Source organism: Alligator mississippiensis, chromosome 10, assembly GCF_030867095.1.
Source record: "Alligator mississippiensis isolate rAllMis1 chromosome 10, rAllMis1, whole genome shotgun sequence".
Lineage (NCBI taxonomy): Eukaryota > Metazoa > Chordata > Crocodylia > Alligatoridae > Alligator > Alligator mississippiensis.
In genome coordinates, this window is record NC_081833.1 from 36,260,284 (window position 1) to 36,364,415 (window position 104,132).

At 51.6% G+C, this 104,132-nt stretch overlaps 1 protein-coding gene, 2 long non-coding RNA genes and 2 other non-coding genes across 12 annotated transcripts; 2 read left to right on the forward strand and 3 right to left on the reverse strand.

Moving 5' to 3' along the window:
• Nucleotides 1–512: 512 nt before the first annotated feature.
• IL34 (interleukin 34) lies at nt 513–16,775 on the forward strand. Of its 7 annotated transcripts, XM_059713651.1 has the most exons (8): nt 513–602; nt 8,662–9,129; nt 9,888–9,991; nt 10,482–10,559; nt 11,422–11,595; nt 12,850–12,965; nt 14,562–14,699; nt 14,795–14,899. In XM_059713651.1, the coding sequence occupies exons 2-8, from the start codon at nt 9,102–9,104 to the stop codon at nt 14,808–14,810; spliced, it is 654 nt and encodes a 217-aa protein (XP_059569634.1). In that variant the 5' UTR covers nt 513–602; nt 8,662–9,101; the 3' UTR covers nt 14,811–14,899. The 7 variants fall into 7 exon arrangements, 5 of the variants coding, with proteins under 5 accessions (XP_059569634.1, XP_059569635.1, XP_019344559.1 ...); XM_059713652.1 differs by lacking the exon at nt 513–602 and having other exon boundaries at nt 645–8,847; XM_019489014.2 differs by lacking the exon at nt 513–602 and having other exon boundaries at nt 646–9,129.
• A 12,819-nt stretch (nt 16,776–29,594) lies between these two features.
• On the reverse strand, nt 29,595–29,665 carry TRNAG-GCC (transfer RNA glycine (anticodon GCC)). The gene has a single exon. It is a non-coding gene; the product is annotated as a tRNA-Gly (tRNA).
• A 1,227-nt stretch (nt 29,666–30,892) lies between these two features.
• Nucleotides 30,893–30,963, forward strand: TRNAG-GCC (transfer RNA glycine (anticodon GCC)). Its single transcript has one exon. It is a non-coding gene; the product is annotated as a tRNA-Gly (tRNA).
• A 7,208-nt stretch (nt 30,964–38,171) lies between these two features.
• Nucleotides 38,172–46,912, reverse strand: LOC109286359 (uncharacterized). Of its 2 annotated transcripts, none has more exons than XR_009455215.1 (3): nt 46,592–46,912; nt 41,290–45,403; nt 38,172–38,770 (listed from the first exon to the last, which is right to left on the reverse strand). It is a non-coding gene; the product is annotated as an uncharacterized LOC109286359 (long non-coding RNA). The 2 variants fall into 2 exon arrangements; XR_009455214.1 differs by having other exon boundaries at nt 42,570–45,403; nt 46,592–46,902.
• Nucleotides 46,913–48,186: 1,274 nt separating this feature from the next.
• LOC132243576 (uncharacterized) lies at nt 48,187–49,964 on the reverse strand. Its single transcript, XR_009455216.1, has 2 exons — nt 49,701–49,964; nt 48,187–49,027 (listed from the first exon to the last, which is right to left on the reverse strand). It is a non-coding gene; the product is annotated as an uncharacterized LOC132243576 (long non-coding RNA).
• Between the last annotated feature and the right edge of the window lie 54,168 nt (nt 49,965–104,132).

Below are 104,132 nucleotides of genomic sequence, written 5' to 3' on the forward strand. Positions count from 1 at the left end.
ACTTCATGATCTGCTCAGGTCCCTTCCGACCCTACCATCTATGAAACTATGGAAGACTTGCAATGCCTGCGGAGAGGTGTGTGGCCCAAGGATTGGACCCTTGAGTCACCTCCAGACCCATGGCCGAGCCGTGGTGGAGCTGGGACAAGGGCTGCCTTCCCCGGCACGGTTGCAGAAGGCAGGGCAGACGGGGGGCCGCGGAGACGGCCTGGCCGGAGGCACGAGCCGTCCCCAGCAGCGGCCTGGGAGGCTCTGAGCCCGCGGGCGAGGCAAGGCCCAGCGCGACCCCGGGTGCCTGCGAGGGAGCGGCGGCGGGAGCCGTCGGGGCGGCTCCGCGAGGCTGCGGCGGGTCCCTCGGGCGGGGGCGGGGGCGGGGGCGGATCCGGGCGGGGCGAGGAGCACGTGTCGCTGCCTCCGGCGGAGCCAGAGCCAGGGTCGGGGTCGGGGGCGGCAGGCGGGACAGCGGCGGGCGCCGGCAGGAGGCGGCGGCTCCCGGCTCGCAGCGCAGCGCAGCGCAGCGCAGCCGCCCGGGGCCACGAGGGCGCTGGGGGTCCGCGCCCCCGGCCCGAGACATCCACCCGCGGAGCCGCCGCCGCCCCGAGGTTTGCGATCGCGGCGCGCGGGGCGGCCGGGCCGGGCCGGGCCGGGCCGGGGGGGGCGCGGGGCCGGCGGCAGCGGCTGGGCCGGACCTCGCCGGGCGGGCGGCCGGAGCGGAGCGGAGGCAGAGTCCGGGCTGGAGGCGGGCCGGGCTCCGACGCTTCGCGGCGCGGGGGGAGCCGGGGCGGGGCGGCGGCCCCGGGGAAGCTGCCTCGTCCCCTGCCCGGCGCGGGGAGGTGCCTGCGTCCCTCGCCGCCTGCGGGCCGGGGCCGGGGCTGGGGCCGGGGAGCGCGCGCAGCGGAGGCAGAGCCCAGGGACCCGCCACCGCGCCCGCGAGTCCGGCCCAGGTCGGCGCCCCCGGGTGCGGGAACCTGCCCCGCCGGCTTGTGGGGCGAGCGGGCTCCGGCAGTCAGGGCAGCCGTGTCCTCCCTGTCCGCTAGGCACAGGAGAGCCGCCCTTCGCTCCCCCGGCTCCTGGGGGCTCACACAAGTGTGCTAGCGAGAGTTAGGGGCTCAAATGCCGCAGCCCCGGGGCCCAGGGCGGTGCCAGGGGCTGCGAGCAGCGAGGGCACGAGGGAGGCCCGAGCACCCGGGGCCGCTGGGCCGAGAGCTTCCAGCCAGGGCTTCCCTGGAGCAAGGGCATCTCCTGCTGATCCAACTACCTCTACCTGTGCAACGTGCAGGTTTTGGTGGACGACGATCCAGACAGCACCAGCCTTACTGAGGAGTCTGGAAAGCGCAATAGATGAGGAAAGGCTGGAAGAACTGGGATTGCTTAATGGGGGGGAGGGGAATATGGTTTGCAGGCCACATTTGGTCCGCCAGGCGATTTCATTCGGCTACCAATTAATTACATCCAGCCCAGCCCATGGCCGGCTCTGCTGTGCTCCTGGTGGGGTTGAGTCCTGCCTGTTCCCCGCCGGGCAGCGCGCTACCATTCCCGCCTTGTGCGCAGGAGGGGCCCAGCTGCTTGGCTGCCCTCTTCCCCCCAGAGGCGCCTCATGTCCCTGCTGCAGCACTCTGGGCAGCAGGCAGGGACGTGGCGGTTGGTGGGGGGAAGCTGGGCAGGCGCATGGAGCCCACGTCAGCCCGGTTCCACTGCGCGGCACGGCGCGGCGCAGCTCCTGTGCAGCTCCCAGGACTTGTAGCACCACAAGCCCCATGTGATGGACCCGGCAGCCTTCCCCACTCCCTGCTGCCACATGCGGCTCCCAGGACTCCGCTGGGCATGACAGACCCCCATGCAATAGAGCCAGGCTGGTTCATCCCTGCTCCCCGTTTCCTGATGGAGTCCTGGGAGCTGCACATGTCAGCAGGGAGCGGGGCCAGGCTGCCAATTCCATCACATGGGACTTCCCTCTCCCCCAGCCTGCAATGCGCAACTCTGGCCAAGTCCTGAGAGCTGCACATGATATGCAGGGAGCCCCGTGCAATGGAGCCAGCAGCCTGGCCCCACTTTCTGCCACCACGTGCAGATCCTGGAACTGGTTGGAGCCCCGAACTGCACAGGCCATGAGCACCCCAAGGGCCAGCCCCGGCTGCTGCTCTTGTGAGCAGCGGGGGCTGTGCACCATGGGGGGCGTGTGGGAGGGGCCCCCACACACACCACCTCCACAACCCCCCCATCCCACACCATCCCCCCAAGCCCCCCCACTCCCTAACACAGCCACACCCCCCACAAACCCTACACCCACCCACCCACACACGATATGCAAGAATAAGAGATTATTTTGAGCTATTATGCAATCACCTCTATATACACTATGCAAACACATGTACATCAGGACAAAAGTATTTTTTGAAATAAAATTAAAATACAAGAGACCCTCGCTATTCATGGAGGATACGTTCTCGTATCCCCCGCAAATGGCGAAATCCATGAATAAGGCACTGCGTTTATGATTGCCATCTGCATTCATGAACACGGTGCCCCTGGTGGCTGTGGGGGGCACGGCTGTGATGGCAGGGGCGCAGTAGTGGTGGGAGCCCAGAGGTGGCAAGTGCCAAGCTTAAGGCCAAGTTGCCTTAAAAGGGGGCAACTTCTGGTGGCAAAGGTCAGGGGCTAGGGGGCAGGACTTCCAGTCCCGAGATGGCAGCCAGGGAGTGGGGCACCCGTCAAGGGGCAGAGCTACTGTTGTGCCCCTTGACAACTCATCAAACCTTGTTAAGTGGCCCTCCAGCCAAAATAATTGTCCACACCTGGCTTAATCCCAAACAGGGGAGACTGAGAGGGGGATTTGACAACAGTCTTTGAGTGTAAATAATGTTGTTGAATGGTGACAGATTCGGGTCCCAGGGGTGGCCGCAGCATGTACAGCTCCTGCCTGGCCTCTAACTCGAGGGGCCGTTACCTCCTTTGCTCCCCTGCCACACCTTTGATGTTGTTATTAGGAAAGGAGGGAGGCTGCCCATGGGACCTAGAGAGATCCTGTCATTGTTCCCATGTCAGGCTTCGGCCTTCTTGGCCTCTGGTCATTTTGCTCTCGCTGAGCCCTCTAGCCCTAGTACACTGACCAAATGAGCTTTGGCCTTCCCAGTTTTTTGTCTGCCTTCCAAGGCCTTTATCTGTGCCCTCTCTCAGGCTGCTGAGCCTCCCTGGGCTCTCTGTCTCTCTCTACCTGGGCCCCAGGACCTGTCTGCCCTGCTGTGGGCCTTTGGCCCTCTGGCCCCTAAATCCAACTCTTGCCCCTCTTTGGGCTCTGGGCTTCCTGGCCCCAGTCCCCAGGCCTATCTATTCCAAGGCCTACTTCACCCCTCCCGGGTGCTATGGGATCACCTCTCACAGGCTCTATAAGATTGCCCCTGTGGGCATGCTGGGTGTCCCCCCACAGGCACTGTGTGATTGCTGCACCCCACTATGCACTCTGGGACCGTCAAGCCACCCCTAACAGTCCCCCCAAATCACCAGGCACTAGACCCTGTTGGTCCCCCCTGGGGCCAGACAAAACTGAAACCAAACACAAGCTGTTCTGGCTATAACAAAACTACTACCCAACCTGGGTCTTAATCAGCTGCTAGACCTCAGCTTCCCCAGCTGTCTCAGGGCCTGGCACACTCCTAGTTTGCTTCCCAGTTACAGGCACCTCCAAAAACCTCTGTCCCTGCCCAACTTCCATGGTCAAGTTTCCTGCCCTAGCTCTGGTCCTGCCTTATATCTCTCTCCCAGGGCACTGCCCCTTTCTGGTCAGGTGACTCGTTTGGGTTGCTTGCAAGTACCTGCTAATTAATCGCCTTGGTTCATCTCTCTGGCAACCCAGTACTAGCTGCACCCTGCCTGTCCCCCAGGGCTCTCCTTGGGCTGTTTCTCCTTTAAAGTGGCAGAGCCCCAGGCTCTCTTACAGTCCCTGAGAGGGGCTGTAGTATCTCCAGCAGTGGAAATTTTCAAACACAAGTTACACAAGTGTTTGTTTGGGATGGTTTGTACAAAGACTTCCCCTTGGCTAGGGATTTGGACTAGACAATTGAGAAGTCCCTCTCAGTTCTGTTTATCCATGTCTCTTTGCCATCTTTGCCAGGTTTCAAGCTGAGAGTTAACCACACTGCAGGGTGTAGAGATGGCCCAGGCTGGACTTGCAGTTAAGGCCAGAGTATCCAAGGCACTCAGTCCAGAGAACCCAGCAGTGCCTCTGTGATGCTTGTGGGCGGATTTTCCAAAGGCTCTGCATCCAGCCTGGCACCTGCAGCACTTAAACAGTCTGGAAACCTGGCCCAGAAAAAATCCCTGCTTTGAGTACTTGCCATCTGTACATGCAGGGTTGCTCTGTATGCTGGGGGCACCAGTGCTGATCAGCACGGCTGGTTCCCCATGAGGATGAAGCCAGAGCCTTTGCTAAATTGAACGCACCTATGTTCTGGTTTTATCATAGGCATTTAAAATAGCACTTTGCATCTCCAGGGCTCTACTATGGAAATCCATATTGGACCACCCCTCTCTATGCCACGAGGCAGCTGCTTAGCACCAGGGCATCAGAAGCTGGCACTCCTCATGCTGTTGTACCAGTGGTAGTGAATCTTTAGCCACAGCATTTCATACTTCTCTCCCTGTTACTATTAAAAGGCAGGACTCCCCTTCCCCCCCACTCAAGTACAATATGAAATTACTTTTCTGGAGGTCCAGGTATAAGATCCAGGTATGGTACACACTGTCACAGTCTTACATTTACCATCTGGGCAAATCACAGCTTGGCATCTCCAGTGACAGATCATCAGTGCAGCTGACTCACAAATGCCTGGTGTACAGGGATAGTGACTGAGGATGTTCCAGTGGAAGCCTGATGCCCAGTCCTTCTTCCTGCTGGCAGTAGAGATGCCCTTCCAACACCAGATTTCTCAGACACAATTTGGGACACTTGAAGGGTGCTGTTGGAGGTGACTGGCCATCAGGACCTGATTGTGATAAGGTACCCTGTGCCTTGTGTGTCCTGGTGCCTGAGGTTCCCTCATGGGGCATGTGAGGTGGAGGCCTTTTATAGGCAGATTCCCATGCAGCATAAGCAAGGGGAAGATCTTCCCATTGTCCAGTTTTCCCCCTGCCTTTCCCTGCCCGAATCCCTGTTACTGCAGGTGCAGCCCAGAAGGCCACCCCTGGGGGAGCTGGGGTGTCCCTCACCAGGAGCAACCTGCACTTACTCAGCCTGCTTTGCTGATGGGTAAATCAGTTCGTTGATGAACTCCAGAGAGCCCTTGATGGGCCAGGGGTGAAATTCTGATCCTCATTGGGTAAAAGCTGGAATAGCCCCTTGAAGCCAACTGAACACTTTGATTTATGCTAGGTAAGAGGCTGGCCCTTTGCTTTCAGGGGAGCTTTGCTGATTGATGTTAGTCTGGGCTTTGCCTCTGAATCCCAGCAGAGCTGAGTTGGTTCACACCAGCTGTAGGGCTGCCCCTTAGACTCCAGTGGAGCTCTGCTGTTTGCCCCATCTTAAGCCATATTAGGGCTCCCGATAGGGCAGCATTTCCCACAGCTGTCAAACCCAACCCAAACTGGACCCAGCTGCTGATCATGTGGTCAGGGAAGTGAAAAATAATGAACACGAGTTGGCTGCCACGCGCTTATCCACCCAGTGCATGTTGCTTCCCTGTCACTTCAGTGTAGCAAGCAGAGAGGCAAATGCCGTGCACTAGCTGACTGCTGCAGGGCCTAGTACATGAATGGTATTTGGGCCATGTGAGAGGTGTACTGTCCAGCTGGAGCTGGTGTTTGTGTTCAGTGTTTCACCAGTGGTGCAAAGTCACAAGGAGAGCATGAAGGGAGGGAGGAGGCTAGGGTTAATGTGAAGGATGCATATGGGCATAGGTGTCAAGTATGTAGGGGCCCAAGGACCCTGGCCCCCCTCAGCAAAAGGGTAGGGTGACCACCCATCCCTAACTGGGTGGGACAGTCCTGAAATGGGAACATCAAGTTCCAGTCCTGGGCTGCATGACTCTAGGACAGCATTTGTCCTGGATTCCCAGTATTGTATGAGTATTTGAGTGAGTATTCACATGGCCAGGAAGACAGCCCCAGGCAGCAGGGAGGTCTATGGGGAACGGGGCAGATTGAGGCCCCCTTGGTGAGAGAGGAAGTGGGGCAGAGGCTGGGCCTGGGGGTGCTGCCCAGCTAGGGCACTGCTTGGGGCCATGGGCTAGGGCAGAGAGCAGGAGAGCCACAGACAACTTGCCCAGGAGGTGGGGGAAGGCAGGGGGTGGCTCCCTGCTGCTGCATGCACTGCTGGGAAGGAGGAATGTGGGGATCACATATCCCCAAGATTTGTGCACGGTGCAGGCGTGGATGCCGTCTGCCTGCTGTGGGCTTGGGGCTCCCTGCCCTGCTACCCTTCCCCTGGGAGCCCTGCACTGGCCCCACCACCATGTTACGGTGCCCCCTGCTTGCTCAGCAGTAGCAGGAGTGGCGGTGTGGAGTTGTGCCCCCCGCTGCTGCCTTGCCAAGGCAATGTCACTAGTGCGCAGCTCCTAGGGGGAGGGTAGGAGGGTGGGGAGCCCCGAGCCCGCAGCAGGCAGCCTGCATCCGCCACCGTCCTTGCCACAGACTCTGCTCGGCTCTGCTCCAGCTGTGCCATGGGAGAGGTTGTTGGGGGGCATCATCTTAGGCCCCTCCCCACCCCCAGAAAAAATAAAAGTTGGTGCCTATGCATATGGGATTCAGCTACAACTATTGAGTGAGAGAGGCCTTATTTTGGGGCACTCCAGTAGCTGTATAGACTACTCATTTGGGGGTGTGACTGGAGGCCTGCTCCTGGGGTGAGGCACCCTAGGGCTAGTGGTGCTTCTGCAGTCAGGGGGAACTGCTCTCAGGGGGAAGCACTTACTGACACCAGAACTGGGCTGAAGGTCCAGGTGAGGCAGCAGGGAAGTGACTTGGAGGAGGCTGTAGAATGCAGTTGGTCTCTTCTGAGTCAAGTCGCACCCTCCAGTGAGCTGCACTTCCGGCCATGCGTGTAAGTCACGCCCCTTTTGCACATTCACAGAATGCCGCGGGGGAGTAGTGCCTCTGCCTGGTCCCTTACACCCTGGTCACACCACTGCTGTTTGAGCCATTTTTCCCCTTACATGCCTGATGCTAGTAGGCTGGAGGTAAAGCTGTGGGCTATGTCTGTTGGAGGTGGTGCCCACAAGGGAGTTTCCTATTGGGGCCAGATCTTTAGCTGGTGTAAACTGGAAGTGCCCAGGTCAAGATCAGTGACCTGTTGCTTTACACCCCTCGGGGAACTGGCCCTTCATTTTTACACTTCCCACCAAAAGCAAGTTCCCCAACGATGTGTCTTCCTTCCTGGCTGCAGGGTCAGCAATTGTTGTCTCCCTTCCTGCTGAAAGCTTCAGGATTGGGCCCGGGTGATGAGAAGAGCTGTGTGTGCACCAGCCCTGCAGCAGCCAGTGAAGAGGTTTCCATCCCTGTTGTTGCTCCCACCTTTTGAAGCCTTTTTCTAACCTGGCCTATGGCCTAAACCTGGTCCCCACGTGCTGGATTGACTCCTGGTGACATCCCTCTGTGCTCACTGGTCTCTTGAGGGTCAAAGCCAGAGCATTGATGTGCTGGAGCTCATAATACTGTGGGTCTGTCAGTACTTTGTATTGTTCTCCCTCCAGCCAGGCTCACTCAGGCGGTGCTAGCTTCTAAGCAAGTGATTTTAACTTACTGACGTGAAGATGGACCCTGGGATGCTCTGCCCTCCCAACTGGGATGGGCAGTCTGACAGGAGAGGTTCACTTGCTCTGGGATTTCCAGCTGGGTTTGTCAGTGGAGTCAGGGTGGTTAATGTAATTGTGAACCGTTCTTACCGCAGGTATTAATGAAGAATTCACTCTGGAAAGCCACAGGCGCATTGAAGAAAGGAATTTCATCCCTAATGTAGACATTAGGAGACTTGTAAAATGTAGATTGCATGTTCCAGAAATGATCAGACGACTGCAGACCATAGCAGTGGTTTCAAGCTGTCATTCTGTGATACTGTGTCTATGTGTATACGTGTAATGTGAGCTTCCCTTTGGGTCTTCTTTGATACACACTGGGTGCATCTGCACATGCATTAAGGTGCTTTAAATTTAGTACGTTCAATGTGAGGTACAAAAGAAATGTGCACTAGACTGCCTTAATGCAGAGTAACAAATGTTATGATTTCTAATTGATCCTTAATGCTTAGTAACCTACTTTACTGAACATTGGCATAATTGCAGTTTTGTACATGATGTTTTAATGTGCAATATAATAGTCTACTGCACATTAAACCGCATGTGTAAACGCTTCCACTGAAACCTGGTTTAAGTCACCCAGGAGATTTGCAAAAAGTTTGATCAGTAGATTAAAGTCTTTAAAGTCTTTAAATCCAGGTCAAAGAAACTGACTTGGAAACTGACAATAGCTTTGAAATCCAGCCAGCGCTGGCGTGTTGAGTGAGCGTGATGGGGAAGACAGCAGAGTTCTAATCTACTGGTGATAAGAATTTAGATCTTATCCTCATGCCTCTGACCTTGCACTAATCTGAGCTGCTTTCCCTCATGTCCCCTTGCTCCTGTCTCTTAGGTAACATTGGGTCTATGCAGCTTTTCTCTGCATCTCTTGTTACAGATCCCAGGTTAAATCAAACGCAGTGCGGAGGGACGGTAACAATAGCAACAAACTCCAGGCACAGCCTTCAACCTTCAGAGCCTCCTTCCTTCCAGTGCAGCCCCAGACATAGTGCTGTGGTCTGGGCCTGTCCTCTTGGCCAGTTGAGATGAAACAAGCTGCTGCCACCTTTGTGTTTCTGCTGCAGTGAGTGTGCACAAAAATCTAAGCCGCAAGGAGAAATAGCTTCTGAAATTGGCTTTCCAGGCTTCCAGTGAGGAAGCAGGGGAGTCCTTGGCATCCCCAGAACCCGCACTGGCCTCCCCCAACTTAGTCACCTGCAGAGGAGACAGGAGAGTTTCTTGTGTTTTGGGGGCTGCCCCTTCCCCCCCACAACAAAGTGCAGTTATAGCCATGTAGGCCTGGACTTGCTCTGCTCACTACTGGATACAAGCTTCGCCATGAGACCGCTGTGCACGTCCTTAATCTGTAAGTAAAAGGGGGCACCCGTGTGCTCCCCTCTGAACAAGGAGGGGCTCATTCATGGTTTCTGCCAAGGTTTGGTGCAGCTTGAACTAGGTCCAATGACCTCACTGCGATGTGGTTGGAGTCCCTTGTACAGGTAGACCCTCATGCTTCAGCTGATCCCTGTGGCCTCCGGGTCAGTGGGAGCTCCGTGACCCAGGTCCAGCCTCCATCCAGGGAGCAGGAACCGTGCTGGGCTCAGGGGCTCACAAACAAATAGGAGGGAGACTGTGGAGCCACTGCCGAGCCCACTTGAGGAGCATTAGGGGTGGGATGGAGGTCAGGTCTGAAGCGCAGGAGAAGTAACAGCCACAGGCACCAGGTCCAGCAGCTGTGTTCTACACAGAGATGTGATGAGGCCTTCATGTGGGTTGGGGTACGTGAGCGCTCTCTGCCGGACACTTCCAATCACAGCAATTCCTACAGAAAGCACCAGTTTTACTACCACTAGGAGGCTGCTGATTCCCTGTTCTAAAGCTAACATTCCCTATATCCTGCTCCCCAATATCCACACCTGCACACAAAGGAAGAGTTGCCTCTGCAGCACCAAAAAACAGCCTCTTCCTTGTCCTCATCTTCCTCACATGCCCCCTGCTGCAAACTCCCTCACTGCATTGCCAGCTCTGCTCAGCCTTTCCTGCACCAGACTGTGTGAGGGAATGCCCTGGGCTGGGCCAGCACAGAGTGACACCTCTTGTTTCCCCTTGGGGGCTGCTTGGCAGATGTCCTGGCTGTCTTGGGGCTGGAGGCTGTAATGCAGAAGGAGTGTGAGATCGTAGGGATTCTGCAGGACAAGCTGAAGTACAAGGAACGGCTCCAGTACATGGTCAGTCTTTTCCTCAGGGTCACGCTACAGCGGGGTACTTGGTGTGTGCTTTTGTCACCTTGCTCCTGCCTCTCCTGCTGGGGATGGCCCCTGGTCCTGCTTGTGCCTGAACCCTTGCTGGCTGCTGGGGAGCCTGGCCTGTCGCCAGAGCTGTTACTGGGTGTTTTGCAATCTAGTAAATGCAGCGGCCACGAGTATTAGAACCTGGAGCCCGGCACTCGCCTCAGGAATCCATGGTCTGGCTCTTGAGTATGTGCCCTGTTTTCTGAGGTGCTCCGCACCCAGTAGTTCCCCTGATGCCCACCCACCAGTCAGTGCTCACCCTCCTGAGCACCACATGCAGCACAGGGACACCTGGCACATGATTTCATGGCTGCAAATTTGGATGCAGGGAGGATCATCACTAGGTCAACTGCCCCAGCCCAGGGAGGCAGGGAGGGGAGAGCAGTGATCTCTGCCACTAGAGTCATGTCTTTGTTTGCCTTTCCAGAAGTACTATTTCCCCCTCAACTACACCGTGACTGTGCAATATGAAGAGGTGCTCAGGACATCCAATGTCAGCAGGCTGGTGAGAAGTCGGCTACTGCTTTCCAGATGCCTTTTCTGTCTTTGTGCTGTTTGTCATTGAGTGTCAATACCTCCCTGGGTACAGCACTGCTGCCACCTTTGGGCTTTTTTAAAGCCTCTTACCTGGGGGAGGCCCATGCCAGGCATATTCCAGGCCTGCATCACATGGTCATGGCTGGTAGATCTACCCATGCCAGACCTGGGCAAGCAGAGCTCCCACAAGTGTCAAGAATGTGAGATGCCAGGCCACCTTGGTGTAGGAGTGCTGTGCACTCCTAGGCTCTGCATTGGGTATTTCTGAAACCAGCTTCTACCTGATTCTCATTGCATCTGGGTGGGGAAGGAACAACTGTTTACTAGCCCTGATCTCTGGAGTTCTGTAATCAGGGGCTGGTTGTCCTTATTTCACATAGGGGAGCCAGCTGCCAAAGCTGAACATGGGGATGAGAGGTGCCTTGGAAATACCAGAGCTGGGTTAGGAAAAGTTGGATTATGCATTAAGTGAATTGCAGGGATTGTCAGATCCAGTTCTGATTTTTCCAATGCGCTTGCAGGCAGTGAGCAGGGGGCAGGTGCAAAAGCTGGAACTGGGTTCTCCTGGAGTTGAGGGGCTAAGCATGAGTCGGGTAGACAAGCTGGAAAGCAGGGCACTGATCCCAGGGAGTGCTGGGGTCTGGACTGGTGGCCCTGGGGTGTTGGCTGGGAGAACAGCTGTTAGCAGGTGCAATGGAGGAGGCACGGCACTGGCTGTGGCTGGGAGCCACGTTGGGCACTGGGCTGTCCAGGGGCTGGTGGAGCCCAAGCAGCTTCCCCCAGGAGGCCATGCTCACACTCCCTTGCCAGGCTGACTCTTTGCTCCCCAGCGAGATGAGGCCATCACGGAGCCATCACTGCGGTACCTGTGGTTCCACGTGAGCTCCCAAGTGGTGCTGAAGATCCGCGACGTGCTGCCAGAGCAACACCCGTCCTGGAGCTACACGCAGGAGCTCTGTGACCTTCTTGAGGGCCTGGGCGCGGAGTACGAGAAGTACAAGCAGGTGGGGATGCTGACCACCAGTAGGCACCCATACACACACAGGCCCTAGGAGTGGTCCCTTATCTCACACAGCACTGTGTCACTGCTACTTTCCAAATGCCCATCATGAGAGGCTCCAGTGCCAGGAAAGCAAAGGGAGAGCAGAGCTGACTCTGGCAGGCACTGCTGTGGATGAGCTGCTAGGGGGACCCTGATGCCAGGCAGCCATGCAGTGGGTGAGTGATGCCTCCCTCAGCTCTACTCAGTGGATCTGTGCAGTGGGCCCATGGGATGGGACGGCAGGTGCTGTGTACCTGGCCAGGAGGACAGCATTGGTGGAGTGATGGCATAGTTAGGGGTGGGGAGTGGCAGCTGGGAAATCAGTGATGAAGAGCAATAGACACGAGGCTGTGGTGCGCAGCCTGGCAGGCTCAGAGCAAGGGCTCTGATTTCATTGGGAGCCGAGGCCCAAGGTCCAGCCTTACCCAGCAACATTGGGCTCCTCTGCGATGCACCAAGCCGGGGTGCCTTTCGATGGCTGTACAGTGTTGAGGATGCCTGTCCCTGTGCTGCCTGGCAGATGCAGTACAGTGCAGCCCTACCCAGGCAGTCAGCTATTGAATTGGAGGCAAGAGAGGCAGGCAGGCAGCTGCCAGCACCCTCCCAAGAGGCCGAGTGCCGGGAGGCACTGCCCAGGGCCAGTGATATGACCCTGGCAGAAGATGCTGGCTGCTTGGCCCCATCTGCCGGGGTGCTCGGCCTGTGCCAGGAGGTGCCGATAGTTACCTGTGACATGGCAGGGTGGGTTTTCATCAGGTTCTGCTCAGGACGAGAGTGCAGCAGGCTCCCAGGGGGTGATGGGGCTCGGGGCCACAGGGCAGCAGCCAGCTGCAGATGTGGGCAGAGCTGCCAGTGCCTGGGTGTTGCTGCCCCCTGCTGCCCTGCCAGCAGCTGCCTTCCCTCCTGTGAGTGCCTCACCCCAGAGCTGGCCCGGCCCCTTTTGCTGATGTGGTTGTACAGACGTTCTCTTTCCAACTGGTTGGGAAAGGGAGAAGGATCTGAACAGGGAGATGAATGGAGAAGAGTACAGAGAAGCTGGAGCATTGGTGGTTCAGTGATAGAATTCTTTCCTGCCATGTGGGAGGCTGGGGTTTGATTCCTGGCCAACGCAGCTTGCTGGGTTTTTTTCTTTCCTAGGCTCTCTTACAGTGTAGGGAGGGCAGTAGGAGCTGGGAGACTGCAAACTCGACTCCTCTTCCATGTGCAAACCTTACAGGAGTTTTACCAGCTGTCAGAACCTCAGCAGCTTGCCTTTCCCCCACCTTCGACTGAATTAACCACACAGGGATTGGGACCAAAGGAAAGTTGGGGGTGTGGCAGCCTAATGACTGGGTAGGTGCCAATCTTTCTCCCAATTAATCAACTTGCTCTTTCAGCTAAATGAAAGTCTTAATCACTTACTATCATATACAATTCTGGAGACTTTCCATGAGAGTTAGGGAATTTTTCTCAGGGGCCTGGACAAATTCCACTTTTATGCTTTTGGGCTTTGTTTGAATTATTATTATTATTGTTATTGAACCTTCCTTGATTTGAGCGTTGGTGACACAATAAACCAGCTCTCCCTGTACTTGTGTAGTCCTTTCTAACCTTGCTGTCTGATTGATCCCCTATTCCATCCACTCTACTTCCTTTATTCGTGTTCTTTGTTTTCCTTTCCTTTCTTCCACACTTACACACACAATTGTCTTCTCTGGGCAGTCCCATTCTTCTCTGATCACTTGTCCAAAGAATTTTAACTTCTCTCTCTCCATGGTGTTGATGTGATATCTTGTCATACCAAACTTCTCATTGTCATTACATTATTTGGTATCCATGCAATTCTCAGTAGTTTTCAATTGAACTCTTAATTTCTCCATTTTTAAGGGTCCAACATTCACAGCCACTTATGGCTACTGTCCATACAGTAGCCTGCAAAATCTTTTTGTTTTGAAGCCAGCCCCTGTTTTCTTCCTGATCCTTGGTAAGTTTTCTAGGGCTGTTCTTGCTAAGCCTAATATTTTTTGTATATCCTGTTAACATGCACCATTTTGACTAAAGACTGAGCCCAGATACACAAACAAGTTAACTTGCTCTAGCTCTTTCCTATTCATCAGCATCCTTAGGTTTTGTTCTTCTTTTCTTATGACCATTGTCTGTTGTCTTCAAGATATTCATTGATAGTCCATACATTTTTCCTAATGTATGCAATCTGCTAACCAAATCCCATAGTTCCTCAGATAATAAGGCAATCCTAGACTTCATTACCTGCATGCCTCAAATTATTTATTAATCTTCCAGCTATCTTAAGGCCTCCTCTAAGATCTTTTTGTACTTTCCTCATTGCTACCTCGGCTTGACTGTTGCATAGGTAAGACAATACTACGCATCCTTGCCCTCCACCCTCCGTGACTACAAGCCACTCCAATCTTACTCCTGCCACTTTTGTAGCTGATTTCTGATTAAGACACAGCTTCCACAGCAGTTCAACTAAGAGTAGCGGGAAGTCTTTCTCAAGCATCATTAGCCATGACTTATCATGCCCCACCAAATCAGATGCCTTAGTGAAGTCGACAAAGCAGAGATATAACAGTGGTTCCCATTCTCAGTCTTTTCTCATCATGATGATCCCTTGTGTCCTTTCCGGGTCCAAACCCTGCTTGCTCAGTGATAGTTTTTGGTCTGCTTTTCTTGGAATCCTTTCCAGAATGGTCTTTAACAAAACCTTGCTCACATGTGATACCAAAGACATTATCCTGCAGTTTATACATCCCTGGCGGGCAGCTTTCTTCATCATTGAAATATAATCTTGTTAATTAATCAGGCCACTCCCCATGTTCTGAACAGACTGCATCATGTCTACTTTTACTTCTCCACCCAGCTTGAGATGCTCTATGGCCAAATCAGTCAGACCTGGAGCATTTTTATTCTTGACCCTTTTTATGGCAGGTGTTACTTCTGCTTTAATTGTGGTGGTTCTCTTTCAACTGCCGAGTCTGACTGCTCAGTTCACAACTACTTTTTTACATCCTGCTCTAGACAAGACCTCTGGGACTGGGCTGAAGAGCTGCATTATTCAGGTTATGGGTGAGTAGAAAGCAAGTCAGAGCAGAGCATGGAGTGAGGGTCTGTGTCAGGTGCTGGTGGCTGCTGGTTAACTCCCTAGACTATTGTTTCTGCAGGGGGATATGGATATAGTTGTTGCTGACCTGGTGAAGAGGATTCATGACGCTGAGGCAGGGAGCAACAGGAAGCCTGTGAGACCCAAAGCACTGCTGGATAACTGCGTCAAGGTCATGAGGATGCTGTACAGCACTCCATGTGAGTAGTGACCAAGAACAAAAGCTTGGAAGAAGCAGAGGTGGCTCCTAGTCCGCCAGGTAGCAGGGTCAGGGGGTGATATGGAGCCCTAACTTCAGATGGGTAATTCTAGCTGGGAGCTTTGGAGAGCAAGCATTACTTACGCAGTGAAGGTCACCCAGGGGAGTATATCTGAGAGGTATGAAGGGGCTTTTGTACATTAAAGGCTGCCTGTGACATCATGTTCATTGCCCTGTGAGCTGAGCAGAAGAAACATAGAAACTAGGGTTACTCAGAACTTGCAAACAGCTGGTGACCCAGCCTGAGAGCTTTGAGTTGCCTGTTTTGCATGTCAGTAACAAATACCTCCTGTCTCTCATGCTGCAGGTAAATGGGATTCTGCCTAACATTGCAACGGAAGCATTACCATCTCCTTTACCTCTCCATGCCTTCTTTGGTCTCCATAGTGTCTTCGGCCCTCTCTTTCATGCTCCACGATCCCAGCTTCTATGTAGTGCTGTGGCTCTTGTATGTCCCCAGGGCCCAGATGAAGCCAATATGTTCCAAAGCATGATCCAAGATGTGCTACAGTCAGAGCATTGATTTGCCGTCTCAACAAAAATTGAGAGTGAAGGAGAGGTGTGAAGACCTTTATCCACTAGTGCCACATGAAGGGCTTGGGACATTTCCCTGGGCCTGAGAAGTCTGGGAAGGGAGCAGCTTCTTCTGCCATGACTAAAACAAATCCACCTCTTCTTTCTCTTGTGAGCAGCTAATGGCTACCCCTCTTGATATTTGCCACAATAGATCCCTGAGGAACAGCTCTACAATAGCAATGGCAACTTGTTTCAGTTTGAAGGCTTGTCCCAGAAGTGAGTTAGTCATCCACGTGAAGCTCCATGGTTCTGAGAAGAGGGCCTGACATGGCCTGGCAGTGATGTGTATGCATACTCTGTTCCCCATCTTGAGTGAGGAAGGCCAGCTGCATCACACTTCCAGAATACGTATTTGGGGTAGGGCCACAACAGCAGAGAGAGCTGCTAAGGGATGCTGAACCTCTACTGGATGCACTCTGGAGAATGCTGGTGACTGGGTTGTCAGGAATATGCCAAGATCCACACACTTCACACAGAGCCACCATACTTCAAACGTCACTGCTCAGTCTTATCCCACCAAGGAAGGAGATAATGACTTGGCACTGTCCTTGAAAAAGGTGGTATCAATCCAAGGCAGGAATAAAACATGTTGTCTTGGACAACTTGTGTGAGGGACCACACACAGCAATGCCTCCCATTCCTCCCTAGTGCTAGGGCATGTGACTGGGCAAAGGCCTGTGATGGTCAGTGCAACTGGCAGTAGCAGCAGTGACCAACAGTGACTTTTCCTACAGCTTGTTGTGTTGTGCTCCCCTCTGGAGTGAGCCAGTTGGTGCAGGAACCATAAACCTCCAGCAAGTGTCATGCGTGTTGCCCATCCCTCTGTCTAATCTGATTTCTGAAGTGCCTGATGTTGTAACTAAGCACTTTAAGCTGAGGCCAAGGTCTGGGGCCCTGTCTGTTCTCTGACTTGGTTCCAGGTTGAGCTTGGGCAGCAGGATGTATGTCTCCCTGGGCGAACATCTCCTTTCTATCCTCAATGATGTCACTCTGTTCTTTCTTTCAGTGTTGCCAACTGCTCTGATATATCGCGAGTCTTATGATATTTTGCCTTTCCCTAAAGCTCCAACACCAGGGGTCTCAGCTTTCATTAAAATGTACATTTCCTGCACTTGTGGTTGCAGATGCACTTGAAAAGCTGTCTGCTAAAGGCTCAAAAAATACTAAAAATCAATAAAAAGCCAATACAGAGCACTGAAGATTGCCAGATTGATGCAGCTAGAGTATTTTATAACCTGGGGGGCCTGGAAAACCCTTTGATGCTCTAGATCCTCTCTTTCCCTGGATTGGTGACCCAGGGGCTGTTTTTCTGTTCTCTCTCACAGGGTGGACAGTTTTTCTGCTGTAACAAAATGTCCAGTAGAAGACTGTGCAGACTGAATAGCAAGAGACATCCCCCAGTCCTCCCCTGTGACCAGGAGCTGTGCCTTCATAGACAGTGAAGTGCTTTCCCAAGAAAAATCATTTAGATGAGGGAGCCCTTTCACCACACATCTGCACAAAAACCCCACTGGAAAATTATCAGAATTTCCCATGGGTTGGGGCAGAAATTCCAGTTTTCAGTCAGCTGCAGCAATAATAAAGCCAGTGAGGGCTGTGCCTCTTTTACCTGGCTGACATGCTGCATTCTCCAGGTCTTCCACCAACATCCTCCTCCATGCTGCTGGGATCACCAGCCTTCAGATTTTCAATAACATCCATTCAATGTTGAGCTCTTCTCCAGGCTAGCTGTTTACAGCCGGGGAGCTCTGTGTCCTCACAGCTGTCCAGGCTCTGAACCTCTCCTTTTCCTGATTCATAGAGGAGTTCAAGCCAGAATGAAAACCCATGTGCACGGCATTGCTTTCTGCATGTCCAGATCCTCCTACCACAGACAGCACACAGGGGCAGAGTTGCAATTGATATTATCCCCTGGGGGAACCTTTATGGGCACATGCACTGCTGCCCATTAATTCTCAGTCAACCCCAATCAGCCAGTGGGGTGAGAATGAAGCCGCTATCCTACAAGACGTACCTCCTTTAGGTCCCAGATGGTGGGGTTTGTTCTCTGAGGCCAAGGTTGGCCACTGCTCTGGTACTGGTTTCCAGTTAAGACATACCCAGGCACAGGGGCTTATCTCTGGTCCCTGTCTCACTGCAAGCCTGCAAAACTGGTGGGCATCAGGGCCATGGGTGCTGAGCAAGGGTGCTGTACAAAAGTAGGTGCAGAAACAGTTTGGCAGTGAGAGAGGACAAAAGCAATGGTGTAACCATTGTCATGACTCTGGATGTCTTCTACTTTCCTCAGGAACACGTGATCACTCAAGCCTGAGTTTGCCTTGGATCAAAATGACCTCTCCCCAGTTATTGTCAATTGGGTTGAAGCCAGAAAGATGGTTGCCATATCTGCCTGTGGAAGCAAGATTGGTCCAAAAGTGGCTACCATTGGTGATGTGTAGGGGGTATATGTGGGTGCATGTGCACCCTCTGAGATTTGCCGTGCATCCCCTGAGATTGGCGGGTGGTTGCCACTCGCTCCCCCGCCAATGCTGCTGGCGGCATGTGCGGGTGGTTGCCAATCACCACTCGGCGCTTGCCACCCCTCTCCTCACCGCTGACACTGCTGCAGCCACCTGCGGGCGGTCCTCTCTCGGCCCAATCTTGCCACTGACATCTCCACAGCCAACTGGGTGGTCCCCACTCGCTACTGCCATGCCCCTACTGCTGCCACTGCCTGCAGGCCCCAGTTCATGGTGGCTGCCATTTGCAGCTGCTAAGAAAATGGAAGCCATGTGCAGGGGGAAATGACCACAGTTAAAGGGGCCTGGGAGACAGGGTCCTTGGGGGCTGGGGTACAGCTGTGAAATGTGCACAAGGGGAATGAGGTAGGCATTAGGGGGAAAGAGGTGGATGTAGGAATTGCAGGGGAAGATGCGTGGGAACATTTAAGAAGGAAAATAGGGGGCAGGGAGAAGACAATGCTCAGAAGAGGCGGGAGGCTGAGAAAAGAAGGATGTAAGGGCAGCAGAAGCCCCAGTAAGCAAAGAAGCCACAGGTGAGGATAGTAAAGGAAGGACAGGAGGCTGGAAATTCCCCTGGCAGAGACCAAAGCCTTGAGCTAAGAGGGGAAGTGGGTGGCCTGGTGGATGCACAAGAAGGAGGAGGCAACGGGGGAGGCCTTCTCATTCTTCCTGTGAAAGTAGGGCAAAAGCTCAGGTCTTCGTGTATGAATGCATGGAGCATGACTGGAACAACAGAGTTGGTGGGATAGCTCACATGACTGGAGCAGTCATGGATAAACTGGCATGCATAAACTGTTCAGGAAAGACAGGCAGGGGAGAAGAGGGGAAGGAATTTAATGTAAAATTTAATGTAAAAGCTGTACAGCTTCAGTATGAAATAAGAGGCCAGTAGAAAGTCTCTGGGTTTGGGTCAAAGAAGAGAGCAACAAGGGTGATGTTGTGGTGGGTATCTTCTAGATACCACCAGTCCAGGAGGGTAAGGTGGATGAAGCTTTCTTCAAACAGCTTGCAGAATTTTCAGATCATGGGCCCTGGTTCTCATGGGGGACTTCAATCATCCTGACATCTGCTAGGAGGGCAATACAGCAGTGCACAGGCAATCCAACAAGTTTTTGGATGGGGAGAGTATTGGGGACAATTTCCTGGTGCAAGTGTTGGAGAGATCAACTAGGGGCCGTGCTCTTTTTGACCTGGTATTCACAAACAGCCAGGAATTGATGGGGAATATCAGTGCCCAAGTGCATGGCAACTTGGGCATCAGTGACCACAAGATGATTGAGTTCAGGATCCTGAGAAAAGGAAGGAAAGAGAGCAGCAGAGTTAGGACCCTGGGCTTCAGAAAAGCATACTTCAACTCGCTCAGGGAACTGATGGCCAGGATTCCCTGGGAAGCCAAACTGAGGGGGAAATGAGTCTGGGAGAGCTAGTTGTATTTTAAAGAAACCTTACTGGGCACAGGAATGAACCATCCCGATGAGCAGGAAGACCAGCAAGTATGGCAGAAGACCAGCTTGGCTTATCAGGGAACTTTTCAATGAGCTAAAACACATAAAGGAAGCCTACAAGAAATGGAAACTTGGATAAATGACTAAGGAGGAATATAAGAATATTGTGCAGGCATACAGAGATTAAATCAGGAAGGCCAAAGCCCAATTGGAGTTGCAGCTAGCGAAGGACATGAAAGGTAACAAGAAGGGTTTCTACAAGTATGTCAGTAACGAGGTAGATCAGGGAAACTGTGGCCTCTTACTGAATGGGGGAGGCAACCTAGTGACAGATGATGTGGAAAAGGCTGGAGTACTCAATGCCTTTTTTACCTCAGTCTTCACAGGCCAGGTCAGCTCTCAGACTACTGCATCTGGCAGCAGTTTGGGGAGGAAGTGAGGATCCAATAGTACCAAAGAAATGGGTTAGGAACTATTTAAAAAGCTGGATTTATACAAATCCATGGGGCTGGACACGATGCACCTGAGGGCAATGAGAGAGTTGGCTGATGTGATTGAAGAGCCGCTGACCATCTCTGAAAACTTGTGGTGCTCATGAGAAGTCCCCAGTGATTGGAAAAGGGCAAAAGTTGTGTCCATCTTTAAGAAAAGGAAGGAGGATCTGGGGAACTGCAGACTGGTCAGTCTCACCTCAGTCCCTGGAAAAGTCATGGAGCAAGTCCACAAGGAATCAATTTCTAAGCACCTGAAGAAGAAGGTGATTAGGACCAGTCAGTAAGGATTCACCAAGGGCAAGTCATGCCTGACCAACCTGATTGCCTTCTATGATGAGATGACTGGCTCGGTGGATGCAGGGAAAGCAGTGAACGTACCTACACCTTGACTTTAGCAAGGCTTTTGATATGGTCTCCTGCAACATTCTTGCAAGCAAGCTAAAGAAGTACTTGTTGGATTAATGGACTGTAAGGTGGATAGAAAACTGGCTGGAGCATTGGGCTCAGAGGGTAGTAATCAATGGCTTGCTGTCTAGTTGGCAGCCAGTGTCAAGTGGAGTGCCCAGGGGTCAGTCCTGGGGCTGGTTTTGTTCAATATCTTCATCAATGACTTGGAAGATGGCATAGAGTGCACCCTCAGCAAGTTTGCAGATGACACCAAGCTGGTGGGAGTAGTAGATATGCTGGAGGGAAGGACTGAAATTTAGAGTGACTTAGACAAATTGGAGGATTGGACCAAAAGAAATCTCATGAATTTCAATAAGGACAAGTATGAAGTCCTGCACTTAGGAAGGAAGAATCCCATGCACCGGTACAAACTGGGGACTGACTGGCTGGGTAGCAGCTCTACAGAAAAGGATGCGGGAATTATAGTAGACAATTAGCTGAATATGAGCCAACAGTGTACCTTTTGTCATAAAGAAGGCTAACAGCATACTGAAGTGTATTGCCAGCAAATTGAGAAAAGTGATTCTTTCCTTCTATTTGGCATTGGTGAAGCCACATCTGGAGTACTGTGTCCTGTTTTGGGCCCTCACTACAGAAAGGATGTGGGCAAATTGGAGGGAGTCCAGCAGAAGGTAATGAAAATCATTAGAGGATTGGAGCACATGACTTCTGAAGAGAGGCTGAGGAAAGTGGGCTTATTTAATCTGGAGAAGAGAAGACTGAGGGCAATTTAATAACAGCCTTCAAATACCTGAATGGTGGTTCCAAAGAGGAATCTCCATCCTTAGAAGTTTAAGATCCAGCTAGACAAAGCCTTAGTTGGGATGATATAATTGGAGATGGTCCTGCTTTGAGCAGGGGGTTGGACTAGATGACCTCCTGAAGTCCCTTTCAACCCTAATTTTCTATGATTCACTGATCCTGAGGTTTCTCCTCTGCCCTTAAGAATCCTCCGATTTTTCTTAAGGAGTCCAGAGGAAGCCCTGTCCAGTGGTTTTGCCCTGGCTGCTGGGGAAGGGTGGACAATAATGGCAAACTAGGGATGCCAAGGTCCAGGTCTAGACACGTCCAAGTACTGCAGCAGTGGAGTGGTGTTCAGATGACTACAATTGTGTGTCAAGACAGGTTGGGGATCTCCTCTTGCTTGTGCTGGTTCTTTGGCCTCCAAGTTAGTGTGATAGAGAATGGGCAGGGAGAGAAGAAGGCACAGAGAGTACTCAAACTCTCTGGAAGGATGGAGTGGTTCCGGGATAAGAGTGGGGTTCTGAGTCCTGAGGAATGGGCTGTACTGAGTAGGGGTGAGCTGTAGTGAGGCTAAAGTGATGTGTTTTATCCATTGGAGCAAAGCTTGTATCTTGGAAAAATATTAAAAGCAGCGGAACCCCATGAGAACAGTGCCTTTGATAGCTCAGCTGGTAAAGCAGGAGACTGTAGCATTCTCTTGGATAAAGTAAGTCCCCCCAAAGCCTGAAACTGAATGAGGCAGACAAGGTTCCTTGGGTGAATTTGATATCTTTTATTAGACCAACCCAAATGGTTGGAGAATAGTTATTAAGCAAGCTTTCGGGTTCAAAAACCCTTCGTCAGGCTAAGGAAGTTTCAGCAGTTGGTGTGCGCTCTTCCTGGATGGAATGAAAAGTAAACAAGCCAGGGGCTGGGCTGGGCTGGGGCGTCAGTTTCCAGGCAGATTATAATGTATCAAAAATCCAATGTCTATGTTTAGTGGCCCTCCTGTGAGAAATGTGCCCCCACCGGTAGGAGGGCCACTCTCTCTCCAATCTCTCAGTCCTGATCCTCAAGGGAAATTTACACAACACTTCCCAGAGACAAGCCTATGAGCTCCATTTCATCAACCTGCTGGATACTAGAGATCATGGACTAAACATAGACAGTGGATTTTTGATACATTACAATCTGCCTGGCAACTGACTCCCCAGCCCAGCCCAGCCCAGCCCAGCCCAGCCCCTGGCTTCTTTACTTTTCATTCCATCCAGGAAGAGCACACGCCAACTGCTGAAACTTCCTCAGCCTGACGAAGGGTTTTTGAACCCGAAAGCTTGCTTAATAACTATTCTCCAGCCATTTAGGTTGGTCTAATAAAAGATATCAAATTCACCCAAGGAACCTTGTCTGCCTATGTCCTTAGACTAACACGGCTACAACCCAAACCCCTGAAACTGAATGAGGCACTTCAACCCTTTTGGTCTCATATCCTCCCGATTGAGCTATTTTGGCAAGAGCTGCAAAGACAGCTGCTGATTTTGCTGTGGCCAGGCTTTGTGAACTCGTTTCCTGAGGCATTGCCCAGAAGGGAGAGCTTTTAGTCAAGTTCCCAGAGTGAGATGGCCTTTGTGGTGGGTCAGTGGGGGGTGCTTTGGCACTGAGCTGCCCACCTCACTGTGCCTGACCAAAACCAAGCTTTGGATGCCTCCTCAGGGACGCCAACTTTTGGCCAACTCCCTTCCTGGAGCACACCCACTGCCACCACCCGAGCTCCGGTCTTTGTTAGGGCTCTGTGCCGCTTGGGGTACGCAGGCCGTGTAGTCCTAGGGGTTGCTTAGCCCCAGCAGGATATATCTATGTGCTTCCTATAGCCTGAAGCATAGAAAGTAGCCTCCCTTAGCTAGCTGAGCAAAGGGAGCAAAAAGGCTTGCCCAATCCCTCTCAAACAGTTACTGCCAGGCTTGCTATGATTAGAGATGCCAAACAATCAATTTGAAAAACATCAGCGTTACCTGTTGGAGTGACATTGGCTTAAGCCTAGCCCCCATGTCGTGCGGTCAGAACTCAGAACAATGGAGAGGCTAGAGCCCCCCCCTCCCCCCCCCCCAGGTTTATGCAGCAAGTTGGTTGCCTAGGTAACCAGGTGGACAGACATGGGAAGAGACAAAGAAAGAGAAAAAGGAAAAAAAAACCCAAACCCTAAGTGAGAGAGCAGAGCCACAGGCTCTACAAGTTTTTTTGTCCCAGCCTTCTGCCTGCCTTCCTCCTCTTGAGTTTGAGTCTGGCTGGGCTTGCTTTCCCTGGGGCTTTTTGGAGATTGGAGATGGAGGAAGTTAAGAACTGGGAGTTGTTCCCGTGGTGACAGACCAGCTAGTTAGTCACTTGGTAAGAGATAGACCAAGGGGCTGCAGATGTTGTTTACTACTTCACAGATTAAAATGTATGGTTCTTCTCATTCACATATGTGTGTGTTTATTGAACCTAGTGATCATCACTACAGAGGAAACCTGCCTGGCACCTGTCCCAAAGGGGTTTGGCTTCCCTGTAAGAGGCTTGTACAAAGTAACCATGCTGGATGGGGAGACCTGGTTGTGGGCAGTTGGTTAGGAGGAGCTCTGAGCAGGTGTATGTTGTTACCTCTCTCTTCTTTAGTGTCTTAATAAAGTTAACCTGTTTCTGTAAGAAGACTAGGGTTCTTCTGCTGAACCCACAAATAAACACATTATATCAGACTTGGTTTGAGAGCAAGCTTTGGTGGTTTGGAAAATAATGGACCAGCTAACAGTCCTTATACAGTCAAACCAGTCCAGAAATGCAGCAGAAGACTAAAAGGGAGTCAGGCAATATTTGAATTATTCTTGAGAGCAAATGGAGCTACAAAAATTGAGGAACACAAAGTAGGCCTTTTTTTTAATATGACAGGGAACTTTACTGCTGCTTTAGAGGCAGCAGTAACTTTATTCAATAGTTTTGCACTAAGTGTAAGAGGCAAGCCACTTCTGAGATGGTGGTAACTAAAATGGAAGTGTATTGCAGGCCTCAAACAAGTTAAACTTTTGAGAGGCATCAGTTTGGTGGGACAGGGAGTTTGGGGGTGGGATGCAGAGGCATGACTAGTGATTTTTGTGCCCTGGGCAGAGATGGGGTGGGGTGGAAGGTATGTGTGTGTGTATATGCACAGTTATGTGGCTTCTGCTGTCAAGGCTGGCTCCCTGTACCTTGCTTGCTTGGGTCTGGGACCAGCTGTGCACACCCTGCCTGGCTGAGGCAGCTGGGTCATGCACTTCCCAGGGGCTGTGTCCCCTCTAAATCAGCTGGTGCCCCCATTACCACCCCTAATAATACTACGGACAGGGCAAGTGTGAGGGCAGGGCCTGCCACAGAACTCAGGTCTACAGGGTGCCACTTGTCATGGCAATGACCAATGGATTTCAGGTAAAAGAAACAAAATATCCACGCGCTTTGCTCTGAAGAAGGGAACAGCAGCATATCTCATAGCAAAGGCTGTAGCAACACTAATTTCAGACCAAAGTTTTTCCTTATAGGAACTCGGCAACAGACAGGTGTCACCACAGGCTGGGCCATTACACTGAATACAAATGAAATGTACTGCTTATGTTAGATATTGTTTTCAGAGTCTGTGAATAGGAGTCTAAAGGAAAAGCCTACCCAAATAGAGTTAAGACGAGTAAACCTTAAGTACTGGTGGGGAACTAATTCCAATAAAAGGTAATGGTGAATTTAAAGTAAATAATAAAAAACCAAAACAAAATAAGAAGGTGTGATTGTAGCTAGGACTGATGTTTCAATGCTGGGGCTGAAAACTTGTTAAACCCTGGTCCTACTTGAAAAAAACCTATACTGTAAAAGGCCAAGAATCAATAGAGGGGGGTATTGAGCAGTACAGCCTCTGTCAAAAACACAGACATTGTCAGATGAAGCAAGATGCGCTTATACCTGAAAGTTGGAATACCTGGAACACCTGAAGTCATGGTCCAAAATCGGTACAGATCTGTTTGTAGGCAGGCATAACTAGGTAATGGGCTTGGAGCATTATTCAGAAGCTGAGATACTGGATAATGCAAATACCAAGTATGTTGGTCAGGGCAGTAGGAAGAGAGACCAGAACCCACAGCTGGCTCTGCTTGTCTGGGTGATATTGGCTATACGATTAACGGGGATCTGGATTTTCTGCTTGCTGCAGAAAAACACAGATGTTCTGCTTTAAAGGAGAAAAACACAGATTTTCTCCTTTAAAGGACAAAATCACATTTTTCCCCTTTAAAGGAGAAGACTGTGGGAAACAGTGGGTTCCCCCTTGCAAGGGGCTGCTTGGGGCTGAGGGAGCAGGGGGAGGTTGACTAGAGGCAGGGGGCACCATGTGCGTGTGTGTGCTCACATGCACATGGACAGCAAACATCCAGACAGGGTGGTAGGAGCAGCTGGGTACCTCAATGGGGGGCAGGAGTTGGAGGGCCAGGGCTTGTGGACCATCTGGGGGTAGGGGGGCGGGGGAGGAAGGGTGTCTACCAGTACTGGGGGAAGGATCCCAGGTGCCAGGGCTGCAGGAGGGCAGGGGGACTGAGGCAGTGCTGGGTGCTGTCAGTGAGCTCAGCCCTGCAGCAGGGGAAGGGAGTGGGGGGTCCTATGGGCATGGCAGGGAGCTTCATGGCACAGGCAGCAGCTAGGGCATTAAATGTTGCTCCACACCTCTGGTTGTGACTGGGGCTGCAGTGCAGTGGAGAGGTCTGGTGCAGCAGCATGAGGCTGAGTGTAGCTCTGTCCTGAGCCGCTGGAGGAGAGTGAGTGGTTCTAGGGAGTCTCCATCCCACCTGTGGCAGCTGGAGTTGCTACTGCTTATGCAGGCAATGGTGGAGCAAGTCCAAACCCAGTGTGGGCTGGAGGGAGGAGGAGGGGGATGCCTGTGGCACCCCTGCCCCAGGCTGAGACACCTACGCTGCGCCAGGCAGCCTGGCCACAGCAGCCCCCCACCCATGCAGGCATCTCCCAGCTGCATGCAGCTGCCTTCGTCCCTAAGAGCACAGGCACTCGTCCCCAGTGGTTCAGCCACACCCCAGGCCACTGGCTGCAGGTTAGGAGTGAGGGGCACCAGTAAGGTCAGCCTGGCCAGGGGCCTGAGGGTCAGGAGTGAGGGGCACTGGCAAGGATGGGATGGTGGGGGCTGTGGGTTGGGTGGGAGTGAGGGGCACTGGAGGCTGTGGGTTGGGAGTGAGGAGCACTGGCAGGGCTGGGGATGGCTGCAGGTCAAGAGTAAGGGACACTGGTAGAGCCAAGGGGATGTGGGTTGACAGTGAGAAGCACTGGCAGGGCCAAGGGGCTGTGGGTTGAGAATGAGGGGCACCAGCGGGGCTGTGGGTTGGGAGTGAGGGATTGGCAGGGTCAGGGGGCTATGGGCTGGGAATGAAGGGCACCAACACAGCTGGGGAGTGGGGGGCTATGGGTTGGGAGTAAGGGGCACTGGCAGGGTTGGGGGGCTGTGGCTTGGGAGTGAGGGGCAACAGCAGGGGCAAGGGCAGGGCACCATCATATCAGAGCTATTTCCCCCTCAACTACTCTGTGATTGTGCTGTATGAAGAGTGTCACAACCCAAAGTTGTGATTTGTTGTTTGTGTGCGCTTCGGCAACGCTAAATTATGTTCCCGCTAAAATTACAGCTTCCTTACACGATCGAGTTCTCTGCTGCGGGAGAGAACTCCGGTGCAACGGGGAATTTCCCGCCAATTTGCAGCTTCTTTGCATGGTGCATTTCTTTTGCATCTCAGAGATGCACAGTGCAAAGGAGTTCCCGCCATTTGTATTTAGATTCGCGCCACATTATTGGCCAGTTCTGAATAAAGGCATACATGGCGGCTAGCTATTGGCTTGCTAGCCATACAAAAGGCTTGGGTAGTTTCCGCCCAAGTCGGAGAGAGAGGAAAACTGGAGAGAGACAGAACTCGCCAGGAGGAGGAGACTTCGTGCTGTGTGAAGATCTCTAAGCAATGTGGACCCTTGCAGACCCAACGCGCCTCTCTTAAGCAGGCAACAGAGGTCTAAACAGCTTCTGGCCTCTCCCCGTCGCCGAGCGCAATCCTAGACGTATCCCTATCCTACATACCCAATTTTCGAACCCACAGAGTCTTAACGGTTCTGGGGGCCTGGAAACCGAACAGAACCCACGGAGCTTCGACAACTCCGTGAGGAAAGAATTGCCAAACCCACGGAGCCTAAACAACTCCAGGGCCAAAGAACCGAATTTGTCAGAGTCCTCCAACGAGGATTTAAGCGGAGCTGCACCTGGAAAACTGTCCAGCCTACACCGCGACCATCTTGGGTGTAAGTAAATAATCTTTTCAATCAACCACTACGCCTCTGTGACTAATTCTAGCCCGCGCGTGCCTTGCCGCCATGCGGTTTTCTCCGGCCCCGCGTGCCCGGGCTGCTGGCCACAGCTCGCGTGCGCAAAGACAGGCCCGGCTCGCCCCCGGCCCGCACAAAGAGGTGCTCAGAACAGCCGATGTCAGTAGGCTGGTGCATGGGTGACTGGTGCCTCCTGAGTCCGGGGGGGGCACTTGCCCCCACAGTGATCAGTGCTCTCGGGGGTGGGGGGGCACCAGCACTCTCGCCTGCCCCCCCTGCCTGTCACCTAAGTGAGCAATGCTGCTGTCAGGGTTGCACCAGCGCTCTCAGGGGGTGCACATACATCCCCTATGCATTGCCACTGGACTGGTGAGAAGTTGGCTGCTGCTTCCAAGATGCCTTTCCTGTCTTTGTGTAGTTTGTCATTAAGTGCCAACACCTCCTTGGGTGCAGCACTAATGCCCACTTTGGACTCTTTTTAATGACTCTTGCCTGCGGAAGAACCATTTTGTCAGTCCCAGAGGCTGTGTATTCCAGGCCTGCACCACATGGTCATGGTTGGTAGATCTGCCCATGCCAGACCCAGGCAGGTAGAGCTCCCACAAGTGTCAAGAAAGTCTGTGGGTAGGGGTTGTGGCAGGCCAGCAGGGGGTGCTTCTGCCCTGAGCCACTCGCCTTACTGTGCCTGACCAAAAACCAAGCTCTGAATGCCTCCACTGGGGCATCTCACATCTGGCCCACCCCCTTCCTGGAGCACACCCACAAGCCTGGGGTAACTGCTGCCGTCACCCAGGGGTCTGGTCTGTATTTGGGCCCTGTGCCTCCTAGGTACACAGGCCTTGTATACCTTGAAGGTGCTTGACCCACTGCGAGAACTTGGGATGCTTCCTTAAGCCTGAAGCATGGAAAGTAGCCTCCCTTAGTCAGCCAAGTATAGGGAGCATAAAGGCATGCCTCTCCCAGTAAGTACCACCGAGCTTGTTATAGTGGAGAGCTTTATTGGTTAAAGAGGGTAGGCTTGGGGAACGGTACAGGTTAGAGAAATGTCAAAGAATAACCCAGAGTAAACAGTACAGCTTGGTAGTCTTTTGTTACGCTTCTACATTATGGTAAGCTATATTTCTAGATAAGTTTCAGGTAAGTTACTCTCAAGTATTATCCAGAGGCTGATTGAGCTTCCACTGGAGGCAGACAGTTCATTGTGTCAGTGACAGTTCATTGTGTCAGTGAGTTTCCAGATGCCTTTCCCAAGATGGAGGGACCCTCAAATAACCTTTATGACCTCACCTTCCAGGCCCAATCAAAGGCAGGTGTTGTTTGATGTTGACCAACCTATTTAAAAAGCAGCATGGTCATCTAAGGGTGTGACATGGCTCAAGTCCATGCCACCATGCCATGAGGTCAGTGCTTAAAACAATAGAGACAAGATTCACTCCCCTGTACCTGCTTCAGGTCACACAGGCGTAACCTGGGGCAACCAGCTTGACAGACAGGTGAGGAGACAATGACAAAGGAAAAAAAAACTAATAGAAGAGACTGGGATGGAATTCTTCCATGGGGTAGGGCTGCTGTGCGCTTGGGCTCTGCATTGGGTATTTATGAAACCAGCTCTTCTGCAGGTTCTCACTGCATCTGAGTGGGGAATGAACAACTGTTTACTAACCCTGATCTCTGGAGTTCTGTAATCTGGGGGCTGGCTGTCCTTATTTCCACACTGGGAGCCAGCTGCCAAAGCTGGACATGGGGGTGAGAGGTGCATTCAAAAAGCAAGTTGGGGCATTAGGAGGAAGATTGGCACCTACCTGGTCATTAGTGCTACAGGCTGCCACATCCCCAACTCTCATTTGGTGCTAAAAAGCCCCAACCCTGGTGTGGTGAACTCAGCCCAAGGTGGGACAAAAGCAAGCTGCTGAGGTCCTGACAGCTGGTAAAGCTCCTGTGAGGTTTGCACATGGAAGAGGTGTCAAGTTTGCAGTGTCCCGGTTCCTAGTGCCCTTTGCTTTTCCCACACAGTTTGTAGATAGCCCAGGAGTGAAAAAAACCCCAAAACTTAACCTGCATTGGCCGGGAATCGAACCCGGGCCTCCCGCGTGGCAGGCGAGAATTCTACCACTGAACCACCAATGCTCCAGCTGTCGAAATTTTCTCACAACATCTGGCTAAGTCCTGCACAAAGCTCTTTTTTGTGCTCTTCTCTATGTATCTGCTAGCTTAGACCCTCCTCCTTTTCCCAACCGTTTGGAAGGGAAACAGCTGGGCAGCCACATCAGCACAAGGGGCCGGGCCAGCTCTGGCCTGAGGCACCCACGGGAGGGGATCCAGCTGCTGGCAGGGCAGCAGAGGGCAGCAGCACCCACGCACTGGCAGCTCCGCCCCGCACCTGCGGAGGGACCAAGCCGCCAGCGTCTGATGCCAAAACCACATCGCCTGCCCCGGGACAGCGCCTCCAGGCACTCGGCCTTTCCGGAAGGTGCTGGCAGCCCCTAGTATGTGCCCAGCTTTCTGAGGTGCTCAGCACCCAGTAGTTCCCCTGATGCCCACCCACTAGTCGATGCTCACCCTCCCGAGCACCACATGCAGCACAGGGACACCTGGCACATGATTTCGCGGCTGCAAATTTGGATGCAGGGAGGAACATCGCTAGGTCAACTGCCCCAGCCCAGCCCATGAGGGTCGGGGAGGGGAGACCCGTGATCTCTGCCCTGTCTTTGTTTGCCTTTCCAGAAGTACTATTTCCACCTCAACTACACCGTGACTGTGCTATATGAAGAGGTGCTCAGGACATCCAATGTCAGCAGGCTGGTGAGAAGCAGCTCACTCCGTTGCCAGGCTGACTCTTTGCAGCCCTGCCCGGGCAGCCAGCTCTCGGGTTGGGAGGCCGAGTGCTTGGAGGCGCTGCCTCGGGGCAGGTGATGTGGTTTTAGCATCAGACGCTGGCAGCTTGGCCCCCTCTGCCTGGGTGCTCGGCCTGTGCCAGGGGGGACAAAGCGCAGGCAGTCACTCCTGGCACGGCAGCGTGGGTTCCCATCAGGTCCTGGTCAGGGCAAGAGGGCAGCAGGCTCCCAGGGGCTGACGGGGCCCGGGGCCACAGGGCAGCCGTAGGTTGGGGCGGAGCTGCCAGTGCGTGGGTGCTGCTGCCCTCTGCTGCCCTGCCAGCAGCTGGATCCCCTCCCGTGGGTGCCTCAGGCCAGAGCTGGCCCGGCCCCTTGTGCTGATGTGGCTGCCCAGCTGTTTCCCTTCCAAGCGGTTGGGAAAAGGAGGAGGGTCTAAGCTAGCAGATACATAGAGAAGAGCACAAAAAAGAGCTCTGTGCACGACTTAGCCAGATGTTGCGAGGAAATTTCAACAGCTGGAGCATTGGTGGTTCAGTGGTAGAATTCTCGCCTGCCACGCGGGAGGCCCGGGTTCGATTCCCGGCCAATGCAGGTTAAGTTTTGGATTTTTTTTTTTCACTCCTGGGCTACCTACAAACTGTGTGGGAAGAGCAAAGGGCACTAGGAACCGGGACACTGCAAACTTGACACCTCTTCCATGTGCAAACCTTACAGGAGCTTTACCAGCTGTCAGGACCTCAACAGCTTGCTTTTGTCCCACCTTGGGCTGAGTTCACCACACCGGGGTTGGGGCTAAAGGGAAGTTGGGGGTGTGGCAGCCTGTAGCACTAATGACTGGGTAGGTGCCAATATCCTCCCAGCGAACCAACTTGCTCTTTCAGCTAAATGAGTCTTGATCACTCCATATCATGTAAAATTCTGGAGACTTTCCATGAGAGTTAAGGAATTTTTCATAGATTTCATAGACATTAGGGCTGGAGTGGAACTTGCAAGATCATCAAGTCCAGCCCCCTGCCCAAGGGGCAGGAAGTCTACTGGGGTCAAATGATCCCAGCAAGATAAGCATCCAAGTGTGTTTTAAAGGTGTCCAGAGTAGGTGCTTGCACCACTTCTGTAGGTAGTCTATTCCAGACTCTGGTGACTCATACAGTAAAGATATTTTAAATGTCCAACTTAAAACAGTCTTCCCAGAGTTTGTGACCATTAGACCTAGTCTTCCTTTGGGGTGCCCTGGTGAACACATATTTTCCCAGTTCCTGGTGCACACCCCTAATATACTTATAGGCCACCATCAAGTCTCCCCTGAGCCTACGCTTTTCCACGCTGAAGAGTCCCATGCCTCTCAGCCTCTCCTCATAATGCCTGTTCTCTTGTCCTCTGATCATGTACATGACTCTCGTCTGGACTCTCTCAAGATTCTCCACATCCTACCTAAAATTCAGAGCCTGGACAAGGAGCCTGGACAAATTATCCCACAAGCCTGGGTTTCCATTCCACTTAAACTGGGTTTGTCTGAATTATTATCATTATTTAATCTTCCTTGATATGAGAGTTGGTGACATAATAAACCAGCTCTCCCCATACTTGTGTAGTCCTTTCTAACTTTGCTGTCTGATCAATCCCTTATTCCATCCTCTCTACTTTATCCAGGTTCTTGTTTTTCCTCCCTTGCCTTCCACACCTATGTATATGATTGTCTTCTCTGGGCAGTCCCATTCTTCTCTAATCATATGCCCAAATAATTTTAACTTCTCTCTCTCCATGGTGTTGATGTGATATCTTGTCATACCAAACTTCTCATTGTCATTACATTATTTGGTGTCCATGCAATTCTCAGTAGTTTTCAGTGAAACTTGGAATTTCTCCATCTTTAAAAGTCCAACATTCATGGCCATATATAGCTGTTGTCCATACAGTAGCCTGCAAAATCAAGCCAGTCCATCTTTTCTTCCTGATCCTTGGTAAGTTTTCTAGGGCTGTTCTTGCTAAACCTAATATTTTGTGTATATCCTGTTAACATGCACAATCTTGACTAATGACTGCGCCCAGATACACAAACAAGTTAACTTGCTCTAGCTCTTTCCTATTCACCAGAATCCTTAGGTTTTGTTCTTCTTTTCTTATGACCATTGTCTGTTGTCTTCAAGATATTCATTGATAGTCCATACATTTTTCCTAATGTATGCAATCTGCTAATCAAATCCCGTAGTTCCTCAGATAATAAGGCAATCCTAGACTTCATTACCTGCATGCCTCAAATTATTTATTAATCTTCCAGCTATCTTAAGGCCTCCTCTAAGATCTTTCTGTACTTTCCTCATTGCTACCTCGGCTTGACTGTTGCATAGGTAAGACAATACTACGCATCCTTGCCCTCCACCTCCCGTGACTACAAGCCACTCCGATCTTACTCCTGCCACTTTTGTAGCTGATTTCTGATTAAGACACAGCTTCCACAGCAGTTCAACTAAGAGTAGCGGGAAGTCTTTCTCAAGCATCATTAGCCATGACTTATCATGCCCCACCAAATCAGATGCCTTAGTGAAGTCGACAAAGCAGAGATATAACAGTGGTTCCCATTCTCAGTCTTTTCTCATCATGATGATCCCTTGTGTCCTTTCCGGGTCCAAACCCTGCTTGCTCAGTGATAGTTTTTGGTCTGCTTTTCTTGGAATCCTTTCCAGAATGGTCTTTAACAAAACCTTGCTCACATGTGATACCAAAGACATTATCCTGCAGTTTATACATCCCTGGCGGGCAGCTTTCTTCATCATTTAAATATAATCTTGTTAATTAATCAGGCCACTCCCCAGGTTCTGAACAGACAGCATCATGTCTACTTCTACCTCTCCATCCAGCTTGAGATGCTCTATGGCAGGCTTGTCCAACATACGGCCCGTGGGCCGCCATGCAGCCTACTAAGCCATTTTATCTGGCCCGTGGCAGCGCCAGCACTGCCACAGAACACAGAGCATGGAGCCACGGCGGTGGAGGCGGAGCGCAGAGTCACGGCGGTGGCAGAGGTGCAGAGCTGTGGTGGCGGCAGCGCTGGTGGAGCTGCAGTGGCAGCAGCAGTGCCGGCAGAGCCGCGGCGGCGAAGCACAGAACCACGGCAGTGGGGCAGCGGTGGCGGGGCAGCGGCAAGGCGGGCTGGGCCAGCCCATGGGCCCCAGCCGGCAGCGAGGGGAGGGAAGCTGCTCACCCCCGCAGTGCCCGGCTCATCTGTGAGCCGGGTCCTGCCGCAGCTGCCCCAAGGGCTGCGCAGAGTGGGGCTGCCCCAGCTGCACCTGATTGGACGAGCTGGGGACGGGCTATGCCCCTTGCCCCCAGCACGTGGCCAGGGGAGCTGCAGTTTGGCCTGCACCCTGCCCACGTGCGTGGTGGACAGAGGCACGAGGTAAGTTCTCACACAGAGGTGGGGATGCCTCGGGGCCACGCCAGGGCAGACGGAGGCACGGGTTAAGTTCCCATGCAGAGCTGGGGGCACCTCGGGGCTGGGTTGGGGCTGTGTGTGTGTGTGTGTGCGTGCGTGCATGCATGTGCATGTGTGTGTGCTACCCAGCACATCCCAATAGCTGCTTTGGCTCTGTCTACTGCAACACACGTGTGCACACTTCCAAACCCATTTCATTGTCACTTCCTGCAAGTTCATTGGTGTCAAAGGTCACGTGGCATCACTTACTGATGTGATGTCACTTCCTGTGAGGTCTTAGAATATGGCTTACTGGCCCACTGGGTGATAAAAAGTTTGTGATCCGGCCCCACGTTCAAAAAGGTTGGACATCCCTGCTTTATGGCTACATCAGCCAGACCTGGAGCATTTTTAGTCCTAAACCTTTTTACAGAAAGCATTATTTCTATTTTAACTGTGGTGGTTCTCTTTCAACTGCCCAGTCTGACCGCCAGTTCACAACTACATCTTTACATCCTGCTTTAGACAAGGCCTCAGGGACAGAGCTAAAGAGCTGCATTATTCAGGCTATGGGTGGGTAGAAAGCAAGCCAGAGCAGAGCATGGAGGGAGGGTCGGTGTCAGGTGCTGGTGGCTGCTGTTTAATCCCCCAGACTATTGTTTCTGCAGGGGGATATGGAGGTACTTGTTGCTGACCTGGTGAAAAGGATTAATGATGGTGAGGAAGAAATAAACAAGAAGCCCATGAGACCCAAAGCGCTGCTGGATAACTGCGTCGAGGTCATGAGGATGCTGTACAGCACTCCATGTGAGAAGTGACCAAGAACAAAACCTTGGAAGGGGCAGAGATGGCTCCTAGTCCACTGGGTAACAGGGTAAGGGGGTGATGTGGAGATGGGTAATTCTAGCTGGGAGGTTTGGAGAGCAAGCATTACTTATGTAGTGAAGGTCACCCAAGGGAGCATATCTGAGAGGTATGAAGGGGCTTTTGTACATTAAAGGCTGCCTGTGACATCGTGTTCATTGCTCTGTGAACTGAGCAGAAGAAACACATAGAAACTGGAGCTACTCAGAACTTGAGAACAGTTGGTGATCCAGCCTGAGAGCTTTGAGTTGCCTGTTTTGCATGTCAGTAACAAAAGCCTCCTGTCTGTCATGCTGCAGGTAAATAGTATTCTGCTTAATATCACAACAGAAGAATTACCATCTCCTTTACCTCTCCATGCTCTTCTTGATGTAACAGAGCACAAGATGTGTTATGTTACTCAAAGGGCTATGAGCAAACTGCCATGCAGCTTGCAGGTGAATGCACTCCGAATCAGACACAGTTGCCTGATTGAGAACAGGGCCCAGCTGTTTTTTATAACAGGGCTCTGAGCATAGGAGAGGGCGGTTTGCGGCAAGCAGCCAAGGAGAGAGCATCACCTGGCTAGAGCTGCTGCTTATAACATCTTGGCGGTACAGGGCAGGAACTATGGGGCTGGCTGGAGGTTTCTGGTCCTGAGGCATGATGTAAAACTACACACTGCTGGGGTTGGATGGTCTGGTGGGACTGCTGGTGGTGGGGCAGTCTCCAAGAAATGCCACACCTGTGTCTCCCCAGTGAAGGGTGAGTATAGAGTGCCAGAAAGCCTCCACCTTGTGTGTGACCCAACAGAGGGAAAACGCTAAGGGAGCACACCCAGAAGGGCCCGGGCTCAGAGTGAGGCCAGAGACAAGGCCCAAGTCAGGTACAGGGACGTGAGGCAGTGCCTACACTCACAGCAAGTCCTGAGGTGTATAAAGGAGCCAGTATTGAAACTCAAGAGGCAAGGGGCCCTAAGCCTAAGAGGGAGATAAGTGTGGAGCTCCAGGGGAAAGAAGATTAAGGGGACTGAGGACCACTGTCAGACGGGATGATGCCCCAGTGTGTGGGCGTGAGGGAACCAAGAGCGTCCCAAGCCAGGCAGAGAGTCTGTGGAAAAATGACCACAATTTCTTCAGTGTCACGTCTTATGGCATGGGAGTAAGAGTACTAATGTGAGGCACTGGAGTGGGGGTCCCACAGTGAGGGGATGGGCTTATGCTGGGTATTAGACCAAACAAGCTAAGGCTGCTTGTTAAGCTGTGGATGCCATCTGGAAGAAGCGGGACACGGTACAAGGGGACCTTCGGCCTGGCAAGCCCTGTGCCTGGCCTTCCTGGGGCTGGTGCGTGTGGTGGGTGGTGGTTGGGCGAGAGCAGTGCAAGGCTGGCAGGTGCGAGTGCCAAAGAGCCCAGGGCTCACCGGGAGGCAGGGCAGGGAGGGGAGGGCCAAGTGGGAGGGGACAGTGATCATGGCAGGAGTGCTGGGTCCCAGGTGGGTGGGCCAGGTGCTTTTGAGCATGTGTTACCTGAAGCTGCAAGAGGGGGTGGGTGTGCTGCCTTTGGTAGCTCAGCTGGTAGAGCGGAGGACTATTGGGCAAGACATCCTTAGGTGGCTGGTTTGAGTCTGGCTTGAAGGAACACTGTGTCTCTCTCTCTGGGAGTGCACGTGGGTTAGGTGGCAGGGGTGTGGTTGGCCCACGGGTGGCCAGGAAGCAAAGAAGGGCCAGGGTGGGGTAGCAGGCAGCAGCCAAAGGAAAGCCAGAGGGCTGCTGAAGCCTGGGACTGAGCCAGGGCCCTTTAGAACTTCAGTCTAATGCTCTCCCAGCTGAGCTACTTTGGCTGGCGGGGGCAAGCAGCTCTGCCTGGGACCTTGCTTGTCAGGCCCTGAGACCAAGGTGGAAGCCTGGGCTTAGGGCTCTGGGCTGGAGGTGCCCGGGCCTCTTGACTGGCTCCCGGACCTGCGGTTGCTTGGCCAGCACCTGTGCTTGATAAAGGAGGTCCAAGAAGTGGCATGGCCTGGGGAGCCTGTGGCTGCCAGGCTCCAGGCTGGCCAACTGGGCAGGGGCTGGGGTTGAAGGCTAGGAGCTGTGGCCTCCTTTGTGAGGTCACTGGCTGGCCTTGTGTAGCCAGGGCTAGAGGCAATGCAGCGGTGCCAGGCAGGCGAGGCTAAGCTGAGCCAAAGCCTGCCCAGGTCGGCTGCAGGCGAGGCCTGTTTGGGGTGGGCAGCGAGTGTGTTTCCTGTGCCCTCAGTCCGTGGGATGTGGCAGCTGGTGCGTCGCCTTTTTCAGACAAGTGTTTCACAAGCCAGGCCGGTCTCAGGCAGGCTGTGGAAGGCAAGGTGCACTTCCAGGCACCAGGTCAACCCCATGCATTGCAATAGGGACTTGCAAGAACTGTGTCAACACCATGCATTCCAATGGGGGCTTCCAGGCACTATGTCCACCCCATTCAAGCCTATGGGGACCCTAGCCTTGCTGCTCCCTCCCCCCTATGGCCAGACTGTACTGATTGCATCTGATCACGGAAGCTGAGCAGGCCTGGGTCTGGTTAGTGTCTGCATAGGAGACCACCTGGGAATCCCAGGTGCTGTAGGCCTCCTGCCCTTTTGCACCAGACCGGGATGGAGCTGGCCCTGCCCTTGCCTGGGCCCTGGCAGTGGGATTGGGCCCCGGACTGGCCAGCTGCCCTGCAAGCCTTGGGAGCACCGCCACATGGAGTTGATGCAGCCGCCTCCAAGTCCACCTGCAAGCCTCTGCTTCCTTCTGCCACTAGAGTCTGAGGCAGGCATCCGGGTGGTGTCTTCCTGGCCCGGCCGGGCTGCCTGAGGTGCCTGAGGGCAAGGGGAACTGGGGAAGTGTTGGGGGGAGGGGGGGTTAATGGGTGCTTCCAGGCACAATATCAACCCCATACAAGCCTATCAGATCATGCAGGTGGCCCTCCTCTGGACCCTCTCAATGTTGTCCACATCCCTCTTGAAGTGAGGTGCCCAGAACTGGACACAGTACTCCAGCTGTGGCCTGACCAGTGTTGCATAGAGGGAGAGGATCATCTCCTTGGCCCTACTTGAGATGCACCTGTGGATGCACGATAGGGTCCGGTTAGCCGGGCTGACCATGACCTCGCATTGTCGGCCCATGTTCATCTTGGAGTCAATGATGACTCCAAGATCCCTTTCTGCCTCCGTGCTCTCAAGAAGGGAGTTTCCCATCTTATATGTGTGCTGCTGGTTACTATTGACCAAATGCAGCACCCTGCACTTGTCCGTATTGAAATGCATCCTGTTTGTGTTAGCCTACCCCTGCAACCTATCCAGGTCTTGCTGCAGTCTTTCCCTCCCTACTAGCATGCCCACCTCACCCCAAATTTTGGTATCATCAGCAAATTTGAACAAGTAGCTTTTCACCCCATCGTCCAAATCGCTGATAAAGAAATTGAACAGCGTGGGCCCAAACACCGAGCCCTGGGGGACTCCGCTGCCCACTTTCCCCCAGGTCGAATATGATCTGTCCACCACCACCCTCTGAGTACGACCCTTCAGCCAATTTGCAATCCATCTGACTGTGTAGGCAGCAATGCCACAGTCACCCAGTTTTTTTAATGAGGATAGGGTGGTCAACAGTGTCAAAGGCCTTGCTGAAGTCCAGAAAGACTACATCAGTGGTGACACCTGCATCCAGTGCTTTTGTGACCTGATTGTAAAAGGCAATCAAGTTGGTCTGACATGACCTGCCCCTAATGAAACCTTGCTGGTTGCCCTTGAGCATCATCCCCAATGCCGGCCCATCACAGATGTGTTCCTTGATGATCTTCTCAAAGAGTTTCCCCAGGATTGAGGTAAGACTGATGGGCCTAGTTTCCTGGGTCCTCCCTCCTCCCTTTCTTAAAGATGGGGACTACACTGGCTATCTTCCAATCATCTGGCACCTGGCCCAAGCACCACGAGCTCTCGTAAAGCTGTGCCAAGGGCTCTGCAATAACCCCTGCTAGCTCCCTCAACACCCTGGGGTGGAGAGCATCTGGACCTGATGATTTGAACATGTCCAGCCCCTCCAGAAGCACTCTAACCCAGTCCTCATCAACCTTAGGTCTGGAGGCGTCCTCCTCGAGTCCATCTTCAATCACAGGGAGGGAGTCCTGGTCCCTGCACAAGAAAACGGAGGTAAAGAATTTGTTAAAGATGTCTGCCTTCTCCTCTGGCGCAACCACCAGATTGCCCAGCATATCTTGCAGGGGCCCCACATTTCCCGGCGCCTTCTTCATCCTCCCTATATATTTGAAAAAGGACTTTTTATTATCCTTGATCTTGGAAGCTAGTCCTAGCTCTATGTCTGCCTTAGCTTTCCTAACAGCCCCCCTACATGCCCAAGCAGTGGAGCGCTCCACGTCTGCACCATGTCCGCAGAGCTGCGCCTACTGCACTTGCTTGCTGGAGGTGCTCCTCTGAGCTGCTACCTCGTGCCCACCTTACGCGAACACCAGCACGCCTGTTTGTGCACACTGTTCGCGTGTGCTGCCCACGCGCAGCTCGGAAGCGCGACTCCCTGTTGGGCGAGCTAAAAGGGCTCTGAAGGGCTTCCCTTCGGATCAACCTCAGCTGCGCTGTACCCTCTGCCCCACTTACCTTAGGGCGAAATCAGCTGATGCTGCCCCCTCCACTGTCTCTTTGGCTGCTGTCTCTGTCTCTCCCCAAAAACTCTGCTATGTGACAATTTGGTTAACATGGCCCCGGAGGGGGCAGACATCCCATCTCTTTAGTTAACCCTGAGTTGTAACCTGAGCTGGATACATTCCTGAGGGAGTGGGGAAACCTGCTCCCTCTGCCTACATGACTGGCATCACATCCCTGGGTGCGGGACTTAGCCCCCCTGTTGTTCCAAGCAATGCCAGTCTACCTGGCAACCAGTGATGCATTTCAAATTGGTTGGCTGGCAGCCAACAGGTGCTGGCCTCCATTGGACCATGTAAATGAGGTCATAAGGCTTATATAAGTTAAGGACAGACCAGGACAAGGGGCTGTAGTCATTATGAAAGAACTGAGAGAGAGAGAGAGAGAGAGAGAGAAGCTGGACCATCTGAAATTTGCTCTCTTTCTTGAAACTCATGATCAATAAACTGCCTACCTGCAGAGGGAATCTTCACCTGCCTCTGGATGATACTTGTGAATAAGCTACCTGAGATCTAACTAGATATATACCTTGCAGTAACTCAGATGCGTGGTCAAAGGCTACAAAGCCACCCTGTTTGCTCTATGGGATTTCTTTGATATTGCTCTAATCTGTACCCTATTCCAAACCTACTCCTTGTAAACAATAAAGTTCTTCTTTGTACCTAGCATGGGAGACTTCCTGGGAAAGGAGCTAGATTGTCTTGGGGTCCCCTTGGTTTGACTGACTAAAAGAGACCGCTATTTCTGCTTCAGATTAAGGGAAGCACCCCAAGTTCTTAAAGTGGGTCGAGTACCCTCAAGGGCTACGAGGCCTGTATTTCCCAGGGGGCACAGAGCCAGGATCAGTTCAGACCCTGGGTGGTGGCAGCATTATCCCCAGGGGAGTGGGTTTACTCCAGGAAGGGGGTCGGCTAGACATGAGGCACTCCCAGGGAGGTACTCGGAGCCTGGAAGGTGGTCAGGTGCAATGATGTGTGTGGCTCAGCACAGGAGCCTACTGGTCCGCCACAGGCACATCCATCAAAATCCCCAGCCTTGGCTGCAGTCAATACGTAATACTTCTGAGGAAGGCTTAAAAATGTCACGAGACGTAGTTGAAAGTGGGGCACGAGGCAATGAGCAGAAGCCTGGGAAATACCCATGGTACAACATAGGCATAGCTTGTCCAAATCCTCCGTTAGCAGTTGCTGCACAACCTCTTGAACAACCCCAGTGATGGAGAGTCCACAACTTCCCTAGGCAGGCTCTCACCCTGTGGAGAAGCTTTCCCTGATATTCAACCTAATCCTCCTTTGCTACAGCTTCAGAGCATTGGCCTGCTTCCTCCTCTCTGCAGCAAGAGAAAAAATGGTATTTCCCTCTTCTGTATGGCAGCTCTGCTAGTACTTCAAGACTGCCATGATATGCCCTTGCTTCTACAGCCTCTTACTGCATGATTTGCTGTTGAGGTCTTGGACCATCATAGCTGCCCACCTCTGGACCCTCTCTAACTTCTCCCTGTGTGTTTTAAAAGACAGAAGCCAGAACTATTTACAATACTCTCAACAAGATCAAGCCAAGTTTGAGCCAGTATGCACTAAATGCTCCCTAATCATGCCCACCTCTTTTTGGTGAGTCCACCCAGCCAGGCTGGCCCTGGCAGCCCAAACCCCAGGTCCTGGGCTCCTGCCCTTCCTCACAGCTGCGGGGGTCCTGCCCACTGGTGTCAGGTGGCAGCACTGCAGGATGTGCAAGACAGCAGGCAGTCCCCAAGGGTGGCCCTTCCCTCCACTCGTGCCATGGAAACCACCAGGAAGAAGCTGAATGGATTTGGCCATGGCCTGCTGCAGAGTTGAATGAACTCCGTGTGCAGATGAGATGGGCTTGTGGTCTGGGGGCAAGGGTGGTGAAATTTGATTTAGGAGGAAGCATCAAAATGCTTCACAGAAAAAATCCCATGGGACGGGAGTGAGGCCAGAACCAGAGAGCGACCTCCGACCCACACAACAACTGACCCCAAAGCAGAAGGATCCGACTGCCTGAAAAATACCAACAGTGCAGGGTCAGGAGTGAGGAAGTGATCCTGCAGAGCAGAGGGGCAGTCCCACACCAGATTGGGGAGCAGTGACATGGACACGCAGTGCATCCCATCTTCATCATTCAGTACTGAGGAAGAGCTCTACATCTGTGATAGAAACATGTGTGCACATTAGGGTGAGCATTGTAGTGGGGTGTAGCTGGGAGTCCTATGGATTTGCTTGACAATACATTTTATCAGTCAAACCCTAGACTTAAGAAATGCAGCTGACAAGCTTTTGGGCACAAGATGCCCTTACTGAATCTGCATCTTACTTCTCCACTGTCTCTTCCCAGATTTCAAGTCCCTCCAAGAAAAGATATTCTCAAATTGTTCTGCTCATAGTATTATTGTTCATATTTAACAACGCAAACTGAATGTCATTGGAAATATACAATTTAGTGATTACCTATTGATAACACTTAAGCAGTCATTGCTAACATGTCGATTAACTGTTGGTGGTATAAAGACTGGGTAATGCAACAAGTCCCATGGCCTTATAACATCTCTCCCTACTCTTTATTGTTTCTTGCTGTTTTGTCCTCACTGTTTTGTTGGTTCAACCTGGGCCTTGAATGGGGACTATTTCCCCATGTGGAGGGAGCCTGGAGCACGAGGGTGAGAATCACGTCCTCTGGGGGAGGGATCTGCGCTGCCAGCCTCACCGCCCTTTGTTGGGAGCTGGCTGATGTCACAATGATGCCCGGCTGCCCTGGTGCCACTGGGACCTGGAGTGCCCAGGCGAGGGCAGCAGCCCTGGTGAGTTCCTGGGAGTCTCATTTCTTTAGTCTGCTTGTTTTCAGGACTCATGGCTCCATCTAGGCACACGGTGCCCCCAACCGAGTGTGGATCTGTGGGGCAGCCTCTGGGTCCATTTCCAGCCCTCTGGCTACTCTCTCTAGTCTGTGCCCATGATCCCTCTCTGCCTGCAGTGCCAGAGGACTGGAAAGCGCTGGCCCATGGGGCAGCCCTGGCTGAGGTGAGGACTAGAGCCCAGTGGCCCTGGTATGAGGAAGGAGAAGGGCAATGCCAAGGAGGGTGGAAGAGATGGCTGTGATGAGAGTGCAGAGTGGCTGTGGAGAAAGGGGCAGGTGCTTTTCCCCCCTAAGAGACCCCAACTCTGATCTGCCTCAGGGGAGGGCATTACCTGGCTCTGGGGCAAGGCATGGGGCGAGGGGCCTCCCCCTCCTGGGCTCAACTCACCCACTCTCTACATACCATGTCCGCTCCTCTCTTCTCCACAGAGACTTCAGGATTTGTTGTGCTCTTGGGCTAAACTGTGCAGAAGCAGTCCTTTTTTTCCACTGCTGGGACCCAACTGCAGGGAATCAACTGATTTTTCCTTTGGACAAATCTGCTGGAAATCTCCTGCTTTAAAGTTGGCCGAATTCACTCGGGATCAGAAGCTTGTCCTCTGCACCTCTCTGCTCGAATGTGGATCATGGCAACCTGGAAGTACCTGAAATCTCAGCTGGAGGAGAAGTTGCAGACAGAGAAGATACGGGACGGAGGATGGGTGGGACACTGCATTGACTGAGTAATCAAATCATAGGCCTGATATTCAGCCTAAGCTCCTGTTGTTGCAATTTAAGACCATTTGGTAGCTTCCTGTCCTCTGCGGGGTCCTTTGCAAACTTGGGAACTGTGCACACAGATCCTTCCGCCACGTTCATGTTCCCTGACTATTTCTGTCAGCCTTCTCCACTTCCCCTTTACTTGATTCCTCTCTGTGTTCATTGAGGAGCTGACACTTTTGTTGGTCTTTCTCTCACAGTCTGCAGTATGGAAGCCTTGGACAGTGGCTTAATAAAGCTTCCTCCTCTTTCCTCCCCCATTTGATGGTCTGTAACAGACACACATTGTGGCAACATCCCTGCTGTGTTCCCGTCCCCCTGACTCTTTGAAAATCTCTGAGAGACATCCATTGCAATGTCATCATTGCTTTTCCCAGCCTTCCCAGTTTGGAGATCTCTAACAGACACCCATTCTGATAATGTCCTTGCTATTTTCCCCTCCTGCCAACTCCCTGGTTTGGCAATGTGTTTTAGAGATACATTATGACCTCACCCTTGTAGTTTGCCCTTCCCCCAGCCTGTTTGGAGGTCTGTATTGAGTCTCCATTATGACATCATCCTTGCTGTTCCCCAAACCTGGATTGGTCATCTGTAATGGACAAAGGTTATGACATCACCTTTGCTCTTTTCCTTCCCCCATTCCCTGGTTGCATGGCCTGTATAAAAGGAGGACATTGTCCTTGCTGTTTTCCCTGTCCCCCATCTGGCTCGGTGCGTTGCAATAGATGCTCATTCTCATGTTACCCATGCTGTCCCCTTCTTCCCCCCACTTATGTTTCATCTGCTGTAATTTGTATAAACTCCTCTTAAGTCTTTCATAGCTTGTTGCAATGGTGGGGAAGGGAAAAGGGAGCCATTCAGGCTAAGAAATGGAATAGGTCTGGACCTAGGCAGTTAGGGATGGGAGACCCTCATGCCTTCATCAATTCAGGCTGATGGTCCCCTTCTCTCCAAATTAATCCCAGCGTCGCAATCCAACCCCTGTGTGATGAATGGAGGTGCAGCGTTGCTGATATTTATTCCATGCCCACCCCCCCACCCTTTCCAGTCCAGGTGCTTTTCTTTATTTTAGTAGTGAAGGACATAGCCCCTCTCTTTCTGCTGCAGCAGTTTCTTGATACGAGGCAGCAAATTTTCCAGGAAATAGGGACGACATCATCTGTGAGTTCATAGATCATTGAAGATCTGTACATTTGACTTCAGACATAGAAAAGTTTGCGGGGAAGGAGCATATCCTGGTAATGTTGGGTTACAGCTCTTTTTTCCCTTTGTCTCTCTCATCTATCTGCCTCTATAGTGAGGCGAGTTTCTTGGAAACGATCAATGCCTTTCCACACATCACAACACCACGGGGGCTCTCAAGTCTCCCCGCGCTGAAGCATTGATGTTACTAACATTTCTTCATGTTAGCCTTCGAGGTGTCCTTCACCCTCTTCTTCTGACTACCTGTAGAATAGCGACCACTGGTGAGGTGGGAGTCTGGGACCTATTTTGGGCGCCAGTTGTCTGACATCTTTATGATATGTCCTGTCCAGTGGAGCCGGTGACATATAAACATGGCTGTAATGCTGGTGGTGTCTCCTTGAGCCAGAACGCTGACATTTGTTCTTCTGTCCTTCCAACTAATATGGAGGATTTTCCAAAGACATCACTGGTGGTAACTTTTCAAGGCTTTCAGGTGTTTCTGATATGTCATCCAAATTTTACACCAATAAGACAGGGTTGAGGTGACAACAGCTTGATAGAGGAGAAGTTTGATTTGGGTCCTGACGTCATGATCATGGAGGACACAATTTTGGAGATGTCCAAAGACAGCCCTGGCAGACTTTGGTACTGAATATCAGTGGCCATGTTTAGTTTTTGGGAAAGGTAGGGGAAATTCTCAACATTCTCCAAGGATTGCTCTCTAATTGTGGATGAGCGACTGATTGAGCTGGCTTAGCTTGGTAAAGTATCTTGGTTTTCATAAAGCTGGTAGTGAGTTCAAGTATTTCATATACCTCACAGAAGCAATCAAGTTTGATCCAGAGCTCCTGAACTGACTGGGCATGCAAGACAATCACCAGCTTACAGAAAACCAGTAATGAAGGTGTTTGGTTATCTTGGATTTGGAACATAACCCATTGATGTTAAAGGATTCCCATCCATGCACTACTGGATGCTGACTCCAGGTGGAAGTCTAGTCAACAGAGAGATGTGGCATAGCTACAGTAGAGATGGAAAAGAGAGTCAGTGCAAGTCCACACCCTTGCTTGACTCCGCTTCTAATAGTTATGGGGTCATTTTGAGACATTGTTTAGGCTGTTGCTGTCATGTCATCCCAAAGAAGTCTGAGAATGGTAACACATTTTGCAAGCATTCATATCTCATTAGGATCTTCCATAGGACCTCTCTGTAGATTGAATCAAAAGCCTTAAGTCAGGTCAAAGAAGGCTATGTGATGATCTCCGTGTTGCTTGCAGCACTTCTCCTGCAGCTCTGTAGGAACAAAGATGATATCTATTGTGCCTCTCAGTGTTTTGAAACCACATTAGGACTCAGGTAAAATCTGCTCAGTAATTAAAGTGAATTTTTTGTGGAGAATGTGGGTGAGGATCTTCCCAGCTATGGACAGGAGTCCAATTTCATGCTAATTGCCAGAATCCAATCGATCCCCTTTTCTGAATATGATAATGATTCTAGCATCTCTCAAGTCACAGGGAACTTTCCCTGTGATCACATTGCCAGATCTTCTTAATAGTATACAAGGGTGGATTTAGCATTTTAAAAAGGTGAGTGCAGATAGTGTAGTGCATCATCACCATAATTAACACAATTTTTTTTTCTCCAGTTAAGAAGAAAATAGAAATGTTACTAATATGCTAGAGACTATGGCTATATTATTCAGTTTGAGTTCAATGCAAAAATAAATGGAGCCTTATTGGAAGGTAAGTTGATTTGCTATGTTATCAGGGAAGCGTTGGATCGGGTGCCCCTGACCTGGGGCAGCACCTGGCTAGATAGCAGCCTGCCTGGGTTTCCACCACCCCAGGCACCATCCCCGCTACCTTCTCCCAACACCAGCAAATGCATCAGCCTTCCTTAGACCTTCTCGCACTGCCCCAGGGACAAGGCAGCCCAGCCCATGAGACTGAAGTTGGTTACTTATTCCTAGCTCCTTATTCCTGGTTCCTTTTTCAAAGCTAATCTAGACCCAATAAAAACTTGTTATTAAGGAATTCCACATCCTAACGAAAGAGAATTTCATTAGCTATGCATATATACTAACTAATATGTAAAATAATATTCCACATCAAGTATAGAGCCCTAAATGCAGGTCAGGTTAGGATCAGATTATGGGGCAAAATACTTCTTAGGTCTCCTCATATTTCATGGCGATGTCACTGGAGAACTGTACCCTGGAGCAGTCCCCAATGCAGCCCCCCCAAGCAGAGGCAGGGGCTGAGCTGTGTCCCCCCAAAGGCAGCAGCAGCAGCCCGTGGGAGAGGAGGGCTGTGGGTAAGGACATGGGGACCCACCCCCACCTCGGGACAAGGGCACCCTCCATGGGTGGGGGTGCCTTCGAGTCTCAGGCTGGGCCCCTGAGCGGGAGCCCAGCCCAGGCCCCTCAGGCAGGGTGGAAGGCCCCGGGGGGTAACATGGCGGCAACCGAGAGCGGAAGCTTACCGGGCCCCTCAGGGTCTCCTGGCTCCGCCGCGATCCCATAATGCCCTGCGCCCAGAGCCAGCAGCCGCTCTGCCTCCCTGCCAAACCCTCCTCCCCCGGAGCAGCGCGCATGCGCCGGCCAACCACTTCTCGGGAAGGACCCGGGTCGTAGGTGGAGGAATGCGCATGCGGCGCCAGGGTGGCCACACCTCCCCGCGCGCATGCGCACCTGCCTCTCTGGCCCGTGTCCAAGAGCCGCGCAGGTATAAACTTTCCCGCCCCCAACTCTTCCAGGTCGGTAGTGCCTACTAGGCGTGCGCAAGTGCGGGTTTTACTCCTCCCGCCCAACGAAGCAACGCATGCGCAAATGGTCTTGCAAGTGGCCTCAGGAAAGCGTGCGCCTTTTCACCACGTACATTAGCACTCAGGCTCTGGTCCTGGTGCCCTTCATTGAGCACTAGCCAATCGCGGACCTGGCCGCCCCTGCGCCGGGTCTCCTAGCACTGCGCATGCCCACTTATGTCCCACAGCGTGCCTGGGCGTGCATGATAATTGCTGCTTGCTCTTTAAAGAATTTGCGAAGAGCTCTGAAATCGGACATGTATACTTAAAAGCATCATCGTGGAAGTCTAACGGCCTGGTTTGGCGTGGCGTCACAGCTAAGTGACATCATCCCTCCCAGGATGATGTTACCATGCTATCTCACCTGATATCAGCTCAGTGAAGTAATTAGAGCACTGACATCATTACTGCAGGAATAAACGACAGCTGCTACCTCAGGCATGGCACTCCTGCCTTATGAATTACTGAGTGCACCACCACTGCCCTGAGTGTTGTGACATCATCACTAAGCATGACACCACAGCCGTGCTGTCATTGTGCAGAACATCCTCACTGTACTACAACCTTCCATTCAGGACATGACTTTTCCAGTGAGCCTGTGCTATACATGTGTAACATCATCACTCTTCCTGAGCTGATTACATCAGCTGCTCCATCTGTGACATCATTCTGTGATACCCAAAGCACCCCCACTCCCCCAATGAACACTGGGCACACAGATCTGGGTGCCATGAAGATCTTTGTAATAAATGCCTGAGGCAGGCCTCTCCCAGCCTACCCTCTTCCTAGCAAGAGGTGCAGCAGGGGATATTCAAGAGCATCATGGCAGCTGTCTGTATGGCACCCCAGGTCAGATCCTGGCTGAGGGCAGCTCACTGAAACTGCTACCGACTTCCAGGCCCTGGGGAGCCCTTGCTTTGAGGCAGAGGCAAAGCTGGGAGCCCCAGGGTTCTCCATAAGATGGAGCCACTTGCCACTGGGCTGGGAGCCAAGCTGAGACCCAGTAACTCATACCACAGAATAAGTGTGAGATGGGGGCAGAGCAATACCACCTAAAAGGGACCAGCCCTTGCCCCATCCCCACCCCCAGAGCCAGCCAGAGCCCCTGCCTTGGAGGGAAGTGGGGGCAGCAACCCAGAGGAGAAAATCCTGTCTCATTCTCTGCCCCCAGTCCATGTGCCCCCAATACCAACCATTTTCTTCCCCCTGAACAGCTCTGAAGTCCCAGTGATGTCCTTGTGGCCTACAGCATCCATGGGGGGCAGAAAAGCAACCACCGAAACCAGAAACTTTATTAGAAAACCACTGGCAACAAGCAGAGAACAGATGAACAGGTAGAGGGGGAAGAGGGCTGCTGGGGAATCCCCAGGACTTGAAAGGTGGGACCCCTCCCATCACTATGGCTGCCTCCCTTCCTCACCCCCACAAGGATAGCATGGCAAGGAATAGAGCTGCTTTGCCCAGTTCTCTGAACTCATACATCAACTTCCTTCAAGGTGGGATGACTTCAAGACTTAAAAGGTGGTGTCAGAGAGGGGCTGGTTCCCCCAGTGAAAGGTAAAGCCTCCTGCCCCACTCCAAGCTGGCCTGGAGGCAGATGAAATATGATGCCCCCTGAAGTGGAAAGCTCCCCTTCCTCAGCCAGTCCCAATATGAGTCAGAGGTTAACAACATGCAGCTGGATCTTGCTAGCAGAATGAGACCTGACTCAGCATCAGGGATGGGAGGGGGAAAGAAGGAAGAAAGGGGCTGCTGGGATCTGGATAAAGAGTGGGCGGTCTGCCTGAGGGCTAGGGGTAGTGGAGGAGGGGAAGGACTGTGAGGGCAGGGGTTGGGAAGCAGTAGATTTGTGTGGAGGGGACCATGTGCCAGGTGCCACCCCCTCATTAGGGTAATAAGCCACACCCATCCCAGCAGAGAGCTCTGGTCCAGCCTGGCCCCTTGGCAGGTTCTGGTGTCTCATGCTGCCATGAAGGGGCAGGAGCTGGGGGCTGCATGCTGGGAGGGTAGGGGGCTCCCTTGCTGAGCTGGGGGAGGGTGGGGGATGTCACCGATCCATGCTGCTCTCCTCCGGTGGGGTCTGGAAGCATGCCGCTCGCAGAACTCCAGCTCCTCCTGTGGGGAGAGCAAGGGGTTAAATATACACTATGCTGCCACCTACTCCTATTTAGTGCATCAGGGATGCTCTGATCTCTTGTCAACCAGCATGGGAAGATAAGCAGGGTTGGCTGGGTTACGACTTGGATGGGAGACTCAAAGGTGCAGGGCAGGAGGCACCCTCCTTTCACAGCTACTGCTAGCCCCAGTGCCCCAGGGCAGTACTAAGGGGCACTACCTTGTTGGGGGCAGGGCAGGAAGCCAGGGTACAGCTGGGGGAGGGAATTCCAGTGGTATTCTCTCTGTCCCTCCCTATTGCCAGGCTAGTGAAGATGGTGATCCCTAGTACCAGAGAAAGAGTAGGGTTCATAACACCCCCTAGTGCCAGATGAGGAACTGGGGCATTTTCCATACTCTCTACCACCAGCAAGTGGCAGAACACCAACTCCCTAGTGCCAAGGGCACAGGCGAATCACAGCATAGGGTTAAGGGGACACAGAATGGCCCCCCATTAGGGCCAGGCTGAGGAAGAGAGACCCCCACCCTGTTTGCCCTGAGGTAGGGGGAAGAAGCATGGTGGCACCCCCTTGTGCAGAGAAGGGGCTGAGCTGGAGTGTGGCAGCCCCAAGGTACCTAGATCTTACCATTCTGACCAAGAGGCTCCTTTCCTTTCCCCACTTTGGACCCATACCTGAAACTCCTCCTGATCCTGCAGCAGTTGGCAGCGAGCCCGCAGCAGCTCCTCTAGCCCCAGCTGGGGCTCCTGACACTCCCACACACCCTGAGGGAAGTCTGTTACCAGGCTACAGTGCAGGGGGGTGTGGATGGGGGAGTCAGGCCCAGTACACAACCTACTGCCATTCTCCCCCACCCTGCACCATCTTCCAGCAAAGAGAGAGAATCCAGGAGTCCAGGCTGTCAGCCTTTAACCTGCTAGGCCTCACTCCCCTTCCAGAGCTGGGAAATAACTCAGGTGACCCAATTCCTAGCCCCTGGCCCTAACCCACCAGACTCTCTCCTTCCCAAGCTGGGATAGAATCCAGGAGTCCTGATTTCCATGTTCCAGCCCTAACACACCAGATTCCCTTCTCAGAGCTGGGATAGAACCCAGGATTCCAGGCCCCTTCCCCGTCTCACCTGCAGAGGGCACCCAAAACGTGCTCATGGAAGGAGCTGTGCTCAGAGTGGATCAGGGCCACCAGCTGCTGAACCATCCCCATGGAGCACAGGGTCTCTGCAGAGAGGATGGACAGTAGTCAGGGACATCAGCATCCCTTTAGTGTTGAGCTGGGAGGATTGAGGGTGCATCCCTAGTGCTGGGTCGAAGGGGAAGAGGGTGTGCCACCCTAACACCAGGCTGGGGAGAAGAGGCACAGACCGGGGGGGGCATAGCATCAAACTCAGGGATGGAGCCAGGGAAGTCTGGGCTGCATGGCACAGTCAGGGGCAGATAATAGTGCTAGTGTGGTAAACAGGGTTCCCAGTTTTTCCTCACCCCTGCTCCCTCACCTTTGTGCTCGGGGTGATCCAGGAGCAGGTTCTGTAGGAGGAAGGCCGATTTCACCTTAAGCTTCTGCACAGGGCTCTGCATTGCCCGCATTAGCACAGAGAAGCCGTCCAGCCTCAGGAACTGTAGTAGCCCGGCCTCCTGGGCACGCACCAGGCCTGCCATGTGGGGAAAGAGGGGCAGAAACTCCATCAGCAAGGGCTGGATGGACTCTCCCCCGCCACTTCCCTTGCCTACATTACAAAGCCCATGCTGTATCCCCACCCCTGAGCCTGCCAGTGCCCCCTAGAAGGAAAAATGCCTCTGCCCCATCCCCACCTCTAAGCCTGCCAGTACCCCTGAGCTCCATGGCCTGTGAAGCCATTCATAGTGGCCTGACTGCTGCCATTCATAGTGTGAACCATCTCACTTCAAAAATACCAAAGGGAGGCTTCACTTCTGTTTTTTCCTTTTCCCCAGTTTCTTAGGCCATGCAAGTGGAGGATTTCGAAATGCCATTGCAAACTGCTTTGCTTAGCCCTAATAGGCACTGTTTGGCAACAGAGCTTAGTGCCAAGAAATCTGTCATGCCATCGTGCCTGTAACAGCCTTGATTTCACATGCATGTGACAATGAACTCCATCTCCATGTGAAAGCATTGACTTGCAACTCTAGTCTGAAATACAGACCCCTGCCCTGCCTTCTGCCCGAGTCCAGTCTAACACAGCTAACCCCCTCTCTCCACTCAGGGCCTGCCAATGGGACAGGAGACGAGCTTGGAGTGCAATTTGTTTGCTACCTTGTGGGCGTTTTGGATCAGCCCTGAGAGGGAGCCTGGCTGAGTCCCCCAAAACATCTGCTGAGGTAAGAGAAATGTTTAGGGAAAATACCATGTTGCATTTTCCCAGAGAGAGCAGTGAGAGAAATGTGGGGCTTTTCCTACCTTCGCTGCCTCTCCTTAGAGGTGGACGGCTGGGACTGTTTTCCATTGGGGCCCCAGGCAGCCGTGTCCAGGACCCCTGGGCTTCTGGTCAGTACGATTCACAGAAGAGAGACCACCACTGGCAAAACAGTTGCTTCGCAGAGTGCAGCTGAATTCACATGGTAGTAGTGGAGACCTCCTCAGCTTAGGTATGGGAATAAGAAGGGCCCATCGCTGGCAGTGCTGGACCCCAGGGCTGTGTGACCCTCTGCTGAGAGGCGGCCAGCCCTCCTCTTCTCTCCTCTGTGTTCCCAACATTTTGCTCCTCCATTGTCAGACTGGATCTTTCTCCAGCTCATCTTCCTGGTCAGAGAATAAATCATCAGATCAGAGGGAATGCCCTCAGCACCCGTTTCCTGTGTGGATCAATGGCGTGGCAGGGAGCCAGAGGTTCCTGTCACTTTAATGAGGGTGCAGTGGGCCAAGTGGGCTGTGTGCAGCTGCAGCAGGAGAGCACGTGCTGGCCGTGGGGAAAAGGGGAAATCCCTGTGTGTGGCTGGTGAGCCACATGACCGGAAGGGGTGCAGCTTAGAGGTATATAAGCCCAGGGCCTGCAGCAAAAGGGGCAGTCTTGCCCTGCATGCTGGGGAGAAGGAGCTTCTGGGAGAGAGAGGCCTAATGGAACAGTGCCATGGACACCCGAGCTACCCAGGGGTGCTAGACGGAGCAGCTAAAGGAAGGGTGACCGTCTGGCCTGGTTTGCTGGGATAGTCCCAGATTAAAGAGGTCAGCCTGGCTGGCTGAGAAGAATTATAATGGGTGCCTCGGAAATGCAGGGGTGCAGGGTAGGGAGTCAGAACGGCACTGAGTAGCACAACCCAGCTAGCAGGCAGCAGCCAGGAACGGCTGCCCACCTAAAGGTGACCCAGCCCCCTGCCAGCTTGTGAGAGTGCAGGAGGAGAGGTTTGGGGCAATGTCCCGGATATCCATGATCTTGTTATGGTCAGCCTAGCTAAAGGGAGGTATGCCTTGTGGTGGGGCATTGACCCAGAGTGAGGGTAAAGTTTAGCTTGGGAAGCTGCTTGCTTATACTTGCGTTACACTGAAGTCTAAGACTGGAGGACTGGGTTGTGGCTATGGGGGTGGTATGGAAGTCACGGGGGCACCTGCAAGGCACCCAGCATAGAGCTGTGCAGAGGGGAGAGACCTTAAAGGGCCTGAGCAGCATGAGAGCAGCCCAGCCTGGGTCAGGGACCCTGGGGGCGGGGATGCAAGGCAGCAGCTTTGCCAGGGCTAGGGCCAGGGGACCAAGCAGCTCAAGGTGGTTGAGAGCAGGGCCAGGGGCCCAAGTAGCCCAAGATGGGCAAGACCAGGGTCAGGGGCCTAAGGAGCCTGAGAAGGGCAGGATGGGATTGAAGTCCAGAACCTGAAGTCCAAGGCCATGAACCTTGGCTGAGGGAGCACAGCCAGAGAAAAGGGACCAAAGCAAGGAAGGCTGAAGCCCCAACAAAGGTTTGAGGCCTGTGCGGTCCAAGTGTTGTGATGGAGCCAGGGACCCCCTGAAGTGATATGAAGTACCACCTGCAAGGCATGGGTATGGCTACAGGGACAGATGGAGCCACTGTTATGCCTCTCAGGAGATATAGTGGCTAAGGACAAGACTGGTAGCAGTTGGGCGCATGGAGCACTAGACAGCTGAGGACTGAGGCTCACTCTGGGTCTCAGGGGCAACCTGCTGCAATACTATCAATCCAAACAAGACATAACCGGTTTGAAATAGCCTCTGTCCTACTCCTTAAATCCCATGCATCAGGTTAGTGACAAGGACCAGTCCACAAGCAGGATGAACTAGCGCTCCTGCTTGCACTAAACACCTATGTCTTAGTGGGGCTAACGGAAACCTGGTGGGATTCATCCCATGACTGGGAGGTACATATTGAGGGCTATAGATTGTACAGAAAGGACAGGGTGGGGAAGAAAGGGGGAGGGGTTGCGCTCTATGTCAGTGAGCAATATACATCAACCCTCATCAAGACAGAATCCAAGGATGAGGAAGTAGAAGGATTGTGGGTTAGGCTACATGGGGGGCAAGGAGAAAGGGATTTGGTGGTAGGGGTCTGCTACAGACCCCCACATCAAGGGGAAGAAAGAGATTCGGGGCTCCTGAGGCAACTCTTGGAGACCATAAAAGCTAAAGAGGCGGTAGTCATGGGGGACCTAAACTACCCGGACATCTGCTGGGAGTCACAGACAGCAAAGTCCTACCGCTCATGCAGGTTTCTAACCTGTGTACAGGACCTCCACCTGACACAGGACGTACACGGTCCCACTAGGGGGAATGCCATGCTGGATCTGGTATTGGCAACGGGAGATGACATGGTAGCGGACCTCCAGATCGGTAGCCATCTGGGGGACAGTGATCACCTAATAATAGAATACACCATAAGACATCGAGTGGGTAAGGTAACTAGTAGGGTGAAAGTGCTAGACTTTAGGAAAGCTGATTTCAATGAACTCAGGGGATTAGTCAAGGACGCACTGCAGAGTAGATTTGAAGAAATGGAAGCACAAGAAGGGTGGCTGTGCCTTAAGGAAACGATCCTTCGTGCACAAAGCAAGACGATCCCCGAGCGAGGCAAAAGAGGGAAAGGGGCCAGGAGGCTTCCCTGGCTGACCAGAGAAATCCAGAGCAGCCTAAGGGCCAAAAGGGGAGCACATAAAAAGTGGAAACAGGGAGAGATCACCAAAGACGAATATACCTCCTCTGCTTGTGCTTGTAGGAAGGCAGTTAGACGGGCCAAAGCTACCATGGAGCTGAGGATGGCAACCCAAGTAAAAGACAACAAGAAATTGTTTTTTAGATATATAGGGAGTAAAAAGAAGGCCCAGGGAGGAATAGGACCCCTGCTAAATGGGCAGAAACAATTGGTGACGGACAGGGGGGACAAGGCTGAACTCCTCAATGAGTTCTTTGCCTCAGTGTTCCTAAGCGAGGGGCACGACAAGTCTCTCACTGGGGTTGTAGAGAGGCAGCAGCAAGGCGCCAGACTACCATGCATAGACCCTGAGATGGTGCAGAGTCTCTTGGAAGAACTGGATGCCTTTAAGTCGGCAGGACCAGATGAGCTCCATCCAAGGGTGCTGAAGGCACTGGCCGACGTCATTGCAGAGACACTGGCGGGAATATTTGAATGCTCGTGGTGCACGGGCCAAGTCCCAGAGGACTAGAAAAGGGCCAATGTGGTCCCCATTTTCCAGAAGGGGAGGAAGGAGGACCCGGGCAACTATAGGCCAGTCAGTCTCACCTCCATCCTTGGCAAAGTCTTTGAAAAAATTATCAAGGCTCACATTTGCAAGAGCCCGGCAGGACAAATTATGCTGAGGGGAAATCAGCACGGGTTCGTGGCAGGCAGATCGTGCCTGACCAATCTAGTTTCTTTTTATGACCAGGTTACGAAACGCCTGGACACAGGAGGAGGGGTGGATGTCGTATACTTAGACTTCAGGAAGGCCTTCAATACGGTATCCCACCCCTTACTGGTGAACAAGTTAAGAGGCTGTGACTTGGATGACTGCACAGTCCGGTGGGTGGCGAATTGACTGGAGGGTCGCACCCAGAGAGTCGTGGTGGATGGGTCGGTTTCGACCTGGAAGGGTGTGGGCAGTGGGGTCCCGCAGGGTTCGGTCCTTGGACCGATATTCTTTAATGTCTTCATCAGTGACTTGGACAAGGGAGTGAAATGTACTCTGTCCAAGTTTGCAGATGACACAAAGCTATGGGGCGATGTGAACACGCCGGAGGGCAGGGAACAGCTGCGAGCAGATCTGGACAGGCTGGACAAGTGGGCAGAAAAGAACAGAACACAGTTCAACAAGGAGAAATGCAAAGTGCTGCACCTAGGGAGGAAAAATGTCCAGCACTCCTACAGCCTAGGGAATGACCTGCTGGGTGGCACGGAAGTGGAAAGGGATCTTGGAGTCCTAGTGGACTCCAAGATGAACATGAGTCGGCAGTGTGACGAAGCCATCAAAAAAGCCAATGGCACTTTACCGTGCATCAGCAGATACATGACGAATAGGTCCAAGGAGGTGATACTTCCCCTCTATCGGGCGCTGGTCAGACCGCAGTTGGAGTACTGCGTGCAACTCTGGGCGCCGCAATTCAAGAGGGATGCGAATAACCTGGAGAAGGTCCAGAGAAGGGCCACTCGTATGGTTAAGGGCCTACAGACCAAGCCCTACGAGGAGAGACTAGAGAAACTGGATCTTTTCAGCCTCCACAAGAGAAGGTTGAGAGGCGACCTTGTGGCTGCCTATAAGTTCATCACGGGGGCACAGAAGGGAATTGGTGAGTATTGATTCACCAAGGCGCCCCCAGGGGTTACAAGAAATAATGGCCACAAGCTAGCAGAGAGCAGATTTAGATTGGACATTAGGAAGAACTTCTTCACAGTTCTAGTGGCCAGGGTCTGGAACGGGCTCCCAAGGGAGGTGGTGCTCTCCCCTACCCTGGGGGTCTTCAAGAGGAGGTTAGATGAGTATCTAGCTGGGGTCATCTAGACCCAGCACTCTTTCCTGCTTATGCAGGGGGTCAGACTTGATGATCTATTGAGGTCCCTTCCAACCCTAACATCTATGAATCTATGGTTTTTCCTCAGGTGAGTGGGACGCAGCCCTGTGGCCAGGATTGCAGGGTCTAAACAGAAATGCTTTGTTTGTGAAATTACAAAATGCAGCAAATGAGCACCCTGCAGGCTAAGTACCCCCACTTCAGGCTGGAAAGGTGCCACAAATACATCCCATGGCATCCAGCTAGCAGGTAGGAAAACACTTTGGAGCTAGGAGTTGTTCTTGTCCAAGGGCTCTGCTGAATCTGACCTGTAAGATCCCCTCAGAGCTATTCCCAGTGAAAAGGCACAGGGCTCTTCCTGCCTGGGGTGGCTGTGGCCTGGATCAGGAGCATCAGTAACCTTGAGGTGGTGGGAGACGTACTTGAGGTACTGATAGCAGGTGCATGAGGTTTAGGAGGACCAGGAAGTGAAACGCTGGATAGAAATGCTCATTAGCAACAGACAGCAGCTTTGACTGCATCCTACTTGAGAGCTGTCTCAGTGCTCACCCAGGCACATCCAGGGGCATTGCTAGGGGTGCCTGTCACTGGGAGTGGGGTTGTGGCTTGGGCATTGCATTGGTTTTAATCAAATGCTTCATCTTCTCCGTCACTGACATCATGTCACCATGTCTTTCACTGCAGACACTTAAGATGCTTCTGGGGGCTTTACCATGGCAGTACCCACGCCCTCCCAGGAAAAGGATTTTAGACAGATGACCTCCCGGTGCCCTCCCGGTAAGACACAATAACAGTAGGACATCAACAGCTGCTTGGTGGCAGAGCCCAGGTTCAAGAGGACCTAGGGGCTTGGTGTGTGCCTCCTTTTTGCATCTTGGGAAATCTTTGCTGTCATGTTGGATACCTTTCTGTTTCACTACTTTGGGATTGCAATGTCTCAAGGTGCAACTAGTAATACGATGTTCAAGGTGCATTTGGCAGCATCCAGCAGGGCCAACCCGCTGCAGGGGAGCGTGGCAGGGTGGAACAGGTGCTTTGTCACCCTTCAAAAGTGGGCAGCTGTGGCAGCGGGAGACACCAGCACCGGTTAGTTCTTTTCGTCCTCCACCCCAACCTGAAAGAGCTGGTGTGGTCCTAGCGTCTGCTCTTAGACTAGGCCTGTGTTGCTCCCCAGCCAGATCTCTTGGTACTTAGAAGCCGCACTGCTTCCAGCAAATGATCCTTTTGCACAGATGTGCTGCTGTTCTGCTGCTGGGACAGCTGCTGCCTGAGCACCCAGTTTCCCCCCAGACACCATGTGTGTGCGAGCCCTCTCTTGTGCTGGGAGAGGCAGGGCTGGGGCTCCCCTGCCATGCTGAGGACCTGGGCTGAGCTCAGGTGGAGACCAAGGCAGAACCAGAAGATCACTTGGCCCTGGGCAGAATCTGCAAGCTCAAGGGGTTTTCCTCAGGGAAAAGCTGAAGGCCTGGAGGTGGAGGCACCCCTTGTTTGATCAGCAACCACCTTAGCTTGTGGGAAGTACCTTTTGCTTATGGCCTTGATCTTTTCAAAGGGCATGGACCAAGGATGATGCCATGTCTGGGAAGAAGCCAGGGCAGGCAGAGGTGAGTTTTTCTCCCAGCTGTCCACTTGTGCCTTTGAACCCAGGCTAGGATCCCTTCAGGCCACTACCCATGGGGACACTTCACACTGCTTGAAGCTAGATTTCCAACATGTGTCTCTAGCAGGCAGCACCTATCAGTGCTGTGGGAATGGAAACCCATGGGACCCACCCTGTCTCCCTGACAGGAGTTTCTGATTCTTGGGATGCTTATAGTATCTCAAGTATCAAGTTCTAGCCAAATGGACAGGATGGACAGAGAGAGAAGGTGATGGAAATACAATGTGCCCTCCAATTCCCATATGACACCATGCCAGTGCTATCACTCACCCTGGCCCCACTGCCAGGGAAGCCAACCTTGTGATGCAAGATCAGACGTTTGGTACTGCTGGAAGCAGAGGTTTGTGCCCCAGCCTCCTCTAGACTCATGATGCAGGAACCTTTGTCCATGAATGTCCCTTTGCAGCCTTGTTGCCTTTCTCAGAGGTTCCCACTGAGATAATTCATGTTTTGTACAGACATGTAGAAAACCCCATTCTGCCTAGGGGCTATTGGCCAATGTCTCCAAGCCTGGAACCTGCAAGATCAGGTGGCAGAGCATGGCAGCCTTAATGGGTGGGTGAAACTGCCGAGCAACTGGGAGGCTTTTGTCAGCTGTTTATCATACAGTTGGAACAGAAATCCTAAAGCTCCTGTGGAGATGTTCTTCATGCAGTAGCTCCTGTATTTTTCCACCTTTCCCAATTGCATCCCTTGGGAGTGGAAGTGCTGGGTTGGTGCACAGTCTTCTCTTGCCCGAGTCCTAACACAGCAGGCCTCCTGGGCACCTCTTGGACTTCATAGTTCTGCCAGTAACATCATGTTAAACTTTCCAGACAGGAAAAACTTGGAGTCCTGGTCAGCTTCAACCCACTGGCAAGGGGAGGATCCAGCATGTCTTGGAGCCATTGCAAAAGGTATCATGTCTGTTAGTGGTAACAGATTTTCCAGTTCTGCACTCCAGCAATGGCCCGTGTGGTAAGGATGTATTTGAAATTGCCCTTTCATGTGCTGGGCTGGAATATGTTTACATGTCATCTCAGCTTCAAGTGAGAATCCAAGTGAGAATCCAAGCTTCAAGTGAGAATCCCCTTCAAACAAGGGAATTGAATTAGCTTGAGGCCACTCAGATTGTTCTTCCTCTTTATGAAGTCAGGGGAGACAGGCAGGTGAAAGTGTTATGTTTTGGGACATATGTGCCTTGAGGGTGTTATGGCTGGGGACCTTGACTGTGCTGTGCCAATGCTCCTGCTGGTTCCAAAGCCAGAGGCTCCTGGCTAGAGGGTCTTACCCATCTGCCTAGGATCAGACCAGCACCACATTTGGGGTCAGGAAAGAATTTTACCTCGTGGTGAGATTGGTATGGTCTGTTGGGGTGCAGGGTTCCTTCCTCTGTAGTGGGGAGTGTGGCTTGTATGCAAGATCTCTCAAGTGTATATTGATAACATTTCATAGAAGCAGGACGTTGGCTGCCATGGTTCTCTTGCTTCACCTGTGGCAGGTGAGGGTGTTACGTCTTGTGTCATGTCAGGGTTGAGGGCAGTCTGATGTAGAGTTTAGATGATGGATTGTATGGGATGGTTTGGATAGGGATGTTCCTCTCTCAGGCAGGGGCTGGACTGGCTGTGACCTCTGGTGGTCCCTTCTTCCAGCCCCACTTCTCTACAATTTTATGTTTTAAGTTGTTCACGTGAAGTTACTAGTGAATGTTTCTTTTCACTTTTGAGAACTGGTAGTCAATCGGAAATAATTTGTATTTTATTTCCAGATTCCAGGCAAGAACTGTGCAGCTTGGTGCAGCATCCAAAATCTGCTTTCTATGGTTGGTCTCCTCTTAAGTTTCCCAGTATCCCCTTACAGCAACTGCTTTGTGCAGCCTCTGGCCTGTACAGAGATTATTTCCAGAAGCGCATGCATTGGGGGCTTCCAAGCCCTGACATTATTTACAGTGATGGGAACTTTGTGTAAAGCAGAAGTGGCTGCGCTCACACAAGATGGCTGAGTTTTGGAGGCAGCTCCATCACCTCTCCCCTCAGACATGTCTTGTGTTACTCACCAGAGATATCTCTTGACACCTAGGAGCCCCACAGCTGGGACTCAGAGGAAGTCTTCTAGGACACATCTTCTAAGGAAGGGGCCCTGGGCAGGAATTGATAGCAGCAGTGAGAGGTTTAGGGGGCCTAACCCTGGAATAGGGACCGGGAACGAATAGCTGGATGGAAGTGAGGGTTAGCAACAGACAGCAGCTTTCACTGGCAGCAGTGCACTCACCCAGGCACAGCCATGGGCATTGCCGGGGGTGCTGCCCCATTGGGATCAGGGTGTGGCCATGGTTTTGTATTGGTTTCAATCCCATGAGTTTTCTTCTCTCTCACTGATGCCATGTCACGATGCCTTTCACTGCAGCCACTGAAGATGATTCTACGGCTGTACTATGGCAGTTCTCACGCCTCTCTGGGAATACGGACTGTGACCCGTGGCCCCCAGCTCCCTCCTGGTAAGATGTGAGAACAGTACAGCCCCAGTGGCTGCTGGGTAGAGCTCAGTGGGGAGAGGGCCTAGGGTTTGGTGCCTGCCTCTTCTTGGCACTGTGGGCAAGCTTCCTCACTGCATGGGGGCATTGTTTGCCCCTACCCCTGGGGACAGTTCCCACTGCTAGAGACTGGATTTCCAACATATGTCCCAGGCAGGCAGCAGGTGTCAGTGCTGTGGGAACCCCAGCACACTGTGGGGTCCACCCTGTCTCCTTGGTAGAAGTTTCTGACTCTTGTGACTCAGCTGATGTTAGTCAGGATGAACTTCTAGGCAGCTGGGCAGGATGGATGGGTGAAGACAACTCTGATGGGCTGGTGCCCTGTGGGACAGCAAGGCTGTGCTCAGAGTATTTGCTAAGGTTCCTGACAAGTGATTCTAGCTGCGTGGTGGTCTCTGCACACCCCTATACATCACCCTTTGTTTTTTCTCCCTCCTCTGCCATTTCGGAAGTTGCTGAAAGTTTCTCTTGCCTTTTTGTATTTCAGGACCTGGTCTGCAGGACACGAGGCATGAAGGAGTGGATGTGGGGGCTGTACGATGTAGGGCAGAAAATCAGCACCAGAAAGCTACTCCCTCTGTTCTGCCCCCTCCCTCTCCAGGCCTCACCACCCTCCCTGCCTCTCCTTTCCCCCTATATATTATGTTAGGTTAGGCTAGGTTAAGTTATATTATATTGTTTTCATAGATTCATAGTTTCATAGATGTTAGGATTGGAAGGGACCTCAATAGATCATCGAGTCCGACCCCCTGCATAAGCAGGAAAGAATGCTGGGTCTAGATGACCCCAGCTAGATGCTCATCTAACCTCCTCTTGAAGACCCCCAGGGTAGGGGAGAGCACCACCTCCCTTGGGAGCCCATTCCAGACCCTGGCCACTCGAACTGTGAAGAAGTTCTTCCTAATGTCCAATCTAAATCTGCTCTCTGCTAGCTTGTGGCCATTATTTCTTGTAATCCCCGGGGGCGCCTTGGTGAATCAATACTCACCAATTCCCTTCTGTGCCCCTGTGATGAACTTATAGGCGGCCACAAGGTCACCTCTCAACCTTGCGGAGGCTGAAAAGGTCCAGTTTCTCTAGTCTCTCCTCGTAGGGCTTGAACTGCAGGCCCTTAACCATACGAGTGGCCCTTCTCTGGACCCTCTCCAGGTTATCCGCATCCCTCTTGAATTGCGGCGCCCAGAATTGCACGCAGTACTCCAACTGCGGTCTGACCAGCACCCGATAGAGGGGAAGTATCACCTCCTTGGACCTATTTGTCATGCATCTGCTGATGCACGATAAAGTGCCATTGGCTTTTCTGATGGCTTTGTCACACTGCCGACTCATGTTCATCTTGGAGTCCACTAGGACTCCAAGATCCCTTTCCACTTCCGTGCCACCCAGCAGGTCATTCCCTAGGCTGTAGGCGTGCCAGACATTTTTCCTCCCTAGGTGCAGCACTTTGCATTTTTCCTTGTTGAACTGCATCCTGTTGTTTTCTGCCCACTTGTCCAACCTGTCCAGGTCTGCCTGCAGCTGTGCCCTGCCCTCCGGCGTGTCCACTTCTCCCCATAGCTTTGTGTCATCTGCAAACTTGGACAGGGTACATTTCACTCCCTCGTCCAAGTCACTGATGAAGACATTAAAGAGTATCGGTCCAAGGACTGAACCCTGCGGGACCCCACTGCCCACACCCTTCCAGGTCGAAACCGACCCATCCATTTATTTCCTATTATATTGTATTGTGGTGAACTGCCTTGTAGTATATATTAGATGCTGGTTATTTATGTGCCTCTGTGCTTCTTTAAACAGAAGCAGCTATTTGTTGTAGCCTGCCCATAACATGCAACTGTGCTGACATCCATCTGGGACAACTGGGTACAAAGCAGCAGTTGTTCCATCCTGCTCCCTCTGTGTTGGGCTGTGCAGTGCATGTAGCTACACTGGACCAGCCTTGATTCCCTGTCCCACCCCAGTGCTGGTGCAAAGCTCCTTCAGGCCTTGGCACATTCTGGAAGGCAGGAGTGGAAATACATTGGGAACAAGCAGACCAGAGGCACAGCCTGTGCATGGTCATGCAGGGGAGGACGCTGCCCTGCTTTCCTGCTTTGTAGACCTAAAAAAGCCCCCAGTGGGTGCTACCCTGGCATGGTCTGATCTCAATTTCTTCCCAGATTCAGAAGAAGACCAAGGCATCTGGGCAGCAGGGAACCAGTGCCACCAGCCTGTGAGCTATGTGACCACACAACGGCACCCCCTGGAAGACCAGAGAGCGTCTGCTGCAACGAGAGGCCAGGCTCCTCTCCTAACTCTGTAGCACCTGCCATACTGTTGTCTCTCTCCCCTGGCTCCCTCTTATCTCTCAGCACCGGGGCTGAGCCACATAGCATAGCAAAGCCAGGTCATACAGCTCTCCCTGCTGCTCTGTGGAGCTGGCCTGGGAGAGGGCTTCTTTCCTGGCTGATTGCTGCTCCCCTGCAGTGAGTTCTGAGAAAACCTACGTGAGTGGAGTGGAAACTCGTCTCTCGAACTTTCTTTTTCCCAAAAACTCCCTGGGTCCCCAGTCCAAGGTATTGGGGTAACCCCTCTGCTTTAGCTGTGGCCAGTTTGCGTGTTATGTCCAATGTAGTGTTGCTAAGAGGCCAGTCAGTGGATGTGCCTGGCATGGGTTGGCCAGGGCTGGTCCCACCTCAGGCAGGGGTTAGATGTGAGCTCTGGAGGTCCCTCCCAGCCCCACTGCTCTGGGATCCTGTCATCTGACTGGATCAGTGCTCAGCCCTGCTGCCTGGGGCTGTGCCTGGGCTGCCCAGGGGGACTGCAGCGTGAGGGGAGCAGCGGGTGCTTAGCACAGCCATTGCTTTTGGGGTAGCCAAGGCCAAAGTGAAACCTGGCTTTTCCTTCCAGTGAGTCCCCAGGAACTGGGAAGCAGAGATGCGGTCTGTTCTGCTATCAGCATCAAGAAAGGAAGCAGGGCTGAGTGACACAAGAGCTGTGCCTTGCTGGAGAGGCAGGAGGGGTTTAGCACAGTGGTGGATGAGGTGACGTGCTGAGTTTTCACAGAAGGGGTTTTGCTCCCCTGGTCTGTGACTTTCTCAGTCAAATAAGAGCCAGGAGCCGCTGGCAGCTCCGTGTGTGCAGGGGTAGCAGGGAGACACCAGGCTGCTGAGGAGACATGTTCTTTTGGGGGGAGATCTGCGGCATCTGGCTCCAGTACTGCACAAGTCCCAACAGGAGACACAGTGCGCCTCTTTCCCCACAGTCACGTCCCTCCCAGCACACAGATGCAGCCACTGCTGGGTAGGCGGCTGTGTTTACAGACCAGTCAGGCAGGACAGACAAGATATGGGGATACCCCACGCACAGATCCCCTAATGAGATATACGTGGCCACCTGCAGTTTTAAATATGGATATTTCAAATGTTTGCATTTCTGGACCTGAGAATTGAACTGACTAAATCAGGGGGCTGAGTTCTAACCAGGAGGTTCCTGCTCTCATTGCAGGTGATGTGGGGCTACCTTGTGTGATGTGTGGTGTGTTAGCCCTTCTGTACCATCTCTTTTTTTAACCACTGTGATGCTGTGCGCCTCCTTAGGCACCTTGGGCATTTATCCACATATATTTGTCTGCTGTAATGGGCCAGAGATCCCATGTGTTGGAGCAGACTCAATCAATCGAGTCTTCTCCGTACACAAGCTGATGAGTCCAGTGCTGCGTCGCATGCATTCATATGAACAGTGAAATGTGCATCAGTGCTGAGAAAATGGCAGCGGTGTGGTTTTGAACTAAAACGTTTTTGATGTCTTTTACTTCGAAAGTGCACCACCACTGTTTTCTCAGCGCTGACATGCATTTCACTGTTTATACAAATGTATGTAATGCAGCACCAGGTGCTTTTAAAAGTGCCTGGCGCTGCAGCGCAAACATATGTAAAAAATGCCCCATGTCTGCTCATAGCTCAGAACAAAGTTCCTGCCCCGTGAGCTGTGTGGGGCCCTCTCTCCGGGCTAGTCTGATCTCCTCAGCATTTCAGTCACACCATGTAACACCTTGGCCAGGGATTTCCTATTTTGCTGCTCAAGTGCGGCAGGAAACAGTGGAGCTGCCTGTGCACCAAGTGCTGCTCAGCAGCCTCAGTCACGACTCCTCCGTGGGGTTTCAACCTTGGCTCTCACCAGTACAAGCAGAGGGCTCAGCTGTTCCACCGGACAGAGCAAGACCGTTTGCTGTGGTCAGAGCAGGCTCCATCCTCCCTGGGATCCAGCCAGTTGAGCTGGGTTGGCCCACTACCCGACACATTGGACAACACTGTGGAAGCACAGCCTCTTCACCCAGCACCTTGCAGGGCTTAACCCTTCAGCTTTTCCTCACAGCTATGGTAGCTCTAACACAGCAGAGAAGTGTCACCTGCATGTCAGAAGTGCTCTCCCCAGCAGCGGGGAAGGCTGAGCTGGATAAATCCCCAGGGCTCGTGATTTGGAAGCTTTTCGAATCTCTTGGGGCTACTAACCGTGGTTCGAAATGACCCCTGAGGTTTCTGGCTCCCTGGGTGCCTGGTTCAGCCTGGAGCATTGTGAGGATGGTGTGTGCAGGGATATCTGTGCTTGGGGCCTCTATTCCAGGGTGCAGAGGCAGAGGCAGGCTGGGGAAAGGATGGGAAATCACTGGCTTGCAGGGAAGCTCTGGCATCTGGGACCCTTCCTGCTTCACGTTCAGGTTAGTGGACGTAGGTCCCAGGTGGGCCATCAGCGCTGGGCCTCATGCACATCCTGGAGCTGGTTGGGGAAGTGCTGGGGGCTGGAGCAAGGCCCAGAGTGACACATTAGAGTCTGGACTTGATTCCTTTGCATATCTCTCAGACAGACCCACGGGAACCCCCTGCAAAGAGATAGCAGAAATGTAACCCCCCAACCTTGCTGCTCCTGCACTCAAGGGCCCTCTGTCCATCCCTGCCCACCCCACTCACTGCCCCTGTGTGCTCTGCAGCAGGGATACCTTCTCCCCTGCGCTGTGCTCCCCAGCCCCAAGGTCCTCTGGTGACTGAATCCCAGGTGAAGGGCCACGTGCCCTCTGACCAGCCCTAAGAGCAATGTTTATGGGAATGTTCCCCTCTTGTGACCTGTGTGTGACTCAGGCACAACCTGTTGACACCTGGCACAGCCCAGGCTGCTCAGCCACACGTCACTGCCGCTGGCCTGTGGCACCAAGTGCAGGGCGGGAGGGAGCTGGTACCCTCTGCGCTGTGAAGCACTGGTCGTGTTGAAGAAGGGCTCAGGAGAGCAAACCAGTGCAACCCAATGAGTTTGCTGTTGAGATCTCTAGGGCCGCCCCCTCAGTAAGGCCTGGGGTCCTGCACAGCTCCCCCCAAAAGATGGCAACGGCCCCCGGGGGGAAGGAGCAGGCACATCCCAGAACCATCGTCCCTCACTTCAGACTCTGCTTGTTTCTCACCTCCGGAACCTGCCTTGAGTTGGCGCATTTCTGATCTAGGTCACATACAGCTGAACCCCGGGGGGAAGACAGACTTCACTGGTGCAGGAACACCATCCCCTTGTCTGTGGATACCAGGAACTGGCTTTTGGGCTGGGACTAGATATGGAAATGCTTCTTGGACCATTCCATGCCATGCTTCTGTGGCACCAGAGGACTCTCCTGGACACCCCTGATCAGAGTTTAGCTTGGCCCAGAGAGCGGTTTCTTCGTGCCAGGCTGCTAACTGGCAGCCCCCCATGCCCACTGCACTAAGTATACAGGCTTGAGTAAGGAATTTCTTTTGGACTGCAGGTGGTCCCTGGATGGCAGCCGTGGGTGAGACTCCCTTCCCCAGTGACTCGGCTAGGCGGGAGCTCCCTAGGTTGGTTTTCCACAGACTGTGACTGTGATCCATTTTTAGTTACAGTTGAAGGCTAATAGTTAAGGTTTTGCTCTGGGAGTACCACTGTTCCCCTTCTCCCTTGTAATAAACTTGTTCTTATTTAATGTTTGCTAGTGAGTGAGCAGGTTGCTTTAAATTTCAACACCCAGCTTTAAGTTACTTTACCAAGCTTCTGGGTGGTGGCTGGAGGTAAGTGTGAAAAGCTGTTGAAAAATCCCTAGGGGCCTCTATATACATGCTCTGAGGTGGAGAGAGGGCCTGCTCTAAACAGAACGGCTCTGAGAGCCACTCTAATTAAGTCGCCTGCAGTGTTACATGTATTCAGCATCCTGTGCTTCAAAATGGCGGCAGGGGTGCATTAACAAAGCTTGTTAGAAGAGCTTTAGTTAAAGTGCTGACGCTGCCATTTTAAAACACGGGGACAGTCAACTGAATACACGATGCAGAGGCTGCTGGAGTGCACTAGTTAGCATGCTTCAGCAGACTGGCAGCAAACTCAGTTAATCGGGTCTGCTCTAACTATGCATCGGAGCAGAGTTGCATCACATGTACCGGTGCCCTGTATTTGCACGCAGGCAGTTTTCCTACCATCCAGTGCCTGGTGGAACAGCAACATAAAGGTCTTAAGGGTTGGGTGTCAACTGGCAGGCACACACTCAAAAAGCGAGGCAGGGACATGCCCAGATTTCTTCCGGAGGCTCCCTTGGTAGTGGGGACATGTTTTGGGATGATTCCATGAGGGTTTCGCCCCAGGATCCCAGCATATGGGCAGCTCCTTATTGGAAGAAATGTAAATAGCACATGGGGATGGGGAGTAAATTGGTGCCTGGCATGGCCAAAGTGCTCTTTCTATCAGGCAAGACCCTGGTCAGCGGTGTCCAGGAGAGTCTTCTGGTGCCACGGAGGCATGGCAGGGGGTGGCCCAAAGAGGATTGCTTGTTGTCATCCCAGCCCAAAACCCAGTTCCTTATTCAGGCCCATATACTTAGTACAATGTCTCAGGGGGCTGTCAGTTGGTAGCCTACCACAGCCAAACTGGGTCTTGGACCAGGCAGGACTCTGACCAGAGATGACCAGGAGAGTCCCCTGGTGCCACAGAGGCATGCTGCGAGGTGGCCCAAAATGGATTTCCAACCATTATTCCAGCCCAAGATCCAGTTCCTTACTCAAACTCATGTAGTTAGTAGAGTGGGGAGGGGGGGGCGCAGGGCCAAGCCACGCTTTGAACCGTGCAAGACTCTGGTCAGAGATGTCCAGGAGTGTCCCCCAGTGCCAGAGACATGGTGTTGGGTGGGCCAAGAAGCATTTCTGTCTCTAATCCCTGCCCAGAAACCATGTCCTAATTCAAACCCATATATTTAGTACAGTAGCTGTGGGTGTTAGGGGGTTCAGTTGTCAGCCTGGCACGGCCAAACCGTGTTTTGGGCTGGGCAAGTCAGAGAGGTCCAGGAGAGCTGACCTATGGCACAGAGGTATGCCATGGGATGGCCCAAGAGGATTTCTAGCTGTAATCCCAGCCCAAATTCCAGTTCCTTATTCTGGTCCATATACTTAGCATAGTGGCTGGGGTGCTGTCAGTTACTAGCCTGGCATGGCCAAGAGCCTGGCGTCTCTAGTCAGAGATGTCCATCAGATTCTCCTGTGGCACAGAGCCATGGTGTGGGGTGGCCCAAAAAAGATTTCCAACCAGAAACCCAGCCAAAACTGGTTGCTTATTGGAGTCCATGTACTCAGTAGAGTGGGCATGGGGGGACTGATCAAATGGCACCCTGACGTGCATAAACCATGCTTTGGGCCAGGCAAAACCCTGGCCAGAGATGTCCAGGAGAGTCCTACAGTGACAGAGAGACATGGCATGGGATGGCCCCAAAAGAATTCCCAATCATAATCTCAGCCCAAAAGCCAGGTCCTTATTGAAGCCACTGTCTTTAGTACAGTGGGCATGGGGACTGGCAGCCTGGCATGGCCAGACCATGCTTTCGGCTGGGTAGGACTGTGATCAGGATTTCTTGGGACAGTCCCCCAGTGGCATCAAGAGAAAATTTCGGGTGTCCCAAAATGTATTTTGCCACATAATCCCATCCTCATCTGACCTTCATTTAGGGCTCTATGCTAGATGCAGGATATTGTTTTACATATTAATTAGTATATATGCATAGCCAATGAAACTCTCTTTCTCTAGGATATGTAATTCATTAATAACAAGCTTTTTATTAGGTATAGATTAGGTGTGAAAAAGAAACCAGAAACAAGAAATAAGGAACTGAGAATAAACAACCAACTTCAGCCTCATCTATTACCCCACCATGTGCTCTCTGGACAGAGCTGAAAAAAACAGGGAAGGTGGGGGTGGGAAGGAAAAAGAAGAGAGTAATAATAGATTGAATCCAGAATGAACAGCCCCCAACATCAGGTGGGAAAGAGGCAGATTTTCTCAAAATTAGGGTTTCTGTTCTCTTGCACTCCCTGACTGCCAGCTGGAAGAAATCAAAGTCATCCACCCAGACGGTGGTGTCTTTTTGTCCAAGACAGAATCAGTGGCACTACAACCCATTTACAACTGAAGTTAAAAATAAATAAGGACCCATCCTGCCAGCAACGCCAACTCAGGACAGAGGAGTGGGAGCCCACATGCAACTTCGCCCCCCCCTGCCCAAACACCAGCCTTACGTAGATTTTTTTTTTTTTTTTTTTATTAGAAAAAAAAAAGGATTCCTCCTGCAAAAAAACTCTCCCCCAAACACAAGGGAGAAATTTATGACGGGCAAGTTGCAGTGAGCGACCGAGATTGAGAGTTAACTGAAGAAAAGGGGAGGCGGAAAAAAAAGGAAGTTGCTCATCTCCACTGAGTGTAGAAAACAAGCCGTCTTATAGTAATAATAGAATATTAATAATGATAACAGTAATAATATATAACCAGCCACAATAAAAACGATTAGCTGACGCACAGTGAGCGTTTCTGGCCCTCATTCCCCTTTTTCAAAAGACGTGCGGATAGGCAGAAAAAACCTTTTGCGAGTCCAGATTTTAAAACCCATCTTCTTATTGCAATAATAACCCCGCGCCGCGAGAATGAGAAACCATTAGACCAGCAAACGCTGATTAAAGTCAATCCCCGGCATCTGGTAAATGACAACGCACGAGCGACCGCACCAAGCATCCTGGGCCGGTGCAGGGGTGTCCCCGCTTGAGGCAGGGAGGGGCGCCGGCCCCAGGGCTGCTCCGTGCCGGCCGGGGGATGCGCAACGCCGGGGACCGCGATGACACGGCGGGCGCAGATCTCCGCACTCTCCGCCGCGGGCGCCCGGGTCCACGGCTGCACCTGCGTGTCCATGCGGCGCCCGTATCCACCCCGCCCCCGCCGGGTCAAGCTCCGCCCCGCTGAGCCCGCGGGACATGAGCATGCGCAAGGCGCCCGGCGCCCAGGTCACACCCCCCGGCGGGGAGGGGCGAGTCCAGGGAGGGGGCGAGCGGGTCCTCCTGCCATGGCTGCACCCATTGGAGGAGCGGCACTGGACCCGGCGGGGGCGATTGGCTATGTTGGATGCCCGTTGCGGCTGAGAGCCTTTAAATAGGACCGTTGGCCGCCTTCAGGCATTTTTATGCGCCACGCTGGCGGAGAGTGGTTGTGGTATTGGGTTGAGAAGCGGGTTCGGGTGTTTTGGGGGCTGAAGCACTGCGTTGCAGGGGCAGATACTAAAAGGAGGGTGCTTTCATTAATCACCTGCTAAAGATAATTAATGAGTTAAGCTGCAGCAATGAGATATAAAAACTGCCAGGGGATTGAAATAGGATCAGGAGTCAGGACCTAAAGGTAGCAGGTCCCAAAATGACTGAAGCAAACCTTTGTACTTCAGTTGGATGCTGGGGCAGGGTGCACAGCGCCCTCGAGTGCTGCTTTTCAGGCTGCTGTGAGGGGACAGGCAACATTACCCTTGTTAGCTGGGCACCGGTGATGCACGAGATGGGATTTCATAGAGGAGTTCAGGGAGTTGAAAATACTCTGAGCTCTTCAGGGTCTACTCAGTGCTTTGCAACAAGAGAGTTGTTTTATTTTTTTTCCTCTAGTCAAAAGCAATGAATTTAGCATTTTTCTGGGTGGAAAATGGATCATTGGTTTAGTTCACTGCTGTGGAAATATCTAGGCTCTGGGGTGTACAAGGGCAACAACTGCTCAAGCTTAAGGCTTGCCAGATTTTAAGAGCTTCTTAAATGCTAGCTCCTGCCAAACGTCTGACCTCTCGCCCTCTCCAGACTAAATGTAGAGTTCATTGCCTAAGTGGGTAGCAAGTGAAGTATTGAGAAGAGCATTATCCAGAGCCAGCCTGGCCTGATGCAAGAAGGCTGTGAAGCAACATTTCCAACAGCGGGGTGCTGCCATGTCTGTTGTATCGACCCCAACATGTCAATATAGGCGCTAAAACATGCCTCCACTGGAGCTAACTAGCTAACTAACTAGTGGGGGGGGGGGGGGTATTGCCATTATATTGCACTTGTTATAGTCAAGATTTGCCCTTCCTTTTCCTGAGTTGAAAAGAGAACTTAATGGCTCTTAACCTTGTCACCCCAGCATCTGGGTGCCAGTATATGTCAGTGGTATAGGGGGTGTTCTGAGTGTGCACTGCTTAGGGGAAAGCTGCATTTTAAGGGAATTAAATTACTATCTCTAATACTAGGGCTTGCTGTTAATGAACTTGAAGTCCCCACCATAAGGCAAATCATAGATAATACAGTACACTCTGAGAAGATTGATTTACATTTAAGCATTTGTTTTCAAAGTACGATTTGGAAGTTTTACCTGAACAAGACAGAGGTCAAAAATTCCCATTTTCCCCACAGGCCCAGCTGTTAAGGAATAAAGAGCAGACAGGAGAAAAATAATGTTGTGGGGCGGGCATGGGCAATGGAGACTGGCATTCTGGATAGTGGTATGATAAGAACCTAAATGATAATTTCCTTAAAGAGTAAGGACTGCAATTTTGTGTTGGGTGTAATGGTGAAACAATGAAGCCTCTAAGGAGAGAGTGAAAAATATGGTTGGCTTAAGTGAGCAGTGGAGATTTGGCTTCACCTGTCAAGAAGGCCAGAAATTAGGTGGCTGCAGTAGGTATTGAGCCATGAAGACCTAGACAGCAGTTAATAGTGTGGGTTTAATGAGAGAGAAAAAAAACAGGTCTTTGTGACCTAGAGAAGGCATCAGATGTTGAAAAGGGTATAGAACTTGATTCCCAACTGGGGGCCACAGCAAACCTGAGTCACAAGAAAAAACGAGAAATTTCAAATGGAAATCAGTAGTACTAAAAACAGCTCTGTCCTGTCTGTGGTGATTGGTCTTTCTGAGTTCTTGGCAACAGGAGAATTGCTCATAATATTTTTACTTAAGTTAAAAAATGACTGAAAACTAAATAGCTGGCATCTTCTGAGGTGGGGGGCCCTTGAGTCTAATGAAGGGTGCTGTGGGTGAGGATTGAAGCCACTGGTTTAGAGAGAGGGGAGAGGCCAGGATGGTGCCTAGTCTTGCATTATCCAATGGAGGTGCTGTGAAACACTGATTGAAACCAGGGTTTGGGAATAATTAAGAACCTGGCCCTTGCTTGCTCACTTAGATTGTGTTTGCAAATGTCTTTGGCAAGGTGTTAAGCTGCTTGCTTTGTCTGTGTGCTGTTCCAGTCTCATTGTGACAGGAATTTCTTAGACGTAGAAGAGCTGCAAGCAATGCTTTTGACTGGGAGTATAAATCTTGGGCCTTTATGGTGGTAATCATCAACCTTACTAGATCTCAGACTTTAAAGCAAACGATTAATTCTTCAAAGAAATGCACTGCTGCTAATTTTGGCCCTTGTAAATGTTTCATCTCTCCTGTTACCACATCATAAAAATCACCATTAAGCTAGCTATATCATGTCTGTATATCCATGTTACCTGCTGATTTTTTTTTTTATTTAATTTTTTTTAATCATTTTGGTTATTTTCTGTGTGGTAATTTTAAAATACCTCTGTATTTTATTTTTAGCCCCTAAATTTCTTCCATGGGGGTTATTTTGATCCTTTTAAATGTGTAACATGGATCTGATATGCCTGAAAATGTGATTTTTTTTTTTTTTTTTTTCTTTTCACTGCTTTGCAACTATTGCACTGCCAGGTGCCACTTGGATTCACTTGAAAATCAATGGAAGTTTATTTAATTTGTCCTGCACTAATTTTTGTGGGCACCAGGTGCTAATCTTGCAAATTTTTACTGATTATTGCTTATATTAGATAAATGAAAACGAGATTTCCAAAAAAAATATGTCTTTTCGTAGGTATCTTGCTCCTGACTTCCCTTACCAGTCTCCGCTGCGATCCCCTTCTCACAGCGAGCCAGCTGCCCAGCCTCTTTCCACCTGGACCCTAAACTTTTTTTCCCCCTGTTTGTTTCTGCTAGGACATGGGGGGTGGGGGGGGGAAGGAGGGGGACGGGCACCTAGTTCTTCCTCAGTTCCAGCAAGCACACGGAAGGCTGCATTGTATTAAAAAAAAATGTAGTAACCTAAGTTTATAGTTTCATAGCTATTTGGGTCGGAAGGGACCTATTAGATTATCGAGTCTGACCCCCTGCCCTGTGCAGGAAAGAGAACTGGGGTCAGATGACCACAGCCAGGTGTCTGTCCAATCTCCTTTTGAATGTTTCCAAGGAAGGCGACAACACCACCTCTCTTGGAAACCTATTCCATATTTTGGTGACCTCACCGTAAAGGACTTTTTCCTGATGTCCAGCCTGAAATTGCTCTCTTTTAACTTGTGTTCATTGTTTCTAGTAACCCTGACCGTCGCCCTGGTAAACATTGTATCCACCACTTCTTGGTGACCCCCCCTTAAAAATTAACAAATATATACCTTCATTTAAAAACATAATTTAATCTGTACCAAAGAAAAAGATTAATTTTCTTTTTTCTTCTGTTGTCATACTCTGCCAGGTTTCGCTCCTTCCAAAAATTTTTGAAATTTGTCTTGTACAATGTGTAGCGTCTCTGGTTGCTAAATATGAGAATTCAAGTACTTGGACTTTCTTATGAGAGTGCATAACTGTATTTAACAATTCTTTCCGTTATATACCTAAGGAATTAATCTGTATCCCCATTGATACCAGTCCTCATCCATCTGTGTTGCTGTATCTCTGCTGTCAGGCCTTTAAAGAGCTGTTGGGATATGATTGAGCAGTTACCCCATTCCAAAAATTCAACTCCAAATTGCTGTACTTTTGCAAGTTACCCCACTATCCGCCAGTTTACCGCTGTCCTGGACTCTCCTTTGTCCCCAAAGCACAGGTGTCTGCAGCATTCCTACTGGTCCTGTTTTGGGAAGGTGGTTGTGCTGCAGCATGTACACAGTAGTGCGCACTACAATTTGGGGGGAGGTAAGGGGGGGATTATCCATACTACTTATGGAGTGGGTAGGGAAGAACCCCAAGTGTCTGCCTGTGCCTGACGTGAAGGTCGCTACACTGAGTAGCGCAAAGGCATCTTGCAGCTGTCTGTCTTCCTGCTGTGCCTCATAACAAATGTATGCAACAGTATGTAGCATATTTCCCCTAATGCCTTTGTAAAAGCCTAATGGTTGGTGACCTACTTGATAACTGCCCTCAGCTGTGAGACACTAGCCTTGATCATGCTGGCCCCAAGCTGGCTATCACCAGCTTTGGGATTCATATTATTGGGTGCCTCCCTGTATCACCCTGCCTGGCATCAAAAGCTTTTCACCCAGCCTCTTGTATGGAAAATAAAAAGACAGGACAACTTTCAAAGTCCTTTTGTGATACTTTAGTTTTATCAGAAATTTTAAAAAAGTTCTTAAAGTAGGTAGAGAGATTGCACTGTGACACCCAGGTTAGGTTCACAATCTGCTTTGCAAATACTGGTTTGGCAGTACATGAAGAAGGGAAGGAGAAGCACACCAATCCTGGGGGGGTCATAGAAAGCTAGTCAAGAGAACCTACTTCCCCATGAGATGCTCCCCTCCTGCACCCTCCCTGGCTCACATCAGCACCCTCCTCCTCCTCCTCATCATCCCTTAAGCGCCTTGGGGCTCTCTTCTTGTGGCTACATGAGGCACGGCTCGCCTTTGCAAGAGATTGGAGAGTTTTTTTGGATGGGCTACTCTGGATGCTTCTACCAGTACATGGGCATTCATGAAACGCTATTACAAACTCCTGTCTCAACGTTTGATTCTTGCTCAAAATGAGATCAAGCTTCTGATTAATTCCTTAAAACTTTGTACCATGTAGTTACTAGTGGATTTCATAATCTCCAAATTGGCTTGGTCACTATGCTTTAACACATTGAACGCATCTTTCAATTTAGATGTAATTTCTGCGCTGGGCTTAGTAGCCATGTTTTCAGTCAGTAGCTGAAGAATTCTTTCTTTAACTTCTCGTTGATTTTTTTCTTTCCAAAATTTTTTTATAATTATGTTGATGTTGAGCGTTAGCAACTGCTCTTGAAGATGAAGGAGCACCATAGACAGCATAGAAAAATCTTGTTCATAGACAGCAAGAAAAATCTTGTTAGTTCTTGACCATTTATAAAGAAAAGCGAGTCATTCTTAAATTACTTTAACAGGACTGCTACTTCAGAAACTACCGCTGACAGCCTACTATCTCTCACCGAATCATCATCTTAAGTCTGTACCCCCAAAATATTTGTCCCAGCACCACAGCATGCACCCTGCTTCTCCTCAGGGTGTGTGTTAAAGCAAGATCCATGCTCCCCACCCCGCCCCCCGACAGCTACGTGCCCGTCCCACAGCAAAAACCAGTTACTTCTGCAGGTGGCTGAAGCAGGCAGTCCCATCAGGCATGAGAGTCTGGAGCTCTGCTCCCCCTGGAAGTGGCTACAGTCCCACATGCACGTGCGGAGTGCCCAGGTGCAGCATCTGCCATAGGGAGTGGCACCGTGTTCTCTCTCCACTCCTCCCCCCCCCCCCCGAATTATGAGTGTAAATCTGAAAAACCGAAAATCCCAAACAGTATTAATACCAGTACTGTTATTCACAAGTCACTCTTTGTGAAGATAGCAGGGTCTCTGTCTCGGGACTCTGCTGCTGCCTCCCTGACACAATACTCCCTTTGGAACCTGATGAGTCCTGCGACACAAGGACGGTTGAGTCGGAGTCCCCTTCGTCATCATGAACAGGAGAGCTCTTTCGAGCCTCTGTTCAGCCCCCTGGGTGTCTGGTACCAAAAAGCATGGGTTGGGTTGAGTAGAGTAGAGGGGGAGCTCATTTCTGACTGCGTGCTGAAGAGGTTCCTTGAGCAGTCCCAAACAAGGTTGTTGGTCTATGGCCGATTCTGTTCTGGAGGAGGAGGCCGATTGCAGTGGAACTTGAAAAGTAGCTGTGTCTTGACAAGTATTTTGGCGCCAGGGAGTTTCTGGTTCCTTGTGATGCATATCTCTTGTCCCAAACTTGGTTACACAAGCTTGTGAAGCATCTCTTTTAAGAATGATAGACAGCTTGTTGTAAAATTGAATTGTTCTACATGAGGCACTGGACCGAGAATTATTGCCTTTGATGTGATGGAAGGCACATTTTAACGTCTTCATTTTATTGCAACACTGTTCCCAGTCACATTTGATGCCAAGTTGCTCTACCTGTTCAGAAATAGAGATGTAAACAGGATTATTGCTGCGGTTTCCTGTTGTCATGACGCTCCCTTCACTCCAAATGTCAATCAGTGCCTCAACTTCTGCATAAGTCCAGTGTGGTCTCCGTCCTTGCGTAGAATCCATCACGTCTTCCAAAATTTGACTTTTGTTGCTCCCCTCCGTGGCCAACAAAACATTAAGCAGAGCAGATCATACACGCTACAGCCTGTGCCTGCTAGGACCTGTTCTGGGACATGTGGATCTTTTATGAAGAGATGCATAAAAGAAGTGTGACTTGTCCAATCTCTAGACATTTGAGGCAATTCTTCACTTTCGATAGTCTAGCCCAGCAGTTCTGAACCTTTTTCAGTCGACGTTCCGCTTGGTCTCAGAGTGAGACTTCATGTACCCCGTTTCAATGGGAAGTTAATTTTTATGTCAAACTACGTGTAATTGTGTATTATAAAAACAGCAAGATACTTGTACAAAGACTTTTTCATTTTTAACAAACTTTATTTATTCCACACACAGAAGAAGTTGTGCAAAAAACCACCACTTCATGTCAGATGCCAAAACTTATTAGTGCGAACACTGCTGCTGCTTACTATCAAGCAGCATTTTAATTTTAGGTGACATTTTTGAGAGAGCTAGACACATGTCATGGTCAGCTTTCAGTTTGTTCCTAGCTTTGGTTTTTATTGTAAAAAGCACTGAAAATCCTGACTCGCAGAGAGAGGCTGTGACAAAGGGAACTAGAACTTGGTAAGCTTGCTTGGTCAGAATGGGATATGCCACCCCAAGTCTGCACCAGAATCGATCCAATTTCATTGATTCAAAATCAGCACGAAGTTTCTGATTATTGCGCAAATCAAGTAGCTCGTCTTTTGCCAGGTTGGCATCACTAATTTGTTCAAGAGAAATGGTAAAGGGGCTCCTTACCCAAATGTCAGCTACCTGAATAGTCGGGATAATTCCTTCAATGGTGACTTCCAGATTTTCGATAGGCATAATAATACTCTCACAAACTCTTGGTTCCACTGGATGCGCCTGATCTAAAGTAATTTCATCAAAGAGGAAAATTGGCAAAGTTACCGGAATTCACTCTTCTTCCCCAGAGAGCCAGCTTCTCTTGAAAGGATTTGACCTTTTCTTCGGCCTGCAAGACGGTCACTTCTCTACCTTGGAGTGAAATGTTCAACAAGTTTAGAATTCCCAACACATGTGCAAGGTATGCCAAAGAAACCATAAAGTTCGGCTCTATGAAACACTGAAGCAGAATTGATCCCTTTTCACGCAGAAACATTTCAATTAAACCTCGAAGTTCAAAAACCCTAGTCAGAACTTGTCCTCTGGATAACCAGCGTACTTCTGTGTGAAGCAGAACTACAGTGTGTTCAGACCCCAACCTCTGCACAGCGCTTTGAACACGCTGTGATTCAATGCCCTTGCTCGGATCAAGTTGACGGCCTGGACGACAACATCCAACACTTCTTTCAAATAAGAGGGAAGAGTCTTCGATGCCAAAGCAAGTCTATGAAGAATGCAATGACCAGAGATCACATTTGGCTTCACGTTTTTTGACAAGAGCAACGAAGCCTGACTTTTTCTTCAACGTAGCAGGAGCACCATCAGTACAAACAGCTCCTACAAGGTCCCAGGAAAGGCTGTTAGAATGGAAAAATTGATTCATCATAGCTATAATGTCTGCTGCCTTCATTGTTTCTTTCAGTGGCTCACAAAAGAGAAATTCTTTGACATAGTTCTCATGCACATATTGAGCAAAAACAAGAAGTTGTGTGCAATTTGAGACATGAGTTAATTCATTCAACTGCAAGCCAATTTTTGCCAGACTTTCCTTGATTTGTTCCACTCCTTGTTTGCGTATGTGTTCTGACATGTCATTGATTTGGTCGTGAATGGTGTCATTTGACAATGGGATCTGTGCTGTTTTTAGTTTTGCATCTTTACCACGTCAGCTCGGCCATCCCCATGGCACACGGTTTCACCAGGGTCTTTGTGATGGTATGTAGCGGCTTTTCATTGGCGATCCTTAATGCCATGTGATAACTTGCCTTCAGCGCTGGCTTCTTCTGGTGAGTAAATCCATGACTGGAGAGTGTGCCCCTTGTTTCAAATTGTACTAGCTTGATTTTTAATAAAGCTTCTGGGTCTTCAGCTTTCTCAGGGTGAACAGCCTGAAGGTGCTCTTTAAGTCTAGATGGCTTCGTGTATCCATTGCAAAGTACCTTTTGAGCAAAGGAAGGAAGCATTGTGGCTTTTGCAAACAATCTGTATCAAGCATAATGTAAAGCCATACTGCACATACAAATCCTGGTAACAATGCTTCTTTGACATGATAAATGGGTAGGCAAAGCAAGAATTCAATCCTTGAAAAATAGTACAAAGTAAAAAAAATAATTAAAATATACATCTTAGGTTGGTAATAATGTAAAATTGAACATGGGTACTTGCCAAAATGAAAGGAAAAAGCAGATGTATACTGTTACTTGTGTGGAACTGCCACGTGTATAAAAAAAAAATTTGACATAAGAAACTCAAATGCAAATGCAACAACTTTGAACACATAACTGTGTTCAAAGACTGACTCTCCACGACTGAGTGATGGGTGTTTGGAGCGACGTTTCTGTGTGAAGTTGAGGCATGGAGCAGGAGTAGGATATCTGGTTTCCACACACATGCATGTTTTACTTCAGTAAAGCCCTGGCAATTTCAAATTTGTCAAGAGGTTTTTTTTAAGGCCCTTCAACCTGTTTTAGACAACGTATGAAATATATCTCGTACCCCTTGATGATGCTTCACATACCCCCCGGGGGTACATTTACCCATTTCAGAACCTCTGAAGCAGGGACAGCTGGAAAGACCTGTTGGGTTCACTCTGTTTTCCATGGACGTGCTCACACATCTGTTCGCACCAGGATTGCGGTGTGTGGCCATTTGCAGATTGCTGGCGAACGTAGGAGAAGAGCCCTCCACCCATGTTCCCCCAGGGGTGAAGCCAATGTCCATGTTTTTTAGACCGCAGTGGATCCATGCTCTATGCCCACAATCCCCCCCCCCCCCCACACACACACACACACACTGAGTGGGAGAAGCCCATCTTCAGCCCCACCCCCTTTCCATCCCTCCTGGTCTCCCTTCCTCCCCCCCCCCCCAATCACCCACTGCAGCCCCCATTGTGATGTCACTGGTGTTCATGGAGACAGAGGAACATAAGTTGCCCTGTGGCTGGCAGGGCTCAGTGTGGATGCAGCAGTGGTCGAAGGTGGCTGCATCTGTGCTCGTGCTGTTCAGGGTATAGCGTTTTATCTGCAGCATCGGGATCCCTGCTGTGAGTGGAAGGGACCTTCTGGGCTTGGGGAAGGGCTGACCCTTACCACCTCCGCACCCCACCCCAGCTGCCAAACGATGGCATTAAGAGGAAATATTTTCCATCAGCTGCAGAAGATAGGAGATGGTGTCAGGAGGATGGAATTTGAGTTGGCAAAAAGAAATGGGGATGGATAGGCTATGTGACAGCTTGCGGAGAGGAGGGAGTATGGAGATGGCCTGTTGAGAAGGGAAAGATGGCAGAAGAACTTGATGGGGGCAGAGTGGGGAGGAAGGACAGATGAGAAAGGAAAAGGGGGCCTCAGGACAGAGGATGGTGAGAATGAGCGGCCAGAGCTGGGGCTACATGTGGGGAAGTTTCAGGGTCAGCAGGGACTTAAAGGCATCATCCAGTCCATCTACCTGCGTCATGCCAGTCCATTCATCCACTTGGAGGCAGGATCAGTGACATCTAGATTACCACAGACAGAGGTATCACCTGATCTTAAACCCCCCCACAGTGAAGGTGATTCAACAATCCTCCCTCTTCCAGTCTACAGATATCCTTACAGCTAGATAGTTCTTCCCAATTTCCAACTTCCTTTAAGATGGTTTGTTCTCATGCTTCTCGAAGGGCACAAAGAATCACTGTCTTCTTTAGAAATCCTTTTTTCACACCTTTAAAGGCTAGGAAGGGTTTTTCCCCTCCACCCTAGCCTGCTCTGGGGAGGAAATGTACCCCCGGTTCAGAACCGCTGGTCTAGCCCAGTGCATTCAGAAGCATACTCACACTACTATTATGCTGGAAATGTTTGAAAAACTTGGGTGATCACTTTTAGGTGAGAAACCGTGAAGCTGTCTGAGTGGCTCAATGCCACTCATTTCTTCTAGATATGTGGACCAAAACAAATCCTTTCTGTGCATCCTGGACATTGAAATTGAGGGCTATATTTCAGTTCAGCGCTGTTGTTATTGCAAATAGAATGTGTGCATGTGTGTACGCGTGCGCCACCCACCACACTGGCAGGCAGCACTTTGTTCAGACCCTCCATGTAGTCTTGGTCTTCACTTTTTTAGGGAAAACGCTTTTTTCTTTTATTCTTTTTTACCCAAGAAAACAAGCTAGAATGGGCATTCTTAAAGAAGCTGCACTATAGCAAGAGAGAGTAGCGAAAACCTGGCTGAAAACCTCTTTTTTTAATAATAAAAAAGAGGGGAAGGTGCATGGTGTGTGGAAGGACTGTTCTTAGACGTGTAAAGCCTTAAAAAGATATTTTTAGATTTTGCGTGAGGATGACCATTAAGTCATATTTTGATTACAGCAGAAAGTGCATTATGCTAGATGCAATGAAACATGAAAGCATGAATGTTGTAATGTTAAAGCCTGAAGCCTGTAGCTGTGGGGCCTTCAGGGATGGTGGGGGAAAGACTGTTTTGCCCCAGCAGGGTAGAATACTACAGCCAACAAGCTGCCCACCTTGAAATCCTACATCAGTGGGACTGGCTGGTTTTATCAAGACTTTTGCAAAAAAAACATGGGTTTTGTCTAAAAAAGCCACCACATCGCAGGAAAGACTAAGGGAGAGTGAGAGGGCAGGCTGGAGTATATGTGGATGTAGAGCAGGGGTGGGCAAAATGTAGCCTGGGGGCTGGATGCGACCCGCCAGGCCATTCTACCTGGCCCGTGGGGCCCCTAAAAATTTAGAGAATTGGTATTAATCTGCCCTGGGCTGCCTGTCATGTCGCCCTTGATGGCTTGTTGAAACTCAGTAAGTGGCCCTCTACATCAGAGCAGGCAATCACTTTGGGCAGAGTTTACAAGTAAGGTTAAAAAAATTGGGACTAAGTTTAAAAAAAAAAGTGGGGCCACACAGACAAAGAAAAAGGGTGGTGTGTGTGTGTGATGCCCTTGGTAGTGAAAAGCTGTCTGAAAAACTTATTTTTTTTGTGAAAAGAATAACATTATATCACAAAGTTTATTTTCAGCCAACACTTCAGATCTGCAGGTAGTCTTGGTCTTGACTTTTAGAGAGAACTTCTTTTTAACCCAAGAAAACAGGCTAGAATGGGTGTTCAAGAAGCAAGAGTAAGAGGAGGCATGCAGGCCACCACCAACCAGGGGTGCTGTGAGCAAGCCACCAGTCATGTAGAAAGCATAATTACTTGGGATAATTATCTGCACTACATGAAAAGACAAAGAAAAGGAACATTATATTGCATTTTTACTGGAGACACAAATGGCGCCAGGCAAGTGTCTGAGGCTTCTGTTCTTTTCTGCCTGCTGTGCACAGCGAGAGCAGCATATGAAACAGCATTCGGGAACTAGGAACAGGAGGAAGAGGGAAGTTAAGAACATAAGACTTTGTATTGTAAAACCAACATGCAGTCATTCCAGCCCTGAAATGGTTGTACTCCTCCTGTACGTAAGTGGGGGGGCTGGCAGGAGCGAGAAGGCAGGGAGGGTGTATCCCTCACCTCGCCTCAAAACCTTGTCCTGCAACTGCAGGACTTCATGCTGTGGGATAGCTTACACCAAAATTCATGGCAATTAAACCCTGTTTACATGAACATTTAAATAATCCAAGCCATGCTCCCTGAGGGCATAGCCAAGTGTCTTAGCTTTGCCTTGTTTGGGTGTCCTGGTTCAAGTGTTGCAAAAGCCCAGCAGCCAGCACTGCTGTTGAATTGTTCTTGAGGGGGCAAGCATCCTGCTGGACTGAGTCCTATCTGCCTCAAAATTGTGGATATGCTGCACTGTGCCAGATATCAGCAGCAAGTGTTGAACTGGTGGAACTGGTTTGTACCACTAGGACAAGTGTCCCACCAGGCTGAATCCCATTTTCTGTTCGTGGATACATACAGCTTACGCATCCCTATCCCTGCTCTATGAATTTAAAGACCCTCAGGGGACAGCTTCCACCTGCCAGCTGGCCTTTTTCTGGTGTAAAAAACCCAGACAGTCTGGTGCCAGCATGAAAAGCAACATGGGCTGCAAAAGCGTGTGAAAAGCACAGCCTCAAAACCCCAATAAAACAGAACTGTTCTCTGTGCTGGAGCTAGCTTTGTAAAGTGGGTGCGTGGGAGATGTAATGCTTGTGTACACTGCAGCCCTAAAGTACCCCGCACCTAGTGCCTGGTGCCGAAAGTGTGCAGAAAAAGAGGCTGTTGCAACAAGCACCAAAAAAGTGAGGGGAAGTAGGGCAAAGCAGAAGGCGTTGAAAACAAAAGAGACTCTTGCAATGTGGGTAAGTCCAAAAACATGTTGCTCCTGGGGGAGGGAAGAAGGTAGAGCGTTTGCACATTGGTGAACAATGATAAGTTTGCAACCCCTTTTTAAGCTGCTTGCACCACCCCCCTCCCCCCGGGGGGGGGTCACACCCCGCAGTTTGAGAACTCCTGTACTGATGTATTCACACAATACGATGCCTTTGTCTCTGTTTAGAAACTGTCTATATCGTGGCAGAGAGAGGCTTAAATTTTATACATACTCTGCTAATGGATTCATAGATTCATAGATGTTAGGGTCGGAAGGGACCTCAATAGATCATCGAGTCCGACCGCCTGCATAGGCAGGAAAGAGTGCTGGGTCTAGATGACCCCAGCTAGATGCATATCCAACCTCCTCTTGAAGACCTCCAGGGTAGGGGAGAGCACCACCTCCCACCACCACCAGACCTTGGCCACTCGAACTGTGAAGAAGTTCTTCCTAATGTCCAGTCTAAATCTGCTCTCTGCTAGCTTGTGGCCATTGTTTCTTGTAACCCCCGGGGGCGCCTTGGTGAATAAATCTCACCAATACCCTTCTGTGCCTTCGTGATGAACTTATAGGCAGCCACAAGGTCGCCTCTCAACCTTCTCTTGCGGAGGCTGAAAAGGTCCAGGTTCTCTAGTCTTTCCTCATAGGGCTTGGTCCGCAAGCCCTTAACCATACGAGTGGCCCTTCTCTGGACCCTCTCCAGGTTATCCGCATCCCTCTTGAATTGCGGCGTCCAGAATTGCACACAGTACTCCAGCTGCGGTCTGACCAGCGCCCGATAGAGGGGAAGTATCACCTCTTTGGACCTATTTGTCATGCATCTGGTGATGCATGATAAAGTGCCATTGGCTTTTCTGATGGCTTCGTCACACTGCTGACTCATGTTCATCTTGTAGTCCACTAGGACTCCAAGATCCCTTTCCACTTCTGTGCCACCCAGCAGGTCATTCCCTAGGCTGTAGGTGTGCTGGACATTTTTCCTCCCTAGGTGCAGCACTTTGCATTTCTCCTTGTTGAACTGCATTCTGTTCTTTTCTGCCCACTTGTCCAGCCTGTCCAGATCTGCTTGCAGCTGCTCCCTGCCCTCCGGCGTGTCCACTTCTCCCCATAGCTTTGTGTCATCTGCAAACTTGGACAGAGTACACTTCACTCCCTTGTCCAAGTCGCTGATGAAGACATTAAAGAGTATCGGTCCAAGGACCAAGCCCTGCAGGACCCCACTGCCCACACCCTTCCAGGTCAAAACTGACCCATCCACCACAACTCTGGGTGCGGCCCTCTAGCCAATTCGCCACCCACCAGACTGTGTAGTCATCCAAGTCACAGCCTCTTAACTTGTTCACCAGTATGGGGTGGGATACCGTATCGAAGGCCTTCCTGAAGTCTAAGTATACGACATCCACCCCTCCTCCTGCATCCAGGCGTTTTGTAACCTGGTCATAAAAAGAGACTAAATTATTCAGGCACGATCTGCCTGCTACGAACCCGTGCTGGTTTCCCCTCAGCATAATTTGTCCTGCCGGGCTCTCGCAAATGTGAGCCTTGATAATTTTTTCAAAGACTTTGCCAAGGATGCAGGTGAGACTGACTGGCCTCTAGTTGCCCGGGTCCTCCTTCCTCCCCTTCTGGAAAATGGGGATCACATTGGCTCTTTTCCAGTCCTCCGGGACTTGGCCAGTGCGCCACGAGCGTTCAAATATTCCCGCCAGTGGCTGTGCAATGATGTCGGCCAGTGCCTTCAGCACCCTCAGATGGAACTCATCCGGGCCTGCCGACTTAAAGGCGTCCAGTTCTTCCAAGTGACTCTGCACCATCTCAGGGTCTACGCATGGTAGTCTGGCGCCTTGCTGCTGCCTCTCTACAACCCCAGTGAGAGACTTGTCGTGCCCCTCGCTTAGGAACACTGAGGCAAAGAACTCGTTGAGTTCAGCCTTGTCCCCCCTGTCCGTCACCAATTGCTTCTGCCCATTTAGCAGGGGCCCTAGTCCTCCCTGGTCCTTCCTTTTACTCCCTATATATCTAAAAAACAATTTCTTGTTGTCCTTTACTTGGGATGGACACCAACCACTGTGCTAAGTATATGGTCTTGAATTAGGAATTGGTTGGTGGGCTTGGATTAGAGATGGAAATGCTTCCTGGGCCACCCCATGCCATGACTCTGCAGCACTGGGCCACTCTCCTGGACACTCTCCCCATTCTCATTAAAAAATTAGGCGACTGTGGTGTCGATGCCTACACAGTCAAATGGGTCACAAATTGGCTGGAGGGCCGCACCCAGAGAGTGGTGGTGGATGGGTCATTTTTGACCCGGAGGGATGTGGACAGTGGGGTTCCCCAGGGCTTGGTCCTTGGGCCCACACTGTTCAACACCTTCGCAAGCAACTTGGACAAGGGGGTGAAAAGCACCTTGTTCAAATTCGCGGCTGACACTAAGATGTGGGGAGAAGTGGGCACCCTAGAGGAGAAGGACAGGCTACAACTAGATTTGCATCACGGGCAGGTCCAAGGAGGTGATCCTCCCACTCTGTGCGACATTGGTCAGGCCACAGTTGGAGTACTGCATCCAGGTCTGGGCGCTGCATTTCAGGAGCGATGAGACCAGCATCGAGAGGGTCGAAAGGAGGGCCACTTGCATGGTCAGGGAAGAGAGGCTATGGGACCTGAACCTGTTCAGCCTCCACAAGAGAAGGCTGAGAGGGGATCTGGTGGCCATCTATAAACTTTCCAAGGGGGACTAGCAGGCAATGGGAGAGTCCCTGTTCCCTCGAGCACTACCTGGAGTAGCAAGGAATAATGGCCATAAATTGACAGAGAGTAGATTCAGGCTAGACATCAGGAGGCACTACTTCATAGTCAGGGTGACTAGGGGCTGGAACCAACTTCCAAGGCAAGTGGTGCTGGCTCCTACCCTGGGGGTCTTCAAAAGGAGGTTAAACAATCACCTAGCCAGGGTCATTTGACCCCAGCACTCTTTCCTGCCCATGGCAGGGGGTCAGACTTCATGATCTTCTCAGGTCCCTTCCGACCCTACAACTATGAAACTATGAAACCTGTAACCAAAATCTTACCTGGCCTAAAGCACAGCTTGGCGGTGCCAGGCTACCAGCTGACAGCCCCCCACTCCCACTGTACGAAATGCATTGGCTTGAATAAGGAATTGGCTTTTGGCCTGGGATTACACTTAGAAATCCTTTCGGGGCCACTCCTTGATTTACCTGTGTGCTACTGGGGCACTCTCCTGGACATCTCTGGCAAGAGACTTGCCCGGCCCAAAAGGCAGTTTGGCCGTGCCAGGTTGCTAAGTGACAGCACCCCAGCCACTGTGCTAGATAGATGGATCCGAAACAGGAACAGGCTTTTGGGCTAGGATTACAGCTAGTAATCCTTCTTGGGCCACCCCATGGCATACCTCTGTGCCCCTGGAGTGCTCTTGTGGACATCTTTGACCAGGGACTTGCCTGGCCCAAGATGCGGTTTGGCCATGCCCGGCTGCTATCTGACAGCCCGCCAGCCACTGTGCTAAGTACAATGGCTCGAATAAGGAATGGTTTTTTGGGCTGGGATTAGAGATGGAAGTCCTTGTTGGGCCAGCCCACTCTATGACTCTGTGGCACTTGGCGATTCTCCCAGGCATCCCCGACCAGAGTATTGTCCGGCCCAAAGCGCATTCGGCTCCACCGTGCTGTCAACTCAGAGCACGCCCCCCGCCCCCAGCAACTGTACTACGGACAATGACATGAATAGGGAACTCTTTTTGGGCTGGGATTAGAAATGGAAATCCTTTTTGGCCACCTCATGCCATGCCTCTGTGGCACTGGTGGACTCCCCCGGACATCCCTGACCAGAGTCTTGCCCGGCCCGGAGCGTGGTTTCTTCATGCCATGCTGCTACCTGCAACCCCCATAACCATTAACATAATAAAAGGCTTAGTCTGGCTGTCTGTGTGTCTGTCTGAATGTCTGTCTGTAATGCTTCTAGCCAGCTGTGCATGCGCCCCCGAGGGCGGGCGGTGATTGGCTGGGCGGCACACAAGTTTGCACTGCTGCCGGGGAACTTGAGTGGTGGGGAACGTGTCCCAGCTGTCCAAGCAGCCGGCTGCCCCATCTTCCTGCCAATGGGCAATGGGGCCAGTGGGGTAGCATGGTGGCCGCATGTCCTGGATGTCACAGAGCCGTTACTTCTCTACAAAAACCCCTGCCCAAGCTCAAGTTTCTGTCCTGGTGCTTGCATCCAAATGTGCATCAGGTCCACTCCTTTCCTGCCTGGACTCCCCCCGTGGGCCGTGCTCAGACCTCTGCCCATCTGCCAGCTCCAGCAACTCCTGGGAACCTCGACCGGTTCAGGCTTCACTGAGTGGTGAGACCCCAACTCTCTCTCTCTGACTCCAGGAACCTGACTTCTATTCTCTTACTGCAGGCACAGTTTTCGAAACCTGACTTTTCTTAATCAAACTTGAGCTAGACTTCCTCAAAAACCTAATTGAAACTATGTCATATTGTAAGTGTTTATTTGTCTCTCTCTTGTATGGCTGTTATTACTGGTATCATCATAAGTTCCTATACCTGGCAAGAAATAACTTTTATAGTCAAGCTGGTTGCTATAATCTTTCTCTGAACCTCACCTACTCTTCCTTCCTCTTCAATTCCCCATTTGCTCTGCAGGAACGCTTCTTTTACCTAAGCTAAAGACCCCTGTAATGCCCAAAACCACAGTGGGGTCTGCTCATCAACTTACATATATATATTTCATAAATTTCATAGACATTAGGGCTGGAAGGGACCTTGGAAGATCATCGGGTCCAGCCCCCTGCCCCAGGGGCAGGAAGTCAGCTGTGGTCATAGGATCCCAGCAAGATAACTATCCAATTGGCTCTTCAAGGACTCCAGAGTAGGTGCTTGCACCACCTCTGGTGGCAGTCTGTTCCAGGTCTTTGGGGCTCGGACTGTAAAGAAGTTCTTATGTTCAGTCTGAAACGGTCTTGGAGAAGTTTGTGACCATTTGACCTTGTCATCCCATGGGGTGCTCTGGTGAACAGGCGTTCCCCCAGATCCTGATGTGCACCCCTTATATACTGATAGGCAGCCACCAGGTTCCTCCTGAGCCTGTGCTTTTCCAGGCTGAAGAGTCCCGTAGCTCTCAGCCTCGCTTCATAAGGCCTGTTGTTCTGCCCCCGATCATGCATGTGACTCTCCTCTGGAGTCTCTCAAGCTTGTCCACATCCTTTTAAAATTGTGGAGCCCAGAATTGGATACAGTACTCCAGCTGCGGCCTCAGCAAGGCCGAATACAGATGACATCCTGGGATTTGCTAGAGAAGCATCTATGGATGCAAGCCAGAGTGTTGTTTGCTTTGCCAGCTGTAACATCCCATTGATGCTCATATTCATCTTGTGGTCAGTCATGACCCCCAAGTACTTTTCGGCCGTGGTGCTAGCAAGTGTAGCTCTGCCAAGCCTATAAGCATGCTGCAAATTTTTCTTCCCCAGGTGGAGTTCCTTGCATTTTTCGGAGTTGAAGGCCATCAGGTTTTTGTCCGCCCATTTTCAGAGCCTGTCAAGGTCGGCCTGGATCACCATCCTATCCTCAGGTGTGGACGCTTTCCCCCAAAGAATGGTGTCATCAGCGAACTTGGCCAGTCCGCTCCTGAAACCAGTGTCCACATCATTAATGGAGATGTTGAAAAGGATAGGCCCAAGGATGGAGCCTGGGGGACCCCACTGGTCACGGCGCTCCACAATGATTGACTTCCATCAACTACCACTCTCTGCGTCCAACCACAGAGCCAATTCGCCAGCCAGCGGACTGTGATGTAGCCAAGGCTGCAGTTGGCCAAAACAGGTTTAGGTCTCTCAGCCTCTCCTCATACAGCCTGCCTTGCTGAACCCTGATCATGCGGGTGGCCCTCCTTTGGACCCTCTCCATATTGGCCACATCCCTCCTGAAGTGCGGTGCCCAGAACTGGACGCAATACACCAGCTGCGACCTGACCAGTGTCGCGTAGAGGGGGAGGATCACCTCCTTGGACCTGCTTGAGATGCATCTGTGCATGCACGACAAGGTATGGTTAGCCTTCCTGACTGCGTCCCCACACTGTTGGCCCATGTTCATTGTGGCATCAATGACAACTCCAAGATCCTTTTCTGTCTCAACGCTGGCGAGAAGGGACTTCCCCAGCCTGTAGGTGTGTTGCTGGTTCTTCCTCCCCGGGTGCATTACCCTGCACTAGTCTGTGTTGAACCCCATCCTGTTCTCTTCGGCCCACCCCTGTAACCTGTCTAGATCCGCTTGCAGCCTGTTTCTTCCTACTAATGTACCCACTTCCCCCCACATCTTAGTGTCATCTGCGAACTTGAGCAGGGTGCTTTCTACCCCCTCGCCCAAGTCACTGATGAAGATGTTGAACAGTGCGGGCCTGAGGACCGAGCCCTGGGGAACCCCACTGCCCACATCCCCCCAGGTCGAATAAGACCCGTCCACCACCACCCTTTGGGTGCGGCCCATCAGCCAGTTAGTGACCCATCTGACCGTGTAGGCATCAACACCGCTGTCTCCTAGTTTCTTACTGAGAACGGGGTGAGAGATCGTGTTGAAGGCCTTCCTGAAGACCATAAAGACTATATCCACTGCAACACCTGCATCCAAGGACTTGGTGACCTGGTCGTAGAAGGCCACCAAGTTGGTTTGACTAGATCTGCCCCTAATGAAGCCATGCTGGTTGCCCCTGAGCATAACCTTCTCTGCCTCCCCTTCATGGACATGTGCCAGGATAATTCTTTCAAAAAGCTTCCCCAGGACCGAGGTAAGACTCACGGGCCTATAGTTTCCTGGGTCCTCCTTCCTCCTTTTTTTGAAGATTGAGACCACATTGGCCCTTTTCCAGTCCTCCGGCACATCGCCTGAGCGCCATGAGTGCTCGTAGAGCTGTGCCAGAGGTCCCGCAATGACCCTTGCTAGTTTTGACAGTTTCTGCCATACACTACAGGCACAGAGCAAACACATAACACTGTTTACACTCTCTGTTTTACATAAATAGCTTAATAATTTTTGCAATGCAGCCCATTATTTTAGGCTTCATTTTCGTGGTGACAATATCATCAGCAAAGCTAACAGCACTTCACCATGCATCAGCAGATGTATGATAGATAGATCCACAGAGGTGATACGTCCCCTCTATGCGGCACTGGTCACACCGCAGTTGGAGTACTGCATCCAGTTTTGGGCGCCGTACTTCAAGAGGGATGTTGATAGACTCAAGAGGGTCCAGAGGAGGGCCACTCTTATGGTTAGGTGCTTACAAGACAAGCCCTATGAGGAGAGACTGAGGGACCTGGACCGCAAGAGAAGGCTGAGAGGTGATCTTGCGGCCACCTACAGATTCATTACGGGGACACAGCAAGGTATCAGAGATGCTCTGTTCATCAGGGCGCCTCTTGGGGTAACAAGGAACAATGGTCACATACTGACAGAGAGTGGATTTCGGCTAGATATCATGAAAAACTTCTTCACGGTGAGGGTGGCAAAACTTTGAAATGGGCTCCCAAGGGAGGAGGTGCTCTCCCCTACCTTGGGGGTCGTTAAGAGAAGGCTGGATAGGCATCTGGCGGGGGTCATCTGAACCCAGTACTGCTTGTTGCCTATGCAGGGGGTCGGACTCAATGATTTCTTGAGGTCCCGTCTGACCCTAGGACTATGAATCTATGAATCTACGTCCCTCCCCACCCTGCCTTCCCTGCTTGCCCACCCCGCTAGGCAGGTGGGGGGATTTCTGTCGAAAGGAAGCTCCCATTTCCCCGACACAGGGCACCTCTTTCCAAACAATGGGGTCTCTCATGTGACACCCAAGTGGCATTGGCACCAGTGTCATTGCCAAGGGCCACCCACAAGTACATGTATTTATGCAGCGCCTCCATCTGAGGGAGCGACTGCCCTGCCCACATGCAGGTCCATCCCAGGGGGCACGTGAGGGGCTGAGCTGGAAAGGGATGTGACCCTGGCCAACGGAGGGGCCGGCCGTGGTGGAGCGCAGCATGGTGCGTTGCCGCGGCAGCGCTCGTATCATCGCGCCGGCGCCCGGGAGTTCCAGGCAGTTGCCGTCGGCGGCTGGAGCGGTGCTGACAGCCACCCCGCGTCTGGGCAGGGACAGGTGAGCGGGACGTGGGGATGCTGCCCCTCTCCTGTCCCGCCACCTCGGCGCACAAGGATCCCAGGGTGGAGGTGTCTTGCCAAACTTGAATGTCTGCAGATGTGGCCTCACCAGTGCAGAATGGAGCAAAATAGTCACTTCTTTGGATGTCCTGGCATTGCGCCTACTAATGCAGTCCAGTATGCTGTTAGCCCTCTTGGCAACAAGGGCACACTGCTGACTTTTATCCAGCTTCTTGTCCACTGTAACCCCCAGGCCATGGGCGACTGCTGCCACCTTAGTCGGCGGGACACGTGCCCCCTACCCTCCAGCATATCTACTCCACCCCCCAGCTTGGTATCATCCGTGAATTTTCTGAGGATGCAATCCGTCCCATCTTCCAGATCATTAACAAAACTTCCTATCTTCCAGATTGAACAGAACTGGCCAAGACTGAGCCCTGGGGCACTTGACTTGATACTGGCTGCCAACTAGACTTCAAGCCATTAATCACTACCCGTTGAGCCGGATGATCCAGCCAGCTTTCTAGCCACCTTACAGTTCATTCATCCAACCAACCCATACTTCCTCAGCTTGCTTGCAAGAATGATGTGGGAGGCTGTATCAAAAGTGTTGCTGAAGTCAAGGTATATTATGTCCATGACTTTCTCCGCATCCACAGAGCCAGTTATCTCATCATAAAAAGCAACGAGGTTGGCCAGGCATGACTTGTCCTTGGTGAATTTATGCTGACTGTTCCTGAGCACTTTCTCTTCCTTGAAGTCCTTAGATATGGATTCCTTGAGGAATTTGGGGTTTGGGGTGCGAAGCCCAGCCCACAACGGTGGCTACTTCCTCTGCTGCTAGGCACTTGGCTTTAAACTTTGACTAGAGCAGGAATCTGGGTTACAAATCCAGCAGAGCAACACCCTAGCCCCTGCCCCCACGTCTGCCCCTGCTTTCAGCCCTACTCTCTATGGTTCTACCCTCACCACTTAGTTTGCTTTGATCCTGGTATCTGCTATTTTCATACTTCCCTCCCCTTCTTCTGACATCCCTACCAGAATGCTGTGCTTCTCATCATGAGACAGTGCTCCTATCTAAATGCATAGGAATAAAATTTCCTCATAAGGTTGAGACAGAAAAAAATCCAAGAGTGATCATACTTCCAGCATGGCCAATCAAGAGCCATTGTGTTAAGTGCTTGTATAAATATAGACAGCGAGAGTCCCTGCCTCTAAGTCTCACAATATAGGTACAGGAGAAAGGATAAATACAGAAGAAACAGGAGGAAAAGCACAAGGTAACAATGCCATGATCATTAACTGCTGGGTATGACCACCTGGTCCAGTCGGCTGCTGCGGTTAGATCCAACCACTGCCCACAACTGCTTCAGTGCCACTGGCTCAGTTGAAATGGTCTCAGTCATTCTTGTTACCCATGTGCTATAACTAGAGGGGAAGCCAGGCCCCCAGGCCCGATTTGGCTTCTGTGAAGACAAACATTTGAAGTCCGTGGTCCTGCTTGCAGAAACGCCACTGCTCCACCAACGTAAAAGCAGTCAATGTCAATAGGCCTTGACCTTTCTGTGAGAGTATAGAAGCAGTCTTTGCTATATAATAGATCACGGCTTCTTGAGCCCTGTCCTGTGGGCCGGTCCAACCTGCAAAGCCATGTAATTAGGCCTGCAGGACCTCCCACAGGTCCGAAAATTTGGGAGAGGAGCAGGAGCAATTTACACTGCCACCGCTCCCCTACCACCGAACCTGTCAAGCCCTGCACAGCTGGATTGGCCTTACTGGGCTGGCCCTGAGTGGAAAGAACCAAGCCCTGTTTCTATGTGGCTGGATCAGGCCTGGCTGGGCCATCTCTGCACAGCTGCAGTGGATCCTGGGACCTCTGTGGCCCCAAATGGTTATGGTTGGAAGAAGAATAATATAGGCATATATTTGGAAGGGCCATCTGATCTAAACCTCTGCAGAAATACAAGACTGTTCCTGTTCAAAGATCCCTGCCCGATGCTTTTCCAGCCTGCTCTTGACAACCTCCAAGAAAGGAGATTCGACACCTTTTTTGGACAGTTCTGCTGTCGTACCGTTCTAGGAGTCAGGAAGATTTTTCCTGCCATCTAATCTAAATCTACTTCAATTTATAGTCATTGCTTTGTGTCTTGCCCTCTGAGCCAAGGAAGAATGGGAGTTTCCCCTCTTTACGGCAGCCTTTCAGATTTTGAAGACTGTATTATGACCCATGAATCACCTTGGCTGCTGACAGAAATGCAACAAAAACAAAACATTCTTTACTGGAAGAGGCAGAGCGTTAGTTTGACCCAGCTCCCCAGTGCCTGTATGGATCACATGCTTCAGTATGGTTTTTTGGCACTTTTATCTAGAGCTGATTCTGATTCAATCAGGAATTAATGAAAGGTGGTAAAACAGCACTGCTTTAGCACCGGAGCGGTACAGACGTTGGGTGAGCTGGGTCCGACTAATGTGCTGTCTCTTCTGCGCATGTGCTGGGTTTGGCACAGGGGCACATGGGCTTTAAAGTAATGTGCCATCTTTGTTTTTTAAGTCTGTAAGCAGCACTTTTGTCCAAGCTAAATATGTCTAGTTCTCTCAGCCTTTCCTCATAGGGCTTACTTTCCAACCCCTTGATCATTTTTGTCTCTCCCATCTGGAGCCTTGACAACTTCTCCAATTTCTGCTGAAAGGTGGAAACCAGAACTTCAAACACTCTCAGTGAGACATAACTGGCAGTGAGTACACTATCGAGCCTCTTGCACAGTCAGATTGTATTGCTGACGTGTGTTGATGCTGTGATCCACCAGCCCTCAAGCTCCTTCCTAGCAGTGTCCCACCTAGACAGTTAATTTCCATTCTGTATTTCTGCTGTTGATGATTCTTACCATAAGTGTAGCACCTTACATTTCTCTGTGCGCAACGTCATTATGTCATCTGCAGACTTGACCTATTCCAGTGTGCAGATCATTGATACATTTGTTAACTAGCACCAGACCCAGAGCAGACGCCTGTGGAACATCACACAAAACCTCCTGCCAATCCAACATTGATTCACTGATGATTTCTCCTGCTTGTGGTTATTGAGCCAATGATCTATGTGCCTTGCAGCAGTGCTATCAGGGCCAAATGTCTCCAACTTGCTTTTGATGATGCCATTGGATTATAGAAAAGGAGGGATGGAAGAGACCTTAGGAAGTCATCTAACCTAGTGTCCTGCTCAAAGAAGGGTCACACTCCTGAATAAACCATCCGAGTCAAGTGCTATCTGCCTAGGCCACTCTTGAAAACGGAAAATACTTCACCACCTTCACAGCAGGAAAGTTCTTCCTAATCTCCAACCGAAACTTGCTGTGCTGCAGTTTGAGGTCATTGCTTCTTGTCCTGTCCCCTACAGCTGCAGAGAAAAATCTGTCTCCATCCTCTTTATACTCTCCCTTCAGGTATTTGCAGACTATTATAAAATCTTCCCTTCAGTCTTCTCTTTTCCAGACTAAATAACCCTACTTCTTTCAACCTCTCCTCATTAAGTCATGCTTCTCACACCTCGAACCATTTTTGTCACTCTCCTCTGGACTCGTTCTAATGTATCCCCATCTTTCTGGAAGGGTGGTTGTGTAACAGGACCCCACCTTTGAAGGTGGCTGTGGCCCCCCTGGGAACCACAGTACGCCCCGTCTTCACCCTGGCTTATCAGGGTCACCTCCTGTACTCTTCTTGGTGTGGTTATAAATTCAGGAGGCTGCCCTCAGACCACCAGAATGACCCTTTAGGTACTTTACTCTGCCTGGCTCATAATGGGAGTCTTCTATCTGACCCAGTTGGTCTCTCTAGGGCCTGTCTGCCTCGCACTCAGGCTCAATCCTGGGGCCTGGTAGCTCACATCCCCTGCCTCTAACACCCTAGGCTGAAAGCCCTCAAATCTATTCCCTCCCCCACACCGGGGCAGTGGTACCCACAGTCCAATAGTGCAATCCATGCCCTCCCTCTGGGCATCTTCAGTGGGCTCCCATGCCTCACGGCTAAGGAACAAAACTCACCAAAGAAACAACCAAACGCATTGTGTGGGGCACTCTCTAGCAGTCCCTGCACAGCTCCATCCTTGAGCCGAGCCTGGCTCAGATCTGACTCTTCAGCTTAGAAGCTCCGTTTCAATTCCCTGCTTGGCCCCACACCTTCCAGTAGCCAGGCCCCCTTCCCGGACTGGGCACAGGAACAGCTCCTTTCTAATGAGCAGGCTTAATGCCCCCGCAGTCTGCACCCTACTAGCAGGCTTACAACTCTGCAGTTTGCCTCCCTGCCGCTTTCACCCTGCACCCAGTAACAGAGGTAAGGGCCCCTGTTGCAGGGGTCCAAAGCTGGAAACTAGTCCACGTGAGGCCTCAGCAGTGCCAAATAGGGCAGAAAAATGACTTCCTTTGATTTGCAAGGGACACTCCTGTTAATACAAACTGGTGTGCTAGTGGCATTTTTGGCAACAAGAGCACACTGTTCACTCATATTCGGATTATGGTAATGCCCAGGTGCTTCTCTGCAGTTGGTGCATGGACATTTTATGTGGGGACCTGATTCTGGCTTGGGCCAGGGCTGGGCAGCGGGCTTGGTCCGGCATGCGCAGCACTGAGGTCTGGTCCTGCGTGGTGGTGGGGTTCCATGCAGGCTCACGGGGTAGGCTTGGCACGACTGTAGAGTACTGGAGTCCTGACGGTCAGTTCTGTGCCAGGCGGCCAGCGCAGAAACACCGCCAGAAAGCGCCTCCCCTGCCCCTCACCTGGAAGCTGCTTCTCAGGCAGCTTTTCCTCTTAATGGGATAGGTACACCCTAGTGCCCTGTGACAGAGACCGATTCACAAAGATTGCCCTCTTCCCACCCTGAGCCCAGCTCTCACCTGGCTCCAGGGCTGGCTTCAGCTCGCTGTCAGGAGAGAGAAGCCTGTGTGAACCTGAGCTCTGTGGGGCTGGTGGGGGCACTGCTTTGGGCTGGACAGAGGTGGTGCAGTTGGCACCAGTTGGCAAGAGTGGAAGGAGGAGCTGACATGTGGTTACGACCCATCTGAAGTCTCCCAGCCCATCAGCATCAGGCCTGCAATAGAGCCCCCTCTCCCACTGCCCCTGTGACCCTGCTGCCCACCTGCAAGATCCCCACAGCTATCCTCTCTTCAAGGCCCTCCTGACACCCCTGGAGGGAAATGCTCTCCAGTCAGGAGAAAGAGATGCCCATGCTGTATTGCAAAATTGTACAATAGCCACTGGGGGCATGTGATTTGGGTGGGGTGGGCGAGGAACTCCAACCAATGCCAGAGCCAATATCGGGGCTGGAAGTTTTGGGCCGGGACACCAGTACCTGAGGCTGTAGATGGCAGCTATGCTGTTGCACAGGGTCCAATTTGGCTCTTCATCCTGTGTCGCTGTTTCCATCAGGCCCTGGGAGACCCAAAGGACCATATGAGATTAGGGCCCCACAGGCCACAGGCCTGTCCTGCAGGGGAGACCACCCAGTGCTCCAGGCACAGGCAGATGGATCCTGCTCGCTATGGCAGGACCCCTCCCATATTTCCCTCGCACCCACGCAACCAACGTGGCCAGCCCTCCCCTTCCAACTCCCTCTCACACTTACCCCTGGACCCAACTGCTCACACCCTGATCTCACCTCAGCTGCCCTTCAGATGCAGGATTTGCTCAGTGTCCTATATGGCTTTAGCCCAGAATTTCCCTTCCCCGTGCTCCCTCGTCAAGGCCCGGGCATGCCTGCCCTCCCCTGTGTGCACCCTGCCTTCCTGGCCTTGGGAGCCCCTGTCCCCTAAGGGACCAGACTGTCCCTGCTTCCCCGGCAGGTGCCGGCCCCTGCACTGACTATGGTTCCCCCTAAGCCAAACCCCACGGCGCCCTCCTGCAGGGAATGGTGCCTGTGACGCTGGGATCACTGGAGATGTGTGGCTCAGGCCCTTTGTCCTGGCTAAGATTCAACTGCGTAATGCTGGGGATGGATGGATTGGTCTGAGCGAGCGCATTGTCCCCAGATTTTTGGCACCCAGGCTGTCTCCTCACCTTTGATGGTGGTGCCATAGGGCGGGTTGCTCCCAGACTCCACAGAGCTCTCAAGGTCTCCCCGGGAGGAGCTGGAGCTGAGGCTGGGGCTCAGGCAGGGCTTGCTGACCTCTTGCCCCAGGGAAGCTAGATCCCCCTCCATAACAGTGCAGGGGGCCGCCTCCTCTGGCCTGGTTTCAGGGCAGCCCTGGGAGGAGAGCTGCACGGCAGCCCTGCCTGGTGCTCTGTCTGTGCTGGGTCCCGCCTGCCCAGATGGAGCCGGGGCCACCTCCCTGCTTTCCGAGAGGGCTCCTCTGCCTCCTCGGTCTTTGTTCCAGGAGCTGCGGGTTTCCTTCTCCAGCACAGCAGGCATGCCCACCACCTGGTCTTGACTGTGCCCACTGCACCAATTGGGCTACTCTCCTCCTCTGGCACAGGCCTCCTGCTGCTGACCTCCTCCCCTGGGGACACCTTGGTCGTCCTGTGCTTCAGCATCCGCCTCAGCCTGTCCATCCTGGCAGGGAGCAGGAGCAGTCATGAGCCACACATCAAAGCATCTTCTCCCTAACCACCTGTCTGCCCTCCCTGGCCGCCTCGGCCAGTCTCTCTTGTCCAGGAGACAGGCAGCTCACTCAGCTTTTCCCTCCCCATCCTAGCAGCTTTGGTCCCAGGGGTCTCAGGCTTTGAGAGCTGCATGGTCAGGGACAAAGACCTTCAGTTGGTTTGGACACGCACTTCCCTCCCACTGCCGCAGCCCATTCGTGCAGCCTGGGGAGGGGTTGGGAGTCCGCTCTTGGGGATCTTTCCAAACAACCTGCAGGTGGCCTTGGAGAGCCCCAGGGGCTGCGGCAGTGCTTTTTTTAGTTGCTTTTAAAGCCAGGTGAGAGGAAAAAAAGGAGTAGGAAAGCTCCAGTCCTGGTACCTGCACACCAAGGAAATCTTGCAGTTTTTACTCAGCAAAACACCCCTAATAAACCTTACATCAGTTTGAGAAAGGCCTGGACAACTGGCTGGTCCCTTTTCCTACTCCTTTTTTTAGTTGCTTTTAAAGTCAGGTGAGAGGATCACCAAGCCATGCTCAGCCTAGGTGGCCCCCGCAGAAAGTCTGTTTCCGTTTCCTTGGTGTGCAGGAACCAGGACTGGAGCTTTCCAGGCCTGTTTAAAAAAAAAAACAGGACAGCCAAGTCTGTGCACCAGGCGAGGAGAACTCCTTAAGCGACAGGGGTCACAGCTCCAAACGATGGAGGTTTTCGTAGAAAATCCTCCTCCGCTTTCCTCCACGTTTTCACAACCTCAGCCTCGCCCCTGAGCATGTAGCCTATTTCCATCATCTTGACCCACAGGCGTGTTGCTCACATGAGATCCTTCCTCACTGAGCTCACTTCAGGATTCATTTCCCTGTTTAAATCAGGCTCAGGGTGCTTGAGTTTTTCATGCAAACTTGTGAGACTTCATGGCACTTTTGGTTTCTCGTAGCGATTGCCTGACAGCGGCTGGAGAAGGACAACAAAGTCAGTCCAGAGGAGGATTTGTCCTAGACATCACTAAGCTGTGGGTGAGCAGGTAAGGCTCGGGTAAATGGACAAACCACCCTGAACCTCACATCCTTGTGGAGGTGGCAAGGAAGTGAGGGTCTCTTCTGATTTCAGGCCCAGGTCCTGCAGGTCAGACAGGTAAAGGCTAATTCTGCATCCACAGAAGACCTGCCTTGAGAGTAACCTTTCCTAGCAGCTTCACATGTAGGAGGCAGGAGCTGGGCATGGTCCAGAGGCAACACTCTGAATTGGACAGGATAAGAAATGTTTGTGTTTTAACCCTGTGTGTGTTTCGTATCTCTGATTCAGACTGGTTTTTCCTCAACTGTGAACCTGAAGCCACCAAATGGTTCCTGATGCAGGGTCTCCTTCAGAGCCAGGATGGATAAGGCATGGTGCACAGCCAGTGTGGACAGGAACACTGGATGTCATTAGAATAAATGTAGAATGAGATATATTGGTAATGCAGAGCTGGGGAATAGATCCTTTCCTGGGCATTGACAGGGATAAAGACACCCCATAGGTAGGAGAAAGGCAGAGAGCAGCGGAGAGGATCCAAACGTCAACCTCAAAGGAGCAGGAGTTCAATCTGGTTTGGAGTGAAGGGCCAACATGGGCAAGTCAGGGAGTGACGAGTCTCCTGTGAGTGGGGAAGCACCGAGGGAAAGGGCAGAAAAAAGGAGAAGTGCAAATTCTTGGAAGGGAAGGGGCTGTCTAAAGGGCTATGGTCAAACCACCCTAGTGATGTGATCCTGTAGTCCCTTTTCACCTAGCGGACCTCACCCACCGGCTACAGCTCCTAGGAAGTAGCGGAGGCTCCAGAGAAGAGCGTCAGGACCCCTCAGTGCCTGAGCCTCAAGCGGATCACAGCACACCCGGAGGGTCTGTGAGCATCTGCCCAGCAGCGCTCCATCCCCCAGGGCAAGTGAGTGGCCTTCAGCATGCCCCTGCCAGCTTCACATATTTGCAAATTTGGCTGGAGAATCAAAACCTCCACGTAGTGACGCAGCCCCTGGGGCTCTCCAAGGCCACCTGCAGGTTGTTTGGAAAGATCCCCAAGAGCGGACTCCCAACCCCTCCCAAGGCAGCACGAATGGGCTGCGGCAGTGGGAGGGAAGTGCGTGTCCAAACCAACTGAAGGTCTTTGTCCCTGACCATGCAGCTCTCAAAGCCTGAGACCCCTGGGACCAAAGCTGCTAGGATGGGGAGGGAAAAGCTGAGTGAGCTGCCTGTCTCCTGGACAAGAGAGACTGGCCGAGGCGGCCAGGGAGGGCAGACAGGTGGTTAGGGAGAAGATGCTTTGATGTGTGGCTCATGACTGCTCCTGCTCCCTGCCAGGATGGACAGGCTGAGGCGGATGCTGAAGCACAGGACGACCAAGGTGTCCCCAGGGGAGGAGGTCAGCAGCAGGAGGCCTGTGCCAGAGGAGGAGAGTAGCCCAATTGGTGCAGTGGGCACAGTCAAGACCAGGTGGTGGGCATGCCTGCTGTGCTGGAGAAGGAAACCCGCAGCTCCTGGAACAAAGACCGAGGAGGCAGAGGAGCCCTCTCGGAAAGCAGGGAGGTGGCCCCGGCTCCATCTGGGCAGGCGGGACCCAGCACAGACAGAGCACCAGGCAGGGCTGCCGTGCAGCTCTCCTCCCAGGGCTGCCCTGAAACCAGGCCAGAGGAGGCGGCCCCCTGCACTGTTATGGAGGGGGATCTAGCTTCCCTGGGGCAGGAGGTCAGCAAGCCCTGCCTGAGCCCCAGCCTCAGCTCCAGCTCCTCCCGGGGAGACCTTGAGAGCTCTGTGGAGTCTGGGAGCAACCCGCCCTATGGCACCACCATCAAAGGTGAGGAGACAGCCTGGGTGCCAAAAATCTGGGGACAATGCGCTCGCTCAGACCAATCCATCCATCCCCAGCATTACGCAGTTGAATCTTAGCCAGGACAAAGGGCCTGAGCCACACATCTCCAGTGATCCCAGCGTCACAGGCACCATTCCCTGCAGGAGGGCGCCGTGGGGTTTGGCTTAGGGGGAACCATGGTCAGTGCAGGGGCCGGCACCTGCCGGGGAAGCAGGGACAGTCTGGTCCCTTAGGGGACAGGGGCTCCCAAGGCCAGGAAGGCAGGGTGCACACAGGGGAGGGCAGGCATGCCCGGGCCTTGACGAGGGAGCACGGGGAAGGGAAATTCTGGGCTAAAGCCATATAGGACACTGAGCGAATCCTGCATCTGAAGGGCAGCTGAGGTGAGATCAGGGTGTGAGCGGTTGGGTCCAGGGGTAAGTGTGAGAGGGAGTTGGAAGGGAAGGGCTTGCTGCCTCCGCCACTGAGGTAAAGGGGCACAAGTATGTGTGTGTGTCACACGTGCGCCCTGCTCCCTCTGCTCCTGATCTCCAACTGTCAACTCCATGCATTTCAGTGGGGGCTTCCAGGCACCATGTCCACCCCATTCAAGCCTATGGGGACCCCTGCTTTACTGATCCCACCTGCCTGTGGCCAGACCAGACTGATTGCATCTGCTCTCAGAAGGTAAACAAGCCCGGGCCTGGTTAGTACCTGGATTGGAGACCACCTTGGAATACCGGGTGCCGTAGGCCACCTGCCCTTTGGCGCCAGAGTGGGACAGAGCTGGTCCTGCCCTTGCCTGGGCCCAGGCAGCGGGATCGGGCCCTGGACCGGCTGGCCTCCTGGCAAGCCTTGGGAGCACTGCCGCGTGGAATTGATGGGGTCGCCTCCGAGTCCACCTGCAAGCCTCTGCTTGCTGCTGCCCCTAGAGCCCACAGCAAGCCTCTGGGTGTGGTCTTCCCAGCCTAGTGGGGCTGCCCGAGGTGCCTAGAGACGGCACGGCTCGGCAGGTGTCAGCCCCCAGGCTCCGGGGGTAACTGCTAGCTACGGTGGGTGGAGTGGATGGAGTGGGCTCCATGTCCATCTGCAAGCCTCTGCTTCCTGCTGCCCCCTAGAGCCTGTGGGAGGCCTCCAGGTGGTGTCTTCCCAACTTGGCCAGGCTGCCTAAAATGCCTGGGGGCAAGGGGAACCGGGGAAGTGGGGAGGGTACTGTGACAGATGGAGGCTAAAGCCAGGGCTGGGGGGCACTTTTCCAAAGCTAAGACAGGGGGGATCTTTTTGGAGGCTTAAGCCCCTGGTGGTTGTGCAGGTGCTTTGTCTGCACCCTCAGTACTTGATTGGGAGTGAAACTCCGGGTGGCAGGAATTCCGGACACCACGTCAACCCAATACATTCCTAAGGGCACTTTCAGGCTCCAGGTCAATACCATGCATTCCTAAGGGGACTTCCAGGCACCACATCAACCCCATGCAAGCCTATGGGGACTTTCGGGCACCAGGTCAACCCCATACATTGCAATGGGGACTTGCAGGCACCGTGTCAACCCCATGCATTCCAATGGGGGCTTCCAGGCACCATGTCCACCCCATTCAAGCCTATGGGGACCCCCACTTTGCCAATCCTACACACGTACCGCCAGACTGTACTGATTGCATCCAATCTTGGAAGCTAAGTAGGTCCAGATCCGGTTAGTATCTGGATGGGAGACTGCCTGGGAATCCCGAGTGCCATAAGCTGCCTGCCCTTTTGTGCTAGAGCAGGATGAAGCTGGCCCTGCCCTTGCGTGGGCCCAGGCAGCAGGATCGGGCTGCGGACCGGCCAGCCGCCCAGCAAGTCTTGGGAGCATCGCCGCGCAGAATTCATGGGGCTGCCTCCAAGTCCACCTGCAAGCCTCTGCTTGCTGCTGCCCCCTAGAGCCTGCGGCGAACCTCTGGGTACTGTCTTCCTGGCCTGGCTGGGCTGCCTGAGGTGCTTGGGGGCAAGGAGAACCGGGGAAGTGTGGCTGGGGCACCGTGACAGATGGAGGCTAAAGCCGGGGTGGGAGGGGACTTTTCCAAGGCTAAAGTGTTTTTTTTGGGGAGGGGGGGGGGGCTTTTTGGAGGCACTGGCCCCAACTGTCAGTGGCAGCCTGCTGTCATCCTGCTTGCAGATCTGGGGGCCCACACCCCCCGGAAGGACTGGAACTGTGCCACACTCTTCCTGGGGGGCATGGGCCCCCGGAGCTGCATGTGGGATGACAGCAGGTTGCCATTGCCAGCTGGGACCGGTGCTCAGCGCAGTCCATGCCTAGTGCCAGGAAGAAGCGTTGTCGTGTCGTTCCCCCCCCCCCTCTGAGCACTGGGATTGGAAGGGACCTTGGGGATAGATTGCAGACACTGGCCAGCTACACATGTCAAAACCAGAGCAGTCCTTCCCCCACTCTTCCCCCTCCCTTCTCTTAGTTTTTGTTTCCCTGCAAGCCCAGCTCCGAAACTCCAAAATTTTCCGAAACATCTCTGAAATGTTTTGGATGGTTTCATTTAATTTTGGAGCCTTACATTTAATTTCGGACCTAGTGTTTTGCGTGCCAAAATGAGCCAAAACGCCTCCAAAACGAAACAGCTGCCGAAGTTTCGCGCAGCCCTAATGGCAATTTTCACTCAGGTTTCATGAAGAATAAATGTACAGTGATTTAGATCATGTGTGTCACTAGAGAAGCAGAGGTAACAGTTAAGGTGTAACAGCAGATGCATACCTGCAAGCAGTGATTTCCCCTGCCCTTTTTGAAGTGATTAAAAGTTACCTCTGCCCATAGCCAGAGCCTGTGTTTTAAAAATCGTTTGCTAACATAATCACACACACTTCGTTTTTATGACATACCATCCTTCCCTGGAACCCATACAGAAAGTCCTCAAACAACTGCAACCCATGCTAGAAGACGACCCAATTCTAAAAGAGTTCTTTCCAGAACCACCCATCCTTGCCTTTAAACAAGCACCAAACCTCACCAACCACATCACCAGAAGCAAACTTCCTATGGCCCAAAGCACACCAAATGGATCCAGACCATGGTGGGACAAAAAAGGTAAATTCTGCCAATCTCCACCACTCCGACAATAACTACATCCTACAACAGAACCATCACCATTCCTGGATCTTACACCTGCATCTCCAGAAATGTAATATATCTCATCCAATGCACTGAATAGCCTGATAGAAAGTATGTAGAAGCCAAACAACAACTGCACACCAGAATGAATGCACACCAAAAATCTATCAAAGACAAAAATACCCAATTACCTATGGGTACACACTTCTCACAAGAGAACCACTCTCTTTTTCTCCAGTCTCTCAGTTCTAATCCTCAAATGGGAATTTACAAAACACCTTTTGTAGACAAGCCTACAAACTTCATTTCATAAATCTACTGGATACAAAAAAATTATAGACTAAATACAGACATTGGATTTCTGGTGCATTACAACCCGCCTGCCATCTGATAACCCCAGATAAACTCTCTACATTTTACTAGCAACCTTCTATCACCAGGTCAACATTCCCCTCTTCCCCCCAACCTACCTGTCTCACACCTATTGTCTCCCATTCCCTCTCATCTCCACTGCCATGTATTTGCATTTTCACAGACCTGCATTTTGCATATTGATTTCTATTCCACCCAGCACAAACACCAGCAGACTCTCCCTATACCTAAAGAAGGATGCTTGTGCCCAAAAGCTTGCAAACAACAATTTTTCCAACTATTCAGTTGGTCTAATAAAAGATACCACATTTACCCAAAGAACCCTGTCTGCTTTTGTTAACAAGGGAATTTAGAAAGATTGCTTTGGGTTTTCTCCCAAGCTTGCACATGCCACAAGGTATTCCCTGATCCAAAAGGAACAAGAACTTGGCATAGAACTTTAAAAGAAGGAAGAACTGCACTGCAGAAACAAGAAGTGGTTGCCTGGACCTACAGTTCCTTGGCATTCTACCGTATAGAGATGGACGGTAGGTGCTGAAGATGTAACTGATCAGATGCATCAGCTTCTTCCTGTATATGGTCTAAACACATTTAAATTCCAACCCACAAACCTACTATGTTATTTTAAGACTAGTTTAAAAAAATCTTATCTATTGAAGGCACACCATTTTTTCTTACACATCCATGGGATGCAATGTTACATTCATCAGTAGCAGAAAATAAGTAGCTAGAGGTGGAACATCCTCTAGTCTAAGAAAGACACAAGTACTGACTTTAGGGAACTGACTAGTTCCTGGCTGCCCAGAAGCTGAGTATGGGTTACTTTCTGTTGCTTCCATACAGCCAATTAGGCATGCTGTGGTTGAGAACTCAGCTTTTACCTAGCCCACAAACTGAGAGCTACCACAAATGCAGCCTCTCCCTG

Bases quoted from the DNA above. Each gene is read 5' to 3' on its own strand.
- IL34 (XM_059713651.1), top strand. From the start codon at position 9,102: ATGAGACCGCTGTGCACGTCCTTAATCT. The intron at 9,130-9,887 runs GTAAGTAAAAGG...GCTGCTTGGCAG, and splicing joins GCTGTGCACGTCCTTAATCT to ATGTCCTGGCTGTCTTGGGG. The intron at 12,966-14,561 runs GTAGGTGCCAAT...TTTTTATGGCAG, and splicing joins TGTGGCAGCCTAATGACTGG to GTGTTACTTCTGCTTTAATT.